Source organism: Leptosomus discolor, chromosome 1 (assembly GCF_034619465.1).
Source record: "Leptosomus discolor isolate bLepDis1 chromosome 1, bLepDis1.hap2, whole genome shotgun sequence".
In the NCBI taxonomy this organism is placed as follows: Eukaryota; Metazoa; Chordata; class Aves; order Leptosomiformes; family Leptosomidae; genus Leptosomus; species Leptosomus discolor.
In genome coordinates, this window is record NC_141391.1 from 32,251,664 (window position 1) to 32,395,842 (window position 144,179).

Genomic DNA, 144,179 nt, shown 5'->3' on the forward strand with positions numbered 1-144,179 from the left:
GGGCAGGAGCACTGTGGGACAGGTAAAAATATATAATAAATCTTCTGTCTCAGAACTGCATCTCAGCTCTTGCTGCCTGTGTTTTGACCCAGATTTGAATGTCTGAACTTATCCCTGGGTAGCACATGACAGAGGGAGTTTGTGCCAGGTTCCAAAACCAGTTCCCAGAGACCTCTCCTGACCACAGACAGGAGTCAGCGCAAGCAGCGTGACCTTACTGTGGGGTCATTCTGCGCTGGTGTATTAAAAAGTAAGTCTTTTGCTTTCTGCTTTACACTTCTGTAATTGCATTAATGGATTCATGTCTGAGTTACTGTGAGCAATACAAAGAGGAAAAAATACAGCACTTACAAAATAAATGTGTGATCACAGGAAAACTAGGAATACTAGTATGAATTAAAGCTGTTTATATATTTGTAGAGAATGCATAAGATCCTGTAGCAAATGCATCATGACTTTTGGTAATACAGTGCTGTACTTGATATCAACTGTAAATTAATCACAAACATTTGTTAACATAAACCTTGTCTACAGAATACAAACTTACTATGCCTTATTACATTCAACATCTTAATTAATAATAACACTGGCGATAATGATGATGAATCAGCTAAAATACTGTGCCAACTGTGTTCATACATAGTTATAATTCAGACTACCCTTCTTCTTAGTTTAAAAATGCTCAAACACACTTCCTTGCATTGAAAAAACAAGTGGGAGATCATAAGAGTTGTACCTAAAATTTTGCAAGTCTTCATTGTTTGGCTTCATTTTCCACTTACTATACACCCTTAACATTAAGAATCTGTGTTTGAACTAAGTCAAAATAAAGCTATGGTGTCACTTTCCAGAGCATGGAAAATAAAACATTGTGTTGTAAATCACAGCTCTTGTCTTGCAAATGACAGGATTAAAAATTGTAACAACGACAGTCATCTTAATATTACTGCTGTATCACACATCAGATGAAACCTGAACACATATATTCAACAGTCTTTACCTCTCAGATTTCTACTGGACATTTGCATTAAAAGACTGAAGTTAACTGATCACTAGTACATTCTCCATGAGTTACATACGTACACAAATCCTGTGCAGTATATGCAGTCTGTGGCTTTCATATTTTCATATTAAAAAAAATATTTATTAGCTAAGAGTAGTTAACATTGCATGCATGTTAATATCACTTTTAATTATTTGAGATAGATGTATGGATGATAACAGGAAATATTGGGGGGGACAGCACAAGTCTGTCTTTCTCCCCTTTGTGCCTCCTGGTAAATCTGTAGCTATTCCTAGTTACAGTTCTTGAGCTAGTAGATCCTTCATATTAATGGTATAAAAGGGCAAATAAAGGGCTTCAAAAATCTGAATATGGCTGGAATTACACTGATAGTGAAAAGAAGCTGCTGCTGTTCACATCTCTGCTACTGGGCTGGAGCAAAGGGGTGCAATTCTTATGTGCTTTGTACTACTCAGCCTTCTTCCTCGAGGCTTTAAAAGGGTCTCATCCCATGTACTGCAATTCTGAGCTGTTAGTAATAAGTCTTCAAGGTACTTCTGTGTGGTCAGAGTTACTGCCCATGGGTACGTGTTGTGAATAAAGGGACTGAAACCAAAAGATGGAAGCCCAAATTGAGTGCCAAGAGCAAGACCTGAGCATCACAGGAAGCTCCTACCTCCTCCGAGGATCGGAAGAAAATTACTTTGATCCCTAAATACAGATTTACAAGCTTAGCCCTGAACACCTAGAAAGCGGCACTGCTCCAGCAGGGCTGGGACATTGGACTTTCTAGCTGTCAGTCCAAAACCCAGCCCTTTTACATACTTCTCTTTCAGGGTTAACATTTTTGTAATGTGGGGATGCAAGGCCAAATGCCGCACTGTGAAAACAAACCCTCTATCTCTCTGAAGACCAACCTCCTGCATCAGCACCACTGGAATACTTTATCATGGCAAGATCTCGGGTTCTAACTATCCTTCTTGACTGTCCATGATCTCCATAGTTTCATTTCCCTACCTATGGAAATATGTAGTAATTTGTCACAACTGCATTAAATCAAAAGAGAAGCTATGAATGAATAAACATATTTGGTCGATATATCTACTAACTGCCACGGCTGTTTTCAGGAGTGGAGAATATCATCAGAAATCAAGGAAAGTATGAAGAAAAATTTTTGTGGCCCTTAATTTTCAGTGGGCCACAACAATCAGAAGATCCAGCCTTTGTGTTTCCACTTTTCATGTGAAATCCTCAAAAAAAAAAAAAAAAAAAAAAGAATTGCAAGTAAAAATCACTTCCCCGAGCCTCTGTCCGCTTAGGTGAAACTCCAAGTAGTACAGACACCTATAAGCGGTCAGGTTGTTCCTCTGGCAAAGCTGACCCTCAGGGAAGTCAGGGCTGCATGCAGAAACTGAAACGGTGCCTTTTGTGTTTGGCAGCAGCAGAACTGTTCGACAAAATAATGGAGAATTTGCTTGTTTTCTGTATGTATTTCCTATATGAAGCATGGGAGTGCAGGCCTTGGATAAAGCCAAGTCTTTAAATAGCACTGGCCGCCAGCAGAAATCCAAAGGAGTGGATCATAAACTCAGATTAATAGAAAGAAAGAAAAACTGACCCCATTTCCATGGTGTTACTCCTAAGTGCCTGGCTGGGGCTTCCCCGCTTTGCCTTGCTGCAGAGGAGTTCGAAAGCAGAGGCCCATTTCTACCCTGCCATTTAGGGGCCGACCATGGCTCTGGGCAGCAGCACACCGTACCTTGCACGCTCTCACTGTGTGTCTGCAACACCCACTGTAACCAAAACCAACTCCTCAGCTTCTCTCTCGGATGTTCTGCACAAAACCGTTTGTGAACGGTGAGGAAATGCACCAAAAAGACAAGCAGAATTATTTGCATACATTTGATGTTCGGCACAGTGCATCTGTTGCATGGTTTCCGTATTCATGCTGTTCTCAGTGGAGAATTATTTGCTTTGTGCTATAAGAGCATACGCCCCCGAGGCTCCTTCTTTTCTCCACGCTCACTTGTTCCTGTATATATTAATTATTTCAGTAGGATTCCTTCTTGGTTTCCTATCCCCGTAGAGTAATAATGATTTGTTCTATCAACCCTCACAGTAGGTGGATAAACACTACTAGCCTCATTTCATGCATGGAGAATCCGAGACAGGAGGGTTATGCACTGACTGCCGTCACAGAGAAGAGCGGCTGTAAACACCGGCTTTGGCACACACGAATTTCTTTGTTGTCTCCCAGGTGCATACTGTGCTCCTGCCCACGCCGTTGAGCTTTTCAAAACTGAAGGACGACATAACATTTTAGGAAAAAAATAACAGAACCAAACCATCAGGTACTGTGCATCGTGGCCACAGTGGTTTTCATTTACAACAGAAAAACATGTATGCTCAATTTTGGATGTGCATATTTGTCTTTTCTATCTCCCGATGCACTTTGCTTGCTTGCACACTTGTAAATGTCTGTGGGTTGAGGTGTGCACATATGTCAGGATGTCCTAGATGGGAAATTTGCTGTCATCCACAGATAGAGGAATACAGGTGTAGACCCTGTCGCAGAACAACTCAGAAATAAGACAGCGGAGGGAGCCTGTGGCTGCCCAAAAGACTGCAGAGGGTGGCCGTGATTTCTTGGCACGGCTGAAACAAAGCAGCCTGACCTCCCAGCACCTCTGTAATCCTTTGCTTAGCCAGGGATATCCAACACCTCCTTGGCTGGACATTTGGGCACAGTCATTAAACAGTAAGGAAGCTGACGGCAGCTAAACCCCCTGACACGTGTGAGGGTTTTACTTCGTCTTTCAAATGTCAAAACCGGGTCAGAACTATGAGACAGCAAAACTAGACCAGGAAAAATCCTCAGGGCGGCAGCTAGCGCAGTTAGCATAGCTGGGAGCCGGTGAGGTGGAGCAGGCAGCAGTCCTCCCTCACTTCAGCATGGCCCCACAGCTTGCCAGGGGTTATTTCAGGCCAGAGAAACAGCCAGAGATGGTTCCCTACAGCCTCCTCGTGACCTTCTTGCTCCCTCTTCCTTCCTAGAAATGTCCCTCCCTGAGGCTGCACATTGATTGATAAGTTAATAAAGGGGATTCAAGGATTCAGGAAATCTCTTCCAAATCCTTTATCCCAGAAAACCTACAAGCCTATGCAGAGGAAGGTAACATTTCAGTGTTAAATTTCCTGACCCCCAGCAGTCCTTGGCTGAAGGGCTTCTTCCTGAGCCAGAAGCACTTAACAGCCCTTCCTGCATTTTTTCCATGACTCTTCCTAATTGCTTTTGCAATAGTCTAAACTTTTGGCATCCACACCATCCTTGAGCAATAAGTTTCACAATATAACTATACACAGCAGGAGCCTTCTTTTGTCTCTTCTGAACCTGTCACCCTCATCATTTTCTTGATGTTCCCACAGTTCCTGCATGCTGAAAGGCAGTGAATAATTGACCTTTTTTAACTTTCCCAGTGCTGCTGATAATTTCAAAGACGGCCATCATACCCACTACCCCAGATATCTCTTTTTAAAGCTGGTGTGTCCTATTCCAGTTTATTATTTTGCTCCTCGCCTCTCTTCTTGGTACTGTTACTACTTTCATCATGCCTTTTTGACACTGGGAGGTCAGCACTGCACATGGCATTTGACATTTGGGCATACAGCAGTTATATAAAAAATGTGTATCTGTATATATATATATATATAGTTAGACTCTGTGTGTGTGTGTACAGACATATATATGGCAGGGAAGTTTCTGATTTTATTCTCTATTTCTTTCTTAAAATTTTATTAACAGTTTAGCCTTCTGATCAGCACGGAGAACTGCTCTTATGTTTTCACAGAAGTAGCTATTATCACTGCAGGCAACCCTGCCCTGAATTGTATTCAACTAATACATTTAGCCAATGCTAAACTGCTTTTTGTACGTAAAGCTTCTTGGCCGAAATACATGAGCTGGGCTGGTTCCTCCATTTCTCCTCTCTACCTACAGTATCGCGGCCCTGCAGATGATCTTCCATGTGCCCACTGGCCCAGTGAAGGAACCAAACAGTGAGGAACATGCTGGTTCATCCTGTGTGAAAGTACTGATAAATAATACAGAATTTTTTTTAATAAATATGGAAACTGTGCAGCCAAATGTCCATGTAGAATGAAGCAGACTGAGCTCCATTAGGATCTGAGTATCAGAGACCCCTAAATCCACTTTACTACAGATTATGATTCATCCTATATTTGCAACACTCACAGGGGAATGGGAGGACCCAGCCCCCAGCCCCTTTTTCAGTAGATGTTTGTTCTGCAGAGGAGGATGGAAATCCCCATCATCAGGATATCTGGAAAACAAGGTAGACAAACATCTCTCCGGAGTGCTGTATGTCTAACTAATCCCCCTGATGCAAGAAGACTGGCTGATGGACATCTCAAGGTCCTTTCCTACCCTAATCTTAAAGTGCCTAAGATTATCAGCCATCTCACATATAAACAGATCAGCCCTTATTTTCTCAGAGCACATTTGTGGGGGACAATTTGCAAAGAGCTGCTCCTACCATCCCTCTGTTAAAATTCCCCATTTCATACTGGCCTCTACAGTACTGCCGTATGTTTCTAAAACAGTATAAAACAGAGCAATTCAAAATCACTCAGAAGCTGGGTGATAGCTCCTAACCCTCTGATACATCCTCTGTCGCTCAGGTCCCCTTTTTGATTTTCACAGAAGTGGGGGAAATACAATAGACACAAAATTCTTGTCAGAAAATAATAACAAATCTGTCTTGGGATCTTTGGAAATAATAGCAGGTTTGTATTTGCAGCTGACAAGTGTTATGAACTCAAGATACTGGGTTGCCATTTAGGAAGCTGTTTTCCAAAATGCAGTCTTTTAGTCTTGTTGCCTGCTTTCGGCTATGGTATTTTAAAGTGATGCTTTGTACAACTGGAAGAATGAAAAGTTGATCTACCCATTTCCTTATAATGCCACCTCTATTCCTGCCATTCTCCAGGAGCATGTCCAGTAAGGTCTGCTTTATACACGTAACTGAGTGTCTTCCTTATCTATTACCCGCTGGCAAATCCAGTACCAGAATTTTAGGAATAATGCCACTAACATCCCGCGTGCTCTGATGATTATTTCTCTATTGACAAGACCAAGAGCTCGCATTGCATAACAATGACTAAAAAAGCACGCGGCGATAGATTAAAATGGCAGAACTCAATTTCAGGCTTCAAAACATTTGTGAAGAAAATGCCATTTTGAGAAATTGCATCTGAGTGAGCTTAGCACGGCAGGATTAGCCCCTCTAGTGGTTAAAAACTCAATAGACCCAAGCTCATCCCATGGGGGTGTTAATTATCAGGAGAGAATGGTATTTGTCTGCAGCATCCAACTGGCCAGGAGCCCAGAGAGGCTTTATCAGTTACAAGCCCAAGATCAATTTTTTTCTTGCGCTGGTCCTGGTGTATTCCGGGTGATATGGGAATGACCAACATCAGTGGAAAAAGCTCTGGCCGCCTGCCAAGGTGGCTGGAGCCCTGCTTGCCATCCGCCGGCTCCTGTCCCGCCATCTAGTGGGCTGTCTCTGTATGTCACAGCCACCCAAATCTAGAAAATCTTACGTCTGGAGGGCAAACACAGAGATCTAGTGGGGGGAAAAGTCTTTGAGTCCTTTCTACGGGGACTGCTAAGTTAACTGAGGATCCAATTCAGCTCGCCATCTTCAGGGATAAAAATCAGGCGGAGAAGTTAGTTGGTCTTTGGAAACAGCTGTTCAATTTTAAAGGGGTGTCTGTAGATAGACGTTGTAACCTTGGCTGAAGTTGCAGTAAAACCAGCTGCGATGTGAGACGGAGCTATGAGTGGCCTTGCTGGGACCCTCTCCCCCCACGGCTCAGTGTTTGTGCTCAGGCCCTTCCCTCGCTACCCGCCCGTGTTACCTGCTGCAGCCATGCTGGGCCTGGCCCCGTATCTCGCTCATCCCAGCCCTGGCTTGGCTTCGGACCTCGGTCCCGCTCTGCTGGCCTTGCTGGGGCACCACCGTGGGACTGAGTCCTTGCTGGGGAGGACACTGCCCCTGCCTGCCTCGCCACCACTCGCACTCCCAGCCCCCCTTCCCTCATGTAGCAAGCCCTGCTGCTCCATGAGAAGTCAGATTCAGCTCACTTAACAAAAGGATCTAGTGCTGAGACATCTCTGCTGTGGAGGTTAAATATGACAAATTCCACCCTCATTCTTTGCAAAGCAATTGAACCGGGCAGGCATGCACTGATTTGGTTTTTGGGGTTTTTTGGTGGGTTTTTTTGGTGGATGAATCTATAAATCTTTCACTCTGCTCTAAGAACAGATCTCTCTGCAGAGAGATCCAGGCTTCCTGCCTGCAGATTAAGCAGACTCCCAGCAAACACAAGTAGTTAAATCCCTGGTCAACTTTCCCTTCGGTCTGGCATGCAGCCCCTTCTGCAGCATATCTCTAACCTGAGTCAAAGGACTGTACCACATTGTGTTTAAACAGGACTAAAGTAAGGACTTGTACCAGGATTAAAGCTCTGGGCACTGCAGAACCTGAACGCTTCTCCCTCTGCGCCCATGTGATTTCCATGCAGACCTATCTTGCCATGCAGGACAACAAGCACATTCCTCTCTGACAATGTCCCTTTTCCAAACCCTTTTGTCCATTCTAAATAGGGATAGGAGAGCTTTATTTTTATCACAATTGTGTAACCAGTCTAAACAGGTGTAAATGACAGCACATAGTTCATCTAAGAATCACTGGGTGACACCGAATAGGGCTAGAAAGGACCTAGAGGCAGTCTGTCCCTCTGTTGCGGGGCAGGATCAGCTATTATCTGTGTCATTTATGGTGGATCCAACATGATTTCTGATCTCCCCTGAGCAGGTTTCTAGCCTATTCTCAAAAACCTGCAGGGACAGAGAACTAGGTAGACAGCCTACTCCTTGCTTCTTTATTGACAGTACTGGAAAACATTTCCAATGCCTCATCTAAAACTCCCTCACAGAAAAAAAAAACCAAACAACTCATATTCCTTCTCCTCATTCCTGCTGCTCTTCCGAACCCTTGCCGATTAGTCCATACCTTTTTCAAAACACATTGCTAAAGCTGGAGTCACTGCTCCAGGAGGTATTAGAAGCACTGAATAGAGCTCAGTCGCTCACATCTTTAAGACAGCAGAAGTTTCTTACACATAACATCACCACTTATATATTCCAATATGGCTTAAGACAGATGATATTAGAAAAAATCTCGTCACCAAAAGGGTTATCAAGCACTGGAACAGGCTGCCCAGGGAAGCGGTGGAGTCACCATCCCTGGAGATACCTAAAAGACGTGTAGATGTAGCACTTAGGGACATGGTTTAGTGGTGGAATTGGCAGTGTTTGGTTTATGGTTGGACTCGATAATCTTAAAGGTCTTTTCCAACCTAAACCATTCTATGATTCTGTGATTCTGGTTCAGCTTTGGATCCACCAGTACCCCAGATCTTTTCTGCAGAACTGCTGCCCTGTTCTCTGTCCTGTGTCTGTAGCTGATCATTTCTGCTCTGCACTCACAAGCACGACGTCAGAGCAGCCATAGGGAGTGCAGCATCAGCTCAGTGTCCCCTGGCGTTTGCCAGCAGTAGAAGCCTAGGGAACAGCAGAGGGCCAGGGCCAGGGCCAGGATAAGGCAGCGCTTCCCCCCCACACCCTCTCAGCTTCTAGCAGCGTGTGGCTCAGAGCTTGTCTGAACCTCGTGTTGCATCTTTGTGTTTAAAAGCCTTCGATAGATTTTCCTTTAGCAAATTTGCTTCTCTGCTCATTGAGCTACTGGCCTTGTCCAAGTGCTTTCTAACGATTCAGGCCATTTGTCCAATGCGTCAAGATCACTGTAATTCTAATCTCAACCTCCAACATACTTGTGGTCCTTCCCAAACTAATGATGTCTGCAACTGTGATGAAGGCACCCTGTATTCCAGCGTTCAGCACATTGGTGAAACACTGAAAGGTAGCAGAACCATTCATGGCCTTTCTACCACAGTTCTTTTAGTCACATGCATGCTTATAAGGTTACTAAGTCTAAAATGTGGCTGCACCTTTGGGCAGCACCTTACTTTGAAGTTTTTGTCTTGGAAATTCCGTGGTTTTGTGTTTCGTTGGGTTTTTTTGTTTGTTTGGTTGTTTTTTTTTCCGAAAACGCACTAGTTGCCGCGTAGCCCGACACCCTCACACATCCCCACTGGCAGGGTTTTAGGTAAGCTGAACTGGTGCATGTAATGTCACAGATAAAAAGGCTTTTTGTTGCTGCGCAGTGACCTCTCTGTCTGTTTGCAGAAGTGCAGCCGGCCATCGAGCGGAACAGAGCGGTGGGTGTACAGCCCAGGAAGGTGCAGAGGATTCTCAGGGACTCAGCTGCGACAGGAAGAATTGTAAATACTGTAAGTGTCAGGGTAACGACACTTAACCTTTCTTCTGAGTGCAGGAGGAGTTGTTGCTGAACTGAAGACCTTTCCTGTGTTCTAAAAAGCGATGCTTTTCTCTGGGATATCTTCATCTATCTAATCCAATCTAACGTACTCGATTATTTGCTAATAGATGAAGATGTGATAAACTACGCTGATGATCAAAGCTCAACTCTTTCAAGTACCAATCTTGGAATCTGGGATTCTGGGATAACACACTGCCAACATAGATCTAAGTTACAAATTTTGGCTCAAGATCCAAAAGGCTCCAAGGATTGCCAGGGCCTGAAAGGCTGGCTATGTTGCATAACCTAAACACACCTGAAGGACTCAAACTGGTGGCCTGGCTTTCCGAGATCAATGCCCAATTAACAAGAAGGTTTAGCACCTAGAGATCAAATTGCCCTGAAACCCCCTGGGGAAAGAACTTGCAACAATAGCAGTTAGAGCTGCAGTTTCCATCTGGGTGGGTGGAATGAGGGGCTACAAAGTGGCAGCTCCTGTTTCAGTCCTAAATTCCAGCCAGATTGGTGAAGACACAAACTGATCACCATGCATCCTCTCTCCTAATGCCAGAGCCTTTAAGCCAGGAGATGTGCTGGGCAAGGGGGCACTGGGCCCAGACTGCCCTGCCCAGCCTCTCTGCATGCCACGTCGCACTCAGTCGTTTAGTCTTCAATTTTCCAGTTTCTCTCTACCAGGATATGTATCTATTTTTAGTACCCTCTCCCCCACACCCAACAAATGATGTAAAACATCACCACTACTATGTGACTTTCACAGCCTTTTACAAAGGTTAGAAGAACACATTGGTGCCATCCCTCACATCATAGCCCAGGCTCACCTCTCTTCGTCCAGCCCCGCCTCTCATTTATTTCCACTGACTGCACCTCGCAGGAGACTTAGCCTCAGGCAGGATCTCCTCCCTTTTCACACAGCTCAATGGGAGTTGCCACGATGGGCTGAAAATGTCCTGTTTACTCAGAGAAAGAGTGGCAAAGTATCAGCTATCATCTGCCATTTTAATCCAAGACACAATTAGTTGAGCACAGTCATATCCAAATTTGATGGAAGTGAGTAACTCTGCAGTAATTCATGACTAGCTGTGTCGTCCATGAGAAAGGCTTCTTGTAAGGCCCGGCAGACACCTGCCTAGAAAATCCTTCGCCAATGATATTAAAAGCCTCATCTATGACAACACAGGCCTTCCACCAGTCCTTGGGGATTTGCACGTCTCCAAAGATGGGGTGCACTGTCAGGAAAACCACATCATTTTCGATGTCCATCGGCACCTAAAAAGACCCTGCTGTGGAGGGTCCACCTTCTTAACCCACCGCTGCGGCAGGTATTAATCCTGGCAGGATGGTAGAGGTGCTTGAAGGGGCTGCCTGCACAGAAAGCAGGTGAGGAACACTGAGGTTTTCTTCAAATGATGCTGGTTTTGGGGGGGTGGGGTGGGTAATAAAAAACCCCAGCATTTTCTAATCTAGTTCATCACAAAGTATCAGCACTTGACATAATTATCTGTTTATACTGCATCACAGGGTATTTTCGTCACTGGTAGCTCGGTGAAGTGCTTCTTGCAAAGCCTACGCCAATTAAAATATCACTAACTTAGTCCTGGGTTTTATTCAGGGTTGTCTGAGTTTAAATCAGTTTTAAAAGCAACTGAAGTTAAAAGGATGCAAAACCTTGTCATGTTAAGTCTAGTCTCGTTTAAAGCTTTTTCAGCCTGATACCGATTTAGCTTAACTCCACATCAAATCAGTGTTCGTGCAGGAGCCTTGACCTATTTAGCCAACACATTTTTAAGTATTATCTCCCATCTCACAGCTGCAACTCTGAAAACAGACCTACAGGCAAAGCATCCTGAAGGTCCATCTACCTCGGCAGTTGTGCCAAAGGGTTTCTACCCTGAGCCCGGTAAATTGAGTCAACCACTGAATTTGCAAGAGTGTTTCAATACTACTACAGAAATACTCTTTTTTCTAGAACAATCTCTTCAAAATAAAACCAAATTGAAGCACACCTACTAACTGGATGTTTTTAGCTGCGTATTACACTGTGGAGAAGGAGCCAAATGTTCCCCTGTCACTCAACCCACTGCTGAAGATGTAAGTTGCTCTTTTTCTATTGTGGTTTGTAAAAAGAGAGGCTACCATTTATCAGGCCGGCTGCCACTGAGAAAAAAAACAGATAAGCTTTTGGGCAGAAGCCCCTTCTTCAGGTCTGAAATAGCAGCAGTAGTCTTGAAGGTGAAAACCAGTAGAGAACAACTTATAAATTTAATTAGGTTACATAAGCAGCTAGACCATCTGAAAAAAGAGGCACTGATATCTGGAGCACAGGAAGGGATAGCAGGGGAGGAGGAGATAAAACGCGAGTTCTCTGGCACACACAAAGAAAGCAATGAGTAATTTACTGCCTGAGGAGGGTGAGGGACAGGGAATTGTATCCTGTGGCCTGATGTCTCTGTCAAGTCCAGGATCATTAGCAGCACTAAGCATTTGAGGTTCCATGATGCCTTTTGAAGGCAGTTTATCAATGTGCCCCTAAGAATCAGGGTTCAAGGGAGGTCTGCATTTACTTCCACTGTGACAGCCTGCTGCAGAAGAGTATGTGTAGGAGGGAAATTAGAGGCCTAGGCATTACTGTCCTTCTGCCTTTCATCTCGACCCTGACCGCTGGGCTTAATCTCACTTATCGGTGGAAAAATATGGAAAATACACCTGCCCCAACCAGCCCTTTCGCAAGTGCGGAAGTAGTGTCTCTAGACAGACCCACCTCAACTTATCTGAGGGAGTACTAACAGGAGGAGTCTAACAGCTTATTAATTATTTGCCTATTTAGAAACATCATGTATTTGGAGAAGGCACTGGCCCGGGCCAGTAGAAAAAAAAAAAACAACAAATCATCAGGAGGAAGACGGAAGGCTACAGCCGCTGGGCACACCTGCCAGTCCAAGCACGGCCAGGCCCACCGCCGCCCTGGGCTGCCCTGCCCTTCCTCCGCAGCTTCCCCTGCCCGGCAGCCGCCCTGGGGCGGGGAGAGCAGCTACTGCTGCTCCTACTGCAGGAGGAGGAGGAGGAGAAGGAAGGAGGAAGGAGGAGGACGAAGGAAGGAGGGAGAGAGGGCGGGCGCGCGCCTGCGCGATGACGCGCCGGGACGTGCCCGCTATATGAGCTCGGGCAGGCGCTGACTCGGCCCTTTCCGCCTCGCTCCCGCCCGCTCTCGGGTCGCTGCGCAGAGACCCGCGCCGCCGCCCTCCACCGTCGCCGCCGCCGCCATGATCATCTACCGGGACTGCATCAGCCGTAAGGGCGGCGGCGCGGGGGAGGGGGCCGGCAGGGGCGGGCGGGGGGTTCGTTCCTCAGTCGGGGGAGGGGGGGGGAAGCGGCTGGCCGCGGCCTGGGCCGGGCCGCTGGGCCTGGCGGCGCCGCGCATGTGCAGTGCGGGCGGACGCGGAGGGCGCGGGGGGGGGGGGATGGATGGACGGGACACGGAGCGCCCGGGCCGAGGCGGCGGGGCCTGGGGAGGCGGAGCGGAGCGCGGCGGGGCCCGGTGAGGGGAAGGTGGCCGCGGGCAGGCCCGGCGCGGGGAGGTGGAGGGCGGAGGCTGACGCGGCGGCGGCCGCCTGTGTGTGTGTGTGTCTGTCCCCCCGCAGAGGACGAGATGTTCTCGGACATCTACAAGATCCGGGAGGTGGCGAACGGCCTGTGCCTGGAAGTGGAGGGGAAGGTGAGTGGCCCGCCCGCCCCGAGGGAGGGTGAGGGGGGAGGCTGGCTGGCAGGCAGGCAGGCAGGCCTCGCTGCGGTGACTCAGGGCCCGGCCGCCCTGCGGAGCTGGGCCTGCCGGGCCGGCGGTGGAGGCAGGGTTTGGGGAGAGGGGGCTGCCTTCCCTGCGAGGGGTCCGAGAGGGGGAGACCCACCAGGGCCTGGTGCGTGTGTGGCCAGGGCAGGGCCGGCTGCTGCTGCGAGTGGTGCGTGAGAGGGCCCGGGGCAGCCGAGCTGGAGTGCAGCGCCGGTGTGTAAGGAAGCTTTGGTCAGGCACCGGGAGAGGAGCCTGGCTTAAGAAATCTGCGTTCGGGCTGCAGTCAGGTTCCTTGCACTTAACTGTGGCTCTGAAGTCATGCCCTGCTGTCAGGTCATAGATGTGTAAGAGCGGTAGCATTAAGATTTTTGCAGAGCCGTTAAGTTTTTTGATGTCTCTAAATCTAGATGGTCACCAGGACAGAGGGTCAAATTGATGACTCTCTAATTGGTGGCAATGCCTCTGCTGAAGGTCCTGAGGGAGATGGAACAGAAGCCACGGTCATAACTGGTGTTGATATAGTAATAAACCACCACCTTCAGGAAACCAGCTTTACAAAAGAATCCTACAAGAAGTACATCAAGGACTACATGAAAGCGTAAGTGTTGGTAGGCTTTTTCTTTAAATGGGATTGCAAAATGTTTAGGTCACTGAGATTTTAAAAACAGCATTGAACTTTGTTCCTGGTAGGTGTTAGTTCTGATACAGGTGCCAAACTGGCTGTGAATATCAATAATGTCTTAATACTTGGCAAAGCTGGAGCTCTGAAGAATTGATATTGGAATATCTAAGTTTATCTTGGCTGAGGTAGAGGACCCGATCACGTGCTTTGGATATTATTTGTAACCTTTCTGTTTTCTTTTGGATTCCTCTATGCCAAACATTCATGTGGAAGGGGGGTGAGGTGATGAAGAAAAGCTTCCTGAAGCTTTTCTAACTTGACAGTTTAAATGTCCAAAAGTAATGTGCGTGAATGGAACTTTTTTGCTAATTCAAGGTATAATTTCTATTGCTTGTGGCTCAGTGGGTTAGTAGTAAAGGTGAAAATGCTTTGTGATACTGATAGATCGTATTCTTGGTGCTTTGGAAATGGCTTGCTAATTTTTCTCTACCACTAGCCTAGAAGTCAAATGAGCTTGATATGAGTGGCAGGCACTGTTCTGCTAATTTGTTACCAAAATTAATTTTAAAATTTGGGAGCTTTGAGAGGGAGAGAGGGGGGGAAGGCAGCAAAATCGACCAGTTTGAGTCCTAATAGCGCTTTCTGCTATGATGTGATGCTGCACAGTGAACTTATTAAGCTGGAACGTGTTTTCAGAGCTTTTTCTTCCCTTCCAGAATCAAAGCCAGACTTGAGGAACACAAGCCAGAGAGAGTAAAGCCTTTCATGACAGGGGCTGCAGAACAAATCAAACACATCCTTGCTAACTTCAAAAACTACCAGGTAATAAAACTTGTATCTCCTTACATTACTATCACAGTGATACAAGCTGCGATTGGTTCATCTGCTGAACTAGGTCCTTGAGAGTTTTGAGGGCTCCTGTTGTGAGGACGTCTCACTTGCCCTGCTCTGAGAGTGTGAGGGGCTGTGAGACTCAGGGAGGAGAAATAGCAAAAGACTTCCAGGTGTTCGGGGTCTCACTTCGGCTTATAACGCTTGTAGTTAGCTGTGTGTGTAGTTGGCACCATTTAGGAACCGTGAAGTTAAAGACTTGAAAGATGGATCACTTTGGCCCCTGCTGTGTCTTACTCTGTTGTTCATAGCAGTGTGGTAAAGTTCCATGGGGCTAAAATGGACAAGCTGCAGAGAGCAAAATCCCTGCAGCTGGCCAGGGAGACTTTTAAACTGAACTTACAGATGTCACAGCTTTCTTGCATAAAAAAGGCAGTTTCTCCTGCTAATAGATCATTAAATGTCTGAGTACCACATTTCTCTGAAGTTCTTTGTAGGAGAGAACATGAATCCAGATGGTATGGTGGCGCTCCTGGATTTCCGTGAGGATGGCGTGACCCCATATATGATTTTCTTTAAGGACGGCTTGGAAATTGAGAAATGTGTAAGTACTGACCTGAACAGGGTGAATGTGCCTGATACATGATCAGCTCTTTCAGTGCATTGCTTGTTCTATCCTATCCCTGTTAAAGGTGAGCAGCAGCTGCTGGTTTAAAAACTTAAAAGTTCATGTGAGTACAGCCTAATGGCTGCTTGGTGTTACGCTAAGTGGCTGGACCTTCCCTTGTCTGCTCTTCAGTTATACTGAAAGGGGACGTAGTTTCCCTGCAATGATTCACAGTGACTTAATGGCTAAAATGCAGAAAGAACTGCTCTGGTGAGATGTGTGTGATGGGTAACGGCTTTAAACTGTTAGATTAAAGGCAACGTTCTCTGAAATGGAGCACTTTTGGAATCCTCTTGCGGGGGTTAATTCTAAAGTACCTTATATGGTCACGTTCCATCTTCCCCTTAATCTGGTGCCCTTATTTCATTATGCGCGAACTGTCTGCAGTGTATTTAATTTATCGCCCTAAATCTGGGAACGTGGCAGTTCTTGACAGAGTAGTTCACCTTATTCTGTCTGGAATCTCCAACTGCCTGAGCTCAGCCCCTGTGGTCTGCTTTATCTTCAGCTACTCCACGTTGGAACGAAACAGCATTTGGATCCCAACACTTTACATTTTTTGGCTTATTTGGAGAGCCATGGAATTCACTGCAGACAAGCAGTGTGGGATCACCAATTGCTTTGCCCAGTCATTGTGGACTTAGAAAGTCCGTTTATAGCCAGCTAAATTTGTCTGTAAAGCCTCTTACAGGCTGTCTGGTATGCAAGTCATGTAAAGATGAACCAACTTGTGGTGCGGAGCAGAGCCCGACTAAAGGGGCCAAAACAGACCCACCACCTCCCCTGCCTTGGCTGAAGGGCGGTGTCTGTCCTGGCCCTTAGAGCAGTCGGTCACCTGGAGGGTACCTGGAAGCTCGTGTGCGTCTCCCCTGCTTGGGCAGACGGTTTCAGTAACTTCAAGATGCAGTAGGAGGGGCAGGGTGTTCCAGTGGGCAAAAAAAACGTTCCAGCTTCTTGGTACAGCTCTTGTAAGAGACAGCGTGTAAGTGTAAGCCTTAGGACTTGTTTTGAGATGGGCTCTTACTTGAGAGGAAATCTGAAACTTGGGGCGTCAACCAAAAAGGGGTGGGAGCGAGCACCCAGTCTGGCTTGTGCGGCAGCTGGTGCCGGTTGCTGCGTGCGGCTGTAAAAACGATCAGCATCCTCTGATAGACCATGAGCACTTTCCCTGTTGCTCTCTGGTTTGCACTAAGATGCAAAAATAACTTCCTTGCGCTTTCTGCCTGCCTGACTGTGGCAGCTCAGATTGAATGGGGGAATACACGAATGAGTTGCGGGAACTCGCCCTGACTGTCGTGACCTTGAGCTAACACTTGCTGCTCTTGTTTCAGTAACGAATCAAACGGTATGGTTTTGGATCACCTGTCTTCATAGCTGGCTGCTGTTTCTTCTTCATCGGCACAACACCAGGAATCGGCAATGTCTAACAACTGGACTGATGTCATCTTGAGCTTTATTCACTTATTTTGACCCTGATTTGGAGTGGAGGCATTGTTTTAAAAAAAAGAAAAAAAAAAACACACCACCAAACATCTTGTCATGTAGGTTGTCTAAAATAAAACTCATTTAAACCCATCCTAGGTGATACCTTTTGGTCTAGTGTGTTTCTTAGGGTGACTTACAGGAGAGGTTGCAGCAATGTGTTTGTCCACGGGTTTGGTAGTGTCAGTGGTGTGGCCTGGTCCTATCGCACTGCAGCTTGACTGTCTCCGATGGGCTTCATCCAGTTTCTGCCTGTGGCATTGGAGTGCGATGAGGCAAAGCCCAAGAGAAGTCATCATAATGGAGGGGACAACCTTTCATCTGTCATGATTGCACAGAGACTTTTCTCTGAAGGAGATACCAAAATTAACTTAAAAAAAAAAAAACCAACTGAAAACCCAAACCCAGAGTGGAGTATGTGCTACTCAAGCTGAGTGCTGGCTGAGCTTCTTTGTCAGACAAGGATCTCTGAGTCTGTCCTCAGTTGTAGCGTGACTTCAGGATCAGATGGGATGGATGGAGCACTCTCTCTGAGCCTCAGTACTGGGAACACTGGGGAGAGGGTGGAATCGCTAGGTTTTCCGACACTGCCTGGCTGTGGTGCCAGCTCCATTGTCTTTGACAGCTGTTCAGGAGCAGATTAACTGGGACTTGGTCCAGTTGCAGGGTTTTGGGGTTTCCTCTACTTGGGGAGGGCCATGTTGGGAGGGCTGAGCCCTGTCCTAGGCTTACCGCAAAGCAGGAGCGTGGCTGGGCTTGAGTTTGACCTGGGCATTTGTAACTTGCTGTTCCCAGTTAGGAAATGCATCTGGCAGACCTGGGGCAACTGGCCATTGCTCCTCTGGTTCTTGCCGAGATGCAACAGCAACGGGTCCCTTGCGCTTTCTGCCTGTCTGACCTCGTGGCAGTCCGGATTGAATAAAGGAAGACAAAACACCTCCGCAGAGCCCTGGCTGGGCCGAGGGGCTTTATGTTGCTGCTGACGAGGGACGCTGCCTGGGACTGCAAATCATGAACTCTTAATTCCTGTGGTGGTGACGGCAGAGGTTGGGAGGTTACGGTGTCTGAAAGGGAAGGGCACGACCCACTCGCCTGCTGTTCTCTGTGGGGCCGCAGGCCTCCAGGGCTTTGCTGTCTCCTGTTGGCTCTTGGCCCCTGCTGGCGGAGGGCTGAGGTGGAGGTAGGTTTCTGCGGGGGTGAGATAGATGCGGCAGCAGGCTGGGAGGAGTGCGATACTGGCTGGGGAGGCGGGGCTGGAGCGTGCCCTAGTTATCTTGGGGGTTCCTGTCTGGTTTGAACGCACCCTACTTTAGTTCTGTGGGAACTTCATTTACGTTTGGTTTTTTTTTTTTTTTTTTGGTTTTTTTTTTTTTAGCTTTTCCAAGAAGGGCTTTTGGGCCAGCTGTGCTTCTGTCTGAGGTACAACTTCGGTGCAATCTGAGCATTGTAAGTGGATCTGCTCTGCCTTCACCCCGTGGGGCTGAAAGGGAGGGAGGCAGGTTCAAAGCCTCAATACAGTCACAGCTCTTGCTTTCCTTGCACAGGATTTGTTTAATGGGGCCAGGTGAGGTTGTTACCTTACCCTTCCTGTTGCATCTTTGTTAAAATCTAGGAGCCTTAAAGGAAGGGGACAGTAAGCACTTGCTTGGTTTGAGACTTTTGCTCCTCAGTGGAGTAAGGTTAGTGTGGGCAGGGCAGTGCTTGTGCGGCCATGCAGCCCCTGATCTGGCTGTGCAGCCCCCAATACCCCTGGCTCACGCTTCCAGTGAGCCAAAGTGTTTAAAACTGAGCAGGGCTGGTGTGTGTGTGTAAAAGCAGCTCTTCCCCCTGCCTGGCTGCTCGGCTAGCTACGCTGAGGCTGGGAACCCTGGGCCCAGGCCTGGAGCTAACTGCAGCGTGGCAGTACACGTACAAATGATGAGGTGCTGCTTTGAAAAGCAAGTGCTTAAAGGCATGATGAGCGCAGCCTCGCTGTTGGGTTGAATGGCTTACAGCAAATGGTGTGCCAGCCTGTCTGTAGTCCGGGCTGATTGGCATGTGTGTGCAAACATGACACACCAGGGTGGCGAAACTCTGGCACAGGCTGCCCAGAGAGGTGGTAGAAGCCCCATCCCTGGAAACATTCAAGGTCAGGTTGGACGGGGCTCTGAGCAACCTGATCCAGCTAAAGATGTCCCTGCTCACTGCAGGGGGGTTGGACTAGATGACCTCTAAAGGTCCCTTCCAACCCAAACTAGTCTGTATTTCTGTGGTTCTGTGCCTAGGTTACATGCTTCTATGGATCTTGTATGCTTTTCTGCATGGCCGAGCCTCTGATGGGAAGTCTCCCTTCAGTCTTTTGTAGGAAAGCGTCAGTTCATAAGCTCTTGAGATGCAGGATTTTGTTCTGTTCATCTCTCCAGTGGGCTTCAAGAGAAGTGGTTTTGCTGCTGGCTGCACCACGCTTCCCAAAAATGCATTGCTGCCTTCAGTTTCTCAGGGAAAAGGGCAAGTCTTGCTGCTTTGCCAGGCACCGGGGAGGAGATGTTAAACCAGACTTGGTGGCAGGGAAGGACCATGGTGGTGACAAGCAGGGGTCTTGGCTGGGCTGCTGTGGTAGCTGCCTGCAGTGGAGGCAGGGTGAGGGAAAGTGGGGATCTAGCGCCTTGCGTTGGGAGTTGCTATGCGCTGTTAAGTGGGAGGCCTGCGGCTGGTAAATGCACTTGTCAACGGCCAGTGACGCAACGCTGAGTTGGAAATGAAGTCAGTGTATTTCCTCATAACCCAATTTCTCCACGTCTGTCCCCTCTTCATTTCAAGCAGCTGTTTTCTGGGGCTGAAAAGCTAAAGTGATTTGAGAAGGCAAGGCTTCGTACTGCCGTAACGCTGCAGCTTTGGAGTTAATAAACCAATGAAAATTCCCCATCGTAACAAATTACCCTGGTGCTGCTTAGACCCAGCCTGAACTGAGGCACAGCTTTAAAACCTCTCCCCATCTTGTTTTAAAACATATGCTTATCAGGCTTGTATGTCACATTCCTGGGAAGATATTTTCTGTGGCTGGAAGGGCTGTGGAGCTGGGAAGGATCCAAATAGCTTTTCCCCTGAGCCTCACGGACTGGGTTGAACGGCTGGGTAGAAACCTTTCGTCTGCTGGCTTGGGTCTCAGCCCTGTGTGGGGCCAGGAGGCTGCTCCTGCACCTACCACGAGCTGGCTGCTGGCAGAGAAGGAAGGCTGATTGCTGATAGAGAGGGGGAAAAAACCCAAACCCTCCCCTTTTTAGTTTTGTACTTTTTGTGGTTAAGGGAGCGATGTCTTGGAGCTGGAGGAAGCAGCTACTGTGCTGGGCATGTGTCCCGTGGTTCCCTTGGCCTTTCACTCTCCCACCTCACCGCTCCCCCTCAGTGCCTGCTCTTTGTCTTACAGTTTTGCTGCCCCAGGTGGGTCTTGCCTCATCTACCACTCTCTTCTTTGCCCTCTCAAAGCATCCCTGCAGCATCTCTGGCCCACAGCCTGTGTGCAGGGGTTCAGCCAAGCGCTGGCAAAACTCACCTCCCGTGGGCCAGTGACCATGCTGTTAACATCCGAATGCTGCTGCACCAGCTTGTTGCTCCTTGGCCACCTGCTTTGAGGAGAAAGGATGCAGGCTTGGGGATGTTCATGCAGTGGAGGGAACACCTGATGTGCTGGGAGAGGTGCTGGTGGGGCCATGGAGAGCTGGAGACCCCCGTTGCCCCCTCTCAGGTACCCAGCCGAGCCAGCCCAGCTCTATCCCTTGGCTTTGCCCACTCAGCATGGGCAAGTGGTGGGTGCTGGAGCCCTGTGCAGCCCTCAGCTTTGGCACGAGGAGGGAGAACCAGCAAAGGGAAAAATTTAAATGAATGGATGTAGGGAACAACGTTGGGTTTGGTGTTTTTATTTTTTTTTTTTTTTTTTTTTCCCCGTGTGGTTTAGCTCAAGGCCAGGAGCGACTTGCTGTAAGCTTAGGATATGGTTGTTGTCAGAGAAGTAAAATCAGATTTTTTTTTTTTTTAAATGTAGAAAAAGAACTTAAAAAGCTGCTTGCTTGCTTCCCTTAGCAAGTCTCTGAGTGTTGAGCTGGCTTAGGCCAGCCCTCTGCAGTCCTGGCAGTGTTCAGCGGCAGCTGTCTGGGTAGGATGCTTTTATTAAATGGCAATAGTACCTGCATCAAGATACCTCTGCTTTCTCACATGCTGCTGCTAGCTTGGAGCAGGTAAGAGGCCTCCCTCCGATCCCATAGACCCCCAGCTGTGCTTCTGCTCTGCAGCTGCTTCCCCAGGATGTGGCCACTGTTGTAAAAACTGGGACGTTTTGCCCTGCACCAGCCAGCAAGTAAACCTCCATGTCACTGCTAGCCCACAGCGGGAGAGCAGCGGTTCAACACTGTGTTCAATTAGCTTGGAGTTAAATGTCTCAGTAGGAGGAAAAAAAAAAAAACCTAGCCAAGCCTGAAAGTCTTTGCCATAAACAGCCCCAAATCCATTGCCAGGAGCATAACCGTGTGCCTTGGCTGCCTTTTGGCTGAAGCCACAGCTGGAAGCTGTCGTGCAAAGATCACAGCCAAGTGTCTGTGGCCAGGGCTGGGGGCCTGCAGGAGCTTTTTTTTTTTAGGTGCCAGCAAATGCTGTCAACCCTGGAAGCGCGTTCTGCAGGAGTGCAGTAGGATGTTGTTGAGGATGCGTGTAGCTGCTGGGTGATTCGAGCTGTTACAGCTGCATTCATCACCTTCCACTTCTGGCAGAAAGGAGCCAAACACCCCAGGAGGACTTTTTAGGCTATTTTGGTGCATGATACCAAACTTGCCAATGAAGCAGCGACTGAACGCAGTGAGAAAAATGATAAGCAATCATTTCTGTGCAGCCCTCCCATTCTCCTGGGAGCCAACAGCCGGGATTCACCTCCCCGTCTTGTGTGAGGAAGCACTGCTGGTATTTTTGAGAGCAGCCCCCTTTTCTTCCATCCTCAGCAAGGCGTGGGCATGCTGGCAGCACTGCCAAAGCAATGCAGCTCTTTGATTTATTTATTTATTTTTTTTAATAGCGAAAGTTCAAAAAATTATATGTCCAGAAAGGATTTAAGGATTAGCTTCCCAAATTCTTTGTAAGAGAGTAGTTGAGAAAAGGCCAGGTAAAGCTGGCTGCTCCCTCCCTGCTCACTGTGGATGCTCAGTGAGCAAAACCCCACTGTTGCTACTGGAATAGTCTAGTTCAAGGGCTGAGGTTCATCTCCTCTACCTGCAGCTGAGTCCCCACCTGAGCCAGGCACCCTCAGCCCCTCCAGTCGAGGCAGGGAGGGATGATTTCTCTGCCTCTTCAGCAGTGTGGTTGCTGTGGACTGTGGCCATAAAACCACCTGCAGCTGTTGGCACTTGGTCAAGCTACCCACAAAAAAAAAAGGCATTTAAGGGGGTTGGTGCAGCCCTTCACCCATTGGCTTTGGCTGCCCTGGCTCAGCAGCCACCTCCAATTCACCTGTCACGGTGGGGCTAAGAGTGCTTTGACCCCCATAAGCCCACTTGTTTTTTAGGCTGAATGGGCAAGATAGCAGCTACCCAGAAGTAGAAGGGTTTTGTGTTCGTGGCCACCTTGCTTACTGTGGGCCAGGCAGCCTTGGAAAGGACACACAGGAGGGAAATCTCGTGGCTGGGGGTGCCTGAGCCAGTGAACCCTGCATGGATGCAGCCCTTGCTGCTTACAGCCTCTCCCACTGCTGAAGTATAAATAGCCTCTTCCCAAGGCTGGTCTTGGCCGGGTGGTGGAGGGAGGCTTTTCAGGAATCCACGCTGGGTTTAATGTGAGCCTCTCTGGGGAAAAAAAAAAAAAAAGACGACCTTAAATTAGATGTGTGAAGCCCGGGGTGGGTCAGTTTCATTTCCCTCCCCCAGTGCTATCAACCCTGCCACCACAGACTGGTGGGGGCAGCTGGATGGGTGCAGGCATACACCCAGGGGGCTGGGGAAGGATTCTCCATTGTTTCCTTCATTGCTTTTAATCAAGCCTTTGCCCTTGCCTGTTCTTCTGGTGCTCAGTACTTGGTTATCCGTCTGGCAGCTGCCTGAAGCCTTCCCTGCTTCCTGGAGGTGCGCAGGGCCCTGTGGAAATCCCACTCTCAAGAACAAACTCCAGAGGTAAAAAAAATATTTAATGGAGGGGAAAAGAAACAGTCATTCTCCTCCTTTCAAAACTGAAAACCAAATAGTGCAGCTTCTCCCTTCTATTTATTTGCCTGTAGTTGCAATCACACTGGCTGCAAAAGCCCAAACCCCTGTGTAACACCATCAGGAGCAGAAAGCCCCTCTCAGGTGGCTCCACTTCTCCAGGGAATGCATTTTGGCCAAGGTACTCTTCAGACCAGTACCAAGCAGCTCCTTGCATTGAGGTTTGCTGAGCTGGGCAGGAGAACAGGGTCGCTGGAAGTCCAGCTGCTGGTGCTCCAATCTCACTCATCAGACAAGCCCTAGATGTGGTTACCTGCAGCAATGCTCAATGGCACCAGCATTCACTGACCCACCTGTAAGCACAGGTGCCCCATGTTTCCCATCCAGAGGTATTTATCAATTCCTTATTCCAAAATGCAATGATTTTTTTTTTTTTTTTTTTTTTTTTTTTTAGTTTGATGAGAGCTGAAAGTGGAAGAGTTTGACAAGAGGTTTGAACCTTAAGACACCTGCTGCAGCACTGGGTGCTGAGCTCTTCTGGAAAGGGCCTTTTTTGATCTTTCCTGTTGGAGTTTGTCATCCTTGTGTGAATAATTAAACACTCCCTGGGAAAGACTGACCCTGCAGCCTGGTAGCCACACACAGCCTTGGTTAGGAGAGCCAAGAAAGAGTCCTCTAGTCCTGCCACCAGTATGAGAAATGGGGCAGGCTGTACCCAGCCACAGCTCTTTGAAAAGCTCAAGAAGCAGAGCTATCTTCTAGGTCAGCCCAGAGCAATGGTCTGCCTGGGTACTGTGTTAGGGAGAGAAAACATTTGTTAAGAGTCAATAAATACAGTGACTAATGAAAATGCCATCCTGGCGACAGGGACGGGTGAGCACAGCTGACACATGCAGGAGGTATGTTCAGCTGGAGCCAACTCCAAGCAGCTGGTGAAGACAATACGTAGCTGACTCAAGGTGTGGATGACTCTTGCGGAGCATCCATGGGGATCGCAGCAGCTCGTGAGCTTCGATCCCACTCTAAGCTCTACGTCAAAGACCTGGTGTCAGCAGCAGAGGTCTCGTAGCCACCTAACTTTTTGCTGGCCCGCAGCTAATAGTGGCACCTGGTGCTTTCTGCTCCCTCACCTCATGCAGTCCTGCCTGTCCACCGGCAGCTCCAGGCTGGCTGCGGGCAGGGCGGCGGTGGAGGCGGGCAGCAGCCGAGGCAGGCGGATGTTTAGAGCTGTGAGCTGGCAGGGAGGGAAGCAGGACAGCACTGAAACCAGCCCGTCCTATGCTGGGTTCAAATTCACCCCCCTGCCCCATGTAGCAGTGGCAGCCTCGAGGCACGCACCTTCTTGCCCATTCCCAGCCCCTCGGCACGTGGATTTCTCTACTGGGGCAGCCTTGCATCAGCTCAGGCCCATGCCTGTACTGACTGGGCTTACCAAGTATGACATTTCCCATTACTCAAAGAACTAGTCATTTGGGAGAAGCAATGCTAGATGAGACGGGCTTTTAATTTCGTTTAATGGCATTTAGCACATTGATATTTCTGCTAGTGCCTACGGGACCCACTCATGGACCATTGTTTTGACCACTGATAGTCAAGAACATCTGCACGAGCAAAGAGTTCAGCAGCGAGCAGAGACAGCAGTACATGGAAAGACCAGCAGGGAATCAGTGTTCATCACTGCTGTGAGTTCAGAGTTTAAATTAACCCAAATGTGGGGGCCGGGGAATCAGACTGGAACGCCTGCAAGCCTCTTCCTCCTCCTCTCTTTCAGCAGATGGCAATCCTGCTAACAGCACTTTCGTAAGGTTCCCCTGCAGAACAAGCGGAGCAGAACTTGGAGACTTTTTGCTGGTTATTACGTGCCAGATCCAAATGAGGTTGCCCCAAACACTGAATCATCACAGCCTTGCATGATGTTTGATCGGTCCCGCAGTGCCTTGAGTTACTGCAGAAGGGAGAATGTGGGGCCTGTAGTGGTGTGTCTACCCTGCTGCTTCTGTCGTTAGGGTGGGATGTGCTGCAAGACCCCGTGGTTTGGCTCCAGGCTGGATGATGACCAGCAGTACCTAACAACTCCACCTCCATCCCTACCATGTGCTCCCACCAGGCAGGAGCCAGCAGAGTCCTTGAATGCACGGCGCAGGTCCCACTGTTGGCACAGGAGGAGAGCATCTCTCATCCTCTTGGTCAGCACCCCTGTGGGCTCCTTGTGCCCTTCTCTCATGCCACATGGATTTTGTGGCTGCTCTTGGGGCTGAAATTCCAGTTGCACCCTAACAAGCTTAGAAAACCTTCAAAATGATGCACGAGGCAGGTAAAAAAAGTGCTTCATGAGCTGCCTGGCTTCTGGACTGTCCTCTGGATATATTTTCTTAGTTTATCCTGGCATAGCGTTTCCTAGTTCCATTTTTGAAATGGAGTTTCCTCACTGTCCTGTTCCCTATTTTACCTTGAAAATGGGTACTGCTCCAGAGAAGGCTGCAAGTGAACCAGGGCACCTTGGCTTTCCTCAACCTTTCTGTTGCTCGTTGGCTGAAAACTCCACTGCTCATTTACTTCTGGCACTTTACATGTTTTTAACGATGCCCATAGAGATCAGTTTTTTGTAGAAAACATAAAACCCATAAAAAGTGGTGTGCTCGGTACACTTTCCATTACTCTTAAGTGGAGACTATTTACCCTGTCCAAAGTCACTCTGCAGATCAATAAAATGCCTACTTTACTTACATTTTCTGGCATTTCACGCTGGCTGATTACGTCCCTCTCAACTGAAGACAAATGGTGAAGCAGTATACTCACATGAAACCGAAAATACAAGCAGATCCAAAATACTTTCCTGCTAAGCTAATCCTGCTGGGGATCTCACTAAAGCTAACATTCTCCCTCTGAAATGGCACAGTCATTTTTACCTGCGGCACTGAATGACAACAGTACTACATCAGGACTGCGTGGCATTCTCCTGCACGGTTTTAGAAGATCACATGAGAAGCAACACAAGGGAGAAGCTGACCTAGACTTTCTAGGTACCTTAGCTGCTCAAACGGGACACAAATCCAACAGAGGAGCCCAGCTTGTGAAAAGCAGGACTTCTCATCCTACACGCTTGCAAATTGAAGTCTCTGGAGGACTCAAACAGCACGAGGAGGACAGCAAAGGGTGCAGGTTCTGGCTGTTGCTGGGGAGCACATCACGTGCTGTAGCAAGACACGAAGGCTGACTTCCTGGGCTCCTCTCAGCATCCTCGGGTATCTCCCACAGCTGTTAGCAAGCTGGGTCCTGCTCGTAGAGCCTGAGGAGGCAGGAGTCGATGGCAATATTTATGAAAGCACACACACATCTCCCTGGAACATGACCTGCTCTTCAAAATCTCTCAGCAGCCCAGCTCCTATAGTCCACTTCATAGGAACTGGACGCTTCATGCCATGGGAAGCTGAGCACCAGCAGGAAGCATAACTGTAGAGAGATACTTACACAAACAAGTCTAGAAAAAAAAAAAAAGAATCGAGCACAATTAAAATGTGTGACTTATGCATAAGGGGTCAGAATTGTTTTACAAACCGCCGAAGGCATTTGGCCCCCTCAGAACCTTTCATTGCTTCCAAGTGCACCAACAGTGGAATGTTTGCTTTTCACGCAGACCGATTATTTTGTTACGATGGGCAGAAGTGATGCACACATCTGAAGGACTTGAGGGAATGTGAAAGTTGTGTTATAAAACCTCACTTTCTGCTTCATTTACAGGTATACTAATGAGGTTTTTTCCCGCTCTTTTTTTAACATAAAAGCTCCGAGAATATAATTAAATAGCCCTGTCCATCTCCCTCCCTGCTCCCCTGCAAAAAGGATGCTGAATAAGACAACTCTTACAATGTGCATTTCAAAAATGGGGGAACAGAGACACAGATACATCAAGCAATCTTCCCCAAAACACATGGAAACCCAGTGGCAAAGCCAGCAATACAAACATGGTTTGGAAAAAAACTTGATACCAATGCTATCTAAATCATAACGTGTGTTTAGTGAATAATGTAGAACATTGGGTGGTAAAAATTAAAATAATCCTTTTATTGATACTCTCAAACATAAAACATAGGTGACAGTATAAAAAACACAAAAGATAAATCTATTCCTTGATGTACCTAATTGACAGACATTTCATTTTTTTTCCTCAGTAATCACCTACAGGGGATTGTTGTCTTCTCCCTGATCTGTGTCACAAACAGCTTCGCTTTAGCATTTTTTTAACTGTACTGTTTTGTTCCCATGGAGTCTAAGGACCGTGATGAGCACCGCGGTTGTGGCTGTTTTTCCTAAAGCCCGATCCCAAAAGGAGCATCTTGTCTGTTCCACCCAAACACTGCACAAAGGGTTGTGCATCTTTTCAGCTTTCCAGCCTTGACAGATCCCAGCAGGAGTGAGGGTATTAACCGGGTTCTACTGGATTGCAAAGCCACAAAGTTATGGGCTCCTCTAGGACACTTCCTTCGAAGTCATCAAGGCTTGGAAAAGCCACAAAGCTATCAAGAATAAGTAAGATTAGAACTCAAAAGATTTCTAATAAAGATAAATCTAATACAAATTTATTCTATAAATATTTTTTTCCTCTCCAAACACAAAACACTTATAGAAATGTACAAGAAATATTCCTTGGAAAAAAAATGAAGCTACAGAAAATTACAAAGTATCCAGCTGCTGTAATTGAACCTGAACCTTGCAGAACTGCGCTGTGCTCAGTCCTGTCTGTAAACCCACCGCAGTTCCCTCGGTGCAATCACTCTAATTCTCTCTCCGTAAACACTGTTGTTAATCACTTTTATCTTCTCCTTGGTAGTGTCTGTATTCTGGCTTCAGCTCCCATGTGTTTTTGTGGGTCCCCTTCACATTGTAGATACCTATTTCTCTTAGGATTTCTTTCAAGTATATCTGAAAGGAAACAAAAATTCAAATTATACAGGCGGGCGATTGCCACAGTTCCTACATGATGTCATATGATCTGCCTCAAATCACACCGACCTGCCTCATAAAAACGACTCGGTGGACAGCACCGTTGGCTGACCGGCACCGATTTGTGCCACAACGGCTCTGTGGTAGACATCAACCCCCAGGCACCAACAGGGATTGAAGCAGGCTGGGTGTAATGCCCAGGGCAAGCCCCGGGGATGCAGCAGGGACCACGCAAGCCCCAGTGGTGACAGCCGGGGTGTGGAGAGGCAGGGACTGGCTAGATGGATGCTCCACGGGCTGCCGAAACGAAGCTCCCAGCGCCTCTGGGAAGGTAATGCTGAGGTTCTCTCACACATCCTCCTCCTGCTGGAATTTCTCCATTTCTCCAAAGCTCTTGGCTTTTCGTCTTGCTTGGGCTGGGATTATCTTGAAACTCCCTGTCTTATTCAGACCCCATCAAAGCCCTGAGCTGCTGTTTTTCACGCCATTTTGCAAAGCTTTAAGCATTTTATTATGGCCTCGTTTTTAGAGGAGACCTGAGTAGGTGTCAGAGAATTTTCTAATACGTTCAAATATTAAGGCTAGGAAGAGAAATTAAAAAAAAAAGCAAAGCTATGATACTGGAAGTATAACCTTTGACACAAGACAGCTCACTAGTATCATCATCCTTTACTCTTTAATATAAACACCAGTAATTTGTTTCGTTTTTTAAAGAGCCATTTGCCTGCTTGTTTGTTTAAATATTAATCGGGACTGACTTGAGTGGATTGCCATGGCAACTGCAGACCACAGTTTAAGAATCCTCACATTAAATTCATAATTGCTTTAGTTTGAGCAATTTAATCCTCTTTGAGGGCATATATCGAACTGGAGTTACTGGAACCTTTGTATTTTCTGTATCTACGGTCCCACTAAGTGCAATTATCAACATACTCCAACTCATTCAGAAAAGCACATATTTGTTGATGACACAGAAAAAAAGAAAGGTGGATTGCCCAGTCTCTTCCTTATACTCATCCCATTTTTTGCTAAATGGAAAAGTTGGGAAATAAATAAGTAGCATGTTCTCAGTCAGTAAAAGAAGTCTCTTTTAAAGAAACCGATCATTATCCTCTCCAGGTACACAGCAAAAATTTACAAAGCAAAAAAACCTCCCCAGATTTTGGACTCCTGTAGCAAAATTATTCTTCAAAACCTGCCTCAAAACCTCGAGGGGTGTTTGTCCAACAAGTAAGAAGGATGACTGCATATACAAACTAGTTTCTCCGGAGCATCTGCGGGCAGGAGCCGTGAGCAGGGAGCTCATTTTGGGCTGTGTGGATGCTCTTCAGTCCCCGAGGGTGCACGATGCGAACCCCGGCAGGTGGCAGCAGGAGATCGCTACAGAGCTCCACGCACACCTTCCCTCATCTCACCTACTGCAGGGACGCTGCCACGATTTGTACCCGAGACAAACGCACTCACTACAGCAGCAATTAGGGCGCAGACGTTTTTGTAAGACGACGCTGCTGTTGCGCGGTGCATTTTTTAGAAGGTGATGAAAGCACAAGTGAAAAAGCGATTTCTACACGGGCGTGTGTAGATGTGTACACCTGCACACCCACTGCTTTGTTTGCAATCCTTGTGCACGCACATGAGGTAGCTTTCAGTAGCCTCACTGACAGACACTTAAATTCTGCTCTAGACCGCACGGACAGATTGATGAGAACTGGAAAAAATAGGGAATTGCACTTAGTCCCACAGTGTACATCCATATGCAGCTCCTGGGCTGACAGACCTAGTCTGGGAAGCCGGGTGACAAGGCGTGATGATGCCACAGGGCTCAGGCAGAATGAAACTGCTACGGCTGTAGGGTCCACAGCTCCCAGTGGCTCGCTGCTTTTTGGTGGCAGTGTCTTTGGGTGACATTTTGCATGAGGCAGTTCTCACCTCTCGCTACTTGCTCATGCCTCCAAACCACCCACCCAGTTAAACGAAGGTCATTTTTCATTTCAACTCATTTTCAGACCCGATTCCCCAGGCAGTTCTGCTTCTCTCTGGCCAAAACTTCCAGGAGTTTTGATTCAACAGCTTAACAAAATGGAACAAAACCAATCCGAACTGAACACCGAGGTAACATCTTTGCCACCGGTAAGGGCACTTCAAGCTGGGACGGTGAACTGCAGCAACTGAGGATTTGCAACATACTCCTGTTTGCCACATCCACTGCGGGGGCAGGGGTGGGGGGAAACAAGCAGCAGTTGGTTTTAGGGAGGGCAGCTGAGAGCCTTAACCCAAAACCCCCACTCTGCATGCACAGCCTACGCTGAACTTTTGGAGCTTTTAGACAATTACGAATCAGGGATAACCCTGCTGTACTGTACCATCCTTGAGAGTGAGTGGCTTGATGAGATGAGTTCAGGGGACGTTACAATTTTTCCTGCAGGGTGACTTCTTCTTCCAGAAAAACCAGGACCCACCACCGGGGGTCTGTGCTGTGCCAGGCTGGCCTATACATCTTAAGCATACTACTCAGTCTGATACCATATCATCAAGAGAAACTCCCCACTTCCCCCAGTAAAGACAAATACTGAATTTTAGCATCTAGTGAGGGCTAATCAGGGGCCCACAGTTTCCTCTCAGAAAGGGATTCAATATGTATGTATATATATATATATATATATGTATATATATAATTCTAACACAGAAGCTAATCTGTAGGTAATCTGTTTGTACATTTAAGGCATCCTCTGCTCTGTTACACCTTCTCTCATGATTTTTTAAAAAATTATAGAATTATGGGATAAAAATTTCTGAGAGAGGAGTTTACTTTGAAAACCCTTCCGAAACTTTGAGGGGAAAACACCCCCCCTCCCTCCATATTTAGGATAACCATTACTTAAAGCTGAAACAAAAGAAAAAAATGGAAACAATCTACCCCATTTTGAAAAAATACAGTTCATATTAGACCACTGGTTCCATATTGGTTCCATTCTTCACAAATATTTGATTGCTCATATCAAAAGCACATTGTGTTCCCAGCCACGAAGTTCAAATCTAGAATTACTACAGTATTTCTAGGGAGTGCTCAGTATTTACATCCAGGTAGGTGGCAACAGATTTGCCTACTACTGCAAATTGTTATTTTTCATTAAAAAGGAAAACAAATAAACCCAGGTTTCCCTAATATAACAGTAGTTTGCATTCAGAATAGACTTGCTTTGTGGTTTCACTATCGTAAAATAAAAGATAGCAGCAATTTCCTGCGTAACATGCAACATATTCTGTAGCCATTCTTACCATTATGTAAGAAAAATAGCTCTATTTATTTGTTAATTCACTAACAAAGATGTTAATTCCCTTAGATAAATGTGTTTTAATTATTATTAGCCAGTGATGTAAGCATCTAGAACTTCATTTTAACAGGAGCTGAGGAGACAGCAGCAGCATTTTTTTCCTCATGTCTGAAAATAACTTCAACATTTAGAAACTCAAGAGGAGAAATTACATACCGAGACAATCTTAGGTGCTATGACAGAAAATAAAGCAGTGAACACTCAGCAGAGATTAATTAGCAGCCAACCTCTGTACAGCAGGGGGAAAGCAAGCCTATTCACCTGTTGGCATTTTACTTTTTTTTTGTCAGGTATAGCTGCTCTGCGAACAATAAAGTCACAGTGGGCGTTAGGAACAGATTCTTTACTTTCAGAAAAAAAACCCAAAAGTTGCACACCAGAGGTTGAAGTGCGCAGCACCAGGGATGCTCACACACAGAGGGAACACTGGCTGAACAGCAGGAACCAAGGGATAGTATTTTTAAAAGAAAATGGATGCTGTTAGCAACTCCCTACAGAAGTTTTTAATGGGAACTCAGATGGGAAATTAGGATAGAATCATAGAATCATAGAACAGTTTTGGTTGGAAGAGACCTTCAAGATCATCGAGTCCAACCTTTGTCCTAGCTCTACCAACACCACTAAAACACGTCCCTAAGTACAACATCTACCTGTCTCTTAAATACCTCCAGCGATGGTGACTCCACAACCTCCCTGGGCAGCCTGTTCCAATGCCTGACAACCCTTTCAGTAAAGAAATTTTTCCTAATATCCAGCCTGAACCTCCACTCGTGCAGCTTAAGGCCATTTCCCCTTGTTCTATCGCTTGTTACTAGGGAGAACAGACTGACCCCTGCCTTGCTACAACCTCCTTTCAGGTAGTTGTAGAAAGTGATAACGTTTCCCCTTGGCCTTCTCTTCTCCAGGTTAAACAGCTCCAGATCCCTCAGCCGTTCCTCGTATGAGACATGCTCCAAATCCTTTACTAGCTTGGTAGCCCACCTACCAAGCGGGATAGCTTTAGATGAGGGGTAGATGACGTACTGAAATGTAGTTTTGAATTTATCACCATACGGGCTACCCAGTGCACGAAGAAAGGCACCAGGAAGAGGATTTTGGTCATTTATTTTCTCAGGAGATCTGGGTCTGTGGAAGCTGGATGGGCACCAATATCTACTGCAAGACCCCAGCTGGGAATGAACGTGAAAGCCCTAACTCTCACACACAGCTCAAAACTGAGACCGCACAGCCCACTCAGGGGAAGACGGTTTAATGGGTTGATTAATCTCAAAAGCCCTACGGGACTTTTAGCCATCAGTAGAGAGACTCAAATAAGAAACACAGATGCAAAGATATAGCCCAAATAACACGTGATGTTGGGTCAAATTGGTCTACCATTTCCTTTTTAACATATCTGTATTACTACAACAGTTGAAAAAAGAAAAGGCTAGATTTGCTGAGATGAAAGTACACAGCAGATCTACTAGGCTACGGGCAGAATATATTCAGGAGCATATTATGACAGCAGAGATATATAGACAGGCATTGAAATTAATCATAAATGTAAGAGAAGTATTCAGGAGGTATTTTGCTCTATACATCTAATCTAATAACTACCCTATACATCTTATCCTTAGGACAGTGACTAAGACAAAAATTGGATTAATCTTGCCCAATTTATGGTGCTTAATGAAAAAACTTGTGTCAGAACCATAGCTTTTGCAGGCTGCTTTGAGCTGATGCAGAGACAGGTACATTCAAGAAGTAAATCACATCACAGGAGGAAGAAAACTTTTGTTCTCCCATGGCTTAAGTGGGAGTTGTGGGTGACAATTTCTAGATGAAGTCATGCTAGATGGGATAAATCTGCACCTACTTACAAAGTGATCGAGATAGTGACTGTCATACCTACCCCTTACAAAAAAAAACTTAACATTTTCTTGCCACTCCCTCCACATCTTCCTCCCTCTCAGCTCTCACGATCCACACACCTTCTCTGCCACACAGAAAGGAGTTGACTCATTAGATAAATGAATGGAACAGAAATCATGAATACCTTATCCAACTTCTTCCAAGGTACCAGGAACACTGTGAACGTACATATATTTGAACTGGGTAACATCTTTGTGCAGCTTCTTAACCAAACAGATTGTGTACCTTATACAAATCCTCTGATACAGATCCACTTAACACTAAACATGAAGTGAGCAAAACTAGTGAGCAACTCCATTTTCCCCCCCTTTTTACAGAGGAATAATTTTTTGCATAATCCAGCTGTCACTGTTCCTTCTTCTGCCTTAGCTCTAACAACTTCTAAAATTGTTGCTCCATTTAGACTCAAACATAATTAAGTCCCTTTAAGTTTTCTGAAAACTGCAGCTGGGTTGAGGATAGATATCGAAGTTAGCAGCGACAAACAACAAAAGCACCAAAGATACTTCACGTGTCTCTGCCTCCCCTGGCTCCTGCCTGGTCTACTCAAGGAAAACTTCAACAGGGGAAGAAGGGAAAGAACTGGAAACTTAGCGTTCACAGATGAAGGGGCTGGCAGACAAACTGCAGGATAACAAAACCATCACATAAACACACGTCTTCATGCTTTTCTTGTCTGTGTATCAGAACAGTGTTTAAAAAAAAAATAAACCCCAAATATTAAACCCCTAAACTCTTAGTCTAGAAATTATTCTATTTGTAAAGGAAATCAAGTGATTTTGGGGGTGTTGACATGATGCCTGAGCTCCTAACAGGGATTCTATCTGCATTTAATACAAATTCCACGAAACACCATTTTCTAGACCCACCGAAAAAGAGTAACCCCTGTTGCTATCCAAGATAAAGTTCAGAAGCTGAAGGAAGGGCTGACCACTCACACAAGCTCTCTACTGCCAATAGCAACAGAACTAGGCTGTTATTTCAGTGAGACGGGAGTAGCATGGGAGACATCAGAGCATTACAGAATTTTGTTTCTAGTATTAAAGCAAACCTAAATAGGAAAGAGACCATTTAGATTATTTAAACCACCTCAGTCAAGAAAAAGCATACTCACTACAATGCTTGGTATCTTACACAGTCCTAAAAAAACCCTCGATGATTTCTGTTTGTTGTAAAACATATTTAGAGAGCTGTTTCAAATGTTTATGGTATATATTAAACTATTTTCTGGATATGGAAAACATACACAATAGTAACTACTGAATATCGCTATATTACAAGAGCACTAGTACGTACCACCGGCTGTTTGGTTATGTCCACCAGGTCTTTAATGTTGTAATACTGATGTTTTTCAAAGGCCGAAAAAAGCATGTCCAACACTTGTTGTTTATCAGCTCGAGCGCGTTTTCCATCTTCTTTCTTCTTCTTCTCATATTCAATCTACCAGACACAAAACATGTTTTAAAGACATGCATATGTAACGCTGTATAATTCTCAGTGCTGAACATTAAGACACAAAAAACCTCTTCCATTTAATAAATCATTGTTCAATGACTCAGTGCTTTTCGTCTGGAAAATTCTCCTTAAGCACTCACATTTCTTTTAGGAACATAAACTAAGCATTTTGTCCTCAGCATAATAAGCTTTTCAGATATGTATCTCTGCTGTAACCAGTAAAAAAGCCCAGAAACAGAGCCTGCATGATGTGCCCAAACCTGGAAAGAGAATTAATATCAGTACAGGAATCCAAACTGAGACAGTATTTTCACTCCACCTCTGTTGCTATCAGCTTCTGATATATAATGACAAGTATCAAACAACCTACAAATTGCCATACTCAGAAAAATCCACAGACCAACATGGCTCCATTCACAACCATAACAACCACCTGCTCAAACGATGCTCAAATGGCCCTTGGACACTGCCTCATTGCTCCAGAAACAGCACTCAAGGCAACCACGCCGTCAACATAAACCCAATCTTCACCAAGTGAAGACACAGTTAGAGGACGTGGATGGTATCTCTTCATCAGAAACCTGAGTAGCACACACAAAGTCATGGTAGTCCAAAAAAAAACCCCCTTCTAAGCAAGTGGAAGCCCCTTGTTGCCACACGTCATCCTATTTCACAATGCATATTAAAAAGTACCTAACTATTATAATCTGCACAAGGTGACCATACATTTTTGCAGAAACTTTTATCGCCTCCAAAAATATTCTTGCATTTCCTCAGGTTCATCATTAGAAGCAAGACCAGCGCACCCCAAACAAACCCACATCACGACAGAGCACCAGCCACAACATCTGGCAGCACATTACCCCACCTGCCCCCCATACCACCCTCGATAAAAGAAAACCATCAAGCTCCTTGGAAGCAACAAAGGTGACCCAGAAGATAACATAATTCACATAATCATCACATGCTTTCAGGCAAACTGCGTGGGTGAATCCAAAGCGGCACAATGCACGGCAGAAGAGATGCATCTGATCAATAAGGGACACACGCCTGGCTGCCAGTGGGATAATTTTATATGGGAGTTGTTCTGTCTCTGATGTCTCATACCTGATCCTCAAAAGGAAGACCTTCAGAGAAGAAGCCTAGAAGTGAAAATTCACAGTTCTACTGGATACTAAAAATCATATTTTTAAGAAGAGGGATCAGGTTTAAGGCACAATTTATTTTTTTCCTATGTTTTCTTGCCAGCTAACTCCCTCCCACTATGTGAGTGAAAATAGCCTGTCTCTTGGTATCTGTCCCAAAGTGTCTAAAGACTATTACCACCTTTGCCACTGCTCTCAGGTCTCTGGACAGCCAGCTTTCTCTTTCAAATCCTGAAAAGGATGTGGATCATTAAATTGAACACAGACCAACTGTTCCCAACCTGTTGCTTAAAGTCTGTTGCTTCTGCTTAAAACCTAAGATGGGCTTGGGCAACCAAATACCTGTCTGTCTTTCCAACTGTATGTTAGTGTTATAAAAGATACAATCTCTCCACACAAACCCACACAATTAATTTTTATCCACTAATAGTACACTTCGGTGTAATTATTTAACTCTTCAGTCTCTGCATTTAAAAAAAAAAATCCTTCAAAACAGTAAGACCTTTGCAACAATAGCAAACTGTAGCATCAAGTGCAACAGCTTCACAGCACGTCATCTGGGTTGCCATCATCTACAGCAGAACTGTTAGGCCACAGAAACTAGAGTCGGAACATAAATCCAGGACACTGGCCTTCCTATAAACAATAGTACGTCAAAACATTTGCCTTTTCTCAAAGTCCAACAGACAAATCATTATGAGCCTGTGTTAACCTTGAAAAGGTCTTAATTGTAAGCTTTGGCAGCCCTGTCATGGATTCGGTTTGTGTTTCTCTACTGGTATGGTCTCTCTATGCAGGATAATGCAAGTTGACTGCACCTACTTGTAAACACATGAAGTAGAACTGCAATGGCATTGAAATATATATAAGCAAGTCTACTCAGTTGACATACTTTAAAACTACAAACCCAAAATACAGTCAGGATTAATCCTATAGAAAATTATGACACTGTAATATGACATAAGCTGAATTCTTTACCAAGCAGCATGGCCCGGGCTGCACTCGGGGGTTACCTGCCTCTGTTGGTACTCCACCAACAAAGCCATTGTCCAGTTCTCTGGGCATGTTCACATAGTCATACAGGTACTGGAGAAGCTGGATAAATCTCCTTCATCTAAAAGTCCACTATAACCTACAGCACTACCCACACCCTGGTACATGAGCAAGGGTTTCTGTATGATGCACCTAAAGAAATCATACAAAGAGTGGAGAGTAGGAGGAGACTGGCCCCTTGCTGCATGAAATGTAGGATGAGATGTGTGAAAGTGCTACCTGCCAGGTAAGCAATACACTAAATCAGCTGTTTGATTGCCAAAAAGGTCTTTGCATCTCATCGTCAACTGATCTGACGCTAGTCAGTCTGCAACGTCAAAAATGCTTTTAATTTACACCTGGCTCAAGTCAGAACTTACTAAGATATAGGATGAACACTTTATGTTTTTCCTGCCAGGGAAATGGTCTTTCCAGAGCAATCATCTACTATCACAGTCAGGTTCTAACTCAGTGTAATGATGTAGGGACTTGCTGCATGGACGTGGGCGCATGCTGAGGACAATGAAGTATGGAGGGTTTAAGACACGCATTTAAAATTAATTTTAGTATGAAACTGTCCCTTTGGTCTTAAAAAATACATGAATACGTCACATCTCAGTCTATAGTTGATACTTCATGCTAGCATTGAAAAGCACTTGTTATGATCAGAACCCCATTGCATCGTGTATTTTGGAAGTCTCATTTCCATCTACAAGAACAATTTTGGTTTCTATCTTCTAATATAATTTGTATTTGAAAATGGCTTCTTTGCTTTGTAAGCTTGAAGAGAGTCAAAAGTAAAATCCACTGTCACCTATGTAATGAGACTGACAGTGCTTCAAATAAAATGAATTCAAATGAACAAGCTCATCATAGAGTATGTCAGTATCAACATTTTACATGGAATGAAACCAAGGTAGAGAAAATACCTGACATGCACAAAGTTGCAGACAGTGCCACGTTACATTGTGTTTTCAGAAGAAAATGCATAAACAGCAGCAACCCAAACATTATTAAAAATAATCTAATCTAGTTAGGTATAATGAATCTTCTTTGGTCCTGTTTGAAAACTGCTCCAGATTCTTTCCCTTTGGTAGTTCACGGTCAAACACAGGAATTACTGAATATACTGTACCACAAGGGAAGGAAAGCATGACAACAACTTTATAGAGTCCTCTTTAAAAATCAAGACATTGACACCATATTCTCCTGTAAGCAGAGTTTTCTAATTAGCCACTGCAACCAGCTGCTGTGGGCTTTCTTGAGCTTGAGGTTTCAGCCTTTTTTGACTTAGGGATGCACAGAATTTTCCAGTTTCCCTGTGCAGTTACTGATCAGATCAGTATACTGGCTGATACTGGTAAACAACACTCTACTGGATTTTCAATAGAGCTCTATTACATTTGAGACACTGGCTTATGGGACACTAGGACTGACGACACTAAAAATGTTTTGAAAATATGCACGTTAACATTTTACAAGAGGAGGAGATGGATTATTCAGCCTCAATTTGTTGCCAGAAAAGCATCTGACTCTTTAAAGGTCAAGTCCAGAAAACCGCAGGAGTGCAGAAAGTGTCTCTAGTTGCAATGTCTGACTGAGATCTGGGCTCCTGCATACATCTGAGGTCACTTTTCAGTGCAAAGACCTATGTGTTTGTTTTTGAGGTTAGTAGCTTTTCTCTGACTTGAAAATACAGCAGTTGAAAGATGTGGTGAGAAAGATAAAGACACCCAGTTACAGGCTGCATCACTCTGCCACAGCAGCAGCTATTATGCCTGTTCTTACAAACCCTTCTGCAATTTTCTACCTCCCCAAACAATAAAACCGAAATGAACAACAAGAAGAAAAACAGAAACAGAACCAAACTGCAACTTCCTCAGGTGGAAGGTCAAGCTGAAGTGATGGAAGAAGCTGATCTCCTCCTTTTCTGACTTTTGTTTTGTTTTTTAAGGAGCAAGAACAAGAGCAAAGCACTGAGGTTATTCTTTCTGTACGTGGCAGAGCTATGGGAACAATGGGTAAGTAACATGGGCGTAATGGGAAAAGCTACTGGGACTCTCAAGACAATCTGAGAACAACAAAAAAAAAAATCCACGGTACTGTTTGTACCTCTTCAAATGACATATAGCCAAAATGTGCTTAGTTAGCAACTAGCTACTAGCTACAACCCTCTCCGTGTGGAGAAAAAACCTGCTCACTTTAAAACTAATGCTTCCTACAAAAAGGAACAAAGCAACAATAAGGACATTCTCAACATTACCTTCACTGATGTAAGTCTCTGACAGGACTATTTCACAATTTTATAGGGTATAAAATCCTAGTTATACAAATAACAGTCTCCTGGAAAAGAACATGAAGTAGTCTTTTTAACCAAAGCACAATCTTTTTTTTTTTTTTTTTTTCTTTTTTTCGCTAGTAAATCGTAATGCCCAGCATTCTTCTTTCTCTATTATTTCAGTGCTTGGTACACTCTCCCCAGTAGGAGCTTCTATTTTATATTCTCTGGATGAGCTAAAGTAAATCAAAGAGGAGTATTTGTATTCCCTATACAAAGCAATGTGAAGATTCTAAACTCTTAAGTCATTAATGAATAAAATCAACTCGCACTCAGAAAACTGAGTATCAAACCCTCATTTTGTTGAAAATTTATTTGCAGCTGGCATCCCAGTTGCCCACATTTTAATTAGCAACACTCCAGCATTTCCCTCCAACTTTAACAGCTTCCACTGTTTAAAAACACAGAGCACGTTGTGAAGGGCTACTAAAAAAAAAAAAGGTATATGTTGCTGTTTTTCTTTCAGTCTTGTGAATACACTGCTCATAGTTAGTTACAATGAGGCCTTTCTTTTTTTTTTTCCTTCCTATTTTCTTTGCAAAAATTGTTTGAGAGGCGTATTACAGAACACATGTACACTGTAAACTAATTAGATTTATTTAAAAATGTGTGTTTTTTAAATTTAAATTTTAAAAGCATTAAAATACAATTTGATTTCAAGGAATGACCGTTTTAGAACAAGCTGTCGAGTGCAGAAGTCGCAAGTTTATCCCTGCAAGACTTCCTACAGAAATCAATTTCTCTTTGTTTACCTTCCCAGGATCCTGCCAAGCTTGCTGGAAAGATGACAAAATTGCCTTCTTGAAGGTATCATTAATACAGAAGCTGGTGTATTACACTGCTTCGGTAGACAGCCTATACAAAGGTGATAGGGAAGTGAGACTATATCTAAATTTTCCTCTAAAGATCTTTCAAAGAAGTATTACAGGTTTTTCCATCCCCTGGAGTACGGGTACCAACCTCTACAGTACAGGAGAGACTGGGAAGACGGGAGACCACAAAAAAGCCTCTGAAGGGGTAACCAGGACCACTAGAGAACTTTTCTGCTGTATTACAAAAAGTAATCAAGTTACAGAAAGATTCCAGCTGCAAGAATATTAACATTGCAACCTTGTAAACGTGCGTAATATTTACAGATATACAGAAAATGAAGGTCCCTTTCCCAGAGAAGAAAAGGTACAGTCCTGGCATATATCGTAATGGAATTGCAATTTCTCCTAATAAAAAGGTAGGCTTAATATAATTTCTTGCAAAAAAGATCACTTTCCCTGTCCCTGTACTCAAACAAGATATTGCTATTTCCCACCCATATGTAAATTATTTCCCTCCTCCTTCCTGTTGTATGTTCACTTACGGGTACATGGAGCAGCCACACTTTAGCCCCATTTAATATTCTATCATCTCTTCCTTCAGGAAATGCTACCCCTTTCTTTCTTTCTTATTTAGTAGATACTCAATTCTTTCTTCAGAAAATCCCAAGCAGACGACTGAATGTATCAGCATGTATGGTAGTTTGTACATTTTTGCTTCTTTCTTGTGAAAAGTCTTGTCCCCAACAGGGCTGACATACGATTACAAGCAATGCATCAAGTTTTAAGAAAGCAGCTGCTGCCTGAAAACAGCAGAAAACTTAACCAAGAAGTTTAAAAAGTTCATGGACTTGTTCTCCCAGTTGTACGTCCTTTCGGCCATCTAACCTGAACCTTAATAAAAGACTCAATGAAAAGAAAGATCTTGTAGAAAGCAGTCGTGCCTGGACCTTCAGAGCCAACACGAGGCCAAGACTCAACTACAAGTACGTCCCACTAGATTTTTCCCATCAGAACACCTTTAAGGTAGATATGAAAAGTAAAACCACTGCCAATGGATTTTCATTAGCATGAATAGCTGCATAACCAACGAAAACTTACAATTAGGACACTAGAACATCATAGCTTTTAAGAAGCTTGATTATGTCTCGGTTATACCCCCCGAATCTCACACAAGACTTAAATTTCTGTAATGATATGATGACAGCAGTTTGCAATTGGAAGAAAGATTCAAAGATTGTCTCCTGGTTGAAGTCATACTGTTGTAATTATGGTAGTGTCAGGGAAATGGCACAGAATCCCGATAAAAAGAGGAGCTGTACATCACCATAGCTTATTCCAGAATTAAGGAAGCAGAGTAACAGCATCATCATAAAACAATATACTCATATAAAATTGCATTTGCATTGCAGGATATACCAGTGTGACTATTTACGTTAAATGTCATTCCCTTAGCTGGAATAGTTATGTTGGTATGATCATCTATGTATAGATCAGACTTCGAACAGTAACTACTACAAAACAGTCCTATGAGACAGAAACGGTTACTTTTGGCTCTGTGGAAATAGACTGCCTTTCAGAATAACGCTTAAATATCATCCAGTATATTGTCATTTGTTTAATGTAAATAAAATCTTAATAAAAAGTGTAAAAGTTTAAATGATTAACACAGTGACTCATTTTCAGTATGACTTAACATTTCTCACATTCAACAGTAACCGCAATTATATATGCATACATACAAATTACTCAAAGAAGATCTTTAAGAAAAAGGACATTATAGTTTGTATGTACATCAACTGATCTGGAACAGCAGTGTGGGTGTAATATTGACAAAGCCAACACGTACTAAGAAGGTATGAAACTATGAAAAATTATCAGCTGTTATTCTTTTCTACTTGTTGTCAGCAAAGGACTGGAAACTAATTATTCTTTCCAAGTCTTTTACCCAACTCTGTATGATATTTTATTTGGCTCAAAGGAGTGCTTCCACATCTCATAGCACAAAGCCAGAACCGCCCTGAATGCCCAAACTCCGAAGTTACATTTAGAGAAAAAGACTACAGGAAGAATGTAATAAAGCCACAAGAAAAACCTTGGGTAAAGGTGGTCTGCCCTCCATCAGGTAACATGAGAGAGCTAGAACTGGCAGACTTGAGACAGAAAGAAGAACCCTAGAAGGCAAAATCTGGGAGAAAGCAGGTAACATGGAGTGTTTCCAAAGACAGTGGCCAACTGCGAGTGAAAGCGCTGCAGGACAGCAGCAGAGCAATTTCGGAGTCCTGAGCCAGACTCCTCCTGAAAAGGAGAAGAAGGGAAAATACTGAAAAGTACTTACATTATATTGATGATTAGCTACTGGTTTATAGTTCGTGGTTACGGCCTTATCCAGCTGCTGTGATAACCTTACAGGTTTAGAAGATTCTTCGATCTGGAATCTGCAAAAGAAAAGATAAGGAGAATTAATAAGAAGTTCAGACAAGCACACCCTCAAAATGAATTCTAAAAATCTGCAAGTATGAACCAGCCCTTATCAAAGGTCAGCTGCCAACAAATTATAAGGCAAAACAGATGCTCTCTTCTAAATTTTTTTTCCTACTCCATTTTCGCTTGAGGACACTGTGAATTATTAGGACACTATACGCTACAGAAGATACTGAAAATGCTGAAAACCAAGAAACTGTGAAGGGAAGATACTAAGACCCAAAACATAAATTTTATTCCAAAAGAGTAACACTCAGGTGGAAGAAAAGCCCTTGCTCTTAAAAAAGATCAAACCCAGTGCAAATGAACCCAGAAGCTCCCAGCTTACTCAGCTGAGGTCTGAAAAAGCTTTTGATTCACCTCTGCCGACTCTCAGAGCACAGTGAAGATCAGACTCCATGACCTTCTCTTAGATATTTTAATGTAAAAATATAAATTTCTGTGACCTTCCTTTTGGCATTATAGTACAGTAATAGAGCACAAATAACTGTTTTACGAGCACTTTTAAAAGCATGAAGACAGAGAAATCCACCCAGGTTCAAACCAACAATCAAGACTCAATTATACAATAGGCGACCTTCAGTCCTCTTCAGGAAAGACTCTGAGAAGGTCAGAACTTGAACGCATTTTGTCAAGCACATCCCTATGTAATTTAAAGCTCATGTATGATGGTGTAGAAGGAGTGCTCCATTTACTTCAGGTTTAGCACTCAAGAATTACTACTGGAAATGAAGATGCAAGAAACCAAGCTTTAGAAAGGTGCAGGACAACGTCCCTTCAGAGAAAATAGCTTTATGGCACATAAAATTAATATGTTATCATCAAGTGAAGTTATTTTGTTTCCAAAGGAGTATCTTTCCCAGGGCAGAAGAGTCAATTTTCACTAAATAAACACAATATGAGACTTTCAGACCAATAAATGTACAGTGATGTTTCCTCTTTCAAAAGGAAAATGAATATAGTGACATTAAGGCAAACAATAACTACATGTTTACTAATGCAAAACACCAATGCGATAAAACAGACAATATTTTAAAAAACACTGCATTTAAGATCATTGATTTCTTTTTGTAAAAACATAATACACAAGAAACCCCTGAATTTAAATTCAGCTTGCATCTGGTCTGACACCTGAACAAAACCTAAATAAATTACATTTGGAGTAAGTATTGAATTAAGGAATAAATTCTCTAGTTTTAGCAACTGGAAATAAAGCCAATCATCCTTCATAGCTAGTATTGCTGGACAGTAGTTGCTGGCAGTTTTGTCTCGTACACAGACATAAACTTGCTTCCTCTTGAATCTTTGTAGACTTGTCATTCGTTCTATAGTTTTAATTATCCTTAAGTGACCATGTATTCTACATTTCTAAATAAGGAGAAGGTACATCAATGCCGCCTTCTGTCCAAATGTAGCATGTTTTTTTCATAGCTTGAAGGAAAATCAATCGAAGGTAAACGAGCAATGAACGCTTTTTACCCCTGTTCTGGAAAATAAAGGTAGAAGTGTTTATCACAAGAGTTTATCTTCTGGCCTTCAATCTAATTAATGATTTTAAAGATTTTATTGATCTGGTTACTAAAGGTCTTCTAAACTTACATTTCACAAAGAGGCACAGGCTAAAGCTAAATCAATATCTTTTCTCCGAATCTGTCTTTTTCTCCACTTCTTCATTGCCTTTTTTTTTTTTCTTTTTGGTCTCAATGATTTCTTTTATTTTTAAATAGTTTGGCTTTAATTATTTGTAAAAAAATATTTTCTTGCAGTTCTTCGCATTTTTCCTATTGTTTTGACTTGGGGAGTTTTTCAGTCCTCCCTCTTCCCCACTGTAGCTATTTTTCATCTCACTTCTCCCCTCTCACATTTTTCTTTTCCATAAAGGAGCTTTCCTGCTCAACATTTTTACTGATATTGCTCCTGTTCATGAGACAGCAGCTCCTGGAGATGAACCGGGAATTCTTGTCTCTCCTTTCACCTCCAAGGCCACTCTACCATCTTCATGGGGACCAGATTTAGATTATTTGATTTGCAATGTTGTTCCTGAGTCCTTCTCATTACAGCTGCAGCACAGGTAAGTGATAGACAAGGTTCATAACAATATTGAAATACATCAGATGGTCTCCTGTTTTTGAGGAGCACTAGACTTAGAGCAGGGGCATTCCTCCATGATTAAATCCTCCTTGCAGCAGACTTTATATTCATTACTCTTTACAATGTAAATTTATCCTCCATTCTTCAGGAAAACAGCCAAAGAACATTAGCCTTTCAATGACGAAATGACAGAACACTGAAAATACAGAACTGAACACCTCAGACCGTCTTCAGAAGGAAAAGCTTTAGAATAGTGATGCCAAACCCCCTCCATCTTCTTAATAAGATATTTAAGTGTGCAAGCAATGGATAGCTCTTTAGCCTAGAGCCTGTCATGAACTTTGGACTCAACGCTGAAGGTTTCTTCCTGTTCTGGCATTTTAAAATTACAATACAGGAAACTTCAACCTTCATTTCAGTGCAGCTTCCATAATTAATCCTTCTCTGCATAGAACAACACCAGCAATTTATTTCTTAACATTTTTCACTTGCCATGCAGGATATGCATTTCACCTTTTTAATTTTAACCTGCTGATTTCCAAACCAGTAGAAAACCAAACATGTAGGAGGGCTAATGCACTTCTCAGAGGCCTCCAACGATTGATGGCAGTGAAGTTACTTTTAACATATGAAGTTTCCCAGCACACAAGGTTAAAAGCAAAGAAAAACTTCTTGCCTCCTTAGGAAACAGGATGGAAGCCTACCAAGTGAAAACGGACAATCTGAGTTTCTTTGTGAAATGGCAGAAGACTTCAGAAAGATCTATGTACCAACTAACAAAGACATCAGCTACAAATATACGTGTGTCTGAAACAAATTTCATAGATATCCACGTTATACTTCAAGATATCTTGTCAAAAATTTAAAAATTACGACCCACAGATCTCAGATGGTCTTTAGAAAACCGGCTAACAGCACAATGTTAACTTTTTTTTCTGTTTCTAGTTGATAAATTGCTGTAGTGAGAACTAAAAATATATTACATTCCAGTATTACTTTTTAATGCAAGCAATTACAGCAGTTACCACATGCCAATATGGAAATCTAAATGGGAAGCACAGTGACTCAGGAGGAAAACCTTTTTATTAATATGCACTTATTCTACACACGCATCTTGCTCTTCTCCCTAATGGCTGCCCTTCTCATTTCTTTTTCTGCAGCTTTCAAGATCTCCTGGAGAATGACAGAGCCTCGAGCTACCTTCCTTCCATCGGGCTTCCATGCAGAATATGGTCACACAATCCTATGTGGAACAACAGCTGCTGTACATCTGGGGTTAGCCTCCCCAAAACGCACAAATACAGGTAAAGGGCCTGACAAACGAGCTACAAACCCCAAATTAGCAAATGTCTCATGTGTGGTTGAAGCACTGAAATTGGCTTAGTGCATTACAAACAGTAAAGACAAATAACCTGTAATAATTTCGTCCAGATGATTTGTTGCTATAGACACTATTTGCAGGGAAAATACAATGGGGTGGTGTTTTGGTTTTTTTTTGGTGGGTTTTTTTTTCCAAAACCATGCCATAATCCTCCCGTACTCAGAAAGCAGTATGTCTGGGTGAATATAATCGACTTTTAAAAATTGTATAGCTGTTGTTTGAAAAAAAGTTAACGAAATAATATTTATACATTCTAGTAATTATACACTAAAAATTTATAACAAAAGCTACGAATTTGGCATTATGCTAGCCTTTTAGATCAATGTTTTCCTGTGTTACAGATATGTAATTACTTTTAAATGCTCATTTTTTAAACAGAATTTAAAAAGCGGTACTAAACCAAAATATTATGATGCGTTTTATACAGGGTTTTCTCAGAGTGGATCTGCTGCATCTTAATTGAAACCTGGTAGGAATAAAGAAAAAGAAATCGATAGATATTCTGAGTCACTGGTGACACTGACTTAAAGGAGCAGTGGCTTTTTACCTATTACTCTTTATTATGATTTTCAGGAGTGTGACAGTTCAAAGCCTTAGTTATGGCTCAGAACTGCACACAACTCTCCGAGGAGTTAAATTTTCCACTTGACTTCAGTTGAAATAGCTACCACCATAATTAATGCTAATATCTAGCCTAAAAAATAAAAAGAGAATGCAGATTTTTTTCCCCCAAACTGCCAATAAATTAGCGACAAAGCAGCCACAAGCCTGCACACTGTGGTTTTCTCTTCCACCCCCAAGATCAAATACGGCCCTTCTGCCTTGATAAACAGCTAGCAACCAGCATGGTATTGAATTCACCATGGTCATTTCCCAACAAAATACATTTTACACTGCAACTTTGATTTGTCATTGTGCCTGCAGTTGAATAAGGGGAAAAACATTTGAACAGGCTGGAAATAATTCTATAGGACTTGTCAACATTCAGCAGGCTCATAGAGGGAGACAGATGAAGGCAGTATGTACATTCCTAGGAGGAGATGCTCATTGGCTTTTAAATATATGTATCTTCCAGCAATAAAAAAATAAACCAAAGACCTTTAGAATAGATGATTTCCTGTGATAAATCTTCTGCCACAAAACAAATGTTTCAAAGATTAGAAGCAGGTATTAATCAGAAACGCTGCTAGGGCTTGAATTCTTGACGTTTCTGAAGAAATTATTGCATGGATGGGACTAAAAAGTTTCAATACCCTTTTGTGCTCAGCTGTATTTACACAGGGCACTAGTAAGTGAGGAGCCAACCTTACTGTTGCAAAAAAGGACAAGTTGATTTGCTTCTCTCCCTGCAATATCACCCAGCAGAGATGCACTGGAAAAGAGCAGGCCCACTGCCCAAAGCTTTGGAGGGGAAGAAACACAAACTCTCCAGCTCTGCACAGTTTTGCAGCTTTTTTATTTTTTTTATGACTCCTCGCAGAAGTTCCCAGCCTGGTAGAAGGGGAGTGAAAGCCAAGGACTAGGGCTCTCTTAGTCCTTTACTCAGTAATTCTGTACTTGAACCAGACACAGGCAGCTGCATTACATGAAGTTTCACATACCTGATACGGGAAATGAAGTTTTTTCTTTGCCTCCCTATTTTGCTAAGCATCTCAAACATGATTAGAGGTAGGTATATTCTGCAAAATCTCATCCAAAACAAACTAATAAAATAAAAGTGCCCAACCACCACCAACATACGAAATTATCAGAATGACCACATAGGTAAAAATACACATTATCTAATAATGACAATCCACTGCTACACAAAACAATCTGTCATATATTCTGAAAGACAAGAGCCACCAACATGCAAATTCAGCATGTTGTGTTTTGTTGTAAGAAGTCCTACTGTCTCGTGTTAAATGGAGGCGGATGACTGCAGCCTGTTGCACGGAATGAATCTACTGTTCTCCTTCAGACGCGGAGTGTTACTCCAGCACACACTCCCAGTCAAAGCAAAGCGAGTCCATCCCCATTTATAAAGACAGAGAAGAGGATAAGCTGAATGGAAATGGCACTAAGAAGAGCATTTGCCAGCATTAAATAACGAAATGTTTCAGATTATTAATACAGAATATGATTTATAACTAATTTTAAGTCCTGAAATCCTGGCATTTCAAGAAAAGTGCTGTAATTATTATATGTTCAGGAAACCTATTAGGTTCTTCTGAAGCTGACATCTTCAACTATGTATGTTGAAGGCTGAGCAATGAATCATATGAATATAAGATAATTTCATGTTTAATATTGAGACAGGCACCACAGTGGTAACTGAAGGCTCCAATTCTACATATTTCTCCACTACAAAACATGAGATGATATGAATTGCAATTCAACAATAAGTAACAATTTCTTATGCATTTTATTTTCTGGTTTGATAAAATGGGAATAATTGATTAAAACTACTAAGCTCCCATTTTTTCCTCTCTGAGTTTAGCATCGCAAATGACTAAAAACCTTGTGGGTGAGGGTTGTGAGAATAAATAATATAAAGATAAAATAAGACAGACTTCAGCATTCTAGGAGTGGATATATAATTGAATAACTTTATTATTTGATGTCTGACTTTAAACATTTTAAGTGGTTCCCTAATGCAATTAGCCTGAAGAAAATTATAAGATCTGCTTGACATCACAGATCTTTTTAATCAAGCTCACATAAGTCTATGGACAGTTCCTCTAGAAGTGTCCTGATGCTGATGAAGTCAGGCTCTGGCGGTGCCTGGTCCATACTGGCGGAAGTACGTTATCCGAGGCTAAGCTTAAAAAGGAATCATAACTCAGAGATACCTTCCATGCAATGCGACTGTCAAGTGAGGTTGTAAGTAGCCCATCCATTAATGCGGCTGACAAAGTTTGTTTCTTCTCATTGCCTCTGTTAGGCTTGTCTGTCCAGGTTCGTGTCTCTGTATGTTTTATTTGTTGCTTCTCCTCTTTACTCAACACCCCTTTTTGCACTGAAAAGGGTCCTTGACCAGATAACCTTAAAGGCGCAGATGCCCATTCACCCTTGTGAAGCATGGCAGCCTCTGCACCCTCCTTGTTCTTCCAGGAGGACTTGGGTCAACCAGCATCGCCCTTTTGCAGGGTGAAAAGGGCCTTCCACCACTGTGATGTTGTGGATCGATGGAAAGGCCTTGTATGGTCAATGAATCATAGAATCATTTAGGTTGGAAAAGACCTTTAAGATCATTGAGTCCAACTGTAAACCTAGCACTGCCAAGTCCACCACTAAACCATGTCCCTAAGTGCCACATCTACATGTCTGTCAAACACAGACTCCACCAGTTCCCTGGACAGTCTGTTCTAATGCTTGACAACCCTTTCAGTGAAGAAATTTTTCCAAATATCCAATCTAAATCTCCACTGGTGCAGCTTGAGGCCATTTCCTCTTGTCCCATCACTTGGGGCAAAGAAATGAACATTTGCTTATTACAATTTGTGTAGTCTGGAAGAGCAGATAAGTCTGCAGCTCTGCAGTTGTTGCAAATGTCAAGATTTTGCAGTCCTTTCCACCCTATCGTCATCTTATTCAACCAATTAGTGCTCAAAAGGGAAATAAACCCTCTGTTATTGGTTCCTACCATACTTTCAACATTTTCTTATTAATACACACACCACGAACATCTCTGTTCTGCCCAGTTTTCAGCTCAACACAAATCCCAACACAAGCAAGAAGATCAAGTTCAAGAACAAACAAAAGCAGAGCTAGAGAGGACAGTCTTCTCCAAGGACTAAGCCAGGGTGCAAGTGCATCCGTGCATGCTCCATTGCATGCTGTACCTCTATATGGAGCACTTCATCTTAATTTCTAAGTGGATAAAACCACGGGACACAGTACATTTTTATACCAGGGTGCTTATACTTGTGGCTTATTCCAACAATACAAAAGTCTAAGCCTAGGGTGAAGTAACATCTGGATGTCCTTGTGTGTTCCAGAGTATGTGGGGTACCTTGAGCACAGGCATGAGACGAGGCATAAGACTGGCAGAGTGACGTGGTACACTGACCAGAAGAAATTAGGCAGCATGCCAGAAGAAATGGTAACGCAGGTGACATTTTGGAGAGAGCTCTGAAGAGCCATGCAGATGTACATGACACATATTGGTCTCACGTGGAAAAAAAAGAGGGAGGTGACACAGAGGCTGGAAGAGAAACATGACACAGCAGGAACAGACAGACAGGGAGGAGCCTTGTGGACATACTCCAGAAAAACAAGGAAGGGGAAAAAGTAGGTTAGAAAGTCTTAGTTTCTCTTTGGGTTTGTTCAGCCAAGACATGCACATGAAGATCTATGGACCGCTACTTCTGAGCTAACCATTGACATCATCTGTACAGCAGTCCATACAACACAGGCAGATGTCTGTGCCTTAAATACCAGGGAATGAATAACCAGCAAAATCGGTTCCTTGCTTCGGGGGAAGCACGAGGAATTTCACAAGCCCATTACTAATACTACAGAAGGCAAAGACTGGAGATCTAGGAAAAGTGACTCATTAGCAATCCGAGCAGGATAGAAGAAGCCCAGCCCTTTAATTTTAACATGATGATTATCCTCCTGAATTAAAGCCAGATATATTCCTTTCAAATTGATCACATACAATTTTAACTACGTGTACACACATATTTTAGTTGCTCCTATCAAAAAAGATCCTTTAGGAAACAATCACTTCTTCCTCTTTTATGCGACTAAATGGTTTAGAACGTAAGCTGGAAAAGAAAATGTAGACTACATGGTTTTGGGGAGGGCTCAGATTTCTTGAAAATGTACAAGTGAGCTTAAATATATGCAAAAAAAAGTTAAGAAATGTACCTATTATTTTCAAGGCAAAAGTGTAAGGAAGAGTTTTATCTCCCCTGTTGCTGGCTCAAGACTTTTTCTTGCTTCGCAGACAGATGTTTGGAAATCTCTTGCCTCTTACTAAAAGGGAAGTTTATTCTAAATTGTCAAACAAAACCAACCAACCAGACAAGAAATAAAGCCCTTGAAATACCATTGACAAAATTGATACTGCTAAAAACAACAGGATGGGTGAAAGGGTTAAACCCTGCAACCGCCGAGCAGTTTGAGTTTTGATCTAAGTGACAAACGATGTCTGTGTCCCCAAGATTTTTAAACAGGAACTCGGGATGTGTTTAAAATCAAGCCCTGTTTCCAGCTCTGCACCCTGTTACGCCACGTACACCTTACTGAAAATTATGCAATCTGGAGTTCTATTCTTATCCAAACTTCGGGGACCGTCAGGTTCTATATTTTAGGTCTGTCCTGACTACCCTGGGTGGTCCACCCTCCCACCAACGCATATAAACGTGTTTGAAAGGGTGTGCACCTGTACTCAGGAACTTGCAGCTATAAATTATTTTCCTGTTTAAGAAAACTTCAACTTGAATTTTTCTTTGGTATCATAAACCAATTAGTGCCAATATTATACTTACATGCCTGAGGAGATAAGAAGGAAGAAAAAGTCTGACATCCTAATGTAAAAACCAGACAAGACAAAACAGATCTTTAAAAATTAAGTTAAGTTCAGGTATTTATATATTTTAAAGACAGAAATGACCATTATAATAATGAAATGATAATCTAAATTTTTCTCCTGTGTACTACTGACTGAAGAGTATCCAGTGATAAAATTTCATTTTCACTACACTACATCATTTATAGAAGAACATCCTGTCAGGATTCAAAAAACCAAAAATGAATAACCGTATGTCTACACCTTTTTATCATGTTTTTAAAGATAAAGTCTCCTTTCCCACTTCCATTTTCAAAGATGCAGTTTCCTTTCCTGTTCCCATTTTCCTCAGTCCTCAAATTTCTCTGTAACAAATGGTTTTATTTGTTAGACACTATTTCAGTTCAGATTTTAGAAGAGGAATTTTAAATCATCAGCTACTAATTATTTATAAAAGTAAAACAAATAGACTTGTCTCAAAATCTTCATTTTCCTGCCAAAATTAATCTGCAGCGCTTGTTGCTGCTTTGAAACCAACAGAATAACGAACAAGGACTTGTAAGGCTGGGCAGCACAACGTCAAACACTTCTTGTCAGTGTCTGCAGATCCAGACATAGTGTAACATTTTGCCAACAGGAACAAGAGAAGAGAATTTTAGGAAGAAGTCTGTTAGAGAGGAAAGTTACATCTTTACCATACCCTGAAAGACCTAGGTCTTGAATTACTGCTAAAAAGATAGATGATTTACAAGCTCAGTCATTTCACTCTGAAATGAAATCGCTCACAGCTAAAGAGAAGCTGGAAAAAAAAGGGGCAGACTGTTGGCTACAAGTCTTCAAATGAAAAAAAAAAATCCTATAGCATCTCAGCTAACTCTCCTCAGTCTGAATCTCTCCTCTCCTTCTGCAAAACATCTTCAGCTACAGCTGCCAGCACTCTGCCTCTGACTACACCCTCCCAACTCTAAAACTCCACCTCCCAGATACCTCACCATTCCCCCAATAGCTCTGCAAACAGCCATGGCATCTGGCTCCATTGGGGATCTTCCAGTTAAAATTTACTATAAACAATTTAACAGTTTGTGGCAATATGGGAAACATTTGGATTCCTTCCCTAGGAAACCTAGCTAGCTCAAATCCTTGAGGTTTTTCTCTACCACTTCCTTCCTTAGCCTGCAGACCTAAAATGCCAGATAGCAGAACGCCTTTTTGAGGACGTCCACCTCCCTTCTGTTAAAATAAACTTGGAAACAACCAGCAAGGGGCTGCTGCAAAGGGCACTGAAATGAAACTGCTGGGAGAAAGCACTGCGCATGCCCATGTGTTAATGACTGGGCATCACAGTTATTGACTGCTGTCGATAGCTTAAGAGGTAATCTTGCACGGTTCAGCTACTGTTAAATAGCTTAACCATATGCTTGCACTGAACTGCTGAATTAGTTCACATTGAACTGCTGAATTAACCCACCCAACACTCTTTCCTGCAAGCAAAGAGAATCAAATTGTATTTAACTGAACTCTGAAAACACGCTTATTGCAAACAAAACCAGCATTGAGTTAAAAAGGATGTGTAGGTTCAGCAACCCTAGGAACCCTACACTATAAACAAAAGAGCAAACACAGGAAGGGAAAGAAACCTGCCTTTCTCCTTAGTCCACGTGAAAAAGCAGTCTTGGCTTATCCTCCAATTGGAAAACTTACTAGTTTCTCCTGTAAGCTGCAGAAAAAAAAGTGCTGAACATAGCAAACCAAAGAGCAGACTGAAAGTTGTATCAGTTAAAGCAGAAAACAGGTATGTTTTCTAAAGTTTGATCATCATTCTTTCAGCCAACTGTATTTCCTTTGCCAATTGTACAGCAATGCTGCTCTGCTGTATCTGGTCAAATAGTTTAACTACATTTCAGCTCCTATTTCGCAAAGCAAGCTCCCTCTCTTGGTACATTACATACCTGCCCACGTCCACTTGAAAATTGCTGTGATGACATCCCTCAGCTGTTGCTCGAGGGGGGATCGGGATCGTGCTCCCACAAGCAGAACAAGGGGGTACGTGGCTGCGGCAAAGCCAGAGGCAGAAACCAGCCATGTGGAGGGAGCCTCGTGAGCAGGAATAGGGGTGGGAGCTGCCGGGCTGCTCTGCGTCTGGGAGGTGATGGCAAACGGGAGAGAAGAGCCAGTGCGGGGCCACCCACTGCAGACCTCTGCTCCTCTCAGCAGGCCGCGTGAAGGATGGTTTACACCATCCCTGCATCATTCACCCTGGCTTGAGTCACCTTGCTCAAGGTCTGGTCTTTGAAATCCCGCTGCAGAGGGTAAACCTGAGGGTAATTTTCTTAAAAAAAGCCTTACTTGGCTTCTGTGCATCATCTTTGGGGTGTACGGTGCTCATCAGAGCCACAGGTGTGTAACACTGTTAGCACCTGGTAAGAGGTCTCACTCAGTATTTTGAAAATACCTTCAGGATCTGGAGGCTGTGGCTCAAGACTCAGCTTAGAGCTCTGCTACAACTTCAAACCAACAATTCCCAAAGTTATTTCAAAATACCTTTCTTTTAAAAACATGCTGATGACCACAAGGCACAACAAGGACATGGCTAGGTCTTAGGCAACCGAGCCCAGATTTCATTTTGCGTTTTAAAAATACAATTTAAAAACTAACTTTGACTTTGTTTTGGAGAAAAAAAACAACATAAGCTGGGTAGCTCAGAACCGCATCTTTTGAACACTCCCTAGAGAGCTTATTTGTTAAGAAATAAACTTAGCTCCATGCACTTCTGAGCTCTGCTATATTAGTATTTTCCTCTTAATTAGAGATTTTCAGAAGAGTGCCTGTTACTTGTGAACACAAAGAAACTCACACAGACTTTGTGAAGCCATACCTATTCTGTTATTAAATAAAAAACCTCAAAGATTTGATTACAGATTTGCCTGGCATGACAAATTCCAAAACCAGTTAATGGCTGAAGCACAAACGTTGTCTAGCTTCCCCAAAAGGAAGCTGGATAATTGGGTTTGTCCGTAAGATCTGTGTGAAAGCAGACTTCATGCATATGTAATTTGGTTGAGTACATTCTCCAAAGAAAAAAAGTCTTGAAAGAAGCTTCAGGAACATTCTATTTTAAAGCCCACTCTGCACAGTTTTTCTTAATTACACGAACGGCTGCAATTAAAAAAGAAAAAAAAAAATATAAGAAGAAATGCTCCACACAAGTTTCTTTGGTTTGTCACAAACCTGCATGGAATTTGTTAGTCAGTAATCCAAACATGAAATATAATATACTGTAAGTTATTATTAATAGTACAGTTTTCAAAAAAATTCTACAATTTTTAATTCAGTGTGCATATACATCTCAAAGGGCAGTGTAAACCAGCATATCTTAGCGTACTGAGTCTGGCTGGGATGGGTTAACTTTCCCCATGGCAGCCCATAGAGTGGCTAGGGTGGTGTTGGTAACTTGCCCACGTGTTGGCTGCTGCTGAGCAGCACCCGCACAGCATCAAGGCTGTCTCTCTAACACCCCCCCAAAGGCCGGTGGTCTGGGGGTGGGAAACAGGCTGGGAGGGGACACAGCCAGGACAGCTGACCAAGGGGATATCCCATGACATACGACATCGCGCTCAGCAATAAAAGCTAAGAGAAAGGGGAAGGAGGGGGGCACTCATTATTCAGGCGTTTGTCTTCCCAAGGAGCCTGCTTCCCACAAAGTGGCTGGACATTGCCTGCTGATGGGAAGCAGAGAATACAGCTCCTTCGTTCTTGCTTTGCTTCCACACATAATGTTTGCCTTCTTTCATTAAACTGCCTTTACCTCGACACATGAGTTCTTCCATCTTATTTTCTCCCTATCCTGCTGAGGAGGGGGAGTGAGAGATCAGCTGGGCGGGCAGCTTGTGGCCAACCAAGGCCAGCCCACCACTTAGAAACGCTAATAAAATTGTAACTTTATAAGAAGTTAGTTTGGGATTACAGATTTTGGGAGCTGCAAATTTTTTAAAAATGTTTAACACCAATCTGAGAAGTACTCTGAACTAAACAACACACATATCCTCTGCAGACAGAGGGTATCAGCTCAGAACAATGTCAACTGCTGGGTACCTGTCCTCTCTTCAGCGACACATACGGTACATTTTCAGGAACAATCAAGGTATATAACATATACTTATTACTTTACAAAAAGGTAGTTTTTCTTTTCCCCACTCATATGTCTCCTACTAAGTTCCTTTGTTTTTAAACAATACTGTCACCTTGAAGTACGCATATTAATTTTCCTCATGTATTAATTATTGGCTTTGTACAAAAATACAGTTATAAGCATCTCCAGGGGAACTGAGAAACAATCCATCTTTTGTGGAAGTCATGACATTTGACAGCTTTGGAGCTGGTGGATAGTGTTTAAATTGCGTGGAGACAGATTTTTAAATTCTATCCCTAAGTCCAGAGCAGCTGTGGACATGCTAGAGAAAAGAACTGGGAAAGAGGATCACTTAAAAGAAAGAAACAGCAGTAGCAAATATTTAATTCTCAAAATGCAGAGAACAGTCAAGCAATTACTCAGAAAGATAAGAAGCCTAACAGGTTTCTTCCAAATTGATACTTTTGTATCATGTTACTTCTGCAATATTTTTGGACTACTTGCTCTGCTCCACCACATGTTTTAATTTTATTAACTCCACACATCCTTCAGTGCAGAAGGAAACGGAATATAAATTACCTATCACCTGCCCAACTTTATTGCTTGCAACATCTGTATCTAGAGCTGCAAAAGTTTTGTGTTTGTGGTAACTGGGGAGAAGAAAGCTGTCTCTGCTGGCATGTTTCTTCATCTATACAAAGCCTCGAGAGTTCTATGGCAATTGACCATTTCAGCCTAAGTAGTTCCTGCTTTAGAGGAAGCTGAAGAAGACAGATACTATGCACTGTATAATCTTTTCTGCATTTGGCTTAGCAGAAACAGAACACAGCTTTTCTGGCCTTGATAATTTTGGAAAATCCTCAGTTCTGAAGAAAGGAGGAAACCTCTTTTTCACAATGGAAAAAATGCCAACTTACACAACACTGTTATAATGGATGTCAAATTCCTCTCCACAAATTAAGAAAATAATTCGCCACCATTTCTTCTCAGGTGCAAATTCTATTAATGGCTGCATGAAAACTAGGTTTGCAAAAGGGACTGGTAGTACACAGCTTTGTAATGCAAAAAGGGTAATGAAAAATAATAATATATGAAAATATAGAATAACAAAGGATGTAGTCTTGTGCATTGAAACAACATGTCACTACAATAGGTGATACCCTGTGTAACACACAAAATAAACATCTTACTGCAATGAAATACAAACAACCTGAAATGGAAGACTTCTCCTGTTGCACATGTTCCAAGACAGACAGTACCGGAGTGATATCTGCTACAAACCAGACTAAATCAGTTCTAGAAACTGAATTCCATTGATGAACAGATTGCACCATCTGCTTCTACTAATATACATTAGAGAATGTGTGTTTTCCATAGCTGCCTATTTACTCGGTAATCAGAAAACTATGAGACAAATAGCTATAAGCTTAGCTACAGAATGACTGAAAAGCATCATCATTTGTGGATGTCAAGGGTGTAAACAAAAAAGCAGTTAGGTTATTTGAAGGCTGTGCAATGAAGTAATGAAATGAAATTAGGCAAAAGAAAATTGAAGCAGCACACTGGGACACTAACAGTCATTGCAGTGATGAGAGAAATACAAATGTGAAAAGCGTAGATGTAATAAAGTTTCTTTCTAATAACGTGTAGAAAAAAAGAGAAATAATCTTCCAACTGAAGTGTTAAGTAGAGCTGGCTGGAAATCTGAATTTCTTTTATGTGTTTTTTGTGTTTTCAAGGAAAAAAAAACCAAACTTGAATCAGGAGGTAAGCCAACATTTGAAGTTTTCATGGAACAGAAATCCTTCAAAATTTTGTTTTGGAAACCCAAACATGATGTTCCCAAAACAAAATATGTTTTCCCAGTATCCTCAGCAGCTGCTGATTGAAATCAATGCAATTTCTGTCATTTCCTAACTGCCATTTCCATGGCTTGCTGCAGTGACAAAAATGACAAAAACTACCTTAGACTCCAGCCCAGGGGCTTCCAGAGCATCCGTGGTGCCTTGGCTCTGGCAGTTCAGCTGTGTGAGTCGCCTGGGAATGCCAGAGCCCCACATTCCCAGGCCAATTGGCCCACCGTGCCACCCATGGCCAGGGCAGCCGGCCAGATGACTTCAGAAATGCTCACATCTCATATGAAAGACCCCTTCTTGCAAGCAGCTCAAAAGTCAGGCTGACACATTGGTTGGATGCTCATTTGATATACCAGCATTGCAAAAATGAACCTGAGCTAAACGCTTGAGAAGCCAGGGTGAGATTTCAGCCTTATTATTCTACACATCTTCAGTAGTGACAATGACTACTTCCAGGCCAGTAAGACAAAGCCATTAATGAAACAGTATTTCATTAGAAATGGCAGTCTTATCTTCTTTGAAAGGACAGGAAAAGAAACATGAACCATCGGGACACTATTATACCCCAGTACAAATTCACAGAAATATGGAACAAATTATATTGTAAGAGAAAAGAGCAGGACTCTTCAGGGCTGGAAAAGAGAAAAATGAGAGATGAAGGTATGACTGAGGTCTACAAAATCATTTGGTCCAGGAAGACAAGAGAGCACAATTGTACAGTTTGAATGCCAGAACTATCAGGCATTAAATCTGTAAGATACGAAAAATCAAAGCAAACACAGGAAAGCAGTTCTTCATGCAACATATAAATAAATGATAGAACTTCTTGCTGCAGGATATTATGGATGCTAAAAGTATATCAAAAGGATAAATTCCCAAAAGATAACTGTATTGATGTCTGTTAAACACCAGGACGACCCCACAGTACTTGAGGTATGAGCTGCTGGAGACTCAAGGACTGTGCTGAGGAAGTATCCCCGTTACTGGTAACTCTTTGTGACATTTGGTGAGACAGTTTTAAATTCAGGCATAAAACATGTTACATGCATGAATTATAACATGATGTGTATCACAGGACAAGCATAACATGCTGGATTTAGCAGGAAAACTAAAGAGACTGCACTCCCCCCTCCCCTTGAGCAGTGCAAGGCATGAGGTATGTCCTCAGTGGCGTATCAAAAGCGAGCAGCCGCAGAGCCTCTCCTGTGTAACTAGAGCACAGCTACATGCAGGTCTGTAAGGAATAGATGACGATGTGGATGTGCTAAGCACTCACGTCAGCTCAATAAAATTGACAATCCAGAAAGAGAAAACAGATTAGACATTGTTGTGATTTCTTCTCACTCACTTGAAATGACAGTCCTGAGAAGTGTTAATTACCGGGCCAGTAATGAAATGTCATAAACAGCTACAGCAGGTGAAGAAAAAAATAACGTGTTTTAATGTCATTCCAAATGTGTGGTAGATTTAATTAGCTTCTGCTCAAAGGTGCCTCTTAACAGAAGGATGGGATCCAATACAAGGACACAAAGCCATAATTGTTGCAATTCTATTGCTGGAAATAAGTCTAAGAGAGAGAAGAAAAACTGAAAAGAAGACTTTCTGACTCGAGTAAGTTTTACTTGAAATGCAAGGCTTTTGGCTTCAGAATCCTGGAGTGAAGAAGCATCTCATATGACCCACACAGACAAAGGAAAATAAGATGAACCCGTTTTTTGCCTGAAGCTGGGAAGTGACCATGTCACAGAATTTCTGGCAGGACATACAGAGGAACACCATCAGTTCACTCGCCAAATCTGGACCGGTCACCTTCTCCATACATTTATTTCCCTGCTTGAAAACGTGGCATAAAATCAACCATCTGAAATGCAATGCCTTTCACAACCCTTGGGTAAGGGCATATTACAATAGGTATTAACAACCCCCCTGGGCTATGCCCTGAATATGCGAATAAACACAGAGGTACCACTTTGGAATAACACGCAAGCCAAACAGTTAAGCTAAAAACAGGCAGAAGAGGAAAAAAGTGAACCATTTATTCCTGCTGGCCATTGAAAGAGATGCAGAGAAATTAAATTACTTGTTCAAGATGGACATCCACAACAAAGCTGCGTGTCTACACCCACGATAGAAAAGAACTAAAATGAAGTTAAAAAGTTGGGAGTTACTACATTTAGGTAGGATACAGTAACATAGCCATGAGCTGATGAGGTCAGCCTGAAGCAGGGAACCCTAAGCATCTGTACAGACATTCAGACAGGTCCCTCTCCTAAAGCTAGAGAAAACGAAGAACGAAAATGTAGACAGAAACTCATTACAGAAAATTGGCAGGTTTTTTGGAAGAGTTTTTTAAATAACCAAGAAGCCACAATTACAGAAATAAAAGAGGATTTCTTCAAAAAGGAGTAATATGGAAGAAAAAAAGATAACCAACAAATAGAAAAGAGAGGCCAACAGCCAGCCATCGTAAGATACTAATTTTCTGTACTTCACATAGGAGATTAGGGACACCAGACAGAATTTTGTTCAGATACTAGGGGCTCTTAGGAGAAACACATCCATTTGTAGGTGAAGCTGCTATTGCACTTTAATCTCCATCCAGAAGTCACAATAGGGCATCCTTGAGGCTATTTCAATGAGGAACAGAAACTGTTGATGGAGTCAAGTATTTCTTGTAATCTTGTTTATTTAAAAAAGAATGTCTACAGCTTCATTTTCCTTGGAGATGGGTTACGAGCTGCTTGTTTTGAGTCATTTACTTTGACAGAGTTGTTTCCAAAAAGCTCCTGTCTACTGCAGCCAGAAGCTATGTCTGAACAAGATGATTTTCTTGTCAGCTGGCTTTTACACAGCTAAATCCTCTAAACCTGACTTTTCTTTCCCTTCCTTATTAACATTGCAATGAACTGGAAGAAATTCTGCATCTTGCCAAACCTTCAACATTTTTTTTCTTTAACTTAAGAAACATTCTAAAAAGCAAAACACATTTTTTTAAAAGCAAGGAAGATGCCTATACTTTGAATGAAAACTACTGATTTATCTAAATAGAAGGTAAAAAGGAAGTGTGTGCTAATTGCCTGGTCCCTGAGAGCTCAGAGCGGATGACCCTTTTTAGCCTCAGTTCCTTTCTCAGGGGACTTTCAATTCACACTCAAAACCGAAGACAAAGCCAGGTTCAATTTATTTTATTTAGACAGTAACTGAGTCCAGGGCATTTGCTTGTGTTCACAGTGATTAATGAAGAGAAGAGATGCAACTGTCAAGCCAGTGTGAGAAGCCAGGTTACCCGAAGAGCACTTGAGTGACAAAACAACGCTTAATCATTCTGAAGGCAGTCTTAAAGAATGGGTGGCCTCCACCTTACATTTTGTTTCAGGAAAAAAAATCCCACCATTATAGCCGTATCTTCTTTGCTTACACAGTAGAGACAGCCCAGCAAGAAAAGCAAAAAAGAAAAATTTAAAAAGCAAACCAAGTATTATATGACCACAAAATATAGCTAAGACATAGGAATTTTCACCACCATTAAAGGGCTGGATTTAATACCTGCTGCACCCATGGAAGTCTTCCCCCTTGATTTTATAGGATTTAGGGATCAGGCCCTAAAAGTTCCTAATAACCACTTGGCTGGTGTAGCGTGTCATGAATTCAAAACATCGCTCAATTTTTGCCTTTTAAATTTTGCCAAATGCCTTGTACATCAGTCACTTTTTATATAGACACACAAATACATCAAAAGGCCCGTATAAACATCAAAGCTGATCGTGTAACACTATGTTTCCCTTGCTTCCAAAAAGGACATAGGTCTTTCCGAACATAGTAAGAGCTTGTGTGCTTGCTTTCTAGCGAGTTTTGAACATCTCTACCAAGTGTTACTTCTACTTTACACTCACCGGGTTTCCTGAATTCCAGACTTGAACTCTATGCTTATTCTTTTATTAAAACCATTTGGTGGTTGGAACTAGATTATGTTTAAGGCCCCTTCTAACACAAAACATTCTATGATTTGGGCAAATATGCTCATAAATCATCTTCACCTTCTCTGGATGATACATAGGAACCTTCACTCATTAGTTTCTGAGATTGATCTGCCCGTAATCTCTGTAACTCCAAATTACTTCATGCATAATTAGGCACTTCTTGATTTTCATTACTCATGTTTATCTCTGTAATATTTACACAGCACCAATCATACAGCTGCCCATGCACAGACTGGAACATCACTAATTACATACATTTAATTTGGTTGTATTCCTCTACAAGACAGGATATTGTTTTCAAGGGTCTTGTTCCATCCTCATCACCCCAGATGTTCAGGGACCAAGATGTCCCTGAGCTGTATAAACTCATTTGAATTTACTGAACCTTTCAGAGAAATAAAACCACAAGTAAAATATGTATGCCACTTTATTTCCTAACTTGTCTATCTGTAGCTATAATATAATGCCTTGGATTCACTAAGGCTGGTAACACTTTACCTATGATTCCTTACATACTGTTTTACAACTGTTTTAAAAAATTACATTAAATGCATATTTTATCTGTTTGAAGTTTGAAATCTTTGTTGGAAAATAGTATGAATAGATCAGTTTAGGATTTGTTTGCTTTTTCTTATCAATTTAGATGAATGACAGCACCCTGTTTAGGCCAAATAATTGCTTTTCAAGCAGCCTTCATGAAGCTGAAATCCTTATAAAAGCCTCTAAAGTAATTAAACAAAATAATTCCCTTATTTCAATCTATGTCCTGACAAATTTGATTACACAGGCACAGGCTATGCAGCAACTAATATACTTCATTGAATACACAAAACCACAGCTCATTTTCCACAAACACCATTTTTTTAGGCATGCTCAGGAACAAAAGTCAGCATACGCATGCTACGGCTAACATATCATTTACCAGCCTAGCATTTCACTTTCATACAGATTAAGGAAATAAAAAGAAAATAAGTCTAAATGCTGTATAATAAACATCCTCCAGAGTACAAATATTCAAGTGACATTCAAAGTTATTTTTTTTAAAAAAAAAAACCAGCAAAAGGATGTATTAATTGATAATTCATTCTGTGCCACGCCAAGCAACTCTAGTAAGAGTTCAGGACAGAGAAGTGGGAAAAATATTTGTGTATGATTGTAATAAAATGGCTCAAATCTGGAAGAACTATTTGCTAGCTTTGTCCTTGCTAAGGTACCACAAACTGGTACAGTGTGTGGGAAGCATTTTCCCCCATGGAGTGGACATTACATTGGACATTTGTGTACTAATATAAAAAAAGCTAAAAAGAGTTAAAAAAGAAATCGCAATAAAACCAGTTTTAATAATCTACTCAGATTGGGTGATTTACATGTCGATTTATAAAACCTACACCATTACTCCTACTCCATTATGTGGCAGCATAACTATGCTGCGGGTGTTTCTGTCCAAGTTACCCTGAGTATCTCTCCTGGTTGATATTGCAGTAATAAAATTTATTTCATATTAATTTACATTTGTGGTAGAAAGATGGGGAGAAACGGTTTAGGTGCACACTGTTAGAAATTAAAACAGACACTTTATTTCTGCTACAATTTAAGAGGAAATATTTGTATGATTCATTTTCAAGGCATGTGTGAATATAAATCCCCCAGGGATTTAATTAGCTGCATTTTGTCATAAATTGCATTTCCATAGACAGATGCTGCTCCTACATCATGCTGGTAATAACAAAGACCAACTGACACTTAAGAGCACATCTGAAGCGTGTTTTTTTTTCTGAAGACACTAGGTAGAGTAAAAGAATCACTGAATATTGCTGAATAAAACTATGGATGGTTTTCCCAGCTGGTTTACCATACCTACCAATTTGAAGGGCGGTTTATTTTATATAGCATAAACAAATTAACCTCATGAAGTTATACATTTTGCCAATCTACAAAATGTATCTTTTGTTTCTGAAACCAAAGACTGTGTATGAAAATTCTCAGTTTGCTGTGCCCATAGCTGTGCTTTAGGACAGCCTACAAAAACACCCACTTGTTTTGAAAATCATGATTTTGATCAATTAACCTTGCTGAAAGGTCATTTCTGCAATATAGCTATTTTTTAGTGCTCTAAGCATTTTGATCGTAGTTTCAGATTTTTAGGATGTAGTACTTTATTCCCTCCATTTTACTTCAAAGAACGAGTTCCTACTTTTCAAGAACTTTGCCAAAAAGTCCCTTTTCAACGTGTGCCACCAATTGCAGAGTAGTTAAATTATCTTGATCTTTCTAAGCAGTTCCCAAAGGTGAGAACAGGAGCCAATGCCTGAGTTGAAACTGGAACACAAAATAAAGCGATTATTTGAAATATATTTGAAAATTATATGGGTTTTTTTTCCATTTTGAAAAGTATTATATAAATACAGACCTAATGCATGTTTCTCTCAGATATTATCATGCAACATCCCCAGGTATCCATCCACATATCATTGATATGTGTTGATTTCTATGTAGTCTGCTATTTTTATACTCCCGCCTACGCTCACTACCGAAATTTCTCTTTCAAGATGACTTCTCAATTCAAAATATATCCCAGAAAGCTGGGATTCTCTTCCCTTTTTTACAGAAAAATTTTTTACAGAAATCTGGCCATAGATATTTTTGTGGTCCCATTTCTCCTGCCTGTTTTCCAGTTAGAAAGAATGGAGTGAACTACAATACAGATAATGTTCAGCCTTGTAACAGGTTTTGAACACAGGGCTTTCTTTAACCTCAGAAACACCTATAGTTAACACTATTGGGGAGCTAGGATCCTTTCTTTTCCTTCTTTCAGATAGGACACAGGAACTTTTAAAAATTAGCTTAGCAGCCAGAATACGTATCTTATTGCTTCTAGCCCCAATGAAACCTCTTTTTTTTTTTTTTAATCAAAACTATTTCGGAAGCGATTTTTTTCACATCCCTCTGCTTTGAAATCTGAGGTAGTTGCATTATTATGATGGTCTAAGGTTTAACAACAGCCTCAGTTTGTGAGAAGTTAAGCACTCAGATTATTTTTTCACATTTAGATTCTCCATCTTAAAGCTGTTGTCATGTTCCTAACTTATTCTAACCTGAGTTAACATTGTTCAACCAATTCTGCAGAAGGACAGAAGTCTGTGTGTCTCCACCATCTACAGACTGGAATCATGAAGCCAAAGCCTTATGTTATTCACAAAAATGAACCCTGTAAAATCCCAAACTTCCCTATGCCTGTTAATGGGAGTGCTGCGCAAAGCCTCAGAATTGAATACAGTCCAAGAGCAGAAGGAGCAGAGGAAAGCTCTTTGGTGAGCTGTTTCTTTTCCTAATGCATTACTATGTCTTCTTTATCTTCCTCCTTGGCACGGTCTCAGTCAGCACTCAAGCACATACACACAATCTGAGGGAACAGCAGGACAGTAATTCAAATTGGTATTACGAGTCGCAGGGTACAGTTCCTCCTGATTCTGCCCCTAGCATTAAAAAAGGGGTTAGCCAGATATCCCTGCAAAAATACTGAAGCATTCAAAGACTTAACATAGATACTTCATTGGCATTAACTTTGGTTAGGACCCAGTCTGTTCACACTTCTCTCAGTTACTGTTCAGTGTGCCCAGGACCTGCGAGATAGTGCTGTACCTGTTAATTGCTGGCAGGCCTTTTTGGACTTGCAGCAGAATGAATTCTGTGAAACGTCTGCCAGGATGGACTAATGCATTAACAAAGCTGGAAGTTTGCTATCTCTGGCGTTAGTTATTTGTAAAATCAAATGCAAATTGTCAATAGAAAGCATTGTGTGAGTTCAGCACAGAATTAAATTGCTTTATATTTTAAAACTGCTGATGAAGATGACCCCTGGATAAACTCACTTGCAATTCTATCCAAGTCAGAAAGGGCCACCCTAACCCCTATCGGCAAATCTTCAACAGCGCTTGGCAACACTACGAGCATCTGGCACACTTAAAAGTCTGAGCGAGATAAGTACGCTGGATGAGAGAAGGGAAGGAAAAGTGGGGATGGAAGAGACATACACAGAAAGTGAGCAACTGAGAAAAATCACTCTGTCCTCCAAAACACGCCAACTTCAGCCTGTCTGCCGTCGCAGGTTTCACTATTGTCCTCCTCCACCCTCTAAGTCTAAGTTCTGGTCACAGGGTTTTCTAAATTGTTCAGAGATGGCCCAACGAGAAATGGCTTTAGATAGCTATGTTACAACACCTTAGTAAAGACAATGGATCCCAAAGAGGAAAAAAAAGAAAGTATTTTGATAGGGCAGGTGACATACATCAACATATACTGATATGATACACATGGATATCAAAAGGATATTGAGTTGTGCAGAATCACTTTTAGTGCAGAACATTATCAGTGTTTAGATGTGCCAAAAACTTGGGGGAAGATGAGCACACTTCTCTTTTTTTAATTGTTATTTCCATTTAGAAGCCTTGCTATATTAATTGCACTCTATTGGAAACTTTAATTTTGAACACCATCATATAATCTCTCTCAGTTTCACTTTATGCTGTACCTTGCTTCCAAAGTCATGGCTTGCAAACACCTGAAACAGGAGGAGTTGACAACTCTCAGGTGCCACACTACCCATTTTAACTTTGCATTTGGACATTTCAGGCTCCTTGTGAGGTGTTGGGAAAGCACAGAGCAGTCATCTGGAACAGCCGCCTCCAAGACAAAACAGATCATCCCAGCTCCTGTGCAACATGGCATTTCTGTCTTTGCTGCATGGGCAGGAGTCAGTTCCTTGCCTTAGGCTTGAAACTGACTGTCCAGTCTTATATCCATATATTACTTTCACAGAACCACAGAATGGTTTGGGTTGGAAGGGACCTTTAAAGACCATCTAGTTCCAGCCCCCCTGCCATGGGCAGGGACACCTTCCACCAGACCAGGTTGCTCAAAGCCCCATCCAACCTGGCCTTGAACACTGCCAGGGAGGGGGCAGCCACAGCTTCTCTGGGCAACCTGTGCCAGTGCCTCACCACCCGCATTGTGACACATTTCTTCCTTATGACCAATCTAAACCTACCCTCTTTCAGCTTAAAACTGTTGCCGCTTGTCCTGGTGAAAAGTCCCTCCCTCTCTCTCTCTTTGTTATAAGCCCCCTTTACATATTGAAAGGTCACTATAAGGTCGCCCCCAGAGCCTTCTCTTGTCCAGGCTGAATCACCCCAACTTTCTCAGCCTTTCTTCGTAAGAGTGTTCCGGCCATCTGACCATCTCTGTGGCCCTCCTCTGGACCTGCTCGAGCAGGTCCATGTCTTTCCTGTGCTGGGGGCCCCAGGGCTGGACACAGTAATCCAGGTGGGGTCTCAACAGAGCAGAGGGGAAGAATCACCTCCCTCAACCTGCTGGACACGCTGTTTTTCATGCAGCCCAGGATGTGACTGGGTTTCTGGGCTGCCAGCTCATGTCCCACTTTTCATCTACCGATATCTTCAAGGGCTGCTCTTGACCAATTCATCACGCAGTCTGTATCAATATTGGGGATTGCCCTGACCCAGGTGCAGGACCTTGCATATTATCATATATATATGCTCGCACTACAGAAGTCAACCATATTATACAAGAACAAACTCAAACAAAATTGTAAACTAAAGTAACACTGATTGTAAACCTTAAAGATTACAGGCAGTTGACAGATAACTGCTCAGTTCCAGCCTTCTGCCATGGGCAGCAGGGAAGGAAGGAACTGAGTGGCACCGACTCTGCAGCACTCTTATGCTGTCCTGTCAGGGTACATCACAGCGTTCAAGGTACAAGGTTAGCTCAGAAAACCCCTTCTGATTCCAATCTCAGGTATGGATAAAGCACATCAGCCCTACAGCGGTTTCACATGGACACTGTACTATTCAACAAATGTCGTTACAGCCAGATTTGTAATACCCTTTCTACCAGTGCAGATGCATTTGTGTTAGGTCCCACTGATGGTAGTGGCTTAGTGTACAGTGCAAAATGCTTCTTTCAGCGAAGCATCACACACTGAAATGACAATGATTAAATCCCAGCCAAAACCACGAACTGCAAACAAAGGAGGCAACAGCTTACCAGAAACATCATAATAGATCACAACCAGAAACTCCAGGAATTGTATGATTATTGCCTATGAGGTTCACTCAAGAAATATACTTCATTAAAAAGCACAAAGTAACTTGCAAATTTCAAACTGAATGCAGACTCAAAAGGAAGGAATACTTTCATGATTTGCACATGACTAGCACTGACATTTAAGTCACATTCTGTTGATAAAATACCGTTTCAAAGAAAAACCATCTTGTTCTCTCGCAGCTGTGTTGGTCTTGCGATGGTAACAGAATTAAAATAGCAGCGTATATTTCTCTTAAGGCCATAAGCAGACGTGCCTGTATTTAAATGCAGTCATGGAAAATATAAATAATTTGAAAACCATCGTTTTTATAGTATTGTTAAATTTGTGCATGCACACGAATGTATGTAAGAGATACTCTAGGGAGCGGCCCTTTGTATGAATTTCTGCTTCTTTCAAGCAGTGGAAAATAACATTCTGTAGAAGAGCTTTTGTGAAAAATACTACTGAAAATGATTTGCACCTGATTTGAAATGTAAATAAACCTCCTAGGATTTTAAAGTTCCTTCATTGTATTTGCAACTTAAGTATAATTTGTTGGCCTTTGATACTAGCAGTCTCATTTTCTCTATCCTCACAATTCAAGGGGAAAAAAAGTGAGTTTAAGTATTCTAGGTGACTGAAATTCAAAGGATTTTACATTATATCTGTCTCTTAAAAAAAAAAAAAGAGGAACCCATTATTGTTTTTCATTTTATGGTGTTCATTTGAATTCAACTCCCAAGCCATCTTAAAAACATCCCAGACTCAAGCATTGCCAGGTGGCTGCACAATATCCTCTCTTTTGGAAAACATTTCAGGATTGCGTCTGCATGCTAACTGATGGTTGCAGTGCTTCTCTATCTTGTATGAGTATCTGACATATTTAGAGAATGAAAGATTCTCCCATAAAATTTAATGCTGTGATATATTTCCAAAGCTGGGATCTTTTCCACCCACAGAGCCTTTGAGGAGATATGTTTGTTTGCCTTCCCCCGTGGTGTAGCTGGCCCCGTGGCATTCTAGGAGTTAAGCTCCCGCTAGAATTTTGCTGTGTCTTCAGGAATTAAATCATCCACTGATCACAGGGAACCCCGGTTTGAGAAGCATTGGAACCCTACAGACAGGCACTCACTCAAAAAGTAGCCAGAAATAGAGGATGGATGGTTTGTCATCTATGAACTTGTTTGAACTTGGCAACATCCCACGTAACAAGCGCTACTTGGACAGACACGTATGTACCCTGTCACCCTTCAAAACACTGTTTCAGTGCCCTCATGCAATTCCATGAATTTCAGAAATATTTTAATAAGTGAGGAAATCAAGACATTCCCAACAGAGCTTGCCACCTGGCAATTCTAATCTTTGGTTTTGCACAAGGATAACTTTTAGTACTCAGTGATAGCGTACAATTTTTGGAGCTCCTTGGCAGCAGGGTAACTGTTGGATGATACTAGTCTACTGATCCCTCACAAATTGCAAATATCATCAGTACAAAGTTGCTTAAAAATAAAAGATGTGCTGTGGTGCTGACATTCTACATATTGTGTAAATTTGAGCTTGTCAGCCTGGCAGTTGCCAAAGCAGTTTTGCAGAAGCCAGAACACCGGCAGTACTCAGCATGACTACAGCATCTGGCATGGTGGCTAGGAAGAGATCCACGAGCTTCAGTGAGCTCTGCTCCGCAACACAGAAAATTAAGATTTATATCTGAACTCTGACACCGATGTAGAAATGGCCTTTTTTACACCAGCTAGCTATCCCACCTTCCCTGATAGGGTCAAGTATGATGGTAAACAAAAAGAACAGAAGGTTAGTGTGTCTAGTAACACAGGATAAGTCATGATAGTTAAAATGGCACTCTCAGAGTTTTTCACCCATTATAGCATGACTTTCATACTCAGATGGCAAAGAAGATGAAAAGAAGTAATTGGTGCTGCCCTGGGAACAGAAAGGATGTCCCTAAGTACTGAACAAGCCCCTTATTGAAATCTGGAAAGCACCTCAGCAGCAGAGACATCTCTGTAATTATTGTAGCCCTGGTAACAGTAAGGCAAAAAGACGTCCAGCACTGTGCAACACCAAAGACTTTGGTTTCAAAAGAAGGAATCTGTGCCACTGACATTTAGGTTTACTGGAAACACAAGTACCCAGGACTTCTGGTGCTGAGCAGTGGTACCGAATGAAGCTTTTTTTCAGCCTAAGAAGCTGGCTACGACTGAAGCCTGAACATATTCCAGGGCGACTATTTTTAGCCTCGCCCCTTTCAGCAGATAAAAAGCAAATGGATGTTTTTTGGCTAATTACCACAAAGGCAAACTAGATATGTTCTTAAATGCAACGCCTCTGATAGCAGTGGAAAAGGAGCAGTGTAACCAGCAGAAGAGGAATACTGTGTTCGTGAACCCTGTGTTAAAGAAACAGGACAATGAGAGCTCTCCAATTACAACTACTGATTTCCTTCCCTAGGGTACAAGGGAAAAATCCATGCAATATTTGCCATAAACTCTTCTTAAATATGCATCTCTAAGCCTCTCTATTTTCTGAAAATGACCTTCAGTCTAGGCTCCTCTTCATGCACCCTTCTCTAAAAGGCACAGAACACATTCAGTATGCCCACTATTTCAATTCCAGAGAAATGCAGGGGTGTCTGGACAGAGTGCTGGGCAACTGGCTCTAGATGGCCCTGCTTGAGAAGGGGGGTTGGACCAGATGACCTCCAGAGGTCCCTTCCCACCTCAACCATTCTGTGATTTTTGTGCCTGTCACCTGGAAGTTATGACATTTAAAAGATGGAAAGAAGGCATATTTCACGCCACGCTGTAACAAAGCCATTTTAAGGCAAAACAAAAGAAGAATGGGAAGTCAGCCAGCAGGGAAGCCTACTTTTTCATCCTCTGTCTCCAGGCGCTTGCAAAAGGAAGGAAACCAAGATCAAATGATCAATGGTCTCTCCCAAATTTAAGAGATTATCAGTTTCCATAACTAAGATGATTCATATGCTAGAAAGTATATTGCAAAAAAAAAAGACTGTTTCAAGCCTTTTTTTTTTTCTTTTTTTCTTTTCTTCTTTTTCCATACCCCCACAAATTAGTCCATATACACCTGGCTATTAGAAGCTGTGGACAGCAATGGGGTAAAAAGGATATGGTAATCTTCTGTATCCAGCTGCAGGTTTAAGAGAAACATGATAAAATACCCGCTGCATTATGAACAGTAGCTTATTCCTTATTTATTAGCATTATTATAATGGCTGGAGGCACTGACCAAAATTAGGACCTTTTCGTATCACTGAACAAAAAAGCATGGTAATATAAAATTTCTATTAAAATTCAGTCTCAGAACAGTACTTGTAAGAACAGTAAAAGACAACAGACAAAATGGAAACAAGAGACAGAGAAAACAGCCTAAGATCACAAAGAAATACATAGCAAACCAACAAAAGCAACTCTCCTGACCTCTGAAATGGGGAATAACCACTCCTCCGTGCTGTTGAACTCATTTCTCTTTAACCTTATTTTTCGTACTTGCTCCTCTCCATTACTCTATTCAAAAAAATGTGAAAAATGGACCAAAAATGGACAAAGAAACTTAAGTACTGGTGTTCCTGCTACTTCGCAGTCCAATTGTTCACAAGTAGAATAGCATTTGCTTGATTTGTAAAAAGTGGTGGGTGTCCAGGAACATATGGGAAATATAAAATACATCTCTCAACAGTACAGCTTAACCCTTATGAACATGATTATTAGATAATTTTCTATAAATTGTATATTATTCTCCAGGAAAAACTGGGATCAGAAATATTCCAGCACATGGAAAAAAATACATTTTTTGTACTTAATGATGAGTTACTCAAAACACCCTAGGGAACATCTTTTTGTATTACGCTGAATCTTACTTCAACACAAAGAAATTGATCTTCGATACTTGAAAAAAATCGAGGTTGCATTGACTGACAGACAGATGCAACCTCAGCTTTGTGTAAAAATGGCCTCCCACTACAAACAAACTGAACAGCATTTCTGCAGGGTGTCAGGTTTTGTGGAAAATGCACGAATGTATTAATATATATTCATTTTGAAAAGGAATTCATAGCCAACTAAGCATATCTACAAGAATATATATGAAGTGGCACAGTGGTCAAATTATTATTTTTCCTTTGCTACTAGTGAGTATTTGGGGAAAACTGGCATAATGGTAATTTCCAGCAATATACTGAACTGTCAGTCAGTCAATACTCTCACAGTATTCTAGAGAAAATGAGCAACTTGTCTGCACTAATGAAATTTCAGTTGCTTGGCCTAGACTACCAAGCGTCAGGACTTCTAGTGGCCTCTGTTATATTGTTGTGAAGAAATGTGACTATTCAAACATGGAAGTTCATTAATTATTCTAGAACGTTTTGCAACCCGTATCTCCTAAAAGCCTACTACGCATGTTTCTTCCAGTAGCTTTTTCTAAAGACTTCCATCACACTGTAGAAAACTCTTAAAAGAAAAAGCAAGAAGACATACAAAATTCTTGCGGCCTTGTTACAAGCTGCCATGTTGGCGACTACCATTTTCACTAATGATACTTCAAGATGTATTCTTAAGTTACTTAAGAGAATTATAGGGATTACCAGCCTCACTTCAGTGTTAAAAGTCAGATCTTTTAGGCTTTCTGTAACCCTGGGACTCTTTATTTTTTATTTTTATTTTTTTTTTTTTTTTTATTTGGCGTACAGTTTGGAGAGTTCAGTAATTCAGATTACATATAGCTGAACCACAGTTTCTCAAAATCCATTTTGAAAGGTGACCAGCACTTCACTGGCACATTTGAGAATGAAACAGGGGGGTTGATTTTATCCCAGTTTTCACCTGCCACCCACTACTGTTGGGATGCACCATCAGACACTGCATTCAACAACTGCTTGAGCTGCACTTCGCATGTGCCTTCAAAATCTTCCCTGAGAACTGCGAGCTTGGTTCCCAGCCACATCACTGCAAAGGACCTGAGCAGTCCTGGAGACCTTGTAGTAGCTACTCAGCTTGACAATGTCAGTTTGAATGGGAGCTTTGCAGAAGCCACTCCCCAGAAATTTTTTTTTATTATTAACTTTTCCTCAAAACAAGATGTAGTTTGAGTGTATATGATATCGATGTGTTCAAAATGTTTTTGAAAATAAAATTCTTTTGGTAAGAAAATGGAGAAACAGGAGTAAACAGAAATGGGAAAGGGGGACTGAGAAAGAATTCAGTTCACTATGGTCAGAGGGATGAGCAGAACAGATCTGAGGACCAGTGCAAAGATGGAAAAAGGTAATTTGGCAGAGAAAAATCTGAGATGGGGTGCATGCCAGTCCCCCATTTTCCCTCTTCTGTGCACAGCAAAAGTCCCTTGGGAGTATCAAAATCTTAGTCTATGGACCCTGAGGAGATCCTGAATGTTTGGAGGACTCCTCTCTCCCTGTGTCCTGTCCTTCCCAGTGCAGACAAGCCTCTTGGAGGATGTCTCTCTTTGGGGAGTCATTAACCCCAAGGCAGTTAAACACTGGGATCACGGAATGAAGGCAATGGAAACAAAAATCTCTTAAGCCTCAGAAAGACAAAATTGAGGGACAGAAAATGCCTCCTCATGGTGGAAAGCTGACTACAGAGGATAAAGAAAATAGTCTAGTTCAGGTGTGGATGTTGAGCAGCCTAGGGCAGCCTACCTAAGGGGACATGGATGGCGGGCGCACAAGACTAGTACAAATACAGTGTGTGCTGTACAATGAGCCATGTGTGTAACCCCACCTGTGATACGCACCCTCTGCTACAATAGTTCACATCTCACCACCTTTCTTCATCTGACAGGCTTGATGGGACATGAGGGGAAGTATGAACCAGAAAGAGTAGCGTAGGGACAGTATTTTCTGTGACCACCACACAGTAAAACTGTCTGCAGTTGGGAACCGCCTGCCTGTTTTTTTCACCACACAGTCCAAGTATTTTTAAGTGGGACCATGAGATCCACTCTCACAAGACAGAAATTAGACAGGTGCTTGGAAATCACATATTGTCCAGCTAGCTGCAATAGCATCACTGGCAGTAACTGCAAATGTATAACTAATCATTAAGGTGTTAGAAAGAACAAATACATTGGTAATAAAAGTTTTTTAGGAAATTCAATAGCATGAAGCTTTACTAGTGCAGGATAGCAGGTGTTTCATGGTATTTTTTCCCCTTCCAGAACTTGAAGATCAAGAAAATGAAAAAAAAAAAAACAACCAAACAACAAACCTGCCAACAACAAAACTTCCAAAATGAAAAATACCCAGTGAAGGTCGCACAACTTTAGATTTAACTTTCTGACTAGTTATCCCTCGACACACATTTGTACCTTGTATTCAAAGTGTTCTGAACATCAGCCATCTATACCCTTCCTGTAATCAAATCAAAAGCTGCTCCTTGGGGAAAACCCCTCCCATCTGCTACATTTGATTACGCTTTCATCCATACATGTCACCAAATTCCTTGCTTTCATTATCCATCCTTAAACCCACACGTCACACATATCTCCCACCTAACTGCTGGCAGCCCCATCACAAGACCATCACTTTGTCCTCTCACTGAAACTCTACAGAGCAGCATGGAAATCAAATGCCACGCCACACAGCCGTCTGCCGATTTCCTTGACCCAGATACAGAGGGTAAAACAGACAGGATCCATATCTGCATTTAATAGCAAGGAGGTACATATTCCCTTTTGGTCACTGTCAGCTTTCAAAAAACAAATGATAACAGTTATTGGAGTGTGCAGCTTAACTTCATTTTCTAGATCTTCAAAGTCTGAAGCAACTGCATTTATCTTTTAATTTTATTTCCTTCCCAACTCAACTTACTATTGTAGCACTTTAAGCCTACACAACAGACTTGCTGTTTTATCGATATTATCAATTCCACCTTTGGAGAGTCTCTCTCATGTAAAGCACAATAGTAAATAGAAAAGTGAATAAAAATGGTTTAATATAACACAGTTCTATAACTTATCTGGTTTATCTTCAATGCTGTCACTTTTTTTAAGCACAAATACAGACTGCAGCATGTTGAGGGTGGGAGACAGTAAAGCAAGTGAAAAGTTAGATCCTACTACTCAAATACCAGAGATGGTATTTGGACATAAACCAATTTCTTCCGAGGCTGCGACTGCTAGATCTGCTAAATCTCATGCTGATTCTCACCAGATAAGACTGTTTTTTTTTAAAAAACATTTTGGTAAAAGGCAAAAAATCTTTAACAACATGGAAAGTTAGAAACTAGGCATACAAAGCCTGACAATTTTTCTACAGGAAAGAAAAAACAACAGTACCATCGTTTTTCAGCTGCCAGTGCTTCCAAACACAAAAGCTGCCTTTGTTGTTCCTACAGGAGTTGAACAGGACAAAATCAAGGACCAGGAGGAGCTGCATGCATGTGTGCATGACAGAAAGTAGAATGCTGAAAAATTCAAAGATTGGCCAGTATGTCATTAAAGCTATCAGTTTTGTTTTGGTCTCCTGCTGTGGCGCTACCAGCTTATCTGATCAACTAATAGAAAATTGCGTACAAAATGCAAAAAAGCACTTGGATCAGGCAACCTGTGATTAAAACAATTATGAAGCAAATACATCCCACAGACTATATTCATATATATTTAAAATTGCCAGATTGAAGCGAGTCCTTTTCTAGTAAAAATCACATTTGCTTCACACTCCATTTCACACTGATGACAAAAATCATGATAGCAAACACAGAACTTAGTCTGAAATGAAGTCGTTCACTGTACATGAGCAAACTTATGGTACTGATTTGCCAACAGCTAGAACACAAAGTCTCAGAAGTGAATGAGCACAATAAGGAAATACTGGAGCAGTTTAGATGACAGAGGAGGTTAATAAAACGTAAGATACTGTAAACGTAGCATATGATACACAGAAAACGGATCAGGACTTGGAGAAAAACATCACTTTGCCTTTTCTGCATTTTTTTTTGACAATTCTAAAACTAGTCACAGACGACCCTCTTCCTGAAATTTCCTGCTTTGCATTTCTCTATTTACAACAAACTCACAATATAAAAGGCTGATGAAACCCTACATGCTTAAAATATAAAATTATGTATTTAGTATAATGCACGATTCAATTCCAGTAGAGAACATAATCCAGTTAATTATCCATATGATGTATGAATCACATGGTAAATTCTAGATGTATCAGATTAAATTTTCAAAAATCTGTTAAATACATGTCTTGTGGTTTCCATGCCACTTCTGTCGTTTTCAGCCATTACCTTTTCTAGCAAGCATGCCAGTTTAGGTCTAGCACTTCTCCCTGAACTTCTTTCCTATTTTGAGCATTTAAAATATCTTCTCAGAGGTACTCTTCATCTAGCATGGCACAGGCACAGTATTAAGTGGAATTAAATTCGGACGATGCACACAGAAACCCATGCTCAAGAAGCAGGCCAACGTAAACCTTTAAGTCCTCAGGAAATTCAGCTTCAATCACATTTGAATACAGCCTTCAGGTATGAAGAGGCACTATGTGTGCTCCAGTGAAAGCTTTGCACACTATGGAACACAGAAGTTTACATCATCCCACCAGACAATACCACAGAGAGGTACAAGTCACATGCCAGCCTTCATTCCCTCCCTACAGTAAATCCGACCCAAAAGCAAGAACAGTTCCGATCCTGTATAAATCCTGCATAAGACCATGATAATACTGTAGTCATCCACCTAGTAAGGCACTAATAAAAGCATCAAAGCCAGATATCACATATCCATCTGTAACAGAGCACTCCTACCTTTTCAGTTTCATGTAATTTTCACTAGCGGCAGGTCTGCATTCAGCACGTTGCACCACTATCCCTTCCACGCAAAGTTTATCTGGAATGAAAAAAACAAAGCAAAACTGGACATTAAAATAAGATTCACTAACATGGTCAACATTTGAATTATTTTTCTCTAATTAAGGATTTAGTAAATATAATGTAATTGTAAGTTCTCAAATTAATTTCTAAAATCTCTGCTATTTAGACACCGAAGAAATAAGCAGGAAAACCATGCTTGCACAGCTGGTATCTTCTCAACTTCCTTATTTTGCCATCAGATGTTTTACCCATTAAGAATGAATCACTGAGATCAAATTTTAAATAAGAGATGGTAACTGTGTGGGCCTCCTTTCTTTAGATTGTTGCACTCAGATTATCTAGGAACTGTTTTCCGGAAATGTGCATTGAACACAGTCAGTTACCATGAAAAAAATAATCTACAAAGAGCACCCGATCCTCAAAGTATTCAAAATTAGTGGAAGACAAAACAAGAGCTAATTTTATTCCTATCCCCAGAGAAAGAGTAATCTATTTTCATCTTATTGCAATAAAAAAAAAAATAAAAATTGTTTACTAAAGGAACATCACGCAATAAAGTAGTAACACCACATATGCTAACACTTGGGGAAAAGAAATAAAAACTTGCAGTTTAGCAATCTAGGAGATCACACACTAAGCGTTAGTTAATACTGCTCTCTGTACATTCACCTCTAACACAGGCACTTTATAATCCAACCTGAACATCTTTCTGCCTAAAGCAACGGTGACCAACGGAGCAGCACAACAGTACCAGCCTACTCTGTAAAGGTAGAAAAGCCTAAAAATTAAAAGCAATGTGACGTAGAAAGGGAGAGAGGAGTGATGGTGGGCAAGTGTAAAACAAACACCTTTGGAACAGCCTTGCATAACAAGAAAGGATGAACTTTAATGGCCTGATTAGCTCCCGCTATTTAAAATGTCCTTCCAACAGAGAGCCTCTTCTTGCTGTTGGTGTAGGGTACTACACTGTCACCGTCACCTTCAGCTGGCAGTGTCACAGAAGACCAGAGACGTTATCTCAGAAGTACTGATGCCAAGTAACACAAGGCACTCTGAGATGCCTCTAATTTTTCCACTGCCTCATAGACTGAAATATTATTACATCTAAATATTACTAAATCTAAGCCTACTCTCCCTGAATAATGCAGAGAGGGATTACTTCCACACCATGTATTTTTAAATTATTTAATCTAAAATTTCTTGGTTTGATTTAAACTAAATCCTTGAAGGGAGTCAGAATGCCATACTCTTCCACATAATTTTAAACAAAACAAAGAAAGTTTTCAATAAACATTTCCAGCTTTACAGACTCCTAAGGTTTATGGTCAGGACAGACAACTTGGCAAATTTGCCTGACCTCCTGTGTATCACAGACACAAATTTTATCCTCTTTCTTCTTTACAGAACCTAGTAACTTAGTTGTGGCTAAAGTGGTACTAACATTGCTGCTTAATTTCTAATACGAATTTGCCTTCAGTTTCTAGCAGTTGGTTGTTCTTACGTCTTTCTATCCTATCATAAAGAGACTTTTAGTACCTGCTGTGTTCTCCCTTTGAAAGTACTTATACATTGTAATCAAGTCACTTCTCAATTATCTTTTCAATAAATGAAGTGATTCAAGCTCATGCATTATCTCACCACAAGGCATTTACGCCACACTTAAATCAGTTTTGGGTCTCTTATCTGCAGCTTGTTCAATCTTGCAAAGATGTTTTAAGAACACAGAGACCAGAAAATAGACGGAATACTATTGTACTGGTCTTACCAAAACCACATACGGAGGTAAAGTAACAGATACTGGAATTTCTCTCACCTCAGTTCAGCCATCTCAAGGTTACTCAGCAGAATCTCTGAATTCAGCTGAGGGAGGGAGGAAGGGAGACTTCCAGAAGAAAATTGGTTCCATCTCTTTTAGGATTCAATGATCTGCCCTGTGCTGGTTAGGTTTCTGTGGGTTTGGTTTTGAAGGTTTTTTTTTTTTTTTGGGGGGGGGGGGGGTGTGTCTGTGTACTATGACTGTGCTTCATGTTCAGATGGCTAAAACTGGGTTAAAGATCAATTTGTCTCTGAAAACCAAGCTCTGGGGGTTGATGAAGCTGACTGGCTATTATATCACTAATACATCGGTTTTGAGTCTTTCCTAAGCCTCACATTTTACCTACGTGCTCTGTGTTCCCTGTTCCTAGAGGTATAATCACCTTTGGCTTGGTTAAAATGCATTGCCTTTAAACAGGTACTATGAATTAAGTGACCCCAGTCACACCATGACAGTCCTGTCATAGCTATTCGCTGTCTGACCAGCGCTTGTGTCAATCATGACACATTTTATAAGAAGTGTTTCTCACTTACTACCGCCCCTTTTGCTAATCCTGGAGGAAGCCCTTCGAACTACAACCCGAGTGGCTTCCTACTGATAATTACTTTCCAACAACTGTCAGACAGTTTTTAACCTTGTTCTGTGCTTGCTATTTTTTTTTTCCCAGACATAAATCAGAATGTCATAAGATTCTAAATTATGTGCAATACGAAATGCTAAGCAGGCTGCAAACATGCTGTTACTTTAAATTCACAATCTCCAAAATAAATGAAATTGGGTTTGTTTGACCAGAAAACCTTTACATAAAGCCATGTTTGCTAGTATTCACTACATTTGACCATATACTTGGTGAGGTGGGGGGGGACAAGCCCTGAAGGGGGCTCTTGGATGGTGGTGAGACACTGGCACAGGTTGCCCAGAGAAGCTGTGGCTGCCCCCTCGCTGGCAGTGTTCAAGGCCAGGATAGATGGAGCCTTGAGCAACGTGGTCTAGTGGAAGGTGTCCCTGCCCACGGCAGGGGGGTTGGACTAGATGATCTTTAAGGTCCCCTCTAACCCAAACCATTCTGTGATTCTATGATATTTCTACCTTTTGAACTTCATGATAATTTTTCCACTAGTTTCGATGGTACAGGTCCAAGGCCAACTAGCCCATACTCATCTGAGCCATCCAGCCCAGCTGTCTGAACACCGACAAGCCGCTATCAATCTCTCTGCACCTGGCACAATTTTCAAATTATTCTTAAGGTTTAAAAATCAGGATCAGCGAATCAGAATGCTCCCCCATACTACCTATTTAAGAAAAGAAGCTGCCAATTAAACATACTTATCCTTAGCAATATCTCATCTCTGATGTCTTGGCTAACACTCTGTTTTAATTACCACTGATCTGGACTTGGCTTTTAATGTTCCAGTTGCTTCACAGTACAAGGCTGTCCGCAGCCTCCAAGAACACTGCCTTGCAGCTAAGCTAGTCTGCTGTCAAAGCTTATCCACTGTCCAATAGCCAAGATTTATGTCCCACTTTCCCTGAACCCTCTTGGGGATTTTAACACATTCAGAGAGTCTAGCAGGATAAATCTGCAAAGATGCATGCAAACCTCCGGATGCACTTTTACTCCCTTTTTGACTCCCTTTACAGCCTAATTAGCCCTCATTCACCAAACTCAAGTTCAGAGACTTGGGTCTCTCTTCATATACTGCAGGACCAGAGCTGCAATGAAAAGACATCCAAAGTGCTACACATCTGCCTTGATATTTTCATAGTCACATCAGCCTAAAAGCCAAAGGATGAATAACGCATGAAAATAGCAATTCCCTGTTAAAAATACCTACTCAAAATAAAGCAGATTGTACAAGACAAATTAATAGGTCTGGAAGACTAGCTGAGACCAGTGACTAGAAGGGAAAACGGACACTTTCCCAAATGTCTTATGCTCTCAGTTGCCCTATGTGGGGTGGCAGGTACAAGTACGCTGTGAGTGCAGCTCCGGACAGGCTGGTCTACATAACCGATAGCTTCATCATTAGCTGCCAAATGAGTGCTCACCCTGACCTCCTTGCCTGAACGCCCCGGCACCAATTCATAAAGGAATTTAAACTGTTCACTCTTAAAAGTGAGATATGCTGGGAAGATGCTGATTCCAGTTTCAAATCCTGTTGACAATAACCATCAAATGAATAGAGTGTGGTTAAAACATTTAAGGCAATCTTAATAAACAGGCACTGGGGAAATTTACTGGAACTGTGTAGAAGATGGTCTCATAGGGCTTGGTTCGTTGTGGGTTTTTGTTGTTGTTGTTGTTTTGTTTGTTTGTGGTGCTTTTTGTTGGGTTGTTTTTTTTTTATGGGGGGGGAGAGAGAGAGAGAGAGAGATAGACTGGCTTATCGATTCTAATGTGATAGTTTTCTAGTCTGGCTGCACCCAGCTCCAATTTCCAGCCACTGGATCTTGTTAGACCATTGACTACTATGTAGAAGAGCCTGCTATGAAAGTGTTTCTGCCCATCCAAGCACTTATGTACTCTCCACCTTTATGAAGCCTAATAAAAATATATCATGTTTTCTTGCACCTTCCATTAGGTCTATTTTTTGGCTTCTTAAATCATTCTTATTGGCTGGAGAAAGTTCAGTTCATGAATGTCTCTCCCGAGACACTGTCTCTCAGCCAGACTTGACAGCAGGTGGGACAGGATCTGGAGCTTACCAGCTCCTGCTCTTTGTGAGCGGTGCCAGGGAAGGAGAAGACCTGCTTCAGGACACACAATTCCCAGGCAGCAGAAAAAAGTGGAAGAAAGTGCAGTAAGGACAGACTATGGGCACATGTGCCTCCAGCTCCTCAGCAGGTAAAAGCTGGGCTGTTGCCTTCCAGTGTCCAAGTCAGAAGCCCCCGTAGCTCCTGCTGCCCACTTATACCACTGTGCAGCTTCCCAGGCTATTGCATGTGATGGCTGGACGAGGAGCAGCCTCCTCCTACACTAGACCTCAACTCTGCTCTTCCAGACCAGAGACATTTTGTGGCACCTCTCCTCCATTCAAAGGGCAGCCTTGAAGCTGGTGTCCTTCTCAGACCACCCTTCCCCGGTAGCTACACAGCTAGAGAACAGGATCACCCAGTCTTCACTTAGCACTCCTGTATTTAGGCATCCAAAGATACACACCACATTTGTTTTACTGACCACCACACAGAACAATGAGCTCATGTTCAGTTGTTAATGATGCATTATATGTAGGACAGAGCCTCGGCCCTAACCCTCCTGTAAACATATGTACTACAAGCCCCATCTACAGTGTATTCCTGGGCATATAAACTTCGTATTTGGTCACATTAAGATGTTATCCTAACCAACTATACAAATGGTTCTGCATCAGCAATGTATCTCCTTACTGATTATATTCTCAGTCTGTATCATCTCCAAATTTCATCAGTAACTATCTCCTTCTTGATCACTGACTAAAAAGAAGTAGGACCAAGAACCAAATCATAGCAGTGTTTTAGTTATAATCCTCTGCTTAACATTTGCCAGTTTGAAGCCTGCAGATAATTTTTGTATAGTGAAATGAAAGGGAAACTAATACAGTATATATTCTAAATCGAAATCACAAATGAGACATACTCAAAGATTTAACACAAAAAAGCATCACCTGCTTCGCTGAACAAGTTGTAATTTAAAAAAGGGGAAAAAAATTGGCACAATCCACTTTCCCTCCACCCACATTGATTAGTATTATATTACTCTCCCTTAATTTTTAACTGATTGACTTCCAAGTCAGCTGTTTTATTGTTTTTCACACAGTCCCTTTTCGTTTGTAAATACCTTGACCATCCAATTCACCTTTCAAATACTGGCACAACATTTTCTTTTGCAGTCTTGTAGAACTGCAGTGCTCAAAAATTATTAAAAACATCAACAGCAACTGTTGATAGAGTTTCTTAGCTCTTTTAAAAATCTCGAATGCAAATTGTTCAGACCTGCTGATTTTAAAATCTTCAATTTTAATTAGTGTGTAGAGCTCGTCTTCAATAGCAGTTAATCAAGGTCCCGGAGCTACTATTGGAATGAGCATGTCTGTGCTACCAACACTGTTGAGATAGTTGCTACTGAATGGTTTCACTGTCCAACAACCTGGCCAATCTTCTGTGTTATGACATTAAATGACTAGCAAATTGCCTGATAACCCAAACAGATTTCATTAGCTTCCTAATACACTTCAAAAATTCTCTGCCTCTTACAGCTGAGGTTTCTCCTCATATCCTTTTGTACTGTAAGAAATAAAAGTGGTTGTTTTCTGTAACCCAGGTAATTTTCGTAGACAGCAAAGTCTCAGTGAAGCTGATGCTGTTCAGACACGTGAGTAAGCTGAACCATTGGTAAAGCACCCGTTTTTCTGTGGTGCGCTCCAGTCCTGAATCCTCATCTCCATGGTGTGCTCAAGCTTCCAGACCAGGAGGTTCAGGAGGAAGATGGAAGTTGAGGAGGAGTGAGGTTATCTCCCAAAAGGAAATGTAGGACAGAACGAGGGGCAGATGCCTAGCCCCCTCCTCCTTGCATTTGTTTTCCTGTGTAGCTGATAGATGCCAGTACTACATTTCCACTGCCTCCAGGACAGCTTGTCTGACTGAGGAGAAACTGAAAAGCTCTGTGGATTGCCCTCCTGGTGCAGCCGAAAGGGTGAGTAACTTGGAAATGGAGTACTACTACTATAGCCACTCTCTTAAGTGTATGCAAGAGTGCTTAGCATATTTTCTGACTTAATCTGGAACCAAAACAATACTTTTTCAATTGCTGGATTCCAGTGTTATTCATTGCTTCAGTGGCCCATCCCAGCATAGAGGTGACACTGACAATTTGTGAAGCAGCGGTCACTTCAGGGTTGCCAACATCAGCTAGCAGGATACTTCAGCTGGATTATGCAGAAACAGACAGTTCACTCGGGGCATGGGAGAGTACACAGCAGCAAGTTGCTGGGAAGCGAGAAGATCCAGGATACATTGGGCACATCTCAGCTATCACACACGTGGTGCAAAACATAAAGACTCTCAGAGCACAAGAACGGTCAAAGTCTCTAACTTGACTGCAAGAAATACTTGCATACCTTTACCAAAATGAACTTTTGGATGATCTCCCACTGCATGGACAAAAGGACAGAAAAAAGGAAATCCAGTTCCTCTAGGCATCACTACACCTTCAGAAAACAGTGGGCTGTATGAAACCACCCCACCAAAGCTACACGCGCTGCAATACCATACGTATCACCAAGTGCATTGGAAAAATAAGTGCTCTTATGGAAAAGTTGTCTCATGGTACAGCACAGAAAGTGGAAAATTTTCACAAAGATATGCCACGCTTCAATTTTGTGTTACAGATGACTGTCAGCTGCAGTGAAGTGAAGTTACATGGGTTTGTGGTGAGGAAAATTTTTCAGCAGCTCTACATTTTTCAAGTCTCAAAGGTTTAAATGTAAATATTCATGATCTCCACAGAGTATATTTTCCACATCAAATTGATTTTGAATATTTTATCATACAAACCACTAAAACGATTTTGCATGCTCTTTCGAAGAATACTTACTCCTTCACAAAACTGGAAAATTTCAACTGCAAGTGTCAGAACATTGAGAAGATTATAAGCATGAAAAAATAAGTTGAGCAGATACTGTTCTGTAACTGCTGTCTCTTAAAATGTAGACAGCTTAGCTGGCCACGAAAAATTTCATATCTTTTACAAATCCCAGCTCTCCTTGGAAATCCCTACTTACTTGTGCCAGGACATTCCTAGTCCAGCTTCAAAGTATTTCAGGATCACTGTGTAAGATGCAAGCACCACAGAAATCATTCTCTTAGGGTTTAATAGTCACTAAAATGGCTCAACGCTGTAGCTATGCATGATCTAAGCACATTAACTGAATTTTCCATCACTTGACAATAAATTTGGATGCCTCCCGTAACGAAAAAAAAAAAAAAAATCATACTTGAAACTAATTGGCTCTGTCATTTTTTTCAATTATTCACCCAACAATTGTGAAAGGAGTTAATTTTAAAAAAAAGTCCAAATGTTTAAAAATTAGGAACTGGTTGAAATATCTTTGACTGAAGTTATGCTAAACATATCAATGGCAGGAAAGAGTTAAAATTAAAACCATGACTAATTCCTGATAAATGGAATCTAATAAATAGTATCTGCTTAATAGATCAGATACAGCAGCAGAAAAATTTAGCTTATCAGTGCTAGGGATACCCTGGCAAGGAGAATAGGGAATAAAAATGAAGTGCATTTATTTCTACTACAGGCAGTTATCAATTAATAAAATAGTGATGACTCTACAGTATCGATAAACAGCCTTAGAGACAGTGGGAGCACTAAGAATAAATCATTTAGAAATAAAGCACAAGAATTTACAGAAGACTAATCTGACTTTTCACCACTAATCAGGCAAAGCAGGAGACATCTACCTGTAAAGTGAAAAATACATCTTGAAAAAGATGGGACCTCCTCTCCAGGTCCAGCCCAAGGTAAGCGTTCGCTCCCGCCCGTGCTGGGGAATGCATGCTGTGGCTCCCGCCTGCTCCCCAAGGAAACGCACACAGAGATGTGTGGAGGAGAGCTTTCCCTTTCTTGCTCCAAGCTGCGAATGTTTAAAGGGGAAACCTTTTTCCAAAAGGCAACCGAGAGCGAGCCTCACAGCACAGATTCATGGAGAGAAGACAGCCATTCGATTCAAGCGTGCTCTGCTGATGTTTCCCCCCTCCCTGCACCCAAGTGTTGCTAAGCTATAATGTTATGTGATGTTCAAAGCCATCCGTAGGCACACTAACCCTTTGTTCTGCAGGGCAGCGGAGTTGTTTCTATTGAGAAAGAACAAACTGATGCTAGATAGCCTCAGTGACTTAAAAAACATCACCAATATAAACAGTAAATCTCCTCCCTAAAACCATTTTTATCTATGGCACAGAGAAAGGCAAAAAGCGAAACCTAATCAGGCTGCAGTTCTTGTGTCGGTGTGGATACTCTCAACAACTGCGAATGGAAGATTTCACCACAAACTTAAGAGTCAGACCAACAAGTCCTCAGCATCACTTCCATAGTATCTCCTTGAAAACATCTTACCACTGTGCACGTGTCCAGTAAATGAGGAATACGTATGTGCACGCACTCCATAAAGGACACCCCTCTTGTACAGACAGGGACACCTTTCCTTTCAGTGTCGTCCTGCTGAACGCATCAGGTACTGTAATCAGCACCAAAAAAATGTGAAAAGACACTTTATGAAAATTAAAATCCTTGAAACATAAATGAAGCTATCTGTTTAACACCATAAGCACTAAACATGATTTGGCCAGCTGATACTACAAATACATCTTAAAGTATTAAACATAGGGTGTCCTTTAGAATAGTAGTATGCATTTCTGTGGATAACACCCAGAATTATGTAAACTTCTTAGACTTAAAAGGAAAGAAAGAGACAAACAGTTGTTATACCCTTCTTCCCTTATACAGTTAAATGCAAATTCTCCTTTACAGTCATATTCCTGCTCTCTCCCCGCATACACAGCTGATACGCCACCTACTGCAAACCCGAGCTGACAGTCGGAGCAATGCTAGCAGCATTTCCATTCCAACATCGTGCCGGAGCTGAATAAAGGTGCTTTTTTTAAAAAAAAAAACAAACCAAAAACCACCAACTCTGCAATTTGACAAGAACAAAGCAAGATAGCTGGCTTTTCATCCTAGCTTCAATAATGGAGAAAAAAATAAACAGAAGAGAAAATGAATGTGAAGAAAAACACAGCAACTCTGAAGGCTCCGAGCAAGACAAGGACTATAAAACGTCTCTGATTACTCTGAATGTTGGTGGCTATCTATATATCACACAAAAGCAGACACTAACCAAATATCCAGATTCTTTTCTGGAAGGGATCATAAACGGAAAAATAATGTGCCCATTCGATGCAGACGGTCATTACTTCATAGACAGAGATGGACTTCTTTTCAGACACATTCTCAACTTCTTACGAAATGGAGAACTTCTTCTCCCAGAAGGGTTTCGAGAAAATCAACTTTTGGCACAAGAAGCAGATTTTTTCCAGCTTAAGGTACTCTCGGATGCAGTGAAATCAAGGTGGGAAAAGGAACAGCTAGCATGTCGAGAGACTACTTTCCTGGAAATAACTGACAGCCACGACCGTTCACAAGGACTTAGAATCTTTTGTAATGCTCCTGATTTCATTGCAAAAATAAAATCCAGAATTGTACTAGTGTCCAAAAGCAGGCTGGACGGATTTCCAGAGGAGTTTTCTGTATCTTCAAATATTATTCAATTCAAGTACTTCATAAAGTCTGAAAACGGTACACGACTGGTACTGAAGGAGGACAACACCTTTGTCTGCACCCTGGAAACTCTTAAGTTTGAGGCTATAATGATGGCTTTAAAATGTGGATTTAGACTGCTGACCAGTCTGGATTGTTCAAAAGGGTCAATTGTCCACAGTGATGCACTTCATTTTATCAAGTAATCACAAAGGCAGAGGAAACAAGCATGCAGCCAGTAAACCTCGACCTGCAGCCTCCTGGCATCACAAATAATGTATCTAACTAGCCTTGTACCACAGAGCTCGGCTGCTAATCAATTGATGTGAGCTAATGGTATGTAAATCTCATAATGACATCCATCTCTGGCTTACTTAAGCTAAATGACAAATTTATGCCTGAATTTAACAAAAATTATCTGCTAAACATTGTAAACACAAATTGAATGCTTTATGCTACTTGTAATATATGTTTTCTCAATGCTGTCTTTCAACCAGAGAGTCTAGCTGAATTTTTGTGTACTTGTATGACTAACATGCATACACCTAACTGCTCTGCTGAACAGCAGTGAGAGCATTTTCATATAATAAGCAGGCTTAAAATATGTTTTGCTTATAACAAATTCAGAATGGATTTTAACTGGAATAAATGGTTTTGAATGTTCGCTAGTGTTCATGCTAATCTATTGCACTGAATTTGCAAAAAACAAGATTGCAAGAGGGTTTAAAATTAATCAACTTGGTTTTAAAGTTATATTATTTCTCAACTCACTTAAAATGTATAGCTGTATTACTACATCAATAATAATTGCCAAAAACATGTAAACCAACCAAATAATGCTGGGGGGATTAGTTCTATTATGGGAAATGAGTTGAAATCTGCACAGAACGTTAAATCTTCTAATTATATACAGACATCAAATGGCTAACAGAAATATTTGACATAAAGTTTCATGGAACAGGTTTCCAGTAATGACACCCTACAATGCTAAAGTCACTATTCCCTACCAAACATTTGTACTCAGGAGGACTGGGAATTAACAGAGCCCTTGCTTTGCACAATGGCTTACTAAAAGCAACTAGTACTACCAGTTTTGAACAGACCACCTGCTGGTATTTAAGATGCATCACTCTAAGATACAAATACCTTCCTCCTCCTCACCTCCACTATTTATCAAATCTTTTTGTCTATACGTTAAGCAAGTTTTAATAGCTTCTATGGAACAACTGTAACTAATTTAACCACAAGCATTACAAACCAGTCACTCCGCAAAGTGGACTGAAAAATCACCACAAAAGTCAAAATGAAACTGTACTAAATTTAAACTTTGTCCATCATTGAACCCAACCACTACTCACAGCTCATATGAATCCCAAATTCAAGTCAAATTCTATTAAAGAAAGAAAAAACCAACGAAGTAGTTCCTCAACTTTCCCAAAACATCAATTTATAGAAAAGAAATACTATGAATATCAACAAAATGCAGTACAATCCATAACAGAAGTGATAACCAATGAAAACAACTAACACAAGACAGGCTGAGAACAGTTTTCTTTTGGAGTTTAGAGGGAACAAATCCACCCGTAGTAGTAGTGACTGGAAATGCAAATGCAAGGTCCACTTATCTTTCAACATGAAACTTTCTTTCACTTGTAACATACAATAAGCATTGTTAACCTTGCCAGAGATGAATTAAGAGAGGGAGTCTCCATTTCCAGACCAGGCAGCAGTGACTGAAACATATTCCAATATAATTTTATCAAATGGGGAAATCCGACCTCTCCAGAATACTCCATCAGAACAAACCCACTGTCTAGAAACGACGAACTTTTCTATCCAGTCCCCACGTTACAGACTTATAGATCACAAAAGATGTGGTTCTAAGTAGAACTTTTCCAAACTGAACTGTTTAAAAATCTGATCGCTCTACATTTCAGACATATAAGCTGAAGTATTGTTCATGTATCCCAAAACTTCTGTGAGTTTGCCCACACGCATCAACTAGCTACAAACAAAAGATATATAGTAAAATACAATTCTTTACACACACCATCACTGTGTGCCATCTCCCCTCCTTCCCCCCCCCCCAAGTTATTTTCAAATTGATATCTTCAAAAAAATCCTCTTAACACTTATCTTGTACATACAAGAATCTGTGGGACTTCTGTGAAAGTAAATGTGAAAGATTCCCTAAAGAAATCCAAAATGCTGCTGATCTTCTAAGACAAGAAATAGAAACACCATCACACAGAACAATTACATGAAAAGCCCTTTGTGGACACAATTCTCAACATGAGCAAGAAAAAGTGACAAGACAATCTAAAAAAGCTCCATAACCAATCTACCAGTTTTAAAGTAGTATGCTCTCAGTGCTGTCAAATACAGAGCCTGCATAAGCACAGTCTGGAGGAGGCTGTTGCTCCTAGGATGTCAAATCATCCATTTTCACTTAAACACTTTTAGTTGTAACCTTCACTTGTAATGGATCTTTGACTGAGATTTAAAATGTCACAGCAGTTGAAAAGAAAAAAGAAAAATAGCAAAAATCAATTTTGATCTCAAATAACTAATAGATGTTAATTAAAATACACTGCAGTTGCTTGCCTTTTAGTTAGGCTCTTAGAATGCCCAACATCAAGAAAATGTTAGCATTTCAGTATCAGAAAGCAGTACCAGTTTTTCATCATAGTATGACTTCACTCACAAAAAAACAGTACAGAATTTGATGGTTCTGCATTTACTATAGAAAATACTTTCAGAATATTAGCTATTCACAAGCTGGTAATCACAGGTAAAATTCAAACCACCTGAAATACCTTCTAAGAATAGTCCATAGCTATTTGTAAAAGGTTTACTGGAAAGCTTTTATTTACCAGGCCTTTGTTTCAGAGTACCTGCTTCCCTCTTAACCTATATAAAAGAAGCAGCACTTCAAAATCCTTTAAGCGAAAAATGTACACCTCTAATCATTAGTAAAAATAAATTTGTGTTCTTTTCTTTTTTTTTTTAATTTAAAACTCAGTGATTCATTACATTAAGCGCTTTTCACTGCATTTTTTTTTTTATTTCTGCTAATAAATAATACGGAGTAAATAATACTGACATCTGTGGCATACATGTAAAGTCATCTGCTGTAACACCAACTTCTATCTTGTCAGTTTTTTCCTATTTTCACGAGCACTCATGCATTTCTACAAGTGTCAGGGTTTGAAATTTTTACATGCCATCTCTGATCGAAGTCACGTCACTCAGCTGTTTGATTCACATAGCAGAAATAGAAGGAAGATGAGGTGACAAAATCATTCTCTTCCCTGCTTACATTGAACAAATTCACAACTACATTGAATCACATCACACCAGTTACAATCAAGATGCTTCAAATTAGTTATAAACCTGAATAATTTTTCAAACCAGGGTGGGGGAGTGATTGCTTTAGTATATGAACAAAATGACCATGTAAAACTTCCATACTGTGCATAATGTTTCCTTTTTACTCCATAAACATATTCAATATAACATAAATATATTTTGCATAGGTTCAGTCACTCAGGTAGATGCTTGTGTTCCACCATTGTAGGCTGTGCCAGAAAAGGTACCAAGTTATACATCAGTTACCTTTTCTGTCTTTTCTTTAAGGTTGGAAGTTGCGTATTTAATACTACTATGACAATGAGAAAGCTGCAAAATCATGTGCTTAAGTCAGAAATACTAACAGTTGTTCTAAAAACATTACTTTGAATATGATGTGCATGCAAAGTATTTCTATTCATCTTTCTCTCATTAAGAGTTGGACCACAATGAATTTATTGGAACAGTCCTACAAGTATCAGGAACTGCAATTTCCGTAATTTCTCTGAGGATCTTCAATTGCTCACTTAGAAGTAAAAACAAACCTCATCCCCCTTCCCCAAGGAGGACAGCTAACGTGCCCCCCCACAGGTCAGCTCCTCTTGCCTCCCTGCCCATGTTCTCGAGTGAGAAAAAGGGCCACCAAGCAGACAATTCTGAAGGGACATGGGGAGCTGAAGGCATGACTGACACCCATACACTAAAAAAAAAAAATAAAATAAAAAAAAAAAATCCCTGCCCCTGTGAGTTCCCCAAATGACTGCTCATGAAAGAGCAGTGCCAAATTGACCAAAATAGCAATTGTATTCCTTCATCCTACACTTGTATGCCCATCTTTTCCACTGGTGAAGAAGCCAATGTCTCTTCTATCACGCTTGGCAGGACACTGGCATATTTCATAGAATCTCAGGGTTGGAAGGGACTTTAAAGATCATCCAGTTCCAACGTCCCTGCCCATGGGCAGGGACACCTTCCACCAGACCAGGTTGCTCAAAGCCCCATCCAGCCTGGCCTTGAACACTGCCAGGGAGGGGGCAGCCACAGCTCCTCTGGGCAATCTGTGCCAGCGTCTCATCAACCTCACAGTAAAGAGCTTCCTAATATCTAATGCAAATCCACCCTCTTTCAGTTTGAAATCATTACCCCTTGTCCTATTACTACACTCATAGTGTATATATATTAATATCTATATATTAATATAGATATTAAACACGATAAAGAGTCCCTCCCCACCTGGGGCAGGTTCACCCGCCCTGATCTAAAATCTAGGGCTTGCTAAAGGCCCCTTAACTATCAGGTTTTTCGGGAGACCAGACAAAGCACACACAGATGGGACTTTCTGGCCATTGGAAACCTGATCACCGTGTTAATACCTTGTCTTCTCCTGCTAGCGTACACTTATTAGAAATGACCACAGGCCAGACTCGACTTGGATACACACGGGGCCCTGCCGGAGAGCCGACTGGAATCGGTCCTCCTCAGAGCAGTGGGTCTGCAGTCGGGGGCTCTCCCCTTGGGTCGGATGCCACCTGAGGAAACTTTCCGGGGTTGAGCGCCTTTATTTACCTTCCATCTTTGGTGAGTTAATAAGTCTGGATATATCCTTGAGTAAGCCCTTGCCCTTTTGGGTGAGTGATTATAGTTCCTCGGTACCATACCCTTGAGTGAGAGATTTTCCCCCTTTCGTGGGTGAATGAGCACACAGTTTGGATTGTTTTCCTAAAAGGCCTGTTTAAATAATTTAGAAATTCTTAAGACAGCTGTGTAGTGGTGTATTCCCAACTGACATTCGAACCTTACTTTTGTCTATCGGAGTATTATCTAACTTTGGTCGGAGTAAGTCCTCATTTTTGAGCAGCTGCTCTGTCTGTTTGCGAGTGCCTCTGCCTGATATCTGTGCCTGCAGTTTGCTCAGGTCTGTAGGGGTGTTTGAGTGATTGCTCTACCTGTTGTGTGGGTGCCTCTGTGACACCATCTTACATGCAGGCCCCCGTTAAGCACTGGAAGGCCACTATAAGCTCTCCCCAGAGCCTCCTCTTCTCCAGGCTGAACAACCCCAGCTCTCTCAGCCTGTCCTCACAGGGAAGGTGCTCCAGCCCCTGATCATCTTTGTGGCCCTCCTCTGAACCCACTTGAGCAGGTCCACATCTTTCTTACTCTGGGGGCCCCAGAGCTGGACGCATTACTCTAAGTGGGGTCTCACCAGAGCAGAGGGGCAGAATCACCTCCCTCAGCCTGCTGGCCATGTTTTTTTTGATGCAGCCCAGGATGTGACTTGCTTTCTGGGCTGCGAGCACACATGGCTGTCTCATATTCAGTTTTTCATCCACCAGCACCCCCAAGTCCTTCTCTGCAGGGCTGTTCCCAATCCACTCATCCCGCAGCCTATATCTGTGCTTGGGATTGCCCCAGCCCAGATGTAGGACCTTGCACTTGGCCTTGTTCTACTTCATAGATCATAGCCCTGCAGGCACACACACGTCTCTAACTCCTCTTGTTTATTCCCCATGCTACATGTGTTTGCATAGCGGCATTTAAGTCAGGCCCCCGATGGAGCTGACTTACTGGCCAGAATCCCTTTGTGCTGCTTTTCAGGAGCTCTCCTGCCGACCCATGAACCCTCTTCAGGCTCTGGGCATCTATTGCCAGCACTGGCATCAAACTGGTAGGAGTGGAATGGACCGAGGTTCCCCTCTCCTGGCATCTTTAGTCTAAAGCCCTCTTCACCAGCTTGGCAAGCCTATAACCAAAGATGCTTTTCCCCTTCCCTGACAGACGGACCCCATCAGCCCCCAGTAGACCAGGTTTCTCAATGCCAAATCCCGTGGTCTAAGTATCTGAATCCCTGGCTGTGGCACCAGTTCCATAACCAACTGTTGACTGGTTCCACAGCCAGGCACCATAGTTATCACCTATTTGTTTTTTTCCTACATAAGGACAAAACATAAAGAGTGGCTGCACTATGTCAGACTAATGCCTATCCAGCCCAGTGTCCCCTGGTGCCTGTGAACTGTTTCCATCCCCTGATCCTTCACATCTCTGGGCAGAACCCCCATTTTTGATCCTTTGACCCTCACATCCTTCCCCTTATCTTGTCTTCCTCACACATCATACAACTACTTTTCATTTTTCTTTCATCATACACTTCCCTTTCACCAAGAAGGCTGTGGGGCTTTGTTAGGGTTGGGCAGCAGCCTGACTCAAGAGGAGAAATCAGTAAAGACAGTGGTCAAAAGCAGATGCCTAGGAAAGAATAAAAGAACCAGGAAAAAACATACACGATGATACTCCCTTCACATATTCCCTCAGTCTCCAGCCACTTACTGCCCAATGACTTCTAGAGGTAGATCACAGAACCATAGAATGGTTTGGAAGGGACCTTAAAGATCATCCAGTTCCAACCCCCCTGCCATGGGCAGGGACACCTACCACCAGACCAGGTTGCTCAAAGCCCCATCCAACCTGGCCCTGAACACTTCCAGGAAGGGGCAGCCACAGCTTCTCTGGGCAACCTGTGCCAGTGCCTCACCACCCTCACAGTAAAGAACTCCTTCCTAATACCTAAATCTCCCCTCTTTCAGTTTGAAACCATTACCCCTCCTCCTATCACCATGCTCCCTGATCAAGAGTCCCTCCCCACCTTTCCTGTAGGCCCCCTTTAAGCACTGGAAGGCCACTATAAGGTCTCCCCAGAGCCTTCTCTTCTCCAGGCTGAACAACCCCAACTCTCTCAGCCTGTCCTCATGGGAGAGGTGCTCCAGCCCCTTGATCATCCTCATGGCCCTCCTCTGGGCCTGCTGGAGCAGGTTTGTATCTTTCAGTGCTGGAGGCCTCAGAGCTGGACAGATGCGGTTTCTCAGAGGTAGCCTTGATGTTATGAAACGCACAGGCTGTGAAACAAGGTCAAATTACAGCCCCAGCTCCACACCTTCAGTACCTGCTCACCCACTGACCAGTGGTTCACAGCATCATAATTGCACTATTGACATTTTCAAAAACTCATGTCTTATTTTTAATTGCCGTTTTGCATTCACAACTAATACAACTGAGTAAGTGACAATCAGTCACTTCTTTTCTACAGTAGGTAATATTTCTCTAGATCCTAAAGGGGTAAAAAATTACATCATCATTTGCAGCAATCAGTGGCATTGTTATTTTCACCTCTTAAAGCATTACAAGGTTTCCATCCAATAAGATGAGAACAGCTTAAGAAAATTATCTTTCTCCTTCTCTCCCCATCAGTATACAAGCAGAGTAAGGGCAGGCAGCAAATACTACAATTTAATAACAGCAGTGGCTCATCCATTAATTTATTTGGGTAGAAGAGTCATATTGCCCTAATTCTGTTGACTAATGAGTCAGGATTGGGGATGAAGGGGACAAGTTAACTTGGGTTTATGACAAAATAAATATTACCTCCTTAGGCTAGAATTATTTAATCTTTGCTAGATAACTACTGCCTAACCCTAATTTTGTCTCCTGTCCTGCAACACACAGCAGAAATTCTCAGATGGACATCAAAGTCTGGAAAGATAGGCTTGCGTAATTTACTAGGTTGAAACAAAAGTAATCAATAAGGCACGACAAATTTAAGAACAGAAAATTATGGTTTTTAATTACTTTTGAAATAGACATTCTGTAAGTCCTATTACCAGTACATCACACAGAATACTGTCTCAAAACACTGCCTCTATAAATCATCACCATCATTCACAATAAAATGCCAGAGAATAAGAAGCGTGGCAAGGAATAGGGAAAGTAGGAGGGAGATGTATGGTGACACCTGAGGGATGCGGATGAGCAAGCACTCAGTAAAAGAAAGCGCAGTTGCCTTTCTGAAAAGAAATTGCATAATATCCTGTAGAACTAGACAGTTGATTTCTTTTCCTAAAAATGTGCGTAGTAGGAGTACCACACACAGCTAAAGCAACAGTCTCCCAAAAAGCTGTTTCTATCTGCACTGGTAACAGTTTAACATCGTTGCCATTATCATTTAACACCATGTTTGTTCATTTTAAGCTTCAGAAAATAATACTGTTCTGCTGCTTCGGAAACCAAAACAGTGACAAAACTGGTACAATAATTATAGCTGTAAATAGCAGCTACTCATTTAAAACCCTGTTAGAGCATGACGACATCCAAGTTCAACATGTTAAGGTTTCAAAACCAAGTGGTTAGAAGATGACTGTTAAAAATCAAGCCATTCTGAAGGTCTGTAAACTTCTCCTGATAATGCTAAAAATGACTACAGTATTGCCTTGTTCACTGGTGGTGTGACTTTAGGGGACATAACCTCGGTTTATAGAGAGTTCATTAATCCCATCACCTTTCTGGACATTAAAGGAGGATTCCACTAGTTCCATCCCACACATTATTTCAGTTACCTGAAAAACTAGATTTCTGTGCTTTTCCAGTATATATCTTTTTCTGCCTTTGACACAACCCCACCCCAAGCTTTCAACAGCAGCTTTGTTCCAGTTATGGGAAGTCTGGCCAAAATGAGGTGGCAGGTTTTCTCGCTCACATCTCCAGGAGAGGAGATTGAACGTCCTGTGTAAGGCGATGGCACTACATCAGCTGCAGGAGTACACCAAAGAGATGAGAATTCAGATTTAAAAGCCCAATGCTGCTTGCTAGGGAAATGCCCCAGGAAGATGAGGATCCAAGGGGCTGGCTAGAGCTGTGGGCCTGATGCTCAGGGAAGCTTGCCATGCTGGAATCCCCGAGCAGCAAGGATGGGGAGGGAGCAGCGTGGTGAGAGAGCCTACAACACCTGAGTACGAGGAGAGGAAGAGGAGTGCCAAGGGACTCCATGTCAGTGACCATCACGTGGGGGCCTTCAGTTTATGGAGAAGGCACAGATGCCAACACACTGCAACACTGAGGCTGTACAACATAAGTAACGTCCAACTATCCTGAACTTATTAAATTAAAATAAAATAAAAAATAAAATAAACTTCTCTTTGGCTGTTCATATATCAGGTTTCAGAAAGGCAATTTTCTTTTTTGCAGCAGAAGTCAGAGGAATGGAGAGATTCATTTTTTTAAAAAAGTGTTAATAGAAAACCTTGAGCTACAAATCTACGGCTGTAGCTCCACAGAAAGCTGCTTGTTATCTCAAAGGAGGTTCTTGATTTTGCACCATAGTGAACAGATGAAGAAAAAAAAAGAACAGGTCAGAGGTGGGTACAGACTCTCTCAATTAGGAAGAAAAAATTAAGCAAACAAACTAGCAATGAACCAGCTAAGCATCAAAAAATATAAACAAAACAAGTAACTGTAACACCAAACCCAGTCATTTATTGCCTCTCTACTACTTAAATAAAGCCTTTGGCAAGTATTAGGGATAAAGCAGTACATTTTCTCAATGCTGAAACTGGTAATCTCCAAGGAGACAAATTAAAGGTCCTGCAAGTCAGGCTGATAAGAATCGGCTAAACAGAGAAAAAGGTACTGTCAGGGTAGGAGTCTTATCAATACTACCTTTATTTAAGGCCTGCACCATGGCCACATCTGGTGGTATTCCATCACATTTTCTAAAATGAACAGCAAATCATGTTCCAACAGGGCAGGCTATTTTATGCCTTCTCACATGATAATCCAAGTCCACCTCTGTAAGACTTCTCTGCCATGCACAGATGATGATTTTAGGGTTTGCCCACAAAGTACAGTGCAGAAATCCCTAAGACAACCTGCATGAGTAAGGCAATATGCCGTAGCACAGCTACACACTGTTCCTGCTCCTGTGTCACCAGAGCTGTTGGCACGATGCTGGGGCTGGAAAAGCCTTATAGCCCAGCAAGAGCACCAAATGAGCTCTGCTAGACTGTTTCCAGAGTCAAGCATACAGAAAGCTCAGGCCCTACTGTGCTGCAGCCTCCAGTGCTCTTGCAGCTGCAGTTAGTAAAAGCAGAGGTAAATGACTACACACAACCGTAGAAGAGCTGCTCTTGCCTTTGCCTTCACTGCCTTCCTCCTCAAAAGTTACTTCCATGGTTAAAAGGAAGAAATTTCAACTATCCATGATGCAAGCTGTGCAACAACAGTACAGAACTGAGAAGAAGGAAAAGAGAAACCAACCAAAACAAAACCGGACAAAGAACCCCAAACAGAGCCCCAGCGCACCAGTAATGGGTCAGGCTAAGGGTTTGCTTTGCTTAGGCTCCATCTAAGTGGCCAAAAGAGGATATCCATGAAGAAGCCTAAGGACAGAGCACCCATGCATGATCCTCCTACTGGGTATGCATCCCAGTGTCCACCAGGCTTTTGTGGCTTGGGGTCTCTTAAATCAGATGTCCTCTGAATCTTAGTACCCCCTTTGGTGGATTTTCTTTCACATATCTCTTTGGTCTCCTCTAAGGTCACGTAAGCCTTTAGCAAATACCACCTTCATATCACATCTTCTGCCAAGGAACTCAATAGCTCAATTACATTCTGAGTGCAGAACTACCTCTTTTTATTTACTCTGAAACCACCTCCTGCTACCTTTACATCTGCTACACGCCACTCTTGTACTGGCCAAGGCAGCCGGCATTTGATCTCCCTCTGCCCCTTTGATCCATCATTCAAGGCTCTAATTTGCAATACTGCAAAGGTCTGAATGCATTAAATGTGACTGTGCTGGTAGGCGGGTGAACTGCAATAATCAGCAAAATCCCTCACAGAAGACAAACACAATTTGCAGAGTCACAATCTGCAATGCCAGGCACAGCTGAAATTCCTCAGATTTCTCAAGAGTCAGAAGGGAAGACCAAGAACTCAGATACGAACCAAAAGCATGCTTTTGTTTAGTGCAACACTTCGACAGGCTGGATGTGGACATTGACGAACGACAGAACAGCCTTGTGGGATTAACTCCCACTGTTTTATATCGGGTTCTGTTCTCAGGATAGAGACTGGATGACCATAAATACATCAGTGCTGCTCAGGCAAACATAAATGTTGGAATATTCATCAGTATACTAAAATAAACATCCAAATCTTCAGGACGCTAAAGCCATTTATGCAAGGTCTCAAAAAATTTAACTCCAGTTAGTGTTGACCTACCCTAAATCCATATCTTTTTTGCTGTTCTACTGGTATGTTCTACTGGTATAACCAGTATGATAGACTTTGACTACATATACCTTAAAGTAGGATTTGTTGCTTCTTCGTGTGTTTTAACAGCAACAAATGGACTCTCATTACTGATTATGGCTCCTGGAAAACTTCTTGGAAGCTTGTATTTTAAGTTTTGTTGCATTTATCTGCGAACAAAACCAGTTATATTTCCAAGACAAAACCTGCTTCTGTGGCATGTTATGGCAGATTCCGTAACTAAGTTATCTTCAACACTGAGTTTTGAGTTAGTATTTAAACTAAGAATTACTGTTTTATTCCTCCTGATGATCACTTTTCAGTTAGAGTTTCACTTTTGAAGTATAATTTATATATGTTAACCTCTTTAAAGAGTATGAAATCAAATGTGCATTTAGCAACTTTATATACTCCTGTGTCATAGGTAAGACCTCTGTGCCTTTAATTTTAAATTTTACTTTTTAATTTTAATTAAAAAACTTTAAAAAATTGCTGATTTTACCACATGCAGTTCAGTGTTTATCAAAGTGCTTACACCGAATTTCAAATATTCCAACACATATATAACCAACACCTGAGGTTTTTTTATTGCAACATCAAAAAAAGAAGCAAGTGTGATCTACAGACAACTCAAGTGTTGTATATTTGTGTCTGCAGTCAAACATGTACATTCACAATTGGCAAAATTTTAATACTAGGTTCACACTACATTGCAGCAGCTGTGATAATTTATTCCTTTTACCCAAAGTCAAATCAGAAATCGTCCCAATGGTGCCTCTCCCTTCATTAGAAGGCATTTGTACTACTCACTGGCAGGTTTAGGGAAAAGAGATGACTAACACCTTGTGCTAAAGCATGCTAAGTACTGAAGACTGCTATTTGCTATAAACTTACATCAAATACTTAAGAGATGAAATTTGGATATAACAGGAGTTCAACTGGCTTGAAGAAGGTTCAGGAATTTCAACTACTAGGTTGTACATAACACTCCCCGATGTACACATTCTTGAAGAAAAAGGCGCATCCATAGTTTATATACAGAGCTGTGAATCCTTAAAGGCTGGAAGAAGTATTTTGGAGCGGTATCACTATGCTGCTGCATTGTTCTTACACTCTTCTCAAGGCATCTGCTATTGACCACCACTGAGGACAGGACACCAGCTAGATGATCTTTGGTCTGACCCGGTATCACATTGTCTCTCTCTAAATGGTATCAAGTACAGTAGCCACGCTGGTACTATCTCGCCTTCTGGTAAATGGTTTACAACCATCACAACAATACCTGTGATTAAAAACGTCATACATAATTCTAATGATTTACGACATATGAAATACTGAAGATTGACCGTACCCTCCCCAGTATGAAAACGTAGGGGAACTTTTTAAAGACATAATCAAAAGATTTCTGAATGTCATCTGTCTCATTTACCTCCTTTATTTACTTTCTAACTACAAATAAACCTTACCTATTTTTATCACAGCAATACCCCAAAACAGTCATAGGGTCTTGTTATGCTAAAAAGCTACATAAATACATAAAAGATGTCATCTTTGCCTCAAAAGTGCTTATCGTAGGCCAAGATAAAGTAGATTAACAGCAAAATGGAGCACTTGATAACCTGAATTACTCAAGAGGTAGTTTGGAAAAGGTCATCTGAGTTCCACGATGACTTTGAGAAAAAAAGTGAATACGCAAATAAGCACAACCGATGGCTGAGAGCCCTCCTTTAAGTGCCCCAGTGTAACCAACCATGGTCACTCAACCGAATCCACAACCAGTCCATCAAATGGGTTTAGCACTTGACAGTGTATTTCAACAGCCCACCACGTACAGTAATTCATTTTTCTGAACGGAGCTAAAATACAAACAACTCAACACCTGGTCATCTCACACAATATTCACAAGACAAGGAGGAGATGCTAAGAGTGAAGAGCAGAGAATTCAATCACTCAATCTCAAACTGAAACTGAATTAAAAAACCCCAAAAGCCAAGCAAAACCAAGGGTGCATCTCTACAACTAAAGAATATCAGAGAAACGCAATGCAAGTATCAAAATTCTGATTCATTTTAGCAGTTAAACTCTCAAGATGTACTTTACATGCGACATCCCACAGCAGTGAGTCTCAGTTTTCAAGTGGTAAAAAATACTAATCTCTACAAAGTAGCCCTTCATAACCTTAAAACCGCACCACAATTAACATATAATCAGAGTGAATAGGTTTTAACAAGTAACTGAGAAAAACTGCAAGCTATAAAACACACCTTGGATTCAGTTCAAGTCTAACACTAGGCTTTTGACATGCTTAAGCCAGTGTAATAAAAAGCATCTCAGTATTACAAAGAATCCCCTCCTACAAAAAACAACCCCCCAACCCTACTCCTAGCCAGACACAAAGTATACACTTTTGACAACATTTGATGCTGCAATGCCATTCAAATAAAAGTCAAATATTAGAAAAAGTAAACATCGCCATGTTAATGTGTCAAAAATTACTTTCAAGAAGACATTTTGAAAACTCACTAGCATCAGTCTTATGTTTAGGAACTGCTTTTTAAGAAAGGCAGGGGCGTGAGACTCTTTCCAGTCCATCTGCTATCTCTGCCATTACCACTCAGAAGTGCCAGCCCAGTCCCAGCACTACTTAATCTGTGTGCATCAGAGGTAATCCTTCTACTAACAAATCTGGAATTTGCCTATATATTTTGTATTAGCCGTGTCTACTTTCCCAGGTTCAAAGGCTCTTGCTAACTTTGGCACTTATTTGCGCTAGTACGTTAACGATATTTTTGAAATGTCTCTCTAATAAAAACAGAAAAGCGGATTTTTATTAAAGACCACTTGACCCTGTAAGATTCTCATGCTGTCGTGTGCCTATCTGGGAATTTCAGTAATGTAAGCCGAAAGGCTTTCACAGAAGAGAAGGGAGCAGGCTAGGAACACACAGCCTCAAGAGAGCTCTGCTCGAGTTGCTGGGGAATTGCACTTGCACACATAGAGTAAGACTTTCTGGAATCGTCTCGTTCAGTGACTGTAATAGAAGCCTGCACAGACTAGCTCAGACCTGAAATAAAAATCTTTAGGATATCAGGTAGCCTTAGGAATCTGTCTGATATAAGCATGTTGCCCATTTCACAAAAAAATACTAATCAAAGGGCAATACTTTTATTTACTACTCTGAACTGCGTAAAAAACAATCAAACCACTTTTACTATAGCAACTGCAGTTTGAGAAGCACCCTTAGAATTTATAACTGTACTTAGGACACTGTTGGACTGACTAATATGTAACGGGTAGGTAATATTAGTGAACTAACCATTTTTGACTCTTTCCGAAGAATTTAGAGATCTTTCACAAGAAAGATTTTTTAATTAGAAAAACTAAATAAAGTACAATACTAGAACACTATTTTTCTGACTGCTTAGTCTATTCAATTAAAAAAATCAAATAACAAAAGATTTTGAACTTTACTAAAAACTTTCCAACCAAGAGGAAAGAACTCAAAGTAAAAAATACAATGAACCTAAAATAAAAATTTTCAGTAATTAAAAAAAAAAATCCTTAAAATAACATTCCAAAGAACATTACATTTCTAAATCTCTCCCTCATTATTTTATTCCTTTTCATTTAAATAAAAAATATTAATAATTTAAGCTTTTGGTTGCAGCAGATAATCAGTTTATGAAGTCATTTTACAATTTTATGATATTCTACCCTAGAAATAAAACAGAAAGAGACTCTTTTTTTAATCTACCAATTTATTGAAAAGTAAAACTGAAAAGCTGAAGTCATAAGTAATTTCTTAAGTGTTTCAAGGAAAGTGACCATACTTACCAGCACTGCTCCTTTCAGATTTTTCTTCTGATTGGCTTTCTGGAAAAAAAAGCAAATGAACAAAACAGGAAACACAATGTTTCTGTGTTGATTATTTGAAACTACGTCTAAAAAGTGGGTTGCAAAGCAAAGAATGATATGTTATGATAAAATCACTATCACTGGCTTTGATTAATGTTTAACAAATGTACTTTCTGAAGAATCATTTGCCACCGGGTGCAACAAAAAAAACCCATCTCCTTCAGTGCCCAAACTCACAACTTCAAGGAGAGGACTCCATTACACCTCTGACTGAGCTCTGTAAGAACAAAGTATCACTTTCATACAAAACCAGTAGTACATTTATGCTTACGCAATGAATAGTATTCGTTTGTCTCATCAGTCACTCTAGACAAACGAATTTTATTTTTGTATCTTTAAAAAAAAAAAAATCAACGTTCTGTAAAAGAATGCTCTTAACTGGCATGAGGTAAATTTTCAAACTTGATAGTCTTCTCTACCCTTTCTGCAGATCATGCAAGAATTTATTTCTTCAACATTTCCCCTTTCTGATCATTGGCCCTCAAATGGTACCATGGCCCAACTCGTTACATACAAAACCCACACGTAATCAGAAATGTCTCCTGTTCCACAGAGCAGAGAATCAAAACATGCATGAAGGAAAAACCTAGACACAAGTGCTGTAAAGTGACCTGCCAAAAAATTATCACTCGGGTGAATGGCAGAGTCAGATTCAGAAACAGCTTTCTGCATGAAATTCCAATCTCACATTTCAAGAGATGGCAGCCGGCTGATGTATTTTGGTAAACTCAGTCCTAGCACTTACTAAGTCCTATGAAATTAAACCCCTACATAAATTTGTCAACCTGAAACTTGACTGCTCCTCCTATACTTCTCCTTTTTACGCATCTTCTAAGGCAGAGAACAAAAAGAACACTTTCATTTATCTGAAATGCAGTTAAAAATGGTAAAACATACTTGTCTCTGGCTTTCAACTCAGACATGTCACAACTATCATTACAGACTATTTACTTACAGGCAAGGGTGAGTTACTGCTTTAACTTGGAGAGTAATTTTTGAGTTCAGATAGTTTGCTCATTTCTGCCATTTACAGGCTGGGTATTAACAGAACCGAAAACACGAAATATTTTACCAAACCTCTTTCTTGCTACTGATTCTTGCTGGCTTTCAAGGCTGATGGCCCTGTTTTCTCACTGAGATGGCTGACTGCCTGTGGACTAATGCAAATGGAAAAAGCAGTATCTCACAGATCCTTCTTTCTTTAGCAGTGGCTGCTGTTGTTAGTCTTAGCAGCTGAAGCCACATGCTTTCTCAATAAGAAAACATCATTATGTGGCCACTTCCCACCCATGAGCATTCACAAAGCAAGTTAAGATCCCTGCCAACTTTCAGATACACATGCAGGATAGCCTGTTTGCACAAAACCATCTATTTTCTCATTGATGTTATTTTTTGTGTGTATTTAGCACATTTACAGCATAGTGTTATTACCCAACCAACAGCCTAACTCTGTTGTAACTTACATAAGGAAATATTCGCACACACACAAGCAACAAAGAGGAGGTAATGAAGAATGTGCAAACATACCGAGATACCAACCCCTGCCTGTAAGCAGCAGCTGGATTTAAAGCTGTTTCTTTTTAACTCTGTTTTAATGAAAGACTTGCCGGACAAAATTACTGCATAAGACACCACACTTCAAAATTGTTAATAGCATCTCTGATTCAAATAACAATAAATGTGTATCATGTCTACAGGGAGAGAGTGTGTGTTTTCTTGTATGTATCAACAGAATCTGCCCTCAACAGCAGAGACAAAAAAAACAGACAAAATTCAAGCCTTGCAAAAAAGCGGTGGGTTTTTTTGTCATCATTAGAGAGTCTGGTTTTGTTCTGATTAGGTCACAAGTCTCTGCTTTAAAAATCTTCTCAGTATTAATATTATGAAGAAGGTAAAGGAAGTTGTACTATGTCTACTCAATATATTTTGTCAATGCATACTACAGCTGCTCAGCCTGCTCCACAACATGCAAGATTCACAGATAAATGTCAACAGGTAGGGGTTTGTTAGCTGTTTTTTTTTTTTTTTTTTTTTTTTTTTTTTTGGGGGGGGGTGAGGGTGTGTGGGTTTTTTATACATACATCAGTGAGACTGAAAAAAACAAAGAGATTTTAAGTCAACAAAGTAGCCAGAAAGCCAATTCTATTCCCATCACACTAAGTCCATTCTAACATACCATCTATTTTGTGCGTTCTATTGTCAATTGTTTAAATTTGTACAGGAATTAACAGCCTATAGTTTCAATAACAAAAATGAAAAGAAAATTAGGAGCTTACCCCGGCCAGCCAGCTGAACCCGCTTTACAGTAATTTGTTAATCCTCACAACACTCATATGAAGTAAAAAAAATATAACTTCCATTTTTTAGAGATGGAGAAGAGACATGATGTAAGCAGTCACAGTTGTTTTCTAAATGGACCGTATGTCACAATAATACGTACAAAATCTTGACCCATCAAAATGCTGTCTGTAATTAGACTAGCCTGAGTCACACGTTCTGCTTTTCTGATCATGGGTTGCATCTTCTTTATGATCCTCACAAATATTTGGGCATTTCCATAAATGGCAGAGATCTGAAAGGCTGCTGTTGCTTCTCTTTCTTTTGATCATGATGCTGCTGACATGTTTTCCTCTGCTGCTAACAGTCCATAAAAGACTGAAGTATATAATGGAACAAAAAGACCCCAAAGCATTTTGGAGACTAGAATGTGTGCTTAAGTGACAGCCTGAACATATAGAGACAATTGGAAAGTACTGTTGAAGTAGACAGGTATACGTCAAAACTCCTCAGCAGGCAGAGCTAAGATGGCAGAATTATGAGGGAGGGCATTTATTTCCTAAATAAGGGTTTGATGAAAAATTTGAGAAGTCAAACATTCATCTAATAAGATTAGCAGTAGTATCACAAAGCATCAAGATTCTGAGCATTATGTATTTTACTGGAAATAATTACATGTAATTATAGGAGTAGCTGCTATAATGAAAGAAAGAAACATCTTTCCAGGATTTTTATTACTGTTTCTTCCCTTCACATTTCTTTAAATAGCTGGATATATCTGATGTTTCAAAATACAAATATACAAAATACAAATATACAAAATACAGAACACAAACCTCTGAATATTCATTTTCACTGGAATACAATCAAGCATTGTAAGTTATACAGTAGGCATGATTCACGTACAAACTCAGAAAAGGCCCTTTCATATACGAGAAGCTGTATAAAGCAAAAAAAATCCCAACCCAAAACAAGGGAAGAATATTCCACAAGGGGTGTGGGAATAAAGGAGCTGTTCTAAGGTATATAGGCAGAGTTATATGTATCATTGAATAAGAATACAAAAAAAAAAATTGAAAAATGGAATTTCATTATTATAGATTCTGAAAGAAGGGAAGACTCAGAAAACTGGAGAACGCAATGCTTAGAGCCAGCAATCTTCTGTGAAGCGTGAAACAGTGGAACAATCCATGCATGAATGCTGCTCACAAAGGTCTGGTAGTCATTCTGTCAATGGAATTCTCCAAACACTTTTTACTTTCAGAAAGATGGAATAACCATGAAGGAATTTAAAGTCACTAAAATAGGCACTAAGGCAATCCCACTTATGAAGGGGGAGTTGTGAAGATATATTCAAAATTTCAATAAAATGAGTCATCTCACCCAACTTTACAGAAATATCTTATACTTTATTTGTGCCTACAGTGTAAAATCTTCCTCTCCACCCATCGGTCCTCTACAGCTAGGGATGCAATTGCCTGCCAAGGTCTGTGTTTTCCCAAGTCACATTAGTAGCACATTTTTCCAAGAACTAGCTCAGTAAGTAACTTTTATTGTTGTCTATAACATAGCTGCATTTCTTATTTATATTCAGAGCCATCAATCCGAAACTACCTGCTGGCAGAAAAATTAAGCAACAGGCAATTAGAGCAGTAAGGGAATTAATTTATAATCACAATCAGAAAAGTTTGCTGTTAAATGTTTAACAAAAGCATGTTCCCACTCCTTCAACCAAGAAAGAAACCATCAAATTATATCACTTCCTTATGCCAGGGTGTCTGCCAGTAGGAAGCTCAGAAAAAAACCCAACAATTTTAACCAAACACACCCTAGCTCAAACACATGACTTGCCCCTAGATAGTTCTTAGCTATATCCGCATAAGAAAAATTAATTTTGTTCAATACGACACATTGAAATACATGCAAAATGCTCCCCTTTCCTCCCGCCCAAAAAATTACAGCTATGATAGCTGATGACAAAGATAAGATAAAATGACTGGAAGCACAAATAGCATTGTTGCATAGCAACTGTTGAGGTACATATGGTAATGTTTATGGAACAGAATGTAGTTCATATTTAATGCAGAAATAATACTGAAACCAGACTAGACAGCAAGACCTAGACAGCAAGACACAACTGTGCTTTGGATCCCTCTGCAGTCATCACAGAAGCCACAATTCCCGCCAGCTTTGCTAAACTGATGTTTAGGAACACCGCCACAGGCCGTAGCAATTTGCCCAGCAATGAAGACAGCCAACGTCTGGGATGTGCAAACAGCCTTGCAAAGGAAGTAGGGAGGTATTTTGCAACTGCTTTCAGAGTGCATTGCACTACTGTGCATTATTCATCAGACCCACTTCAAAATACAGAAATAGGAAGAGAAAAGAAACAGGAGAAACCCCACAGTCTAAACAAAGTGCACCATGTGTGAAAGCCACTATAGACCAGAGTTTTAATACTACCTGGGATGCAATCCACTTTATCTAGCTTTATATTAGCTCAGATCTAGGACACACACTGCAGAAGACCAAGAAACTGCAATTCATTAGACTTTGGACATAACAAATAGCACATCAGAAGAGCTTACTGCTGTCCATCAACTAATACGGGGCCACCAGAGACGCAGAGGTTTACAGTGTAAGAACTAAAGGATTTCTTCAAGCTATAACAGGTATTAGAAGCAAGTTCAGTTAAGACAAAACAAACCAAAACCCACAGAAAATCCATTCAGAAGTCCAGAAATTATATAATGTGGAAAATTTTAAGTTACTTATCAAATCTGATCACGACGAGTCAATGTGAAGTGCTGAATTATCCAGAATACGTAAACTCCCTGCATCACCTTACAAGATTACAAAATATTTCAGAGGCAGCTTTGTCATCCCTTGTTCATTTTCTGAAAGACCATCAAAAAGATGGTTACTACCACATAGGGATCCCAGGATTAGCGGACAGCACATAGAGAGAGATCGTAGGGCTTTTACTGTGCTCAAAAAAAAAAAAAAAACCCAGGAAAAAAAAGTAAATGCACAACCCTTTACAAAAGAAACCAACTGTTTTATGCCATTTGCTCCATTTTAGGTAAGCTCGGTCATCAAGAAGGGTACTGACTGAGAGCAATAGTGCCCATTTTTATCCACATTTCATTTGCGTAATTCTTCAAATGCATCCTTCCAGGTGCAACATTAGCAATGCCACCTGCAGTTCCATACCAGCTTAATTTTTGGCCCACAGTTTAAACTGGCATACTGGTTCTGTTATATGGTGCTCTTTGCAAAAGAAAAAGGAACAAGATCACCAATGCTTTTCACAAAAACATGCTGATTATAATCTGAAGTCAAATATTGGTCTGTGAACATAATGAACGAATTTCAATTTCCTACGACTGTCTCTTACTGCGGACTGACTGATGTGCAAAGATGTGTTAAGTTTTTATTGAGTCTTTTTCCATGGCTGATATAACTACAGTGTTGGGTTTTTTTTCTCCATGTGGACTTTCTGGCATCAAACAGGGTAGCAGCCTTTCTTTCACTTGGGATATCCATATAGTTTCATTCCACTCTTTAGACACCTGTTTTCACACTAGCCATAATTCACTTCAAAATCTGTTGAAACTGGTCGTGGAGCTCAAAACATATTGGCAATGCCCATTTAAACACAACAGTGTGGCTGCAGGAACATGGTGTCTGTAAGAAATCTGACTGGAATTTGGAATATTGGCATTGCACTCATCTTTACAACCAAAAAACGTCATGCAAGAAAAGCACATTAAAGTTTATTTTTGATTGTACTGCCAATGCCAGCTTTAACACAACAGCAACACATTTTAGCCATTTAGCATTTAGGCGAGTTTCATGAAAGTCACTGACTGCATGCTATGCTTGCTAATCTCAAGCAGAAACAATTTTGACATTATTTCAGTGCTTCATTCCAAACATTTCGCATTGCACTAACTACCCTTTGCTCTCGATTAATATAATAACTTCTACTCAATAGATCCACAGTCCTTGAATAACATTTTCTAGTTGCTAAGAAATGCAAAATCTTTGATTAAATAAAAATTGAACAACTTCTAAGTACCTAAAGGTTTTGAGACACTGGTATTACAGATGGTAAAACAGAAATAAATGGGCATCTTCTAGCTATCACATTCTAATGACTTTCATTCCAACTGATGACAAATACTCCACATTCAAGTTAAGCATCTGCACTCACTGCAGATTAAGTTACCGTCAGAGGTTTTTGAAGCAGTATTTTGTATCAAAAGGTGTCTTGGGAAGCAAAATTCCAAGGAATTTGTAGCAAACATGCAGAAGTCACTGAATGTACACTCTAAACAGATCTTCACACCTGAAATTTCTCTCTTTTGTCAAGCATTCTAAGGTTGGGACATAAAGAAATGAAAAAGGATGAGGTACTACTAAAATGCTTCCAACATTCTTGAAAACTTGCTCCCTATCTCTTTCCACAATCGTAATGAATTATAAAACCGAGTATTTTTAAAGTGTTGCAAGTCACACACATGAAAATACACTTTTTTTAAAGTGAAAAAACAGTAACACAATTACATTAGTTTCAGAGAAAGAGATAACAACTGAAAAGTGCCTGAGTTTTGGTGTAAGAGCTTGTATTTCTAAACACAGCTGAGACAGCCAAGCTACTTGTACCTTAATATCTCAATCCTTAGCCATTAAATCTTTAAAATAGATTTAAAAATTTATTTAATCTATTTAAAAAGGAGGTGGTCAAATTTACTAAGTATTCTAACTCTGCCCTATGAGTTACACTGCTCCTTTCCTCATTTATTTGATAAAGCATCACACTGCCATCCCAGCAATTACTAGCCAGCCTGTGAACATCAAAACACCAGAAGCTGGTCATGCTGTAGTTTTCTGCCCCACAGAAGGCAGCGGTATCAAAAAATATTATTATTACTTGTCTTCTGGGGACACCCAAACCTAAGTGCCTGAAACTGAGATACCTTCTGCAGACAATGAGATATGCTCCGTAGACACTTTCCTTCTCTCTCCAACATCCAGAACATGACCATGTAATTTCAGCAGAACACCCGACAGCACAGGGGAGTTATAGCAAGGCAGTTTGCTGAACTTACTGTAGAGCGTAACACTACCTTAAGTCTAACATGCAGTTTATGATCTTGATTATCCTAATCACTCATACAGCTACTGAGCTGAACTTAAGGCAGGTCAAACAGCTGAAATCCAGTGAGAAAAATGATAACCTTACTGCTGCACTGTTAGGTATTTTGACCGTATTAGGCTTTAAGACACATAAACCACATATATACTTCAAGAAAACTTGGTGTTTATTGCTAAAATGGATCTGTTTAACTGGACAGAGGAAGAATTAGCATTCTTATAAAACTATATTCACAGCAGAGAGCAATTCAAGGAGCAAAAAAAAAAAAAATAGTTGATCCCAAAAGTACATGGGAACACAACAACATTTTTTCCAGTGAAAACCCTAAAGGGGAATACACAATGTACTACACTCCACACTCTCAGTGTTCTCTTCAGCAGACCCACAACGGAAACATACATGATAACTCTGCGTGGAAAACTTGAACTACTTGCTCAATCATGTGAAGAGCCAGACACAAAAAAAAGGTACAACAGGTGTTATGTATGCAGGTAACAACAAAACAGAGCCAAAACCTGACTTCTGAGTCTTCTGGCCTTCACAGCACTCAGTTTTTTGAAATCATGTATACTGGAATTGTAACAAATAACTTTAATTCTAACTTACCTCCTGAACTTTCTGTGAACACTGTTAAGGTCTGTCCTCCCACACTTTGCAGAAGAAATGGATGTTCCCTTGGCGCACTGACTGAAGCGGGTTTTCCTCCAATATCATTGATGTTTGCAAGCTCTTCATTCAAAGAAAACGACACCTAACAGTCACAATTACCACAGCAAATAGATCCAGTTACACAGCTTTACGAGTTATGGGGAAATTAAACCAACAAGAAAACACAAGTAGTATAGCACATTTCCATTACAAAAACATAGAGTGGGATAAGAGCCCTAGTATATTGATCTCTTGTTGAAATACAGAATTCAAAGCTTTCCTGTACTTCATAGAATTCTCTCATCTTTTAAAAAAATCTAAATTACTTCCTCCTGAAGTCAGAGGACAATTTGATTTTACTTATTAAAATGTAAGGCATAATAAGTTTTCAGACATTGTTCAGTATGAGTGCTTTAAAATGTTTCACCCAGCCAGCTGAGTTCCAGAAAAAGTTCTAAGGCACCATGACAAGTGTTATTAGCCCAGGGACCCTGGAATTGCATGCAGTCCAGGAGAGGGTCAAATACGGCTCCCTTGCTATGCTTACATTGTATGCCCAGTAGAACTCTCTCCACTTATTCTAAAAGGAGTTTGGCCAGGTTATGGAATGTCAAATACAGCTTGCTTCCCTGTCATTTTTTTGTCCACAGCTTTTTCTGTCTATAAGACAGAATGTTTTCTGAAATTGCAACCCTCCATCTCCAACTTCTTTTGCTGTATCACCATCCTCCTTAGTTCTCAGATAGCCTTTTGCACTAATACATCTCAAAATGTTTAGAGAGAAGGTTGCTACTACAATTGCTGCTTACAGATGGGTAAACAAACTTAGCGAACAAAGGGACCTGATGGAAGTACCACAGGAAATCTATGGGCAGAACTATGAACAGCATTCTCTCCTCCTGATTCTGTGGTACAACACTTCGTTACAGGTGTAACAAAAACCATGCGACATTAGAAACCAGCATGTTCTAAAAAATTTGTAGAATTCGAACTACAACATATTCACAGCCTTTGTATTTAGTAATTACTTACTTCTGTTCTTCCTTGATTTCTGCAAAAGAAAATACATAAAGTTTTAGTTTCCATAATATAATTCCACAAGTTTAGCTTCCCTGACAGAAAAGCAAATTTAAATTCTAGCTGTTAAACACCTTCACTCCTGAGCTGCTCACCTTTTTTTGTTATGCTGATGCCCGAGAATAAATGGGAAAAGTCAGCAGGTGAGAACAGAAGCAGCAATAGCAGCAAAAGTTAAAAACCATTCTCCAGTTAGTGTGCATACTTCTTGGGTTTAAGAAATCAAACATCATGTAATGGGATACAGCCACTCCCCAGTATAATTTCAGATAATTTATATTCATAATCACTATACAGGAAAGTACCATTCAGGTACCAGAAAAATATGCACAGTGTTTGCAAGAAACAGGATTATGTATTGTAAGAGGTGCAACATAATCTATTTTACTGCAGGTAACTTCTTTAGGAATTGCAACCAATAAAGGTACAGTAAAGGCTTACTTGCTAATCCTTAGTTTTCCCACTTCACCTCTTCCTGAAGCTTTATTCCACTGCTGTGACAAGTATTTGGGGACCTAAGAAAAGAAGACAGATTTCAAAAAAAAGCAGATTTTAAAATTGTATATAAACTGTGTATGTGTACATAAATGCTTTTACTCTGACCATTTCAGAATACAGTATGAGCTAAATACGGTAGACAATATAAAATCATAGAATAGTTTGGGTTGGAAGGGACCTTTAGGGGTCATCTAGTCCAAACCCCCTGCAGTGAGCGGGGATATCTTCAGCTAGATCCAGTTGCTCAGAACTCGGTCTAAACTGACCTTGAACTTTTCCAGGGATGGGGCTTCTACTACCTCTCTGGGCAGCCTGTTCTAGTGTCTCACCACCCTCACTGTAAAAAATGTCTTCCTTATATCTAGTCTAAATCTATCCTCTTTTAGTTTAAAACCATTATTCCTTGTGCTATCACAACAGGCCCTGCTAAAAAGTCTGTCCCCATCTTTCTTATAAGCTCCCTTTAGGTATTGAAAGGCCACTATAAGGCCCCTCCGGAGCCTTCTCTTCTCCAGGCTCAACAACCCCAACTCCCTCAGTCTGTCCTCACAGGGAAGGTGTTCCAGCACCCTGATCATTTTTGTGGTCTCCTCTGAACCCGCTCCAACAGGTCCATGCTTTTCTTGTGCTGGCGGCCCCAGAGCTGGATGCAGCACTGCAGGCAGGGTCTCACCAGAGTAGAGTAGAGGGGGAGAATCACCTCCCTCAACCTGCTGGCCACACTGCTTTTTATACAGCCAAGGATGCAACTGGCTTTCTGGGCTGCAAGTGTACATTGCCAGCTCATGTCCAATTTTTTGTCCACAGTACCCCCAAGTCCTTCTCACCAGGGCTGCTCTCAACCCCTTCATCCCCCAGCCCATAGCCCCTAGGGGTTGCCCCAGCCCAGGTGCAGGATCTTGCCCTTGGCCTTGCTAAACCTCATGATGTTCACATGGGCCCACTTCTCGAGCTGTTATGTACATATTCTGCAAGGGAGAGCAATGAGAATAATGTAGCACAAAACTAAGGCCAGTGTAGAGTCACAAATTTCCCAAATGAGGGGAAAAAAATACTCTTAGAATACCTTGAATCTCAAATAATATTATCCAATCATGAAAGGCAAAAAAAGATCAGCACATTATTCTTAATGTAAGGAATCTCAATAATTTTATCAGGTAAAACTATACTTTTAATTATTCATTAGAAATTATTATCTCTCTGGGGAAAAAAATCCAACCAATCAACCACAATGATGAGAAGTTAGGCAATTACAACTCAGAGACCAAAAGGTGCTGTGAAGGGAAGGCTCAGAGCTTGGGAACCTCAGACACATTAAGCAGCAAACCACAGCCCTACTCCCACCAGACGTCCACTTCTCCAACAGCAGAGCTACCCTAGGCAAATTGGCCTCCCATCGTGCATTCCCACCCCTCTACTGTACTGGGAAAAGTCCTTGTGCAACTGGTCAGTATATAGAAAGATCAGACTGATCTGGCTGGGAGGTGTGGGGGACTTCTGTGTTTTAGCTGTGCTGACTTTGTATTTAGCGGGTGGAACAACTAAACCAGCTCTCAACCTGTTTCCCTGAACAGCTGCAAAAGCAGAGGTCAATGCAGGGACAGGAACAAGCAGCCCTGCTTAACCTGATACATCCAAGGAATAAAAGCTGCTCCAGTGATGCTGACTCACCTACACACAAATTCCTTTATTTACAAAGGTTTTCATGTCTGCAGCATCAGGTGTCCTGGGCTCATGATGGACAGACAGTAAAGGCGCCTATGTAACCAACCAACAAGGTGGAAGCTGGCTTCCCAAGCGGATCTCTTTTCCCATCAATGTAGTGTTAGCTGAAATCACAGCCTGCCTCTCCACACTAGCCAAAAAAGTACCAACTAACTACTGCCAGGTAAACCAGACCCCAACAGCTGGCACTTCCACGGCCAGCCTCAATGCCTTGCTGCTCCTGCTGTGCTGCACACCCACCGTCTTCAGACTCCCAGATGTGATGATACACACAAGCCTGTGTGCAGCAGCAACAGCACTTCTGTTTTCTGGAGATAGTAATGCCAAGAGAACGTGTCCGTGCTCAGCAGAGTTACCCCAGCTCTCCTTAAAGGCCAGGCAAGCTCAAAGATGTCAACATTTATTCTGTGAAACCAAAAGGTTAACTGTTTGGTTTGATATATGGTGCTATCGCTGATGAACACCTATAAATTTGAGCACTTGTAGGAGTGCACAGTTCCCCCAGACTTCAAAAGGTGATCTGCGCTGGTGGCTGCCACTGCCCTGCCACAGAGAGGAGCTCCCAGTTCAGCCCATACGTCCGTGCATACAGCCCTGGTGAGGCACTTCAAGCTTCTCAGTTGAGCCCCAGAGGAACAAGGAACGTCTCTACCTTCTCTACTCCCCTGCACGGCACCAGTTCTACCTTTCCTTGCAAGAAGCCAGCTCAATGAGTTATAAGCGCAGAGTGCAATGTTTTGCAGATCACAAAGATCTACAGATCACAGGTTTTTTTCCCCACCATTCAGCAACTACGACTGTCTTTTCTATTATGCCTTTTATAAAGACTGAACATGACACATTAGTACAACAAATGTGAGATTGGAGCAATTTCCCCCCTACACACAAGCTATTAAACGTAGAAGTGCTGTGGCACATCAAGAGGTGGAATACAGACTTGAGGCAACAAGGACAATCTCACATCTGACTATTTAAAACTAACTGTAGGATGTTCAAGTGATAGGGAAATTACAGATTTTTTGCAAAAGGAAATAGCTCAAAGCAGTCTAATAGAAGCTACTACTTCCTGTAAAGCCCTTTCTTTCTAACAAGGATGCAGCAGTCGCTGAGTGAACACCATCTTAAAGACCTACAGCAGTCTCAGAGTCTAGCAAAACAGCGACTTGTTAAAGGGAAAATCATTTCCTGTTCCAACACCACGTACTAAAGAAGTATTCTGATACAGGAACTTTATATCTTTTTTTCTTCATATGCTCATGACACATCGGGACAAACCTACATTCTTTAATTTTGCAGCAATGTTCTTTACTGGTACAGCAGTTTATGCTGGCTCACACAGTCCACAGCTACTGAAAACATCTGTGCCCACATAGAAAAATGGTGTGAGACACAGCCAGGGAGAAAGAGAAACGTACTAAGCTATGCCTGCGGCATTTCCTGTTTCAAGCGGCAAGGAGCCACTTTGTAGTCTGATTTTTGTCTTACATAGAATAAAACTAAGCCAAGTTTCACTGCACAGCTGAGGAGGCAAAGAGCCTGTTCCAGAAACTTGCTGACAAACAGCAACCTGCTAACTTCCCAAAGCTCAAATAAATTTACACTAACCTTGTATTTACCTGTTCTTCAAAAAAAACCCAGAAAACATCCTGGTACCGGTGCTTAGCACTTTCCTTTAGTCTCCCATCACCCCATGGAGCACTGTAGAATAGCTAGAAAATCCAGATGTCCTCCAACTGCTCAGGTAAATACAATGTCAGTCTAGGTTTCCATAAACTCCTAACATTGGGTCAAAAATGCCGCAAATGCACAACAGAAAGACATGAATTGCCACAATTTGTTGATAAGTATTTTTTCCAGAGTTTTAAAAGTGGTAATTTTCTACAGTGGATTTCACACCAGATCAGATATTACTTTCTTTCTAAAGCCAAGACAAATGCTATGACATGTGCCCTAGCTGATTCAATAGAAATATCATTATGTGCTCGCACCTAATCTGTGTCTAATTTATATTGCCAGGTAATAAGGTAGACGCATATGCAGTACGAGTGGACAAGGAGTGAAGGACTCTCATGCTGTTAAAATCACTGACTTGCTATATAATATAATCAGATAGGGAATGTATTCAGATTAAGAGGTTGCAGATCAATCATACTTCTTTCAGCTGCATAGGAAAGAGTCTCAAAGAGTGCAATTAATCATCTTTCCACTGCCTACCTGCAGTTGAGGGCTAGGGAGAGAAAGAAAAAGGGTTATGAAGGACCGTGATCAAAGGATTACTTCTAGCTGTACACAGATACTTCAGTCAAAACCAGACAGTACCCTCAAAACCACGTGCTAAACTCTGTAGCTACATGCTAATGGTGAAAACAATCACAGGAAAGATTAAATAAAGTTTTACACTGTAGACATCTTAATTTGCCGCTTTAACTTAAGCATAATAAAAGTTTAACTTAAGAAGAACAGTCAGTTTTCAAACTCTTAACACTCCTTGAAAAAACATACAGAAAACAACAGCGACCTGATTCTACAGAGCAGACAGAATTTTCAAAGATCTCACAGCAGAATTTTGTAAAATACCTAACCACAGAAAGACTGACTTGTAGACAGAGCACCTGCCATACTGAAAGGCTACTGAACATTTTCAAGACAAGTAGCCTTTATTCTGGGATTTGTAGGTTAAGAACACCCTTCTCTCCAAAAAAAACATACAATGTAATCACAAGAAGAAATCTGATGTACTAAGCAGCATCACTTCAAGACCTCTTCACACTGCTGTTTTCTTCTTGCTACTCACAGCACACAAATGCGCTCCAGTACACGAGGCACCCTGGAGGCAGTGTATGACACAGGGCCCCTGCTCTGCGCGTCTCTCTGCTTATTCGCAGCTTCCTATCTGCCTTTAGAACAAAAACACACCACTAGTAACAAACTATTTCCAATTTTCTGCATGAAATTAAGTTAGCTTTCTCTATGCAGCAATCTATATGCAGTATGTACATCGGAAACAGGGTAAGACTGATGTCACGTTCTATGTTTTTGTTTTCCTTTGAACATATGAAAAACAAATTATATAAAGATATCATCTTTCTAAACATAGATCAATGCAGCAGATTAAATAAAAAAAGAAAACACCACTCAGGGAACAAGAAATTAACAATTCTAACGGCTAACACTAAATGGGCTGCACTTCATCACAAGTACATAGCCAACAGTTATCATATTTCCCTACCTTAGCTTTCACTGAAAACACAGAAAAAAATATTCCAGTTGCTTTCCGGGTTTGTACTAAAGTGACTCACTTGATTTCTGGTACTGCCTCTTACTGCTTAAAATACTCATCACTACATTTTCTATTGCCTGTTAAGTAGTCTCTCTGGGATACTTCCTTTGCTACCATAATACATGCTAAAAGGAAATTAAATAAGCCAGGTTTTTTATTCCAGAAGAACTGATGGCTCTCTCCCTCAAAGGAAGGATAAATTCAGCCTCGTTATCCTAGCTAGTGAAGATGGAAAGTACAGGTGCTACACACTGTCATGCCTCTGAGTGTGCGGAATGTCCTAGTAACCAGGATGGTTGTTTCCAAGTTCAGGTCCAAAGGAATTCAAAGGATAAAATCCCGCACATCCCTTGCTATGGTCTATCGATGCTAGCAACTTTGTAATTTTTTTTTAGTAGTAGTATTAGACATGAAGACAGACGAATTGTAAGTTCAGACCATGTGCATGAAGGATTACATTAACACGTACTTGGAAGAGTAATATTTAAGCATTCCTTTTAGTCCAGTTTTCTCATTAAACCAGGCAGCACTCTGTGCTCACAGAGTGGCAGCAACTGTAAGCACAGATGTGTCTGAAGATTCCCAGCTTGCTTTGAGAAACACCAAACTATATCACTGTATCAAACTAAAGGACAAGCACATTCAGTGTCCTGCCTCCAAATGCAGCCAACAGTGGGTAGTTCAGGAAGAACAGGAGAACATAAGAAAAGAAGGTATTGCCCCAGCATGCTTTTCTAATTTCTAGGATCTTTTACTCAACAGTCTTGGGGTATGGTAGCCTATTCATTTTTAATATCTCAATCCTATTTTCTTGCCTGAATTTGTCTAAGGGCTTGTTGAGCTTCTGCGAAATTCTGACATTCACAACTTCCAAAATATAACTATGTATTGTGCAAAATGGTACTGGCTTTGTTTACTCTGAGCCCCATCAGATGAATTAATTTGACACACCCCTAATTCTTGTGTCTGAACTGAGTCTTCCCTATTCGCCTTTGCCTATTCACTGCTTCCTTATCCACCTGTGACACTATCCATTACTTCAGACCTCTAGAAGATTTCCAAATCATCATCTTGCCAGCCTGAAAGGAAGTGACGTATTTAGGAGTTCCCTCCATAGCCACCATTCCTCGTTCCCTAGATCATCCCTGGTGCTCTCCTCTGTACTGCTTCTAGGTGCACTGAATACTCTCTGTGACAGGGAGGATGAAACCAGAACCACAGCCAGTATTCAGGACATATACAGGCAATATGATGGCACAATAATATTTTCTCTTTTGTTCTCTGTATCTTTTACAATCATGCCCAATGTTGAATCTGCTCATCTGACATGACATTCTTAATAGGGTTATACACGTTTACGGAAAACCTAAACCTCCTCCTGAATGCTAACAACCAGCAGAGACCCAGTTGTCGTGTACGAATAATTAGGATAGTTTTTCTCTATGCACGTCAGATGAGATCTTTCAGCTCTGAATTTCACCTGCCATTTTATCATCCTGTCACTCAGTGTATCACTATGTATTTCTGCAACTTTCTGTGGTCAGCTTTTATTATTACTAACGTGGATAAGCTATTACAACTGGAGCACTATGCAGCACTCCTTATGGTTTCATGAAACCAGACAGTCAGGTGTCAGTACAAAAGCGGAAGCCAGATGTAGCGACCTACCCATCACCAGAAATTCTGCACAGCAAAGCAAGTCTGAAATTCCCCACCATTTTCAAGGGCCACAATAAGATGCTTTGGTAGCTGAAGTATGACAGTGTCACACCCCCTTACCACCCAGGACCAGGATTTGGGTACTACCCTATCCCAAGAAGTTCTTTCAAGTTAACGGTCTGAGCCTGTCGCCTCTGTCCCTAAAGGCGGAAGAGGAGGAGACAACAGTTTCTCCCCAGACAGAAACAAACACACGTCTAGGAAAACAGGGGCACATCCACAGGGGACCAGAAGGGGGCCAGGGCACATATTCCCCCACTGGCCACGAGTCTCCTCTTTCCTGAGCCAATGCTTGCCGGCAGCAGCAGTCAGGCCACCCTGACAGAAAGGCTCTCTACAGAACAGAGCTGACGCATAGGCAGGGGCGGCCCGGTTAGCAGCCGCAGACACGAGTGTGGCCCGGCACCAGGCAGCAGGTGCTCGGGTTAGATTTGATGATCTTTCTGCCTTTTCACAGCACCTCCACTACAGCTGCACTTCTCTAGCACCAAGGAAGAAATTTTTTATGATGAGGGTGGTGAGACACTGGAACAGGTCGCCCAGAGAAGCTGTGGCTGCTTCCTCCCTAGAAGTGCCCAAGGCCAGGTTGGATGGGGCTTCAAGGAACCTGGTCTAGTGGAAGGTGTCCCTGCTCGTGGCAGGGTGGATGGACAATGATCTTTAAGGGTCTCTTCCAACCCAAACCATGCTGCAGCGATAAGACACAGGCGTTTATATTCCTTGTTGGTTTGTTTAACCAGAATGTGAATGGGGGAGCACTCAAACTTTCTCCGACTGTCAGTTTTGAGAAAACAAAAGTTTCCCTACCATGTTGGTTGCCCCTAACAAAGCACGAGCCAAGGACGACTCCCCGGCAACCCAGGGAGACGGGAGGGGAGGGCAACCGGGACGGCAGGGGATGCCCGGCCGCCCCAGGCCGCACCGGGCCGGGCCCGGGGTCGCGCCGGCGGCTCCTCACCTTCACCAGCCACATGCCCGTGTTCTGCTTGGCCCCGGAGAGGTCCAGCTCGCCCTTCTCGTTCATGGCGGCGAGGAGGCGCAGGACGCGCACCGCTCCTGCTGCTCTTCCTGCCCTCGCGGCCGTTGTACGCGGCCGTTGTACGCGGCCGTTGTACGCGGCCGTTGTACGCGGCCGTTGTACGCGGCCGTTGTACGCGGCCGTTGTACCCGCCCGGACCCGAGCGGCCGCGCACCGCCGACAGACGGTGGCCCGCGGCGGACAAACCTCCTCCGCTCGCGGAGCACGGCGGGGTAGGGGCGGGTGGGCCTTCTCTGAGGTGGTGACGCTGGTTCGAGTCCCCGCCCCGGCACGGCCGCGGGCAAGGGGAGGGCCCTCAACATGGCCGCCGGCAAAGGTTGAGTTCTTCTTGTACCGGAAGGGTTATGCAGGCATGCTGGAGAACGGCAGCAGCATGCGAAATGATCTAGAGAAAACGGGTGAGCAGTCTGGAGGGAGGAGACATGGCCGTGACAATGCGCTTCCCTGGGCAAGTGGGAAATGGCGGTCAAAGCATCACAGCGTGCCCAAATGTCACAAAAGTGAGGAAAAAAAGGGCAGGTGAATCATTTACCGTAGATAAAAAGTGAAGAATTAGGCGAGGCTTTCCACAAAGGGAACTCCTGATGAAGCGTGGGAACAGGCTGTCTGAAGATGGGATGGCGTCTCAGATGCCGCAGATGTCTTAAGTCAGCAGAGAGCAAGTGTCTGCCAGTTCTGCTTTGAGATGGGAGTACTGGGCTTAGATAACCTAAGTCCCTATTTTATGACTCTCTCCCTATCGCTGGGGAAGTTTTCCTGACATCTAGACTGTTTGCCTTGTTGCAGTTTAAGCTCATTATTTCTCTTATATCCATTGTGGACATGGAAAGCATCTTGTTACCTTCCTCTCTGCAGTTTTACTTTATCCCTTTACTGGGTTGTATCCCTTTGATTTGTTTCCATTTATACTAAACAACCTCTGTTCAGTTTTGTCTCATAGGTCATACAGCCTCTGGTCATGCCCATTTCTTTCTGAATTCTCCCCAGTAAGGGTTTACGCCTGCCTTGAAGTCTGGTTGCCCAACAGTGAAGGTCGTACTGCATCTGAGATTGCAGAGCAGCAAGCAGAGAATATTTCTGGTACAATATGCAAGACACTGCTCATTTGGCTTGCAGAAAACTATCTCAGTATTACATCTCAGATATGATAGTCTGTGTTTCAGATTATAGGCAAGTATTTAGGTAACCAAGGAGGGCGATACTTTTATACATATCTGAAGCAACAACAACTAACATTGAACTATTTGGTTAGGATTAATTACATTTTAAAATTACTTCTGTTTTTTACATTGGACCTGTACTGCAGAACTCAGCTGGGAGGGTGAATGAAGCTTATACTGTTAGTCAGCTTCCACTAAAAATTCAGATTTCATTAAGATAACCTTTCACAGACACACTCTTCAAATGCCAACCAAAATGGAAGCAGATGCATCTCAACAGTGGTAAAAGCTGCTACCATTCCTCAGACGGTGCAACCCCCGAATATTATGGGTCTAAGAGCCTTAGGTTTTGTTCACCTGGAGAAAGTGTGGATCTACACAGACAAGCACCATCACTTCACAGTTTGCTTTTGGGTCCTATCACACTGATTCTCTGTGCTGTACATAGGACAGTTTGTTCCTGGAGTCTCTTTGAGAACAAGCCAATGAATTCCCTCTAAGAGAAACCCAGAGGCATGGCACGTATCCCACCTTGCTCTCTGTAGCCAACATGGTCCTCCAACAGAACTCCAAGAAACTCCACGCTCTCAACGGCAGCCAAAAGCTCTCAGGCCATTTTTCAGGATATGTGCTGTTCCCCGCCCTGCTATAAAACAACTTGGTGAAGGGTCTGTCAGAAATGAGGGGCGCAGTGATATGATTTTCCTAGAATCACAGAATGATTTGGGTTGGAAGAGACCCTTAAAGATCATTGTCCATCCACCCTGCCACGAGCAGGGACACCTTCCACTAGACCAGGTTCCTCGAAGCCCCATCCAACCTGGCCTTGGTCATTTCCAGGGAGCGGGCAGCCACAGCTTCTCTGGGCAACCTGTTCCAGTGTCTCACCACCCTCATCATAAAAAATTTCTTCCTTATGTCCAATCTAAACCTACCCTCTTTTAATTTGAAACTGTTGCGCCTTGTCCTGTTGCTATAGGCCCTACTAAAAAGTCTGTCCCCATCTTTTAGGCTCCCTTTAAGTACTGGGAGGCCGCTATAAGGTCTCAGAGCCTTCTCTTCTCCAGGATGAACAACCCCAACTCTCTTAGCCTTTCTTCATAGGAGAGGTGTTCCAGCCCTCTGACCATTTTTGTGTCCCTCTTCTGGATGTGCTCCGTGTCTGTCTTGTGCTGGGGACCGCAGAGCTGGATGCGGTACTCCAGGTGGGGTCTCAAATTTTCCCCTAGGATAAACACTGAATTAACAACAAAGTTGTCCCTCTGACACTGCTCCCAGCTCAATCTGCATGCTCATATCACATCTGCCTCCACTTTTAAAAAAGAAAAGAGCGTTGGAATGGATGTTTCTAACAGGAATGACGTTTTCAGCAAGGCAGCATTGTGGCGGGTTTGGATGAGCCTGCGCTCCACTGGACAGGTGATGATGATGGAAGGAGAGGACCTCCGCTTGCAAGTGGCCCGCCGCTGCAGGCAACAGCAGCATGGCTGACCACCTCGGGATTCCTTAGAGAAGGAGCCTGTGAGGAGCCATTGCTCCTATTCCAGGCACAAATGACAATAGCAAAACCTCTGTAAAAGCCTGGCAATTGGGGTGGCTCAGCTGGCAACCCGGAGGGGAAGGCAGCCAGGCAGAGATCTCTCCTGGCTCCCTCCAGGCAGCCTCTCCAGACCTGTTTCCATGGAAACTGAATTTAAAGGAACAACAAGCAGGAAAAGAGTGCATTTTCATTAATTCCACATTTAAAAATCTCAACCTTCTGTTTGCCAGGGACACATTTAGTGCCATGGAGGAGGATCTGGGGGCCAGCTGCCGAGCAGCAGAGCTGTGTGTTAGTCACCCATTTTCTTCTTGCTTGCACAGAAACAGATGTTGTGTCTGAGGAGATAGGTGGCCAAATTCAGACTTGCACAACCTCTCTCTCTTTTTTTTTTTCCCACCACCCAACTAGGTGAGATGAAGAGGCTGCAGTGTCGTCACACTGTTTCTCTTCATTGGTTTCAGGAGCAGGGTAATCGCTGCAACCTGATGGTGCTGGCTGAAAACCAGCGCAGTAGAAGATACTAAAGGCCTGGTGTTGTCCTGCTGAAGCTAATGGGAGTTTTGTCATCAGGAGCTCACGTGTTTCCCTCAAAGCCCAGCGAGGATGAGGGCAGATGTGCTGCTGGGATCTCGTAGTGGTCCCTCCCAAGATGTCAGTGATGGACACCATCGGACAAGTTTAACTGAAAACACTTCTCGGGAATCAAATGGAGTTTTTAGGGGGAAAAGACCTACTGGAAAAATGAATTGCACATGAGGGTGCTCGAACTACTCGGCTCTATCCTCTGTGGGGAAAACCTGCTTTGTCGTTGGGTAGCATTAAAGCATGATGCCTAGGAAGGCTCTTCAGCTCCTGACATGGTGTGCACATCTCCCCCAGGGTGCCCATGGGGACAGCACTCATGGATGTGCTGGTCACAGCTTCATGACTCACTGATTCCCACTGGAGGAAAGGAGACCTGGACATGCAGGCAGAGAGCTGGCCAGCAAGCCTGGAGACCACATGCTTTCTTTTCCTGAGCTGCCCTAATAGCACCAAACAGAGGAACCCCTGCAAAACAGCTCTTGAAGATCTTAGGTTTCCTTTGCCCCAGCTCACCGGTTTTATTTGCAAGATGATTCAACATAGCTCTTATTCCCTGCCTGACAGGAGGAAGTCATGGGATAACGTTGTTTTAGAAACATCAGAGGTCTTGATGAAAACTACATTTTTTCCGTAGTTTTCCTGGTGCAGAGAAACCCCTGGGGAAGTGAAGCAGGCTGTGTAGAAAGGAAATAAATTAGAGCACATGATAATTAGTGTATTATGAGCTAATACAACACAGAGATCTATATTGCTGTCTGTGCAGATGTTCCCAAACCTTCCATGTTGGGTAACGTAGCAGATGACAAAGAGTTTTCATACACTAAATCAAACAAATCAGCTATAATCACACTAAACTGCAAGCACTGAATTATATTAAGCAGGTGGATCCCAACTTGTGTTTCAGTTTATAAGCAAGGCAGAGTGTGTGCATGGAATTTTAACAAGAGAAACAAAATTTCCTTACACTAGGTGCATGACAACAGAGAAGATTATTGCTTTGAGTGACAGAAAAACAGAGTCACAGCCATCTCTGTCTCCTTTTCACTGCTCTGCCAGCAGAGTTTGCAGACCCCCTGTCTTTATTACTTTCCACATGGTGGATGAGAAGGAGAAGTATGTGTCTGGCACGAGGCAAGGAGGAGAGGGACTGCAGCTCCTGGCTATGGTTCTGTGAAATCACATTAAGCACATGAAAGTTCCTTCCTGCCTGAACCGCTGCAGCAACTTTGCTGCTCTGGGACTCACGCTCCTGATGTGCCTCAGGGGTCCAACCATGGGCTCTTCCTGCAAGGTAAACCACTGGGCCATGGGCTCCCCTTCCTGTGAAAGGCGTTGAGGCACGGCCAGCAAGCCCCCACTCCATCATGATGCTTGTGTGGCTGGGGACACATAAAGGTGGGAAGAGTTTGGAAGAGGCCATGAGACTACCCAGGTCATGCTGGCTGCCTGGCTGGCCCGAGAGCTGGGCAGCCCTAAAAGTCAGAAGCCACAGCCTCCTTCCTGTGGCCAGATGTGGCTTGGCCATCTTGCATCCCACAGGCTTGGGTATGTAAGTCCAAAGCGTTCTCTTGGATTCATGCAGTTAGAAGACCTTGTTTTGGTGACAGCTTATGGCAGGTCTCCTCAGGGATGGCCAGAGCAGCCTTCTCTTTTCCTGGTTGCTGGTGCTGAGCATGTTGCAGGACCACCACCTCCTTAAGTCACGCTTCATGTTTGATGGGAGCCCTTGGCATCTGCAAGTGATTCCTGGAAGGTTTGGGGTGTTTCCTCATCTCTTGGTTCCCAAGTTTCCAGAAGGCATTTCACCAGGAAACAGTGGTGCTCCAGAAACCTGATTTCACCTTTCCTCTTCTCTGTGGATGGAGTGACACCCCCAGTCATGTTTTTTAGCATTTCCATGTGCTGGAGGAGCTAAGTGCTGCACACATCTGGATGGTCCCTGAGTTCAGCTGTGTACGCAGGAGCCGTGCTGAGCCTCCATAGGGTCAAAACATTTGGGTCTGGAGCTAGAGATGAGATCAGCTGCCGGGCAGGAAGGGAAGCTCCTGCAGAAGCTGACTTTCACTTGGGAGCATTGAGCTAGGAAGGAGACTATTCCACCAACAGCTAATGCTCTGACTTCGTTCATTCCTGTCAGCCATCCTCCTCATTAACAAATTGAGGTGAGTAGGGCATTCATTTTGGAAGAGGAAAACTAAGTGAGATTGTTACAGAGCTGCTTGTCCTACTCCGTTACAAGTACCACAAAGCATCAGCAGAGCTCCACTGGCCAGCAAGGGTCTCTCCTACAACCTGAATATCTGATTTTTTTAGCCAGCAAAGAACCCATGGCTTCACAACTGTGCAAGGATTAAAATCTCAAAACTACCATTAATGTTTGAACTGCCAGGGCAAGCAGACAGCAATCCTTTGCCATCTTCAGCTGCGATCCGTCATTCTCTTGCCTGCACTGCAGATGGTCTATGTAACCTAGAAAAAAGAGAGGAAATAATTTGCAAAGAGGCAAAAAACATCTGGGCAGAGCATGATAATTTATTTTGGAATAAGAGAAAAGACAGTCTGTGTAGCTTATTTCTGAAACAGAGCATGGACCATCAAGCTGCATATGTATTTCCTCCAACAGGAAAGGATTCTCAGCGTGCCTCTTTAAGGCCAAAATATATGTTGCAACTGTTGTCTTTTCAGACTGCCTTTGAGCAATATATTAATAACAGACTTGTTTACCCCAAGCTGTTCCGTGTCAGAGAGTGCAAAAGCATCAAGCTCACGGCAGAGCTCCCATTTCAGTGCAATGCTAGGCAGTATGAAAACGTAAATGTCACACTGCCTGAAAACACAACTCAAAACCTCAGTTCTGATCAGAAGGCAATATTCATCCATTAATCAATCCTTTTTCATTCTTTCTATATGTTTGTAGACACATTTTTGTGTATGCTATGCACTGGAGTACACCTAGTTTTCAGGTTAGTGGAATTGCAGCTGTGCTTGCAGTTTCACCCATACCATATCTTCCATCACATTAACAACGTGCAGTGAGTTTGACTGTAGGTAGCTTAGCCTCTTGTTTGTCTGGATTTTCACCATATCAAGGAAGGAAAAAAAAAAGAGAGAATTGAAAGATGCAGCTGCAAATTTATTTTTTTTTAAAAAAAGGAAGAAGACACTTATCAGAGAATTTGAGATACTTGATCTGAACCTAATTTAAAATAATTTTTTAAAAAGTGACCATAAAATTGACGTTATCTCTTTATCTCAAGGTCCCTTTTGCCTGTGTCTGGCACAAAAAATAGTATTAGTTAGTATTTTTCACCAGTGTCTGTCAAGAAGGGATTTTAAACATGCAGCATTTTTAACCCAGTAATAGTACAAAGGTAATGTGAGCTCTGAACAGCTTATTGCTTTCTGAAGTGTCTTTTCATTGTAGGTGAATAGGTGTTACATAGAAGTGAATGCTACCTGTTCCCCAATCCTCCACTCCTTTACCTTTTTTCTGATCCTTGATTTTTCTTTGGTGATGTACTATCTCAGCATGAAAGGTCAGGGGTACCTACAGTCACTTATCTCCTGGACTTTCTGCTAATTACTTGGTGAAGAGCAAGGCACTTTCTGTTCAGCTACCAAAAAAAAAGAAATGTTTCAATGGATTTATTTCGCTTGTGTTAGAATTAAACAAACGTGATTACATGCCACTTACATTGCCATAATTATGTAGATATAGACAATGCACAGTTGCCAGGGTATGTTATTGATACATAAATTATCTACTAATAGACTATTGTTTTGCAGAGAGAGCTTTCCAATGACCCTAGGAGAAGACTGTGTGACTAAGCTAAGCTAAAAGAACTTTAGTGACCAGAAGAACAAATCTAGAAGGCTACTAAAGAAAAACAGGATGCTTCTGTTGGCAAGCCAGCCAGCCTATTGTATAGGGACCACATCGTTTGAATACGTGTAGGATGGCTGACAACCTCCTGCAGCTGCCACAGTTGAAAGCATAGGCAGGTATATAAAATTTTGAGACTGTGATTATAGATAATATATATGCGATAAAGACATCTAGTTTGTGAGTGTCACTGCTTCAGAAGTGATCACTCTGGTACCCTGCAAAGCCACATATTTAAGTGCTGTTTTTAAAGGAAACAAACCTCGTATCCTGCCCTGGCACCTGGTTGCAGCTTACCCACAGCAGTGCCTTCCAACAAGCTCTCAATGAGATAATTAACTGGAGGCATCAGACACGTCAGCTTCATTACTGCTGTGGACTGCCTGCAGGTTCCCTCCAAAGCCTTTCCACCTAATGGCCTTTACTGCCAGCTCTCTTCTTTCCCGAAGTGCCGACTGTTGGCACTTCTCTAAAACAGTGCTAATGATCTAATAAATATGATTATCTCCTCACTGCAGAAGCTAACAATGCTACTATGAACCAACGCAAAATACAATCTCTTTCCCACACAGAAGGGCTTTCCAGCTAAATTGAAATGAATAAACTGGAATGAGTAGAAAGTGTACGGACCTACCTACAACTGGATTGCATTTTCCTGGATTTCTGTTGATGGATGAGGTTAAATAAGGTCTGAAATTATGCCTTCTAGTTAATTATTGTGAGTTAAATATGAAAGAAGAACAGAAATGGCATTTCAGTCAGTGGGAGGAAAATAAGCAGAAGAACAGAGGGAAAAAGCAAATAAATCCGATGAGAACATGGGTGCCAAAGGCTGGTGAGAAGGGCAGGGGCTGCAGCTAGCCCTGACGGCCTCATGTCACTTCGTTTTATATTCTGGCAAATGGCACATGAAGCTCGGGGAAATAAATACGGTGATGCTGGGATTATTTATCATCAGGGGCTGTTTCCTCATAGTCTGCTTCTTGCTGTAAACGGCAGGCTTATCACTGAGAATGATTTCTCCTGGAGACAGAGCATTTGGCAGCAGCAGCCCTCAAATTGACACTTGCAGCTTGCAGGATACATCCACCTCCCTCCAGAAGCTCACATCCTTTTTCACGTATGCTTGTCATTTCTGGACACCCAACATGATCAGGAGTTCAACTCTTCTTCATGTACTCTTAAGGATGAATCATTGAAGCTTTATCTTACAAAGCTGAATGTTAACTTCTTAAAGTTACCAGAAGAAAAAAACCATAAAATGCAAAAGGCCGTTTCTGACCACAATGAGATTTCCCTTCAGAGCCTGCAATACTTCCACTAGCTTTGCAAACCTCTTCCTGTTACTTCTCCCTGACCTAAGGCTCACAGGACCTTTCCTCCTTTCACCCTCAGGCTTATGGTGGCTCTCATTGCTGTTCCGTGAATTTGAGCTCTTGGCCCTCATTTTATCACATTACTTAATTGCACTCCCTTTTAATATGCATAGTTGCCCTCAAATAACCTTCCTGGTTGTTGCAGGTTTTTTGAGGCTTTACCATTATATTCTTATGCATACATCATCTTAAAACCCCTGTCTCTCACACAGCACCAGTGCTACATCAATCACAGACAACATTATCCTTTCAATGTTCTTATTAACACAGCCTAATCTGTCCTTCCTCAGTCTGGGGGTCGTAGCCCCTCGGCAAATTAGCAGCATCTTGCTTTTCTACACTGTTGTTTGAGAAAGAGTATTCCCCCTCTGCCTGCCTTGCCTTGCCCCTTGGATCTGATTCATGCTTGCTTGGCACATTATGTAGTTATTTCTTAGAGAACAAATGGAATGTAGTCCTTTTAGGAACACCCCAATATGAGCCACAACTTCTCCTGCCTTCAACATATCTGCCTTTAATTTACTGATTTGCTGTTAAAGATTTGCTATCGTTGCCAACTCTGACTCAGCTGTCTTGCAAATAAACAGCGAAGAACAACACCGGCCCCAGCTGAGCTTATCGCTCATCTTGCCATCCCTGCTGTTCATCACCAGCACCTCCGACAGCCCCTGGCTACCGCTGAAGATCCTAACGCTTTTGATCAGGAATTGAGACAGCAATGACTTGAAGCCAGCCATAAGCTTTATCCTCATTTGCTGGCATGTTATGCTAGGCAATAACATCTCCCTAACTGCACAACGATTAAATCACCTGAACTTTCTTTGTTCGCATGGAGATTTTCTGGGGTGAGAGAGAAGGCACCGTTCTGGCAATGCTAGGAATAATGAAGTCTGATGACTCATTGGCTTGTGTCTCTTGCTTGACTGACTTTGAGTCCTTCCCTTGGCTCAGAGAGGCTTCTCCCCCGTCATTGAATCTTAAATATTAATACAACATTAACAGCTATACATTACTTTTCAACATGTAGAAGGTTAAAATTGAAAAAAGGAAAAATTTAAGGATTTTCTCACCATGTGGAGATGTGAGTGGCAGAGCTGAGATTAAATTTCTGGGACTTGCCTTCCTTGCCCTTTTGTTCTGATCTCGGTGACATACAATCGTGCTTTTGCTGAAGAAAACGCAGACATAGGAAGTCCCTTGTGCCTGCCAGCCCGTCGTGGGCTTTCTAGATATACAGAGTCTGTTACAGAGAGGAGCCCATTGCTATATTAGAATGTGGACAACACAAAATCGAGATGACTGCTCAATAAAACTCAGCTTTTGAAAATCAAGGCAGGTCATGCTAAGCGACTTCACATCTCGATGAGTTGTAGGTTTGACATGACCTCCATTTTGAGCACTTGTGGGTCAAGGCATTTTCCCTCTTGTAAAACATTATTGATTGAACCACAGTTATGGTTTTGATGAGGGACTTTGAACTGGCTTTTGGAGTAGCAGGTGAATTCACGCAGAGAGAAGCAAATGTAAAAAGAATGGGTAGCAATTTCTGTTGGGCCAGATGTGTACTTATCTGACATGTCTGTGCATAAAAAAAGGCCTAGATATTAAACCATCCATTGCCTCTGCTGAGCGACAGTGCAAGTTATTTCTGACAGCTACTCAGAGGTGCTTCAGTTAAGCACCCAAAACCGCTCAGCTCTTCACTAGAACATTTGCTGGTATTTTGGAAACATTGTAATACTTCCCTAGTCTCAGAAATCATTGACAACTTGTCAAAGAGTTAGCATATAAGTCTCTGCACTAATAATTACTCCTCTGACCTGCTAGAGGAAGTGCCAGATATTCACCCTCCTCTTAGGAAATGTGAAATCTCCAGCAGCTAGTAACATCTTTTAAACTTATTTACAGCAATTGTCCATTCCGACCCTCTCCAGAAATGTAATTTCTGTAAGCTGCTTTTGAGAGTGCTGGGAGAGCGCTGGCTGGTAGCAAATTCCCGTTCTTCCACTGTTGTTAGTCTGTACTTGTAAACAGTGACCCAAAATAGAAACGTGAGTCTTGTTTTAACAGCTAATATTTGCTATGAAGAAAGCAGCTCCACAACTAGGGGCAGATCCCACAGCCTCTGCTCAAGTGAGTCACCTCTCTCTGCACACAAGTGGTGCTGTCAAGTTCAATAAGCCTGTCTGTACAAGGCTTGAGGATCAGATTCATCGGCCTCCCATCATCTGTGGCGTGAGGCTTTTGGTTTGCTGATCCTCTGCGTATGTGTGCATACATTCATGAATCTACTGTTAGTGGGGGAGAGTGTGTGTAGGGAGAATGTAATAAAGGTGAAAATCAACACAAAAGGCATTTTCCTCCACCTAAACATACTCCATCAAAGTTAATGTGCCATCACGTGAGGTACTGCATGTCATATAAAAATGCCTTCTTGAAAGAGTCATTAAAATTGCAAGGTCAGGTAGCCAATGGTTGAAAGAGGGTGAAATTTAGGCTGCCCACACAGCATTATTTCTGTACATCTATGTTTCTGAATTATAATAGAGCCTTGAATATCATGACTACATAGCATTTATTTTGTTTTCCTATGGGAAGGAGGCTCTTGTGGTCATGCTGTCTGTGTAGGTGTATGTCTGCTTGACAGTTGTCCCCGCCCTAGCTTTCGAAACCATCCACCAGTTTCAGCTAGATCTCAAAGATACCATACTGCCATAAATATATGGAAATTGGAGGTCAAATTGAGGAAGCAGATCCTGCTAGAGATCTAGTGAGAGAGAGAGAGAGAGCAATGTAAACCCAGCCCTTATTAGACACCTAGAGAACCAACCTAAGGGAGGAAATGCTAAAAATACTGCAGGGATGAGAAGAGCCTCAGCTGGTCTCCGTGCTTTATTAGACACTTGGCCACAGCCAAGGATTATCTCCTCTGTTGGTTCTCTGAATGGGATAAATACGTATTGGGGTGATCCTCCTTCAGAAGGTAACCCTGCTGGCTGGGTACCTGCTCGTCCCAAAGTTCCTCACTCTTCTGCACAGCCCAGCCCCACATGGTGGGGCATTGCTACAGTGTTGGCTTAGCCTACACTATGGGGAGTCCCGCACCCTCTGCCCTGCACGCCGCCTTCCACAAGCAATGCTCTTTCTCCATGGGATCTTCTGCAGCAGCCGCTGCTGTAGCATGTGAAGGCTTTGAAAACACTGGTTAAGCCATCTTCAGAAGCTCCCATTGAGGATACCTGGCTTCAAGGAGAAGAGATTCAGGTCCTCTCCCGCTGTGGAAATGCACAAAAGGGATATTATGCAGGTGCCTTGTGAGGTATTGGTAGGACACACTGTCCTGCTCATGTAGTAAGTTGATAGATGCTGCACAAACCCCTGGAGGACAGCAGTGTGAGTGGCTCCTTGCAGAGAGACTGGCCATGGTCAGGAGCAAACACGAGCAGCAGTGGGGGTGACAGCATGAATAAGTAGTGGGGGTGACAGCAGGCTGGAGTGGCTAAGCCTGAACCTGTCTTCCCAGGACTGAGGGAGACTGTTACCTTCTTATTCTACAGATGGGAAACTGAGGCTCAGTGTAAGGGCAGCTTGTATGCTGCTTCCCTTCCAGAGAGGAGCCTCCTGAAGAAAGAAGTGAAGATGTGTTTTTTACAAGCAGGGGCTGAAGGAGCAAAGGGGAGACTGAACTGCACCGGGGCTTGTAGCGTTGGGTCAGTGTTCCTAGTCAAAGATGAACACTGAATTTAAACTAATGCTGAAACCCCACTGTGTCCTGTGAAACAGAATTTAAGATCTTCTGTAAAGCATGTCATAATCTGTCATGGTCTGAGGCTGGGCTGGCCACTAACAATTGACAGACGTTCTCTATTAACCCCTCTCCCCTCCCAAAAGGAAAAGAAGAGAGAACAAGGGAGAGAGACTTTACAGTTTGGAAAAGAAAACGAAAACATCTTTAATGAAATAATAACAATAAAAGAAAAGATAACAAGAAGAATAAGGAAATAATGAAGTATATACAGTGTGTACAAATATATACAAAACCAATACCGAACCCAACTCCCCCCACCCTGATGACGATACGTCACCACCACGCTGCAAGGCTGGCACTGGGGCAGTCCCAGGCTGGACTTGGCAGTAGGCAGGGACGGGATGCAGGAGCTGGGCTCAGGCACTGGATTTAGGGATGCACGGATCGGGATCGACGACAGAAGAACAGACAGAGTCCTCCTCAGATGTCGGCCATCGAAGAAGAGAGGTTGACCCTCGTGATCTCTCGGCTTTGTACTGAATATGACGTACATGGGATGGAATACTCTGTTGGTCAGGTTTGGGTCACCTGTCTGGTTCGCTCCTCCCTGTAGGTGCGACCCTTTTCACTCCCGGCACCCCAACAAGATTTAGCAGTGACCTTGGTTGCTACACGAACAAGTATAAGCAAGGGCTTCTCTGCATACCGTTCCTTAGTACGAACTATAAACATCAGGCCTTACCACTGCTAGAAGCAGTCACTGAATGGAAAAACATGCTGCTATTTCAGAAAATGCTGTTAGTTAGAGGAGACTTAACTGAAAAGTTAAAGCACTAAAACAGAATTAGTTCTGGTTTAGCCCAAACCAGGACATAAAGTTGCACCTCTATTTTTTATAGAGCAGACCCAGTTGCACACTGCCCCTCCTGTTTCCAGTATATGTAGCCTTTTGGTGTGGCAATATCGTTAGAGCCAAAGGTTTAAAGATAAAGAATTTTAGGTAGGTGTAATAGCTTTTATGAAGATAGCTAGTATAGCTGGAGAAAGCAGATAAGGTTTGGGGCATGCATGCTCCTCAGGAAAGACGCAGTGAATTTCAAACCTAACTGCATATGGGGAACAATTCTTCTGGGTTTAATTAGACCTGTGTCTGAGCTAGACATCTGACAGCACCTGTGGAATATAAAGAGGATATTGGTGGTTATCTCCTAAGGGGGAAAAGATAGGCAGGTAATTTGTAGGATAATAGTAGCACAATGTACAACATTGGGAGAGTACTGGGAAAAGTGAAAAGAAGAGGATGGTAACGTGCTCTAAAACTTTAGTATTTAGAAAAGTGATAAGATACAGTTTCTGGATTTGCCTAGGGAAGGTTTTGTAGATTTTCTTTGAAAATCAGGGCTGGAAGATAAAGAGGCAGAATGACTACACTGTAAGATATGTTGTCTATTGGAAGCACTTCATCCCAGCTGACTTGGATGAAGAGTTGAAGATTGTATCTTTTGACAGGCTGAGAAAAAAGCTTTCTTTTGCCTTTGCAAAGTTGTGCCTGTTGCATTTCAAACTCCCAACCATTTGGCAGATCCTCACCATCTCAACTTAGCTGCTAAACTAAGAATTCTTCCCTGTGAAGGGTTTTTAATGTGACTTTGCAACCAAGACTTCTCCGCTGCTAATTGAGGGGTGGCAGCAGTCAAAATAGGATGATGTCTCAGCTGTCTGCATCATGTCTGGTCTCACCCGCTGTTGATCTTCAGATGCTGGTGGGGGTCCCTGCCTCTTCTGTGTGCCTAAAGCCAGATGAGAGGTTCTGTGGGAAAACTGCCCAGCTTGCTATGTAACAAAGATGCAGGCCAATTATTGTGCCTATCTTGTACCAGCCTGGGCCAGAATGCAGGCTAACTAGTGCATTTATTGTCTGCACAGGGGAGGAAGGATGAGCATCTTGCCTGTCTAGCCAATACACTGCACAGATGTTGGAAGTTTTACAACCTCGCAATTTGGATGTGTTATGACCCAGCCCAGTTACTGTGACTGCTGGGATGAGGTGAAGGTCTTATAGCCAGAGGTTGTATCAACAAGGCCGTAGACAGGGCATAATTGTCAGAGGTTGTGCCAACAATACCAGAGAAGAAGTCCACACCTGTAGCTTTCCTCCCCCCACTCAATTGATATCAGCCTGCTAGGAGCCAATCAGCACACAAGATGTGACTCTGTCCCACCTCGTCAATAGGTATAAAATTATACAGAATCCTCTGCTTTGAGGGTGAAAACTCCAAACACTGGATGGGTTGATGGGCCTGGACCTCTCTCCTCCCCAGGCAGGTATGCCGCCTTGGTGAGAATCATGATAATGAATTATGGTGCTAAAGTATTAATCTATGCTTGCTGTAGTGCTTATTTCTATATAGTGTATATATGGTTAGTGATAGTCAACAGAGACATACATTAATATTTTGAAATGACATTTATATTTGTGTGAGACAGTGCATTTATCAATGGGACTTCCAAGCTTGTTACATCTGTCGCCTTAATAAATTACCTTTATTTGCAACTTTGCAAAACTGTTCCAGTGAAAGTTCCTGAGAGGGCTCTGACAGGCACATTGAGTTTAATACGAGGCTTGTGAAACTGTCCCAGTGCAAATCCTTTGAGCGTTCTGGAGTAAGATTAATAAGAACAAAAAGGAGTCTGGAAGTTATACACCAACACTGCATACACCTTTAGACATCAACCATCGACCAGGTCTGGGACTAGGGGTGGATCTAGCCACACTTAGGCTCCTCTCTGAGAAGGAGTTTAGAGAGCAAGGGAGTCCACTCTGAACCTTGTGACCAGATGGCAGGGTCTTCCTGATCACATAACCACCTCCTATCCTTAACACAACACCCCCTTTCATTTCTCTGTATTCTTAGACATAAACCATGGACTGGTTCAAAAGGGGGTCTTCCCCTACCCCCCTTCCTTTTCGTTAGACATAAAGCATTGTACAATTCAACAGGAGGGCCTCCCTCAGCCACATACCAAACTCATTACACTTCTATGTGACAGAAAAATTTGCATCATGGACAGGGTTGTCAAGGATAAACTGCTGCAAAAATATAACTGTGCACCATCCTGAGAAGGAATAGAATGGGCCCAAAAGTTTTGAAAAGATGAGAACAAAGTGGTAGAGTGAATAGAACAATGTAGAAGTGAGCAAAAGACTGAAAAGGGTAAAGGCAAAGGAATTGTTTGTGCTGTACTGGGGGCTTGCTTAGCTTGTGTGTAAAAGGAATTCCAAGAATCCCCTCCCCCTGAAAGAGTCACTGATGTGGAACATACTGCATTAAAATCAGAAGATGAAGTACTGAAAATATCATTGACTTTTGAAAGAGAGGCCTGGGAGAAATTTGGGATGCTGGTAGGTACGCTCATAGCCATAAGGTTCCTGCAGGCCAGCCCAGCCACATAGAGAGAAAAAACTGCTCCTGTAGGGTGAATAAGTTTGCTGCTCACAGATCTGCTCAGCCTGGCATTGCTGCAGCTCCTGTCTGCCTGGGGAAGGAGATCTCAGCTCACCCCCTTGCCTGGGGGTATGCCGTTGCCAGAGCAGGTCTGAGGGACCTGCTCCTCAAGCTCGAACCAGTCTCTTCTCAGGATTTATGACCTGAGAGGGGCCAAGGCTTGTAGATGGGGCGGGGGGTGGGTGGGGGTGGGTGGGGTAGATTTGGTAAAAAAGTAAAAAAATCTTCTTGATGCTAGTACGCCTCCCTTGTTTTCCTCTCCCAAACTTAAGTCCATATTCCAAATCAGAGCTTCTCAGCAATACAGAGCTAGGAACTCTTCAATATCAGCAGTGCTACTGGAGTTTGTACTCTGAAATACTTGAAAAAGAAAACTGACACAGAGTCTTGTGGGTAGATCAGAGCTGACACCTGGGGTAGCTAATGCTAGCTGGTGGAATATTTCAGGAAAGGCACAAATACCTGGAAAGGACCGCCTCATGATGCCGTGTTTCTCAGACAACGTTTACAGCAGATCTCATTGCCAGGTCCCCTTCTGATTCCTGGCCATGTGCTGGTTCCTGCCAAAGCATCAGTACTGTGCAGAAACCTCCACAAGAGCATCACCCATAACCGTCAGCACTGCCCTAACCAGCTCGGCCTAGCATCTGCATCCCTCTCCAAGCTGAGGCCTGGCTTGCTTGAAGGTGATGAAGAGAAGACACTGAAATAGGAGGAACAGCAGTGTTGCGACCTGGCCATGTGTCCATGAGCTGTGAGGGAAGCCAGCATTTTTGGAGTGGACTTCTTGCCTGTGCATGAGAGCAACAGGAAAAAATGTGTAAAGACTTTGGTGATAACCGTGGTTTCTCTGCTCCTGGAAACTTTCTTTTTGTGGATAATAATGCAGACAACAAAGAACTGAAGTATTGCATTCAGTACGTTACTGTGAGTGCAGCCTCTTACTGTTATTTTTCTCTCTTGCACTGGTTTTGAAGGGGCAATTCAAACATGGTGGCTCTTTTAGCAGGTGGGCTAGAGATGAAGAACACCTGACCACTGTGAACCCACGCGCAAATTGCTACCTGGTTCACCTATGAGAGCAACCCAGCACTCCTATGGTTGCCATGGGGACGAAGTTGGGAAGCCAAAACTCATTATCTCCCCAGAAGACCCTGAGACTGTCTTGAGGAAATAGATGAGGACAGCTGGTGCCAGTGCCGAGCACTGGACAACTAGATGCTCTCAAGTGAGCATGCAGGGAAGGTAAGCCATCCTCTTCTACCAGACACCTTCCAAGCGGAACTCTGGTGCTCAGGGTTTCCCTCTTACCAGGCTTTCTGAGATTCCGCTTGGCCTTCCGACGCCAGGGCATTACAGAGCTCCGTTAGCTAGATGCCGACAGAGGTGAGCGGTGGCAGGGAACAAGCCCCCGGGTTCAGAGCGAGGCCGTGCATGACCACAGCTCTTTGGCCAGCTCCATTCGAGCTCCGCCGTTGCTGAGGAGTGATTCGGAGCTCACACCGCCGTGCCCCTGAAGAGCGCTGCCTGTTCTGGCCACGTCTAGACCTCACGTCTTCCCAACGCCGACAGTCAAGAACAGAAGGACAAAGTGCTGCCACCCAGTTCTCTTTTGGACCCTCTAGAGCTCCTTTCTTTCCTCATTGCCTCTTGGTTGGCAGAAAAGCCCACCAGGTCTCCCAGGTTCCCCTGCCTGCCTCAGAGCGGACAGCTGCTCCTGCCTGCAATGAACCAGCTTCCATGCTGCATTAAGGTCTATCGGGAAGGCACTTGATGCACACACCGTAAGACCACCCGTAGTTTGCCTGTGGAGCAGAGGGTTGTTCAAAACCACACAGCCACCCCACGGGATTTCCGTAGCGCTTTGGTCACCGGTATTCTCATTCAGCCTTCTAGCTCTGTGCCAGCTTCCACAGAGCTGTTTTGCTGTCACTTTGCGACCAAACCTTTTCTCCTTCCTGCGTGAGAAAGGTACTTGCTGGTCTCCAAGAGGAGAGAAATCCTTTTGGATGACTGACAGTTCCCAGGCCCCTTGTTACCCTCCCGTTGAGCGCATGTGATTTTTTGGCTCTGAAGGGCGTATGACGGGGCTGAAGCCCTCAGTAACAGGTACTGCTCTGACTCTCCTGAAGTCTGTGGCGTAACTTCCTTCCCGGGTGTTTGCAGTCTCTATTAAAAAGGATTTCTTGGCTTAGGCTGCAAGAAGGAATCCTTTGTTTGGTACAGCAGCACTGATGTTGGGGAACAGCACCCAGAATTGGGGAACGGGGGATGCCCTTTGGGTACTGGAGAAACACGATGGACAGAAATCTTCCTGTCACAAGTACAGACGTGACACCCAACTCAAGGTTTAGAGAAAAGCAGCTCTGCCACTTTGCCCCAGGGAGGAGAGGAAGTTGGTTACAGCCTGGTCCAGAATGAGAGAGAGTTGAAGCGTGACGAAACTGTCTGGGGCTGGGGTGTGTGACTTTGGGGGACGAGCCGCGAGGACCGTGCCGGGTGGTTGGGCGCAGGCCACATTGCCAGGAGATGGGCGGTGGCACCGACTGGGCTGCGCTGGTCCACCCTTGCGGGGGCGGGGGCTGGTGCATGGGTAGAGCCCTCTGGTTGCGGGAGTGGGTGTGAACTTCCCAGGCTGTGGGGCCAGCAAAGCCCGAAGCACACGGCCACGGTGCTGGGTAGCCGGCCAAGGCCAGCCCGTAAGGAGGGAGGTCTGGGGTAGGTGCTGCCAAGCCCCGGGGAGAAGACAAGCCTGTGGGCCCAGCCCCTAACGCTGCCCCTCGAAAAAGGGAGAGGAGGAGGAGGAGGAAGAGGAGGAAGCCGAGAAATGAGCGTGGAATGTCCCAGTGCAGAGATTAACTGCCATCTTTATTGTGCCGGTGGAGGGGGATCAGGGCCAGCCGTCGGGGATGGCGCCAGGTTGGTCCCACGGCGGTGTCTGGGCTGGCTGCAAGGGTTTTGGGGCCGACGTTGCAAGCGGTGGAGGTCTCGCATCCTCATGGGCCCAGGGGGGCAGGAACGTCTGCCACTCTCGTGTGCTGGGGAGCTGCTGGAAGACGCTGATGGCAGCTGGCTGGTGGTGCTGGGGCTGCTGGTCTCAGGAGGTGGGCAGCTGTGGGACAGTCCCAGTTCTGCCTGGCTGGGGGTGCTGCTCTCAGCACTTGCTGCTGGCTCATGGCTCCTGTCGTGGCGTCTCCTGGGCCGGTAGTAGGGAGTTTGGGCCCGACGTCTCAACCGGGAGCGCTTTGGCACGTGGTGGGGCCCAGGTGGGCTGGAGCAGCTGCTGCCCTCAAGCACTGGGGAGCTGTGGGACAGCCCCGATGCCAGCTGGCTGTCGGTGCTGGAGATGCTGTTCTCCAACAGTGGAGAGCCAGAGGAGGACCGCAGTGACGCCTGGCTGTCGGTGCTGGGGCTGCTGGTCTTGAGAGCCGGGCAGCTGTGGGACGGCCCCAGTGCTGCCTGGCTGGGGGTGCTGCTCTCAGCACTTGCTGCTGGCTCACGCCTCCTGTCGCGGCGTCTCCTGGGGCAGCGGTAGGGAGTTTGGGCCCGACGGCTCAACCGGGAGCGCTTTGGTACACGGTCGGGCCTAGGTGGGCTGGAGCAGCTGCTGCCCTCAAGCACTGGGGAGCTGTGGGACGGCCCCGATGCCAGCTGACTGCTGGTGCTGGGTCTGCCTGTGTCGCGTGCTGGGGAGCCGTGGGTAGGCCCTGATCCTGAGCAGCTGGCAGTGCTGGGGCCGGCGAGGTCTGAGCTGTCAGCGGAGTCTAAAAGGGGAAGCAGGAAGGTCAAGGGCACAGCCCCCCAGGTCCGGGGCAGGATAGGCCAGAGCGGTGCCCCCAGCCCTCCTGGAGCAGAGTCGCTCTGCCAAGCCCTCCCTGGGCACCCGTTGTTGCCAGGCCCTGCCTGGCCGCTGGCTCTAGCCCAGGGGCACCTGGGTGCTTTGTCTCTTACCGGCGCCTGGGCCAGCACAGCTGTTGCACTCCCAGCTGGCCGTGCTGTTTGTCAAGCGGGAGCAGCATCTGTGGGTGCCCTCGGCAGCGCAGGAGGAGCACAGGAGCAGTTGCCAGGGCCTGGGGACAAAAACGGTTTCATGGCTGTGAGGACAACGTGACCCAAGCACGGGATTGTCCGGCAGAGCTCTTGTTCTTAGTCCTGCCGCCTCAAGCCCTTGGCGAGGCTGACATCTCCTGCAGAGCCCTGAGGTGCAGTTTTGGCAACTTACCCCTCTTGCTCTGCCTGCTCCCTGCCTCCTGGACAAAGGCACTCACTGGCGCTGCAGCGGTTGTGTCTCTCTCTTAGTGCTGCGTATGCATCCCAGTTCTCCCACGATGGCAGTCTGATGGAGAAAGGAAAAGTGATGAGGCCCTGCTGCCCTGGCATAAGGCAGATGCAGGGCATCCCTGCTCTCCCCCCCCCGGCCCCGCCCTGTTTCCACCTGCTCTGTGAAGCCCAAGCCCGGATTCACACGACAGCAGAGGGCCAGGACTGCAGGGGCAGTCCCTGGCACGGCACAGCGCTCGCCCCCTCCTGTCTCGTGAGGCGGGCAGAAGGACACCAACCTGAAGGGGACTCGGATCCCCATGATGAGCATTTCCATGCAAAATAGTTCGTTATCTCTACAGAGGGGGCACTGGAAGTAAAAAATGCCAGCGTGCACAGCTTGTCCCTGCAGGAGAAACATAAGGAGCACGAGTGAGGCCCTGGTGCTGCTGAGCGCCTGCCGTGTCCCGGGGGTGAGGGACCGGCTCCTACCTGGATACAGCTCCTGTGGAACCAGGCGTGTTTGCACGCTGGGCACACCATGGTGCCGTAGGACACTCTGTCGCCCACAGGGTCCAGACAGATGAGGCATTGCTGCTCCGGAGCTGGAGCCGCCTCCACCGCCTGCTGTGGGCGGTGCTCCCAGCAGAAGCACCTGGGGGGAAGAGGCAAGGGATGGGTGAGGTGAGAAGTGTTGGCTGGGCCCTTCCACGGTGGTGGCGAGGCGAGGAGGGGAGAGGAGGTACCTGTACTGAGGAAGGAACTGGGTGACGCATTCACCCTCCACAGCACAGGGGAAGTGGAAGGTGCGGCGGCAGCCCGTCTGCCGGCAGGTGATGGTGGCCCCTCTCTGGCCGCAGACAAAGCAGACCTGGAAAAGGCACAGCAGCCCCCATGAGTGGCAGCCTCAGGGCCTCCACAGCCAGCCCCACGCGTCTGGGCAGAGCCCAGGACATGGCCGCTGCTGCGTCACAGACTGCAGATCTGCCTGGCGGCCGAGGCTCCTGTGCTGGGGCCTCTGTGGACGTGCCTTGGAAGGGCTGGGATTTCTTTCTCGGGGTCTGAGCTAAGCTCCCGCAAACCTCTCCTGGCACAAATCTCCCTGCTCTTGTCAGGTCCTCACCTTCTGCACTGCCAGACAAATTGTATGTGTAATATCCTCAGGGAGAAATCCCAGGAGTCCCACTTCCACGTCTGCTTGTTGATAAAGGTCATTGGCACAAAGCTGCAGAAGAGAAAAGGAGCTGGTGAGGAGAGGGTGGCAGGGACTGCTGGTTGGAAAGCTGGAGGGAGCCACAGTGGAACTCACCAGGCAAAAGAAATGGACACAGAGGCCGTGCTTCACCACTTTGTGTCCATAGACCTCCGGGTCAGCCTCTGCCCGGCGACACAGCATGCATGCTGGAGGGGAGAGAGCAAATGGGACCGGGAATGAGCACCTCTGCGGGGCCGGGGGCAGCGTCCCTGAGGGATTGCCCCCGAGAGCCTGCTCTGGCCCTGGCTAGCCGACAGATGGGCAGGGCTGGAGGCCTTGGAGAAGAAGGGGCCATTGCAGGCACGGCTGTCCCAGCAGGTGCCCGCTGCCCAGCCTGGGCCCCACTTGCAGAGGAAAGGAGGGCCCCTGCGCCAACCCCAGGGCGGTTGGGGAACTCCTGCCTCCCCCTGCCACCGCTCTCGGCCCCACGCTGGCTGCCCCAGCAACCCCTCTGCCAGGCTGCGGGAGGGATACTTTGCTCTCACCCGGCTCGTCTGAGTCAGGGCCCTTCTTCTTCCTTGCGGCCAACATGGGGGCCATCAACAGCGAGCGTGCGTTTGGAGAGTCCCTGTCCCAGCAGCGCCGGGCTATGTCTCCTGCAAATGCTCCTCTGCTGACTCTGAGGGAGAAGCAGGACATGGGTGAGGGAGAAGCGAGGCGCGGGTGAGCTTGCAGCACAGGCCCAGAGCCCCGAGGTGTGGGGCCTCCTCCTTCCTCAGCTGCCCCGTGCAAGCCCCGTCCCTCCCCTGCCCTCTCCTCACCTCCCCAGGTGGCACTGACGCATGGCCTGAGCCCAGTGCTCCTTTTTGTTGGCTTGCCCCTGCGCGTCACTGTGGCCACTGTGACATCAGCGCCAGAGACGGGCAGGGACGCCCTTGGCCACCATCCACCCACTCTGAGACGACCACCGCTGCGGAGGGGTGGGTGTGAAGGGCGAGGCGGGGGCCCGAGCCCTCGCACCCGCGTAGCCAGGATGGCCGCTCCTGCAGCAAGTGCATAGTCGAATGCCAGGTCCCCCGGGGCAGCCGTCGAGGATGGCGCTGTGTCCGCAAGGTGCCGTTTGGGCAGGGCGACTCCAGGGCTCCAGCCCTGGCCAAGGGAAATCTCTGCTCCTGCCCCCGGCACGGGGAGCGCTGCCAGCAGCTCGGGGAAGGTGATCCTTCCTCCCTACACCGCACCGGGAAGGCTGCATCTGCAGTTCTGCCTGCGGTTCTGGGCTCCCCGGCACAGGGCACTGCAGCGACCTTTGAGAATGGCCTGGGCTCGCACCCCCGCCCCCGCTGAGACGCGGTGAGTGGCCAGGGCACAGCACAGGACCTCAGGACGGCACCTAAATGTTGCAGTGGCCCAACATCTTTCTCCTGAACTCGTCAGTGCTTTGGTGATGTGCTGCCTCCAGAAGAAAAAGCAGCGGGACCGCAAGTTGGGGAGTCACAGCAGAAATGGCCTTTCTCCAAGGCAATGAACTGCCTTTCAGAGTCAGCCTGCGCCTTTTGTTGGTGGGGCAGGAAACTGGAAGTGGTGGTGGGGCAGCTTCAGAGGCGTTGGGTGGGAGCGTTGATCTGTTTGAGGGTAGAAATTCCCTAGAGAGGGATGTGGACAGGCTGGACCAATGGGCCGAGCGCTGTCAAGCTTTAACACAGTCTACCCGGGGAAGTGGTTGAGACACCATCCCTGGAGGTATTTAAAAGACTGTAGATGTGGCACTTAGGACATGGTTTAGTGGTGGGCTTGGCCGTGCTAGGTTAAGGGTTGGGCTTGATGATCTTCAGGGTCTTTTCCAACCTAAATGCTTCTAGGATTCTACTTACCATGCAATTACACTTAATCTTATCTTTGGATTACCATTTGATTTTCATTCAATCGTTGATTAATTAATATTTGGCCAAGGCGGCCAACAGCACCCTAGCCTGTATCAGAAATAGTGTGGCCAGGAGGTATCGGGGAGTGATCGTGCCCCCGTACTCAGCACTGGTGAGACCACGCCTTGAGTACTGCGTCCAGTTTTGGGCGCCACAGTATAGGAAAGACATTGAGGTGCTGGAGCAGGTGGAGAGAAAGTCAGTGAGGCTGGTGAGGCGTCTGGAAAGCAGGTCTTACGAGGAGCGCCTGAGGGAACTGGAGGTGTTTGGCCTAGTGAAGAGGAGGCTGAGAGGAGCCCTTCCTGCTCTCTACAGCTACCTAAAAGGAAGATGTGGTGGGGCTGGTGTTGGTCTCTCCTCCCAAGTAACTAGTGACAGGACAAGAGGTACGGCCTCAAGCTGCGCCAGGGCAGATTTAGATTGGATATTAGGAAAAAATTCTTTACCAAAAGAGTGGTTAGACATTGGAACAGGCTGCCCAGGGAAGTGGTGGAGTCACCGTCCCTGGAGGTGTTCGAAAGACGTCTAGATGTGGTGCTTAGGGACATGGTTTAGTGGTGGGCTTGGTAGTGTTAGGGTAATGGTTGGAGCTGATGATCTTAAAGGTCTTTTCCAACCAAAAGGATTCGATGATTCTATGATTCTATGATTCTATGATTCTATGATTTGATCACCGCTTAATCATTAACAAAAGCCTTTTAGTTACCCGCACAACAATGACTTCTCTGAACAGTTCAGCTGCGAGTCCAGGACAGAAAGCAGGCGGTGTCTCAGGCACAACCAGAGTAGGAAAAAAGGAATGCGATATCCAGCATTGGAGAATCCAGCTCCGAAATGCAATTGAGGACCAAGAGAGAAACCTGAAGCCGCCAGAAGCTGACACTGCTGAGAGTGACTAGAGGCTTCCCAGGCTGCCTCCTGCAGCTCCTGCTGTTAGAGTGTCCTCAGCCATCCTCTGCTCCTTTCCAAGCCAAACTCTGGTGTTCAGGGTTTCCCTCTGACCAGGCTTTCTGAGATTCCGCTTGGCCTTCCGACGCCAGGGCATTACAGAGCTCCGTTAGCTAGATGCCGACAGAGGTGAGCGGTGGCAGGGAACAAGCCCCCGGGTTCAGAGCGAGGCCGTGCATGACCACAGCTCTTTGGCCAGCTCCATTCGAGCTCCGCCGTTGCTGAGGAGTGCCTCGGAGCTCACACCGCCGTGCCCCTGAAGAGCGCTGCCTGTTCTGGCCACGTCTAGACCTCACGTCTTCCCAACGCCGACAGTCAAGAACAGAAGGACAAAGTGCTGCCACCCAGTTCTCTTTTGGACCCTCTAGAGCTCCTTTCTTTCCTCATTGCCTCTTGGTTGGCAGAAAAGCCCACCAGGTCTCCCAGGTTCCCCTGCCTGCCTCAGAGCGGACAGCTGCTCCTGCCTGCAATGAACCAGCTTCCATGCTGCATTAAGGTCTATCGGGAAGGCACTTGATGCACACACCGTAAGACCACCCGTAGTTTGCCTGTGGAGCAGAGGGTTGTTCAAAACCACACAGCCACCCCACGGGATTTCCGTAGCGCTTTGGTCACCGGTATTCTCATTCAGCCTTCTAGCTCTGCGCCAGCTTCCACAGAGCTGTTTTGCTGTCACTTTGCGACCAAACCTTTTCTCCTTCCTGCGTGAGAAAGGTACTTGCTGGTCTCCAAGAGGAGGGAAATCCTTTTGGATGACTGACAGTTCCCAGGCC

General features: G+C 43.2%; 3 protein-coding genes and 2 non-coding genes across 6 annotated transcripts; 4 read left to right on the top strand and 1 right to left on the bottom strand.

Moving 5' to 3' along the window:
* Positions 1–12,679: 12,679 nt before the first annotated feature.
* Positions 12,680–16,965, top strand: TPT1 (tumor protein, translationally-controlled 1). The gene is made up of 6 exons (XM_086481959.1): positions 12,680–12,774; positions 13,125–13,198; positions 13,678–13,868; positions 14,609–14,714; positions 15,211–15,327; positions 16,722–16,965. The coding sequence occupies exons 1-6, from the start codon at positions 12,747–12,749 to the stop codon at positions 16,722–16,724; spliced, it is 519 nt and encodes a 172-aa protein (XP_086338085.1). The 5' UTR covers positions 12,680–12,746; the 3' UTR covers positions 16,725–16,965.
* On the top strand, positions 16,527–16,656 carry LOC147416201 (small nucleolar RNA SNORA31). The gene has a single exon (XR_015184243.1). It is a non-coding gene; the product is annotated as a small nucleolar RNA SNORA31 (small nucleolar RNA).
* Positions 16,966–17,674: 709 nt separating the features above from the next.
* Positions 17,675–17,806, top strand: LOC147416202 (small nucleolar RNA SNORA31). Its single transcript, XR_015184244.1, has one exon. It is a non-coding gene; the product is annotated as a small nucleolar RNA SNORA31 (small nucleolar RNA).
* Positions 17,807–27,111: 9,305 nt separating this feature from the next.
* On the bottom strand, positions 27,112–119,277 carry GTF2F2 (general transcription factor IIF subunit 2). Of its 2 annotated transcripts, XM_086481960.1 has the most exons (9): positions 119,200–119,277; positions 111,461–111,534; positions 110,975–110,993; positions 109,901–110,045; positions 101,776–101,814; positions 76,328–76,409; positions 42,338–42,437; positions 34,517–34,660; positions 27,112–27,953 (listed from the first exon to the last, which is right to left on the bottom strand). In XM_086481960.1, the coding sequence occupies exons 1-9, from the start codon at positions 119,263–119,265 to the stop codon at positions 27,834–27,836; spliced, it is 789 nt and encodes a 262-aa protein (XP_086338086.1). In that variant the 5' UTR covers positions 119,266–119,277; the 3' UTR covers positions 27,112–27,833. The 2 variants fall into 2 exon arrangements, with proteins under 2 accessions (XP_086338086.1, XP_086338087.1); XM_086481961.1 differs by lacking the exon at positions 101,776–101,814.
* On the top strand, positions 85,950–86,723 carry KCTD4 (potassium channel tetramerization domain containing 4). The gene has a single exon (XM_009960811.2). The coding sequence runs from the start codon at positions 85,950–85,952 to the stop codon at positions 86,721–86,723; it is 774 nt and encodes a 257-aa protein (XP_009959113.1).
* Positions 119,278–144,179: the final 24,902 nt, after the last annotated feature.

Bases quoted from the DNA above. Each gene is read 5' to 3' on its own strand.
- TPT1 (XM_086481959.1), top strand. From the start codon at position 12,747: ATGATCATCTACCGGGACTGCATCAGCC. The intron at 12,775-13,124 runs GTAAGGGCGGCG...GTCCCCCCGCAG, and splicing joins CTACCGGGACTGCATCAGCC to AGGACGAGATGTTCTCGGAC. The intron at 13,869-14,608 runs GTAAGTGTTGGT...CTTCCCTTCCAG, and splicing joins ATCAAGGACTACATGAAAGC to AATCAAAGCCAGACTTGAGG.
- KCTD4 (XM_009960811.2), top strand. From the start codon at position 85,950: ATGGAGAAAAAAATAAACAGAAGAGAAAATGAATGTGAAGAAAAACAC.
- GTF2F2 (XM_086481960.1), bottom strand. From the start codon at position 119,265: ATGAACGAGAAGGGCGAGCTGGACCTCTCCGGGGCCAAGCAGAACACG. The intron at 111,535-119,199 runs GTGAGGAGCCGC...TTCTTTTCTTAG, and splicing joins CGGGCATGTGGCTGGTGAAG to GTCCCCAAATACTTGTCACA. The intron at 27,954-34,516 runs GTACGTACTAGT...GTTTCCTTTCAG, and splicing joins ACATAACCAAACAGCCGGTG to ATATACTTGAAAGAAATCCT.